Source organism: Equus quagga, chromosome 22, assembly GCF_021613505.1.
Source record: "Equus quagga isolate Etosha38 chromosome 22, UCLA_HA_Equagga_1.0, whole genome shotgun sequence".
NCBI lineage: Eukaryota > Metazoa > Chordata > Mammalia > Perissodactyla > Equidae > Equus > Equus quagga.
The window spans coordinates 22847852-22992030 of NC_060288.1; positions in this window are offsets into that span (position 1 = coordinate 22847852).

Sequence of the window (144179 nt, forward strand, 5' to 3'; positions counted from 1 at the left end):
ATTTACATGTTATACCTCTGAAAGCTCTCCTAAGTAACGCAGATTCTTTGTGTAGTTATTTTTAAAAGAAGGGGAATATTAAGATGTTATTATCGTTTCTAAATTGCCAAGCCAGTGGTATTTTTTATTCTCATTTTTCTTCATTTATTTATGAATTTTGTTCTGTGGAGCTAAGTACACATTGCCTCTATAACATCATCAATTATGTATTATGATACACTTTGGATTTTCAGTTTCTATAAATATTTATAAGGTACATGATTTTATTATAAAATATCATATAAGCAAGTAAAAGTAATATGTGTAACTAATATTTAAAAATTACTATTTAAACTTGAAAAGTCACTGTTTAGTTATATGTAATATAATAAAATAAAAGTTAAAATTCTAAGTTTCAAAATTTAAAAATCCACTATAAAATAAAAATAAGAATATTTTTTCATATATGTGAAACTATTACCTTTTTATTTCTATGTTTAAAAGACAATGCTTCGGAGAAAGTAAAATTAACCAATTAATTGGATGGCTATGGGGAGTCCATCAGCAACTTTGATGAATGGTAATGGGGATATAGGAATTTAGTATTACTCTGCAGAAGAGAACACAGAAGGATAATATCTTGTACTTGAAATATAAGAAGTGTTCTTATGCCCAAGATGATGTAAAACGTATTTCTCCTAAAGGAAGAGTAAAAAGAAAAGGCAAAATGTAATCTTAGAAAATAAAGTTACAGTCAATAAAGCATTTCAGGACAGCAAGAAACAGGTTAGAGGGAATGAATTTAAGCAAAAGAAAGGGCATTTCTCTCTTTTGGTAGGGCAATGTCAATGGGTGGCAGATCCTTCTGGAGCTGTTGAGACTGTTCTCACCAGCCCCCTCTGGTGATTATCCCTACCTGGCTGGCTTGTGAGAGTTAGGAGGAGTCCACATAATTATAAGTAGTTCACGCCAATTTGAGAAGGGTATAATTAAAAAGATATGAAATCAAAGTCGATTCCGACCTCATTGGGGCTGATTGGGTGTAGACGTGATTATTCCTTATACTTATGGACTACAATGGAAGCAGGAGAAACGCCCTTGTGAGTTCATCTCTGTCCTCCACCCCCTCCATTCTCTTCCATCTCCCTTCTAGTGTCTGAACTTCTACCTTTTGAGAGCATTGCCTTCAGTGTAAAGCTTAGAATCCTATTTAAATGCAAATAGCCTTGGCAAGACTACTTTAAGATGTTGTTACACCTTGGTCTTCTGACAGAACCAGGGAGCAGACGCTGAAAGGGGAATGCTGAGTAGGAAAGAGACTTTTTTGTTTTTAAGTAGGGAGTGGGGAGCTCCAGGCAAAAGGGATGCTATTGAGAGAAGAGCTAATTGATGAGTCTGAGACTGGGAAACACATCCTATCATCCAAGATAACTTAATAAATGCCTACGGAGAGACCAGGTCAACTAGGAACATACAATTAGGCTGTGGGTCCAAAATAAAGTGGAAAGCCTAGGTGGGCAGCAATCTTGGTGAGAAACCTGTTATGTACATGCTTTGTTTTTCTTGGTCACCGATGAGGATGTTTGCTGCAAGCAGTGACTTCATACTGTTCACAGGAAGAACTTATTTACTGGCTTGAAGGGGAATAACTAAGGAAATGAAATCTAAGGGACAGAACAAAACTTTTATTTCCTATAGCATAATAATTTTTGCCAGAGTGCATGTCAGGAGATAACGTGAAGGATGACTTTGTTGAAAACTAACTCTGGTCACGTGCATGCTCAACTTAGATCTGTACAAAGAACATCACTACAGCCTCTGAGCAAGAATGATCTTCACATTTGTGTCACCCTCCAGACTTTTCCCATTCAAGGTAACTCAATTGCACCTTCTTGATTTTCTTGAACTTGAAATTACTCCCATCTGCCGCCATGCTCCCACCTGTTTAGGAGTGATTAGATCTAGAGGAGATTACACGTGCCCAGGCAGTGTAGTAAATGGACTGTGCCCGGTGTTCCCAAGGTCATCCCCACCCTCTGGCCAGTGTCTTAAATTCTACCTTTAGTACCATTGAAATGCGAACCCCTCTGGAGGAAGTAACACCACAAAAAGCTCCTTTAACTTTTCTACCACCTTTAATATTCTGCCTTCTTTTTATAGTTTTTGGGATGTTGGTTTGTTTCTTTACCAGATTGTAGTTCTTCCTGGAAAAGGATAGAGGCTGACTTCAAATTTACCATTGCCTAGGAAAAGGCATGTCACATAGAAAATCCTACACAAGTATTTGTTCAACTTATTACCACAATTCACTTCCCAAGAAGCTCACTAATATGCGCACACTGAACCACCAGCTACGTAAGTCACATGATGGATAAAGTGACCAAATTAATAGCCTCAATTTGACCTTGCAATAAAATCTGTGAATCAGGAAAAATTTCGTTTTGTTCCATATCTCTCAGCAGCCTCAGCTCAAGGTATCCTGGCATTCTCGTGGTACTGCTGATACCAAGGAACTGTGCTTATGCCCAAGTAAATCTGGAAAGTCCACAGTGATAAAGTCATAGGTCACTCTCACTGTAGGAGCCAAGTTCAGACTGTGCAACGTGAAGGAGGGCTGGTGAGGAGAGCTGCGAGAGGATACCAGAACTCTCTGTACCTCCTAGGAGGTGGGGGTTGGCGTCTAAGAGGGACAAAGGGCAGAGTCTGTAGAACAGCAGCCCTGGCGAGGCAGTGAGCTGGGCTTCGGGAGCCCGAGGAAGGACCTCTAGAATGAGCTGTGTGATCAACCTCACTCTCATCGTCAGAGAACATATAAAGCCCTTTTTCAGGCATTGTATGTGCAGTCCTATTTCATCCCTCATGGTTTTGTGAACCCTTCTATGACTTTTCAAAACCCTTGTCACGGACTGAGAAAGGAAGCCAAGTGTGTTTCCTTAACATGCCTGAGGTGGTAATGTGATGGTACCTCCCTGTTAACAACCGGACTGTGTTATTATAAGATCCCTCTAAGGCAGGTCACGGGAAACAAGGGAGTTATTCTGCCGGAATGCTATCAAAAGTTGTCTTGTTTTGTATTAGTCTGATCTCATTAAAGGATCGTTTGAAGGTAATGTCTGGGTTTATGACCTGTGACTCAATCAGTCTAAGATGTTATCCTTCCCTCCCCTTTGTAAACTCTACCATAAGAATTTTTCCTATTGCAGACACAGGAAAACACTTTTATGTTCAGTCGGTGGACATTTAGCTTCCTCTTGAACCATCTGGGGCCTCTAGTTCATTCCTGTTTTGTTCACAGGGACATTCACACTCCCTACGTCCAACACCATAAGAACAGCCAGCCAGCATTGCACAGGTCACCATACAATTTCTGAAGTGTCTCTCTAAAGCACACAGCCTGTTCTCAGATGAAAAACAAAAAACACTAGTAAAAAACAGACTCTCAATAAGTCAAAAGGTGTACTAAAAATTAAAAATATTGTTCCCAGCGTGGTCTTGTATTTCTTAAGGCTCCAAATACATGTTTTTAAAAATCATTGCTGGGATCCTAAAAGAGGCATTTATCACTGCTGGGCCACACGACTGGGCACACAAGAGTGCTAGGTAAATATTTGAGTTGAATAGAGAATCTCTCTGAGATGACTTATAAAAACTGCCTCCAAACCCTCAGCCTGTGTACTAATAATATAGTGTCTATTACCCACCGTGCTCACCTCTTCTACTAACTGTGGCAAAACCATAACTTTCTCCCTTGCCTGTCGCCCCTCCAAGAATTTATACTTTACCTACCTCTAGTTTCATTTTGTTCATCAGCTCTGGGATTGCTTCCTAATCCATTATCAAAAATAGGTTGAGTTTTGAGCTATAGCTTGATGTTACTTTAAAAACCTCATTCTCAAAATATTTTTGATAGGGCCAATTACCAGTTGTAGCAAAAACTCTTTGTTCTTCTCTTTCTTTCTTCTTCTTGCCCTTTAATCATTATGATGAGATGGTGGACCCTTCGTGACTTGAGTTTCAGGTGATAAAATGTCAATGAGCATTTTGAGAATGCCAATGTTGTCAGTTCTGTTTCCCAAATAGGTCCCAGATCCAGCATTTTCTTTGAATTTCCCATTGTCTTTGTTTAAACTCCTACACCTCTCACCAGATTACTGCTTCAGATTTTAACGAACTTTCCTGCTTCTTGATTCTTCTTTCTTCAATCTATTCTCTACACTGCTGCGGTTATGATTCTAAGAAGCAAATTTGTTCACGTTATGCCTTTGCCAAAGATATGTCAGAGTCTCACTCCTCACTAACTTACTCCAGTCCCTTCCAAAATGTGGTAAAATAGAATATGAACTTTGCAATCGAGTGGATCTTTGTTCAAATACTGACTATACCATTTCCGTAGCTGACTCTTTGATTTCCATATCAATGAAATGAGACTGACATCTATCCACCTTGTATTTCAATTGAAGTTTAAATAGGATAATGAATGTCAAGTATCTATGATGCCATCTGTTGCTGAGTAGGCATTTAATAATTTGGAAACAATTCTTTCTGCTCCACAGTGAAGTCCAGATGCAATATTTGGCATAACATAAAAGACTTTGGCTGCCTGACATGTGCCTACCTTAAGAGGCTTACCTCCTGCCCCTCCCCATCCACTGCCTCCTTGTCTAACCTTATTCTCTAGCAATGCTTGGACTTCTCAAACACTGTATGCTGTTGTAGTTTGCATTCCACTATGTTTGCCTTTATGCATGTTGCTGTTTCCTTGACATGGAATGCAGCATTTCTCCCCCTTCTCATTTCCTAGAAATCTCCTATTCATCGTTGAACACATAGCTCAAGAATTATATGCTTCTTCTCAGTGATATTCTTTATACCTTATAATAATATATCTATTATTTGATGATGATCCTTACCATCCACTACATCCTGTTTTAGGTAAGCATTTTATACATATCTAATTTAATATTGAAATTCATTATTCTACTTGTTACAATATTTTGTATGTCTTCCCCACTACGTTGCAAACTACTTGAGTGTAGAAAAAAGTGCTTTTCATAGCCTGAATGAACAAGTGAATGAATGATTGAAAAGCAAGCTAGAGGGGTAGAAGAAGATAGGGAGGACTAACGTATTAGGGAATGTGAAATTGTTCCCTGAGATGGGCCAATATTTTAGAGAAAAAATTATGATGAAATCCAGGAATTGTGGAGAAGCTACTATTCAAGGAAATAAGCAAAAACAAAGCAAAAAGAACTTAACCAGAATGAAGTGATGGTAATTGGAGAGGTTCGGGTAAGTATAGTTGGTCTGATAGGAAACGTTAAAAAGAAGAACAGAGGAGAAGCTAGATCAGGGAATTCTGAAGAAAGTCCAGGACTTCAATAAGTATGGGTTTCAGTTTCCAAAGAAACTAGCCAGAAAGGTCTAGATAAAAAAAGACCAATCACTTCTGGAATTAATAATAATGTATCAGATTAGCACTTCGTTAGTGCCAGGCCGTGTGCTAAACACATTACATGAAATGACTCATTTAAACTTACTTTGAAAAACCCAAGGGAAGAGCAATTTGTAATCTCTGTTTCATAGATGAGACAACAAAGGGGTGGCCACACTCATTTAAGACTATAGAGCTGGAAATTAGAAAGCTTGGGTTTGAAGCCAAGTTTGCCTGACTCTAGTGTCAAGCTCTTGATTACTCTGCTATTCTGTCTCTTTAATAAACTGTGGGAGATGGCTCAGGCTAGAGAAAAGGTGAATTACTTTGTAAGAAAAGACATGACGTCATCCAGAAAGTTGGAAACTAGAGGAAAATCAGGAAATTGAAAGCAAAGCAACTCAGATACTGGAGAAGACAGTCTTCCCTTCCATCCTAAACTCATTGAGGATTGTGAGATTTCCCTACGTATAGGATGCATCTGCTAAGAGTCCTATTACATAGACACTGAAGACCAATCACATACATGGATTGCATTCCTCTGAATGAGGGAGTAGGGAGAGGATGGGAGGGGAATTCAAGAAAACTGAAAGGGGAAAAGCAATGCATGCCAGGACCATGAACTTTGGACGCCCAAATCCTCCCTTCTCCTTTGATCTCATATTTACCCTGGTTGTGTGACTGTTGGAGGATGGGGTAGAAATTGGGAGGTGACAGTGCCAGGTTATAGCCCAGGAACCCCTATGTTGGGTTACTGCCTGGGTCGAGGTGTCTGATTTTATTGCCCTAACACAGATAGTCATTGATGAGGAAGGATTTCTGGTCAGGGAGCAATCCCACAGGCCATAATTTTGCATTGTATGTCATTGAGTTGAATATGTTTTATCAGTTTGATAAAATAAAAAGCTAACATTTTGGGAAGGTTTTATTATCTTATTCGGCACTTTACGTTTCACATTTTAAAAATGTATGCTGTAAAATCTGTTCTGTTTACAAAATTAGGTTCAGATGTACAGAAAGTGGTAAATTTCTTCCACTGATACGTCTTTTTAAAAAATGAATCCATTATTTGGGGAGAAAATAAGGTGGATGAGATGAAAGTTTGTTTTGTTTTTCATTTTGTTTGGTTTGGTTTCTATTCCCTTTGCTGACATTTTGATTAGAACACTGTCTACCAAGGAAAAATATTTTGAAACGTAACTGCTCAATAAATGTCATACATTGATTTTTCTGGAATTCATATCTATATCTAACTCTCATCATGAGTTTTACACCTCATGCAATTTCACATTCTTTCAGCTGAAATTACAAACATATCTGTGAGTTTATTCCTCCTTTCAAGTCATCTCTTTTTCTTCCATCCTCACCACTGCCTTATTTCACATTATTCAATATTTTTGTTCACATGATGGTGACAACCTTGTAGCAGATTTCTAGGTCTACCCCCTTCAACCTCTGCATACATGCCAGCATTCTCTTTCTAAAACACAAATTTACTCATGTTGTTAACTTCCTTAAACTTTTTTGAGATAGCTTTCTGTTCTCAGAATAAATATCACGGATTGCAAAGTCTTTCTTGATCGTCTCTCAATATATGAGATTTACCCCCAATTGGATCCCCCCCATATTCCTTGCATTTTGAACTACTTGTAGGTTGCCAAACACATCCTGTTATTCCACCACTCCAAGCCTTTCTGAATGCTGCCACTTCTACCTGGAGTATTGTCCTCTACCCCCTCACATCTGTCACTTCCCTACTTCTACTCCTAGCACCTCCACCTGGGTGTGGCACATCTTACAGCAATTCTCCCCTCATTTTTTCCACTGCTCACACACTTCCCCGGCATGGATTACATGCCCTTCGTCTACTCTCATTTAGCCTCCTGTTCTTATTTCTAACATATGGACCATGTTTTATTTATGATTGCCTGGTTCTCAATAAATCTTTGTTGAATGAATAACTGGATGAATAATGAGAAAAGCAAGAATCCTCTATAATGAAAGAGGTAAAGAAAAATATGTTTCCTAGAAAAAATATATAACCAGTGGAACACTGTAAGAGGATCTGTAATGAAATCAGATATTCTTTCCAAGGATTTGCCAAAATTATGCAGTGATCAGGAAATAACTTGGGATTTGAATCATCATCATTTTTCACTCTGGCTATAGAATGTTGCCCAATAGATGTACTTCCTTCTGATCTAACCTGCGTCAAAATTTTGAAGATGTTGTTTAAAAATCTGCGAATTAATTTGGTATACCGTTTATGTGTTGATAATCCTGTCTATACATTTGGTTTGGCTTCCTCATGTATTTGACATTATTCTGTTAGAAGAGAGCTGATGGCATTCATAAATGTCTCAGAATGGTCAGTCTCTCAGTGCAACAGTTGCTATATCAGTTGGTTGACAGAATCAAATAGGTAGATTAAGCCTCTAAGCAATCACAATGCTGTGGCAGTGCTTATCTTAGTAACTGCTGAGGTCAATGTTCTAATGTTCAGGGCCCCTTTCCAAATCCACATTTACTTCTGAGTAAAATGTGGAGAGTGTTGGCATATTTAATCACTTTGTTTAAAGTGATTCGTGGCTCCAAAGGTCCCCAGAGCACTACTGATCTTATGTTTGGAGCATCCTTGAGAGACTTGAAATCAGGGCCCTGCCCACATGAATTGTTAGTTGCTGCATCTAAGGAATTCAATAAAAGGGTGATTTGTAACAGATGTTTGACACCAAATGTTTCAGCTGTTGATGGTGGTACTAATCCTACACTTACTTGTGCCATGGGATTAAAGGGAAAACACCTTGTTAAATGATTGCTGGACCCAACTTAATATTTATTGGCCTACCGAAAACTTTCACGAAATCCACAGACTCATATTCCTTTATACTCATCTTCATTTTCCAGGATGTATAGTCCCTTGATCTGCTTGTCTAATGACTGCTTTCAGGGAAGCTTCACACACATGTTGTGCAGAACTCTTTTGTGTGCCAACATTTTCTTGTTAAATATTTATGACTTTGTGCAACTTTTCCATTTTCTATAGTGTGAAAAGTGTAATTGTATCAAAAGGGTTCTGTGATTTCTGCACTATGCGTTGCAGATCCAAATTTTAGACATACTATGTCTTTATAGTATCTAATTTCACTATATTATACAAATTCATAGCCAGAACTCATTTGGTAGAAATGGAAGGTCATCCAATCCAGATCCCTTGAAATGAAATGAAATTGAGACTCAATCCGTGTAGGTATTTAAGTGATCTGGCCAACATCACATACATATTGATGGGAGTATGTGTGTTGGAATCCAGCTCTTTATACTCCCAAGCCAATATCTACACAATGACTTTAATTTTGTCCCTAATATCTCTGAGTCCCTCAAATACGTTTCTTGCCACTTATAATTTTCAGCAGATTTGGAAAAGAAAAGTAGATGGCTATTTAGGTAATATTACAGAATGGGAAATCTTCCTAAAATGGCTCCTAATGAAGAGTGCAGAATGGCAAATGTAAGTGGGACATAGCTTTGGTGGGTAATTTTCTAGAACACTACTATGAGCTTTGTTTCAACATTTCACACTGACTGTTCAAACACACATTCAGCATTTCAAACAAAGAGAAATAGTGAAAGAATGGTACATCAAACATCCACTACTTGGATCTAATTATTAACGTTTTGCCATATTGCTACATCCCTATGTGTGTGGGGGGGTGGTTTGGTTTTATTGTTGTTGTTGAGTAAGATTTGCCCTGAGCTAACATCCATTGCCAATCTTCTTTCTGCTTGAGGAAAATTCACCCTGAGCTGACATATGTGCCAATATTCCTCTATTTCGTATGTGGGTCACCGCCACGGCATGGCTGACAATTAGTGTGAGTCCACGCCCGGGATCTGAAACCACAAACCGGGGCCGCTGAAGCAGAGTGTGCCAAACTTAACCGCTACGCCACAGGGCCGGCTCCACTATGTGTGTGTCTTTTGAAGAAGCATTTGAAATTGAGTTGTAGACATCATGACACACTTCAGTCTATATATTAGATACCCTGAATATAAGGGCGTTATTTTCCATAGCCTTAATTCCATAATACAACTAAGAAAATTAAAAGTTTCCTAACATCATCTAATGTCCATTTGATCTTCAAACTTCTTTAATTATTCCTTTTTAATTATTTTATTATTTTGTTCTTCAACTAGGCTATATTTAAGGCCCATGCATTTAGTCTCTGTTAATTTAGTATATTCCCCCCAACTTTTCTTCCCCATGACATTGACTTTTTTGAAGAGAATAAACCAGTTGTCTTGTAAGATGTTCCACAATCAGGGTTTGGTTGATTCATTGTGATGTTTACCTTGTTTCTGATTTCCTTTGTCTCCTATAAACTGGAAGTTAGTTCTTACAGCTTGAGTAGATACTGTTTATACGTTTGTGACAAGATTGTGTCCTCAGTGATGTTTTATATGACATCACATCTAGAGGCACACATTTTCATGGTGTCAAACTTCAGTAATGCTGCATTTGATTTTTTGGTTAAGGTGGCAACTGTCAGATTGTCTCATTGTAAATAAAGATTTTCCTCTTTCCAATCATTAGTAATCTGAAAGGTGGTAATTTGTCACTACATGGTGTATCTTGTTCCCCAAAGAACTACTAGATTTGTCCACATTGAAATGGTCTTAAACAACTCAAAGAGCTCTCCTGAATATCTCTTTCCTAAATGTGTTCAAATAGTGATCTATGAAGGAATTATTTCCACTAGAAACATCATTAATCAAATTCAGTTCCATCAGAAGAAATCTCAAAAGCCTTCTGAAAACTGTCATTGAATTAAACCATCTACATGATAGAAAATAGAGATGGTATCATACTACATGTTAACTGTGGAATTTCTTTTCTCTTGTCCTAATTATTATTTTTTTTTTGAAGATTGGCACCTGAGCTAACAACTGTTGCCAATGTTTTGTTTTCTTCTCCCCAAATCCCCCCAGTACATATTTGTATATTCTAGTTGTGGGTCCTTCTAGTTGTGCCATGTGAGACGCTGCCCCAGCATGGCCTGACAAGCAGTGCCATGTCTGTGCCTAGGACCTGAACTGGTGAAACCCCAGGCTGCCTAGGCAGAATGTGTGAACTCAACCACTCGGCCATGAGGCAGCCTGTCTTGTCCTAATTATTAAATATACCACTGTCTGTTCATCATCTAGGTGTAAAGCAAATCCACATCTCATCTGTTACACTCCCAGAAGTAATGAGAACAATTTGGGGAGCTGTGACTCATTCTTCCAGTAATTCGCTAGAGTAGGAACCAGTATGAGGGGCCAGCCCTGTGGCCAAGTGGTTAAGTTCACACGCTCTGCTTCTGTGGCCTGGGGTTTTGCCAGTTCAGATCCTGGGCACGGACATGGCACCACTCATCAGGCCACGCTGAGGTGGCATCCTACATAGCACAACTAGAAGTATTCACAACTAGAATATACAACTATGTACTGGGGGGCTTTGGGGAGAAGAAGAAAAAGAAAAAAGTTGGCAACAGATGTTAGCTCAGGTGCCAATCTTTAAAAAAGAAAATGAACCAGTATGAATCATAATGGAAGACCTGAGATGAAGACACATATTGGCTCTTTCTCTATCTATTCTAAACTCCTTCAGGGCAAGAACCATAATTCTGATTTTTTTGTAATAAAATCAGGGGCATAGGTGGAAATTATTCTTGATAAGAATATGAGGACATATCGTCCTGAGGGTTAGGAGTAAAGAAAATATGAAACTGGGGAAATGTAGTCACTTAAATAAAGGCAGTACTCGACTTGAAGAAGAGAAATGGTGTTTTGCAAAATTATGGGGGAACCTGCTGCCTAGGAGCTTCTACAAATTCTCTCCTCCCACCAGTGTTTCAAAGTTATGCAAATTCCAAAGGGAAGAAAGAAAAGGGACTTTTTGTCAGCATCTTGCTTAGTGTCTCTGAGTCTTATTTTTCTTATATGTAAAATAAATAATTTGAAGATTATGATCTGTAAAGTTCTTTCCACCAGAACAACTAGATGGATCTGTGGACTTGAAATGTGTTCTGTAAGATTTGAGGTAAGGCTGGAGAAATGGGTGCAATTTGTACAGGTATTGAGGAAAGGAGTAAGGAGGACAAACCATAGCTGGGAGAGAGTGAGGGCTAAGTCAGGGAGAAAGTGCAATGTCTCAAAGATAGAGAAGACGTCACTGCCAGGGAAGGAAGCTTTGTGCGAGAAAATCGTAGTAAGTAATGCTGGGAAGATACATAAGACTCTTCATCCATTCAAGAGATTTGAGTGCCAACTATATGTCTACACAGAGAGGATCCAGGGATAAACAAGACAGACAAGGTCCCGTTTTCATGGACATAATATATTGGTGGGAGAAGACAGATAACAGACACACAGCCAAAAAATGTGATCTCACAGCCCTACAATGTAATGGTTAAAGGGATGGGCCTTGGAGCCAGTCTGGATTCAAATCCCAGCTCCCCAGCTTGGCCTCAAGCAAGATATTTAAGCTTTCTGTGCCTCAGTGTCTCACCTGTATTATGAAGATGATAATAGTATCTACCTCATAGGGTTGGTGTGAGGATTAATGAGAAAAATACATGCAAACTTTATAATTTTTACTGTATTTACTGTACTGTGTCTGGCACGTGGTAAATTTGGAATAAATGTAAACTATTATTATTATACTGGTAAGTGCTATGGTAATAATAAAGCAGAGCAATGGCATAGTTTTTCAACTTCAGCATTATTGACATGGGGAGCTGGATACTTCTTTGTTGTAGGGGACTATCTCTCCTATGCATTGTAGGATGTTTAGCAGTATCTCTGGTCTCTACCCACTAGATCCCAGTAGCACCCTCCCAGTAGTGACAACGAAAAATGTCTCCAGACGTTGTTAAATGTCCCCTGGGAGGCAGAATCACCCCTGGTTGGGAACCAGTGAGTTAGAGAATAAATAGGTACAGTATTTTTAGATAGGGTGATGAAGAAGAGCTCTTTGAAGAGAAACAGGAACAGAACCCTGAATGATGAAATGGAAGAAACCATGCAAAAATATGAGGGAGAAGATTTCAGTAGGATTTCCAGCAAGAATAAAGGCCCTGAGGAAGGAACAAGCTGATGTGGTCAGCTCGGCTGCAGAGGAGTAAAGATAATGTCAGGGAAGTGGGTTGGGTTAGAGTATAAAAGTCAGTAAAGATTGTGGTAGTGAATTTGGATTTTATTCTTTATGTGCTGAGAAGACATTTTAAGGATTTTAAGCAGGAGAATGATATGAGCTGATTTCTGCTTTATAAGTTTATTCTCGGCCTGCAGAAGGCAGAAGTGGAAGCAAGAGACCAGTGGGGAGATGAAAGTATAGTCCAGTGAGAGATGAGGGGCTTGGACAGGGGTAGTTAGAGGTCATGTTGTGGACGTGGTGAGATGTAATAGGATTCTGATACATCGTGGTGGAAGAACTTATAGGATGGGTTAAGTTCATGAGGAATAAAGGGTAAGTGGGGGAGGAGCAAGTTTGTGAGGAAGGAGTTTAATAAATCCATAATTCTGTCTAGGCCTTGTAAAGTTTAAACTCCCACTAGTCATCCAGACTATCCTAGTCTGGAGGTCAGGTGAGCAGTTGGGGCTGGAGATACATGTTCGGGAGTCGTCAGTCTTTAGATGAGATTGAAACCGTGGGACCATCGGAGATCACCAAAGGAGGGAAAAAGGTGCAGCACCAAGGACTGAGTGCTGAAGCATTCCTCCAGTTAGAGGTAGAGAAGGAAGGAAGGACCAGAGGTGTAGGAGTAACACCCAGAGAGTGTATTGTGTCCTAGAAGATAAGAAAAGATAATGCTTCAAGAAGGAGAATGTCATCTGGGTCAAATGCTACTAAGAGGTCAGATAAGAAGAAGGCTGTGAATTCACATTTGGATTTGACAAGGTGGAGAGTGGTGGGACCATGACAAGAACGGTTTCATTGGTGTGATGGAGGTGAAAGGCACGCTGGAGTGTGTTATGGAGAGAGGGGGAGGTAGGAAAGTTGAGACTGAGAATGTAGGCGTTTCTGCCGGGAAGGGGAACGAAGAGCTGGAGCAGCAGCTGGAGGGAGATGAGCGCCGAGGAATGCCCTATCTTTTTATTAAGAAGGGAAGTGTTACAACATATTGAATGCCGATGAAATGTTTCCAATGAAGAGGAAGAAACTGGTGATCCTGGGAGACATTAGAAATAATTGCGTAGGAGAGTTTACTGGGGAGAGAAAGAGGTAAAACCTCAGGTACACAATGGGCCGGTTCATCTTATACAGAGAGGAGGGACAGTTCAATACAATGGGAGAGAAGAGGAATTTAGGTAATGTGGTATATTTAGGGTAGAAAATGAAATACAGCCAGTCCCTGATTTACAATGGTTCAACTTAACGATTTTTCGACTTTACCATGATGCAAAAGTGATACGCATTCAGTAGAAACCTACTTCAAAGTTTGAATTGTGATCTTCTCCTGGGCTAGTGAGATGCGTGTGATACTCTCTTGTGATGCTGGGCAGTGGCAGCCAGCCACGGCTCCCAGTTAGCCCCCATGATCATGAGGGTAAACAGCCGATCCACTTACAACCATTCTGTGCCCAGAAAACCATTCTGTCTGTCACTTTCAGTACAGTAGTCAATCAATTACATGAGACAGTCAACACTTTATTATAAAATAGGCTTTGTGTGAGGTGATTTTGCCCAACTGTAGGCTAATGGAAGTATTCTGAGCACATTTAAGGTAGGCTAGGATGTTCCAGAAGTTACGTGTATTTAATGCATTTTGGACTTAATATATTTTCAACTTATCACAGAGGAAGATTTGTAATTCTCATCAAAATACTTCTATTTTCTCAGTGAAGTATAAAATAAGATCATCAGCTGATAATGTGTCCCTGGAGAGCAAAGTTTGAAGGATCAAAAAGAAGAAAAAGGGTGTCAAGTAGTCCTTTAGGAAAATGAACAAGAATATTTATTGGGAAATCTGTTAGAACTGCCAGGCAATATTAAGCACCTATTTGAAATGTGTAGTCATACGTTTAAAGTGAGACCCATCAACATGTTTGTGTGCTTTTCCTTAGTTGTGTTCATGCTTTGAAGCGGGCATAAAGCAATTAGAGAGTTGGGTTTAACCAGACTGGTATATTGATGGACAGGTATACAAACGGAGAACTGAGGGGAAGGAAAGGGGATTAAGGAAGAAAACAAAGGTGATTGCTCGAGTGGGCAGTGGAACCCATGCTGCTGAAAAGGAAGGCAGCACCTGCCGGGCAAAGCTGAAGGGCGGTGAGAAATTAGTGGTGCCAGTGCCCTGGAATTCTCAGGGGATTAAAGAAATACTTGGGGTGGAAGTACTACAATAAGTTGTCTAATATGATAAGACATAGTTATCAGAGTAGATGCTTACAGCTGAGAGTCTGGAAATGGATAAGTCATTGGTAATGAATGGCAGGATTATAGAGAGCTTTGACTTTTAGGACAAGAAGCTTGGGCTCTTATCTGCTTGAGCAAGTGCTTTAACCTAGAGGACAGGCGTTGGAGCACTGAGCTAGAATAAAAGGCTGTCTGTACATTTTTCTGGGTGAGAGGATCATAGGTTCCCTCAGATTATCAAAATAATGTCTGAACTGCAAAATATTAAGAACTATTCCTCCAGAGTCTAGGAAGGGAGCAGCCATTGAAAGTATCTGAATAGGAATGAACATGTTATTTAGAAAAATGACACTGAGTTTGAAGGGGAGAGAAAAGGAGATCGTCTAAGTAAGAAGAGAGGTGCAATCCCCCACGGGCATTGTACAGAAAGGGACAGGTGAAGGAGCTGACTGCACAGAACACCGCCTCTGCGACTGAATTCCAGTGCCGTCTGGCAGCATCCCTCTTCACGTCACACTGCGTTCACCGTCTCCCCTCTGCACATTTCCCCTCCTTTCCTCTGCTCACTACAGTCAAGTGGTGGTTTGTGTTTCATGGTTTTACTCAGGCCTTGCTTGATGAGCTCTTGAATCGGAAGCCTGTGGGAGGACTTAACCAAAGATGGAGAGTCCTGCTACGTCCTTGCCACTTTGGGGCAGGAGGACAGACCTAGAGGTACTTTTCAACACAAGATATAGTGTGTGTGTTCCTTCGCTCAGGAGGTGTGGGCTTCCCCACTTCTGGAGGTAATCGCTAGGGCCAGTCGACCTGAGGTTAAGGCATGACGTTGTCACTAATGAGCAAAAGCTTTGAATTCAGGCACGTGGTTAAGCAGCCACTTCACATAATCGTTACAATGTCTGTTAAGAAATTGTATCAACCCTACTGAACGATTGAATAAACACAAGTTGAGAGTCGTTAACTCGCCCACAATTAGACAACTAGTAAAATGCAGAGCATGATAGACTTCACGAAAAGGCACTAAGGTGGACAAGGAATACATTTCTCAAAGGTTTAAGAAGCACTTTCGTCTAATTTTCTTAAAGCAGTCACTCTCTCGCTTGTATAAGACTAGTGAATATTCCTTAAAATTAGATGATAGTAACAAGCCAACAGTAAACTGTGTCATAATTCAAATCAATCAAATGCCATGTTAGAATAGAATAACTTATCATTCAAGAAGACAACTGTGAGCGGAATATCAATTAAATTTAGAATAAAAATTATCATGCCGGAATTTTTTAGAGTGTAGTTGTATCACTCTCTAACAAGTTGAATTTATTTTTTGAAGCATTTTGATTAGACATTCCTGAGGAATTTCCAGCTTTAAGGAAATTTATAACCAGTACTGTGCTGTGCAGTGAGAGCAAAGGATGGGGAGCAGGGGTGGGGGACCCTGAGAAGGAAGGCTCTTGCACAAATTGCATCTTTATTGACCACGATACCATATTTTCTGGCCCCAAAATTGGGACATGTGGTCCGAGAAAGAGAAAATATTCAAAGTTAGGACTGACACAGAAATATGGGCTTTCTGGTTATCATACTATTATCAGCGGTAGAAGGTGACAGCTTGGAAAACTCAGGCTTGCCCTTTAGGTCCGATTTGAGATTTATTGAAAATTAATTTCTTAGGTTCCACTTGTGAACATTTACTGCTTTGTTTTGAAAGCCCACCACCACTTTCTTCTTTTTGAGTTCCTACACCTGCTGGCTTTGTAACACTGTATTGTGGTTTTATACCATTGTCCATTGTTTGTGCTGAACTCTGTCTAGTCTTAGGAGTCTTGGCACCCAGTAGAGTGCCCGCTCTCAGTAGGCCCTCAATAAATGTTTGCTGAAGGCATGGAGGATGGTGACCCTGGAGCCAAACAGAGCCAGAATAAACTACCTTCCTTGCTACTTTTCCTGTGAAGGTTCCATGTTTACTTCTTTAGGTTCATCTATATCTGAGACTAAGTTTCAATAGCAGATGTCCCTTCATTGAAAACTTACCCATGTATTACTCTCCTACTTTATTTTCAGGGATGACCTATTGTCGCTATTCCATGTTCTCCCATAATGCTTTGCGTTAATTGCCAATTATATCTCAGTTCGATTGTTGTTGTCTTTATGGAGAGTAAATCACGTTTTCCACCTATACCCAAATTTCAAAAACAGCCCACTTTACTTGTTTTTTACTGGACAGTTTCAAAACGGTGATAACCTTATCAACACCTTGGTTAAAGTTAGTATGTCCTGAGAACTCATTCTTGGGTACCAACAATGGTCACTTAGTGGTGAAAATGCTGTCCTTTTTTGCAGTGTTTGTTCTGATGATTAAATGTCTTAGTATTGGTAAAACACTGGAATGATGCCGGCACACAGTGAGATTCATTTATGTGTTTGCTATTATTTTGTTGTCTTTACCTTTCAACAAGCATCTGAGGCAAAAACAAACTGACACAAAAGTCAAGGAATCTCTTAATCCCATAGTCTCTCGCAGCTTTTATCTGAGTTTCCCATTATAGACAAGTAGTGTTCAAGCACAAAATCATCAATGGGAAATTTTGCATGCACAGTAGAGACTCAGGCCCTATGTGGTGGGGCAGAGGCATGTGGAAACAGTAGATACATTGGATTAAACGCCTTGTGCCTTTAAGGTCAGAAAAGCTTCAGAGTTATTGAATTTGGCTTGGATTTTATGATATGGCTCATTGGGCAGCTGGTACTTTGTCCATTGGTTTGTGGGTATGAACTGTGTTTCTATGAATTTTTCTCAAGAACTAGAGAAAGAACAAAGCAACCTTTGGTTGTTGGTCTATTTTGATGTCTTTAACTATTTTATCTGAGATATAAAGATATATATGTGATACCAAGACATCCATAATGCAAAAGGTGCTTGACTCAGGAACAAACTATCTGCAAGAGTCGTGATCAAGTACCTTGTACTTCGAGGGGCCTAGGGATGCATGTAGGAGACCATGGAACAATTTTCAGGAAGAGAGACTTAGTTTTGAGTATCTGATCAGACTCAAATGTTAACCACAGCTTTGCTTTCTCTCTCAAATTTTTTTGTTGTTGCTATGTAAAAATCTCACATTGCTTTGTAGAATGGTGAAAATTTTCTAAATTAAAGCAAATTGGAGGTCTTTCTTCAAGAATGTGTCTTTATTTGGCTTTATGACTTGAGTACCAGCCCTGAATAGCAAGGAGGGTGACTTATTCATGATTTTATCCGTGAGGGCCTACCGAGGTCATACCATCAAAAGTGGTACTCAAAACCATTTGTGGAATGAATAAGTGAAGAAAAGAAGGAAAGTCTTTTTGTCCCCTAGACTTTCATTCAAATAGTTGAGTTGCTATATTATCCAGAAAGTCTTAAGAGAGAAGTCGGCAAAATTCCCAGCTAGAGATGGGGCTTCTAATGAAACCTGCTGGGAAAAGTTTGAAGATGTGTGTTCCCTAAAGATTTTATTTTTTCCTGTGGGGAAAAATGCTTTGAAGAAGAAACTTTTGATTTAGAATAAAACTAGAATCTCTGAAAAGCATGCAGCATAGCAGGCTAGATATAGAGAGTTAAGAGCCAGTTACCGGGCAACTTCTATACCCAGGCTTTATAACGTTTTCAAGAAGGATTCTAATTCCAGATGGCCTACTTTCACCATAATACCACTGTTATCAGTTGAATTGTGTCCCTCAAAATTCATATTTTGCAGTCCTAACCTCTAGTACCTCTGAATGTGACTTTATTTGGAAATAGGTTATAAAGTTAGTTGAGATGAGGTCATGCTGGCAGTAGGGTGGGCACCTAATTCAATATGACTAGTGTCCTTATAAAAAGGGGAAATTTGGACACAGACATGCACACATGTGGCAAACAGCATGTGAAGATGAAGCCAAAGATCAGGTGATGTATCTACAAGCCAGGGAATGCCAAAGATTGCCAGCAAACCACAAGAAGCCAGAGGAGAGATATGGAACAGATTCTCTCTCACAGCTCTCAGAAGGAACCAACCCCAACTCACCCCACTGACGCCTTCATCTTGAACTTCTAGCTTCCAGAACTGTGAGAAAAGAAATTTCTGTTGTTTAAGTCACCCAATTTCTGGTACTTGGTTATAGCGTCCCTAAGAATCGAGGAGACCCACAGAGATTATTCAATCACTGCCCTACACTTTAATAGCTACTGCTAAACACCACAGTTCGTAATAATTTTGCAATGATACTGTAGAAGTGCTGTCACTTTAAAGTAGACATAAGATCATTGGGTGGGTGGTGTTTTTACCAAGACGTGAAAATATAATTATCCGTGAGCACTGTCCTGCCTTTGAAGACGGTACTGGCGCTGGTGATTCAGACCTTCCATGAGGAAACTGGCCATTAGTTGTCACAGGGATCTTAATCAACTTTGTCTTTCTGAGAAACTAAAAGTATTCATCATAGCATTGAGTGCATGGGATCTACATGTTTTCTCCATGTTGTAATGATATAAAAAAACAGTTAATTAGCAGAGGAAGACATTTTTAGAAGAAGCACATTGAAGCTAGAGGCTTTAGAAGAATTCTGCTTTTTCCCTGAGTGCCAAGGGTTTGATTATGGAGTTGAAAACATCACTGAAGGATAATTGATGAAGTGATCCTTGAACATGTGTATTTATAATGGATGATAAAAGTTTCAAGAAACTTTTTATGAGCTGCTAGAAAAAGATGTATTCCCTTCAGAAGATAAGTCATAGCGAGGGATCCTGGATGGCTGAGAGGCCTCATCACAGGGTGGCACGTCTGCTCCAGGCAATTTACACAGATGCTGTTCTCAGATGCTCGCCAGTGAGTGCAGTCCTGCAGTGCGGTGACATTACCTTCAGGTGACTCTCTGTTCTCTTCACATTGTCTAATAAAAACTTGGCTCTGGAGAAAGAGACAAGGCCATGCAGTTGGCTTAGATCCTTAATGGTGTTGATTTGGTAGAGTTTCATGGGTTTATTTTGAGCCAACCGGTACTTCATGTGTGGGGAATTTTTTTTAATGGCAGCAGCAGTGACTGGCCAAAGGACATGTCCTCATCCTTGCCATCTAGATTTAAGAGGATCGTAAAAAACCAGCCCTTCCTACTTGCAGGCAAGTGGCAGCTGACACTGTAAATCTATGAGTGGGTTATTAAAAAATGGCTTAGCACCCTCTCCTAAACCCTGTAAAGTCCTCTACATGATTTCACTAGATTCTTAGGGAGCCAGCCCCTCTTCCTCCCGCATCCTCTGCCTTCTTCTTTGCTCTCACTCCAGCAAATCCCTCTTCGTCTCTTAAGCAGAGTTGCACAGCTACTTCTGAGTAACCTCATTTCCTCAGGACTTTGGGGCCCCATCCTCCAATTGGTTTCCTAAGATGTTTGTTTGTCTTTTATTATAAAGGAAGTTTCCTCCTTGAGAGGCACACTGGGGCAAGCTCATATAGGAAGATTTTTTCAGTCACTTTTACTTCCTTACTCTAAACACTTGTCAACATAGAGGTCAGACCATTTATTTACATATCCTTGTTATTTTCTTCAGTCTCTGTCTCTCTCTCTCTCTCTCTTGATTCCTTATTTTTTGTGTAAGTATTCTTATCATAATCAGACTATAAGGTTTTCTAGGACAAAAATTGTCCCCTTAGCTCCTGAAATAGTATGGGGTTATCTAGCAGTCACTCAACAAGTGTTTGTTGGTAGATTGATTCTTTTCACCCTTCCCGCTTCCCCCCCACTCCCTCCTCATTCCCTCCTTCCTCCTGTTCCTCTTCTATTTTGAATAAGAACAAAAAATCATAATAATACGTTCTTTAGTGTGATCATAATTTATGTAATTTTGCATAGAATTGATCACATAATTACATCATAAAAAGTGAATATGTTTTATCAGCTTAAATATATTTTTGTGTTACTCTTCATTTGGTCAGTTTGTCTCTAACTTCACTATTAATGAAATTATCTGTTTCAGTAGGGCGGCCATATTAACGCATTGAGGTTTTAGAGAGACATATATTTCATAGGTTCTTGGACTTTTATAAAAATATGTTGCATTAATGTGTTAATTTAATAAAGAGAGAGGTGGAAATTCACAGAATTTCTTATACACAACATTGCTACCTTTTCCGTCACAGAATTCTGCTTCTTTTTATTTTATGCAAAGACTGTAGAAACCATGATTTTTCATATTGTTTGGAAACAAATGGATGGCAATTAAAGGAATAGATCATGTTTCATGAGTTGTAGGCTCAGAATAATGTATGGCAGTAATAAGAAGAAATATTTTACTGAAACAGAAATCTCAAGAGATTTGAAATCTCCCCATTTAAATCAATATCTTGGTATTTCAGGAGACATAGACTTTTTTCCCGCCGCTGTCATGAAATAATGAAAACTATAATTGTGTGTTATTTTGTTATATTTGGGGAATGGGGAGGGACATATGGTAAACACACTCAATTATCAGTTTTATAAGTTTTTAGCATAATGTGTTGATTCTGATAGAAAAATAATGACAATAGCAACAACGGGCATTTATTCTGCTCTCCGTGTGCCAGGTATAGTGTTCAGTGCTTTGCACACATTTATCTCATTTGCTCCTCACAACCCCGCCATGAGGCTGGTTCTCTTATTATCTCCATTCTGTAGATGGCGAAATGATGGGCCGGGAGGTAAAGTAATCTTCCCAAATTCATCCTCCTTTAAATGGCAGAATTTGGGGCTCACACTCCAGCTTCTCTAACACTAAAAGTCAGGCTTTAAAAAATCTCTTTGCTATTTTTTTAATGGTTAACCTTTGATAGAACATAGAGATCAATGTTTGATTAGACACTAATTCAAAGTCAATTAAAAAAGAATTTGGAAGCTGGAGCCATAATAACTTAGAGGTTGAAGCCTTTTCATATCATATGGGATTGAGTCCTTGAAGTCCTCAGAACTGGATTCACACCATCGGAGTGTGAACTGGATCAGATGAATCCATAATGATCCATGGAGCGCTCAAGGAAGCCTGGGCTGCCTGCCTCAGAAGGCATCTCATCAGATCTGCAGAATCAGAAATCTCGCAAGGTGATGCGGGGCATCCCACATTTGTAACAAGCACCCCATAGGATTCCTATGTAAACTAAAGTTTAAAAACCTCTGTGTTAGGCATGATTTCTTTCTTTTTATAGGTAGGGAAAGATTTTCTCCAAATGTTTAAATTTTAAAGAAAATCACTATAATTATGATAAACCTGGAGTAGCAAACTAGTGGTCTGAATGACAGCTGTTTTTTCTTTGGTGAGCCGTTTGTTGTCATTTTTTCCTAAAGAGAGTTTGAATGCCTGTGCATAAGGCACACACCCTCTATTTCACTACATGCCCATGACTTCCTTTTACGCCACACTTTTAAGATACCTGCCTGATCCCTGAAGATGGCTGGAAAGAGGAATATTCTTTTAAATGGAATCCAATAGATAACTTGGATAAATGATGACCTTACTGGAACCGTCTATGCCTCGCTCTCCCACAGTGCTCTTGACTTGTCTATGCGATAGTTTTTCTCTTTGTATACGGGATTAGACAGAGGAGGAATTGTTTACTTTTTTCTTCACTTTTTCTTACTCCCAGTAAATGACTCAAAGGGCATCCTCATGTACCATTTGAGAGCTCAATCCTTTTTGATAAAGTGGAGGGAGAGCATACACTACAAATATGAGTATTTTTCAGAAACTGGGGAAAAAAACCACAAAATTTATATTGAGGAGACAGCATATCAAGTAAAATAGATCAGATAAAGTAAAGGAATTATGTACCCCTTAATGCATAAAAACAGTACATATAATGGCTTTGGAAAAAAGAGCTAGGTCAAAATTAATCAAGACACTTTTTGGGGAACAGAGTACCTATTTGATGAATTAAAACAACCTAAATAAAAAATAATAGAAATGACACCTAACCTTATTGTTTTATTTAATAAATTTGATGTTACACTTTGTAAATTTAAGGCTTACAGTGTGTTACTTTGATACATTTATATATTACAGTGTGATTGCCATTGAAGTAATATTTATCACATGGCATCGTTTTGGTACAGTATTATTGTCTGTACTCATTATACTATGTATTAGAGCTCTATGGCTTATTTAGTACATGTTACAAGTTTGTACTCTTAAACACCGTCAATCTTATCCCCCCACCCCCATCCCCTGGTAACCAGCATTTTACTCTGATATTTTATAGTTTTGACTTTTTTTAGATTCCACATATAAGACAAATACTTGTCTTTCCATGTGTGATGTATCTCACTTAGCATAATGTGCTCAAGGTCCATCCGTGTTGCCACGAATGGCGAAATATCCTTTTTAATGGCTGAATAATATTCTATTGTGTATATATGCATCTTTTTACCCATTCATCTGTTGATGGGCATTAGGGTTGTGTCTGAATCTTGGCTATTGTGAATAATGCTGTGATATACATGGATGTGCACACATAACCTTTACTTTATTCAATTGATATGGGTAATTATATATAATTAGGCTTTTACTTTCTGATTAAATATATGCCATTTTAAAGTTAAAGATCTAATGGAATTTTGACTAATATTTTACTTAATTAGGAGCCTTTAGTTAAGTACTGAATGCTGAAAAATGTTTTTTAAATAAGTTAAGAAAACTAAGCAAATAATAACCCCAAAATATATGAAAATAAATTAGCATGATATTAAAATAGCAGGACAAATTCAATGAAAAGGAAAGTAAGAAATTGTATAACCTTCTTTCTTAGACTTTTCCTTGGTTTTGGGAGTTGCATAGAACAATCCGCATTTCCTCTGCTGGTTGAGGATTACTTATTTGCGATTAGGACTCATTGATAGAGTTAATGAATAGGCGAGTCTCTAAGGGGAGCCCACGATGTATTCAAAAACGGCTGTAAAAGGCACTCACTTAGAAATAAAGAAAAATCCTTGTGATACATCAAGAAGTTTGTAAATGTGCCAATTAACCTAGCTTGTTTCTTAAGAAAACAATCAAAGATATTGGCAAAGATAACTCTATGAAGATATTCGTCAGAGCAATATTTAGACTAACCTAGTATAAAATAGAAACAAACTATGTCCCAAAACCAGTAGATTTGTTTTTTAAAAATTGACTCATATGGTAATAGGATTCTATGTGGTTATAAAACAAATGTAGCATGGACATTTCAAATTCAACATGTCTAAAACTAAATTCTTTCCAACAAAATCTTTTTTCCCATCATCTACAAATGAGTAAGTGTTTCCACCACTGCCAAGATGATCATGCCAGAAACCTAAAAATTGTCCTTTATAACTCTCCGGTCCTTATTCTTCATCTCCCACAGCCAGTACAGCAGCAAAGCCTGTGGGCACCAAGGCGCTACTTCAACACATATCTCGAACTCATCCACTTTTCTGTCTCTACTGGCATCCTTTCCTCCCATACACCGTTCCTCCTTTCTATCAAGGAATTGCCTTTTTATCTTTGGCTTCCCACCTTAAATCTTCCTTTGTCAGAAGAAACTTCCATTCTCAATGATATGGATTAAGTCTCCAATTTGTTCTTTCTTATGGTGCCCTGTAACCCTGCTCTCGGACTCAGTATTGCTTGTGCCTTTTGTAAATAAAATATCAATTGAGCTTAAGATCTGCTTCACTCAATAGATCATCACCCTATGAGGACAGAATCATATCTACTTTTTCCCCCAACTATCTGTCCCTTACCTACAGATGCGATACAGAGCCTGACACAACTGTCACTCAGGAAAATGTATAAAATAGGTGAATAATGTTTGACATTTAAAAACGTTCATAGCATATTGCCAAAATGTATTTTTTTCAAAGACACATTAACAAATAAACATATTTTATACATATTTTGAATATAAGACTATGATTTTAAGAACATAAGCAAAAGTTGTTATAATGGTTATCTCTGAGTGGTATTATGCATTTAAAAAATATATTTCTGTTTTCTAATTGTCTGCTGAGTACTTTCATCTTTAAAATTATAAATAATTTACTATTTTTTAAGAGTGTTCCCCTTTCTTGTACTAATCCAAATTCTGACCACCCACCATATCTTATGCTTTCTCTGGGGCTAGGCTCCAAGATGCTGTGTTTACCAACTTCAAACCCAACTTTACATGTATATACTCAAAAACCAGTGATGTTAGATTTTTTTCAGAAAGCAGAATGACTGCTTTTCTGAAAAGCCCAAAGTGGCCTCAGCAAATCACACAGTGTACCAGGAAATTAAACTAATAATAAGATAATTAGAATGTCATAGATGCAAACAGAACCATGTTCTTATATCATGCCGAAGTTTTCTGTTTTTGTTTTTTTGCTTTCAACATTCATAGAAATTTAAATGGTGACATCATTTGAGCGTGAATATAGCCATTGGTTTATGCCAGGTGTATCCATTTCAAAGCCTTCTCAGAGGATTACTGTGGCAGGAGCAAGTGAGTTTTCCATGACAGAAAACGTTTCCACATGTTCTCTATTCACTCATTGGCACTACTCCTGTACTCATTGGTAGTATGTACTGTTCTCCATCAGCCATGTGTCCTAGGATAGACTGCAAGCTCCTTGAGGACAGGAGAGCATCTTCTATGCCTTTGTATATCTATCCTCACACACACAGAGTATTCAACTCATTCATGTATTCACTTCATTCATTCCTTTGTTTCACAAATATTTATTGAGACCCACAAGATTCATGCCTCTGCTGTAGGCTCTGGAGATGAGTAAAGACAGCACAGACCATGTCCCTGCTTTCATGCTGCTTCCATTCTAGTGGGGTGATGCACATTACAAAGGGTAAGTTAATATATTGCAATTTCTTCACTGAGCTTCTGTTGGAAATTCTTGTCCTCAGAATCAACTGCCTTAAGGATTTAGAAAAGTATCTAAGAAAAATGAGACATTTTTTCTCCCTTGATTTTTTAAAATAAAATTTAGAATTTTTTTTTAATTTAACAAGTTAATTTTAGAACCCTAATACCACCTCTGGGGCAGAAGGTAGTGGAGAGGTCTTTTTCTCCTTTTGTGCCTTTTTTATTTATAAATTTAGTGTGTTGTTAAGCCCCCATTCCAGAGTAATCATCACCATAGAAATGAGTATTCATTGTCAATTAGATCTCAACTGGAGTTTCATAAGTATTTCATAAGAAAGTTTATATAAAAGGGTATAATGACTGATCCAAGAGAATAGGTTGCTCAGGAAAGGATGCAGGACATACTGTTCTAACATGAACGACATAGATCCAAGGTTGGCCAGAATAGAACCAAAGAAGAATACGGGAGAATGTAGGAAAGAATACTCAACTTTCTTAAGTATCTACCCAGTGTCTGCTGGCCTCTGAGTCAAGTGCCCCAACCTAAAGGTTGTTTCCTTCAACCCTCACAACCTCCTTGAGAGTTAGCTATTATTATTACCACTACAGAGGAGAAAACTGAAGCGCAGAAAGATTAAATAGCTTTCCCAAAGGTCCCTTGTCCTTAGATAGAAAGTGTCAGCCAGGGTTTGTATCTAACTTCAAAGTCTTGAGTCAGATGGTGTGAATTTTACGTTTCAGTTCCCTCAATTTACTAGCTTGAAACCTTAAGTTACTATATCTGTATTTCCTGCATCTTCCTTTCCTGGTCTATAAATGAAAATAATAATACTTATTTTATAAGAGGATATCAATTTTTATTTTTAAAGGCAAATCTGTGTGAAATCTCCTTGTGAATCCATAAAGTACTCTGGAAACTATAAGAGTTCTGCATGTTAAGAAATACGGAAAGTCTATAAAATATTTAAAATAAAAAGATTTTCTGAAAAAATGGAGGGGAAATGGTAAACATCTACAATTTATGGAGGAAAGAGGGGATTAATAGCTATCATTAATTACAAATGATAAAACAAGAGGGAAAGCAGCAGAAATCTTATATGGCTTGCAATAAAAAACATAGGTTGTGACAGGCTTCAGAAAAAATGAGAAAATCACCAGAATATGATTAATTTGTGGGACTGAATTTCATGATCCATTCCTATGAATTGAACATATAAGAGATAGAAGGAACTTTTGATAAGGAACTAGGACCTGGGGAGTTTGGTCACTTGCTCAGAGCCAGAAGCAAAATCAAGACCTCTGGCTGGTCCACTTTGGTGTGGTCCCCCAGCCATCAGAACATTAACTCATTTCGAGTAATGGACCGTGATGGGGACTGAGAGTGAGAGGGATTGGTGAGTGTTATCAACATTAAAGGACTATGTTGGTAGCTGAATCTGTTCACAAGATGAAGAATGCTTTTCACAAAGTGAACAATCCTTATTTTCCCAATGTTAACTAGTGTTTTGAGCAATCAAGTGGCTTAAGGCAATCAGTGACATTCCTGTAACAGGTGATCCCACAGTAGAGCAGTCTGAAGAAACTAATCTCTGGGAGTGAAGGCTCTGAAGAACGTTGATGCTTGAAGTGCTGAGGAATGAAGGACGACTTCTTTTCAAGGAAACCTAAAGCTTCCCTTTGGAATCCCAGCTGGTTTGCAAACATCGTGCCTAAAAGAACTAGCTAAACATAGCACCTAGCTTAGTGATAGGCTGATAGGCCGTATCATGGAAGAGTACATGTCAATCACTTTGTGGTAGCCTATGAGCTCAGGATCTTTAAAAACCTGTGTCTTCTCATGGATTGACTGTCTACTTCTTACTATGCAGATAAAAATATATCCCGTTCCCTTTTTTCTCCCTCTCTCTCCAAACTCTATTGTGAGACATATTCTTCCGGGAAAATAGGAACCATTTAATCAAATATTTTTCCAAAGTCACTATTGCCAATCACTTGAATCACTCTTCTTCACTTCCATAAATAGCTCATGATTAGAAGATAGTACACTTGAACAGACCCGTAAGAGATGAGATTCGGTTTTGAAGTGACATTTAAAAAAACAAAACAAAAAAACCCTACAGTGATTGTCAAGTACCTACAAATATGCTTAGCTAATCCTCATGGTATTGGTATGATCCCCAATTTAGAAATAGCTAAGTGGAGAGAGATTAAAGCTGCCCAGGAAAAGATTAAAGGGTAGCTGTCTAACGTCTATGAGAATGAGAACCATGGAAAATTGAAACCCACAAATAATAAAGAAATACTACTTAAGCCAAGAGCTATCTGGTTTGCCTTCTTTCCTCTTCCCTTATCTTCTGCACACTTGGTGAAGAGGAAGTCAGGCTGGTAATTGCCAAGGAAGGTGTCAGCATTCTCCTCCAGACCTGCCTCTTGCGGGCCGAGGGGGTCCCACCAGAGGTGGGAGTCCCACAGCTTTCTTTCATATTTAATACTCAAATGCTCACAACAGGAAGGCTCATTGAATGAATGACTGGAAAAGTATTTTGATGACCCATCTTTAGGGCTGTCATATTCTGTGAATTTCTGCAGGTAAAAAATTATAACTTTTGTTATAATATTTTTATCAGCAAAAGAAAATAGTAACATTTTCCTCTGGTTAATTCTCTCTTTGCCTTTTTATCAAGATTCAAAGTTCAAAATTTTGAATTGCTTCAAAATTCAAGATGAACTTTATTAAAATCCAAGATCTACTGTATTGAGTCTTTGAAACATCCTAGCTTCTTGAGGGAAACTAGTGAAAGTTCATAAATACACTATTTTCTTGTAAATTTCCTTTGCATGGCCAACTTTTAAAAAAATACAAACATTGAAGATTTAAGTTACATCACATTTGGAATGTTGAGTGGTCAGACTCTCTCAGACATACACACGCTATTCTGCTCTACTTTTTCACTTTCAGTCACTCGAGCACTCGTAGGAAGGATGGAATGGGGGTACTTTGTGTGGCGATGCTAGACGAAGCAGGATCTGTTACAAGTTCCCTCGCTGAAAAAGTACACTTCTTTCAGCACTATTGTACACCAGCTGTCTCCAGTTACAGCCCAAGTAGGTGTGGAACATGTGACTGGACTGGCTACTAATGCAGGGACACAAATCCTGGGACAGAGACACCTTGTGCTACAGTAAACTGATCTGCCCCAGGTTTCCATTAAGCCATCCGGTACACAAAATGGGAGCTCACATCAGAGATGGTGGGAATTGGTTTGGGTTCTGATTTTTATCTGGCCATTCAAGAGCTTTAAAAAGAGTGAATTTAAAAGTCCTCTTTTGTAGAAACTATGAGGATCATTCAAATATCCTGAATATCCTGAATTTAGAACTGTGAGTCTAAGACTATGCTACTTTAATACTTAAAACAGTTTGACATAAAAATCTAATTTGCTTATCACTATTTTTAAACTGATTTTATAATATTTTCTCTTAGAATTGCTTTTTATCCACTATGAGTAGCATATAGCTTGGATTTTCCTTAAATGGAAATACGAAGGATATTAGTATTATTGAGGAAGATTAATGAGGAAGGTGACATCTTGATGTAATTCATTTATTTGAATGATAGTTCAACATAGTTGTTGATTTTTTTTTTTTTTTTGCATTGTAGTAGAATCTGAAATATGTGTTCAACTGTCAGGAATCATTTGTCCTATTTTCTGAGTTAATATGAAGGTGATTGGGGAATTTTATTGTGTAAAAGGTATTTGAAGTGTTCCTAGAAACATCGCGATATAGGTGATAGATGTCATTGTGACTATATAAAAAGATAAGACATAGGAACAGCAAAGCCAATAACTCACTTACGTAATTAATCACATTGAGCATCAAATATGTGTCATCTTGGGCTGGATTTCCTGGAGATATGCGGCGTGGAAAGACAACAGGAAGAGAATAAGATGCCACTGAAATGAAAATGAAAGAGAAGAAAAAGAGAAGACTAGTAATAAACAATGGAGCAAGCCCATTCTAGCAACTATTTCCAGTTATCTCAATCTAATAACATGCCTCTGTGAAGTGGTTTAATAGCATATGTGTGTCGAATTGCTTCTTGTACGGTATGGTTTTACTTTTCTCATTTTGACTACTTTTCCAGAACAGAAATTAGAATGAATTAAAAAAAAAGAAAAACTCTACGGACAAGCATTGGTCTGTGCACTTTGTATTATCTCATTTAGGTATTATCAAATGCTTAGGAAGACATAATATTAACTTCATTGCACAGATCATGAAACTAAGGCTCAGAATGGTCAAGGAGTTTATTCATAATCACAGATCAAGTAAGTGACTGAGATGAGATTTGAACCGAAGTATGTCTCAATGCAAAGCCTGTGCCCATCTCCCCTCACAGAGCTGCCTACAGCTACCAATACCCTCTGCTTTCAGCAGTGCAGTTTCTGACAGTGGAGAGAGTAAGACTTGAGATGGGTTTCTAGGCAGAATGCTTATATAATAAACTATTGAGAGGTATTTTTCAATCTCCAAGGAGGCTGGAGATTGAACTAAATGATAATAAAGTCATGCTTTAGGAGACATGTTGACTATACTGGGTCGTATAAGAATGGACTTGATTGTACGAAAGAAGTTCATGAAAGAATTCTAGTTCTTATGATTCCTCTAATTCTTTATGTTCTAAGAGGGCTGTGCAAATGCTAAACTGACATCTGGAATCATCTAAGGAGTTAGGAAGCTTTTCTTCTGGCCTATGCTTTGATTTCATTTATAGTCTTGTGTTTGAAATGCTGCATCTGTGGATTCCTTCTAATTTACATGGATATACTATACATATCTTTGTGTATCAATTGCAAGGTACTTTGTGAAGACTTTTATGGAATCTTCATGAACCTTTAAACCATAAAACATAATAAGTTGCATTAATCAGAAGCTCAGTAGAAAATAGTATAATTCGGACACTTCGATGAAAGTTTAATAATGAGACTCTTTTCAGTGGTGTGGCCATGGTATAGGGAAAATTCAAGAGATATTGTAGTGTCCAGGGGCTCTGTTTCCAACTCTAGCCTGAAAGCCTGAAAGAAGTGAGTGGAGGCAGAAAGAGCTGGGCAGAGGGCTGTCTAATATGAGCTGAGGGGAAGCCACCAGGCTGTGGTGACCTCTCAAGGAAGGGCTGGGGGAATAAAGACCCCCGCCTTAATTTCCTCTCTCACCTCCTCATTACCAGTCCAACTCAAAGCCAGAGGCCAAGTGCATCTGTTGACCTAGTCAACAAAGATGAATCATCCGGGTGCAGGTGGAGAAGGGTGGAGATTACATCTGGAGGGGAAAACAGAATATCTGGTACGTAAGAATAAAAGAAATTGCTTATAGGTAGAATTTAAACCAAAATCATTACATTTTAAGACCATAAACTCACTTCATTATACATAATGTGTTTCTTTTTCCAGCTCTGTAACAATGAAAATGTATAGACGAAGAAATAAATCGCATTATCTGCTAACAGAATCAAATTGCATGTCAACTTTGGACAATTACAAATTTGGTTCCTGAAAAAAAATGCCTTATGAAATATTTGCATTCAAAGGAATGTTGGAGATTAGTAAGCTTGTGAAACATCTTGGGTATTATCTCCCTTTTTAACAAGTATTTTGAGTTTTATTTGATGCTTAGTAAATATGGGTTGAATAAATATCCAAGGTACTATATAGGAGCTACACTGTTAGATCATGTCTCAGCGGCCTTCCTTAACATTGCCTTTCTTACGTAGTTTTTGTTACTAAGCTAAGAATTGTTTTTTCACTGCCATAATCACGATACATGGGAGTCTCGCTCAGTTCTGTTCTGGAAAGTCAGTTTTTCAACCTTGGCACTATTAATATTTTTGGCCAGATAATTCTCCGTTGTGGGGGCCATCCTATGTATTGTAGGATATTTAGTAGTATCCTTGTCCTCTACATACTAGATATCAGTAGCAGTCACTTCCCAGATTGTGACAAACAAGAATGTCTCCAGACGTTGAAAATGTCTCCTGGGAAATAAAATTGCCCCCACTGAGAACTGCTATTCAAAGTGAAATGTACTGGGAATGTCACATCTTGGGCATCAAAGTCTCCATTCACATGCCAGGCCTCTTTCCTTACCAGGCCACTTCAAGAATCAGCCTATAAAAAGAGCTACCTTGAATCGGATCGCTAATGTGATCAACTCGGACAATCGTTATTAAAGTATTTCCTCCTTCTGCTTCCCTAGGCAGAATGGGTGAATGACTTTAACTCAGAAGTGACCTTCGTCATGACAGGCACTGAGACTGATGTGTTCAGAATAACTTGGAAAGCCATTCTCCCAGCTATGACTTCTGGTTGCTGCCTAGAGGGGAAGCCACACCTACACAAACATTTCCTCAATGGAAATAGACCAAAGAACATTTTGATGGCACTATTTTTCTAATTTATTTCCACTGATTTGGGATAGAAATCCACCATCTTCTCCCAGGACTCCAAAATTGCCTCCTAATTTTGTCCTCCTGCATCCACTCTTGATTCCCTCTAGTCCATTATTCATATCACAGCCTCAGCAGTGCTTTAAAAATGAAAATAGGGTCTTGTCATTCTCTAGTTTGAAATCCTCAGTAGCTTCCTGACCCATTAGACCCTGTGTGATCTGGCCTCTCCTTATTCATCCAACCATGTTTTATTTATTTATTCTTTTAGCTTCATTGAGGTATAGTTGATACACAAAAAAATTGCATATATTTAATGTATACATTTTGACGAGTTTAGAATATGCGTACACCTGTGACACCATCATCACAATCAAGATACTAAATATATCCATCACCTCCCAAAATTTCCTTGTATTCTATTGTGACTTTTTTGGTTTGTTTGCTGGTTTTGTGGTAAGAACACTCAACATGAGCTCTGTCTTCTTAACATACTTTAAAGTGGACAATACTGCATTGTTAACTATAGGCACTATATTGGATAGCAGATCTCTAGAGCTCATTCCTTTTGCATAACAGAAGCTTCATACCCATTGAGCAACAACTCCTCATTTCTCCTCCCACCTCTCCTGGCCCTTGGTAACCACCATTCTATTCTCTGCTACCATGAATTTGAGTATTTTGGATACCTCATGTAAGCGGAATCTTGCAATATTTGTCCTGTGACCAGCTTATTTCATCTAGCATAATGTCCTCTAGGTTCACCCATTTTTTCTTTTTTTTTTTTTGCAAATGGTAGGATTTCCTTCTTTCTTTAAGGCTGAATAATATTCCATTGTATATGCATGTATACCACATTTTCTTTTTTTTTTTCAAAAGATTGGCTCTGAGATAACATCTATTACCAATTTTTTTCTTCTTCCCAAAGCTCCCAGTGCATACTTGTATATTCTAGTTGTAGGTCCTTCTAGTTCTGCTATGTGGGACGCCGCCTCAGCATGGCCTGCTGAGTGGTGCTCAGGATCCAAACCAGCAAAACCATGGGCAGCCGAAGAGGAGTGTGAGAACTTAACCACCCGGCCACGGGGCTGACCCCTATACCACATTTTCTTTATCTATTTATCAATGAACATTTAGGTTGTTTCCATATCTTGGCTATTGCGAATAGTGCTGCAATAAACATGTGGGTGCCGATATCTCTCTGAGGTTTATATTCAGTTCTTTTGGATATATACCCAGAAATGAGATTGCTTGATCATATGGTAGTTCTATTTTTAATTTTTGAGGAACCTCCATACTGTTTTCCAAAGGGCCTGCACCATTCTACCTTCCCACCATTAGTGCACAAGTGTTCCAATGTCTCTACATCCTCCCTGACACTTGTTATCTTTTCTTCTTTTTTATAATAGCCATTCTAACAGGCATGAGGTGATATCTCATTGTGGTTTTGATGTGCATTTCCTTTATGATTAGTAATACTGAGCATCTTTTTATTACCAAACAAAAGCTCACTGTCTGTTGTGTGTAGAAGCCAATACTACAGCATGGACTTTTGAGAGAAGAAAGAGCTTTATTGCAAGGTCAACCAGCAAGGAGGCAGGGGGCAAGGCACAAACCTGTCTCCTGGAGCTAAAGTGGGGACAGACTTTTAAGGAGTTGGGAGTGGGAGTGGTTATACCAAATACTAACTTGGCGGAATCTGATTGGAGGGTGGGAGTGTGACAGTTTTATAAGTCCAGTGCACTACAAATCAAGGGACCCCCCCCCCCCCTTCTGTTTAGGTTCCCCATTCTGCTTTCTCTTCATATTGAGTTTCGAAGTTAGGGAACTTTTGGTTCCTAGGTGGCTCAAGGTCATCTGAGGACAAGGTTTCCGTCTTCTGAGCATGCTCCAGCTACATGACTTGCAAGGTTTTTTTGCTTATTACCTCTACAAAACAACTTTGACATTTCATTATTGACACAATAAGAACCAATAGGGTATAATAGGACCAGTGTAAATTGGTCTGATGGTTGTATTTTTATATACCTTATCCATCCTCATTTTAAATTATCTTCCACTTTATTCTGCGCTTTCTTGCTACACAAGTTCATATAAACCTCCTACCACAGGGCTTTTGCATATGCTACTTCTTCCTCCAAACTCCTTTCATCTAGTTAACTCCACATTCTTCATATTCCAGCTCAAACACTATTTCACATACAAGCCGTCCTGACTGTAAGATGTCAATCCCTTAGAATTATCATTGTTAGATTTTCTATCTAACCCTCTTATAGAGCTGTCCCTTTCATTCAGAGCATTTGTCTTGCTTTGAAATTATACCTTTATTAGAGTGAATATTTGTTTACTGTCTCTCATTCCTTAGACCTAAAACCTGTGAGGGCAGGGGCTGTTAATTTTTTCTCACTGGTACAAGTCTAGCTCATAGGAAGTTCTTAATAAATGTTTCTGGAAGAAAAGAAGAGAGAGCAAAAGAGATGGAGGGAGAGAGAAAGGGAAAGGGGGAAAATGTAGAAAAGAAAAGCAAAAAAATAGACGTCACATGTCGGTGTGGGCCTGTAATCCAACCTCTTTATCTTTCCTCTCTTAATCCTGCACAATCTAACTTAATAGATGCCTTTTTTCCAACGCACCATGATTTTTCCATGATTTTTCCATGATTTTTCCGTGCCACCATAATGATCTTTTGCTTTCATTATCATTTAGGCTTCTAGCCAACAGGCAGATGTTCCCAAGACTTATATTTTAGAAAATGCTCTGCAAGGTGTTAGATAAAGCTTGTATGAGTCTATGGTAATGTCCTTAGAGAAAGACTCATGTGAGATGAAACTGAGCGCAGCGAAAGCTGCTTCCAAAACAAATGCTCCATTCAGAGCCATTCAAATCTCTCTCTTTAAGCTATCAGTCACTTGGTTCACTTGATTACATAAAAATGTTGTTGAAAGCAGTAGAAAGGCCAAAAAACACTTTAAAATAATGTGAAAAATGGGAAAGTGCTATCAGTGACCTTGTGCCACAGAACATCCTTCAGACGGAAGCCTTTTGTTTTCCCAAACTGTCCTTCACATTGGTCTTGAGTGGCATAATTCATCACACAGTCTATCTTCATTTACAATCCTTTTGCCACACGTCGCCACTGAAGGAGATGGAAAAAATCCATTAGACATAACCCAGGCTTTCTCCTACCAGTGGGGAATCAAAAAGCCCCACGAAGTCGTTTCTCATTAGTTACAAATTGATTGAGGATAAACATTTCAACACTATTTTTCAAATGATAATAAACAAGTCAGGATTGGTTACAGAGGTTAGATAAAGATTGTGGGACAGGAAGAGGGGTGGGAGGGCCAGGGAAGTGAAATAAAGCTGCCTGATAGTCAGGCTTCGTGGTATTTATAAATGTCATTTGGCACTGAATGATGGGTGAGTTTCAGGAACCACAAAAACCCAAAGAATGCATACTGTTAACTTAACAGATTCTTTCAGGTCTGGCTGACCACGGTATTTACAGTAATCGTACATTCATGGTAATGACATAATAGTACCTTTCATCCCCAAATCTCGGATATTTGCACATTTATAAACCATCAACTTCTGAACCAGCTGGTGAATAACGTTCCAGTATGTGCCTATGTAACTAGTTATCAAACAAGGCTATTGAATGCCTCTTCTAAGGTAACATAGTAGAATGCCAACTCTGTAGACTAGATTACAAAAGCGTACTTTTAAGACAGAGTGAAATAATGAAGACATTCTGTGTATAGAAATTACAGAGGAATGGGAGAAATGATACTGTAATAAATTTTTCAACTGAGATTTAGTGAAACAACGATTAGGGCAATTATACAAGATTATTTTTCTTTTTCGTAAGTTAAAAGAAGAAAAAATATTTCCAAGTTGCCTAGAGAAAAATAGATGCTCTAGTTTGTTTTTTATCTTTTTTTCCCACAGATTTTTCTCCCCAAATGCCCCCAGTACATAGCTGTGTATTTCAGTTGTGGGTCCTTCCAGTGGTGGCATGCGGGACACTGCCTCAGCGTGGCCCAATGAGCAGTGCCATGTCCGCGCCCAGGATCCGGTCCAGCGAAACCCTGGGCCTCCAAAGTGGAGCGTGTGAACTCAACCACTCAGCCATGGGGCTGGCCCCTGTTTTTTTGTGTTTTGTATGTTTACTTATCTATAGCTGAACGTTGCAACTCTGGCAAAGCTAGATCCAGCTTGTTATTGTCCACGGTAAAAATAACCCAGTTATAGAATCATGGAATTTCAGACTGGAAAGAGAAGATTTTAAAACATACCCATTTTGGTACTCAAAATTTTCTCTCTCTTTTTTAAACCTTTGTATGTAAACAATTGAACATATTTGAAGGTGTGTGTGCTGAGAACCTTGAGAAAGGTGTATGGTTTTATGAGGAGCCGCTGCAATGAAGTTCAAATTCAGAGTTAGATTTAGACTTAGAGTCAATCATCTCTGGCAGGACGATGTTATAGAGATGAAGTTCTGTTTCCTACATGAACTTTTTAAAAAAATTAATCTTCAAAGCTCAAAAATTTTGTTCTTCTGAGAATACATTCAAAGTAAATCATTGCAATGAATGGGTCCTTGAAAAGTCATTCATCCCCCCTAAAATCCAGAGTGATGAGAATCCACTCTAGTTTTAAGATCTCAAAGAAAGACATTTCTTGCTATTAAGAAGTTATTTCTCCTAACTGCTGCCTTGCTGGAGTGACCAACAAGTCACCAAGCTCTTCAGAGTCGGATCTCATTAAATTCTCAAGAAGAGATGAAGTGAGAAGATTATTAGTGGTAGGTAATTGCTTAAGGCTTTTAGCACAATAATTGAGATCAGAGAAAAGCAGAGTACAAATTACAAGTTTAAATTGAATTCTGTCCTAACTGCATTGGTTTAGGCTCGTCTTAAAGGAATCATTTGGTGAATCTTTTCATATAGCTTTAGCATACACTTGGTTTACACTTTGGTTTATATTTATTTGTTCCATAAATAGCTGTGATAATCATGACTCTGTTTTATATAACGCTTGTTTATGTAACAGGATGTAACCGTGTAATGGGTCCCAGGAACATTATTATATTTGTTTGCTTCTGGTTTCCCAAAGAGATGAAAGAAGTAAAACATGCTCGTACATTTTTAAAGTTTATTATGGCTTTTGGATTGCCATTCAAATTGAATCAATTTCAACACAGCAAGATACTTCTAAATTCAATCCTACAGCACTTTAGCAAATGAAAACTATATTTTCCATGAGTCATTCTCTGAAGTGCAAAATGTGCATCCTTCAGGAGGGTTTATTGTACCCATAAAACTAATGCAGCACAATAATAGGTGTTAATGTCAGCAGGATCCGGCTGTTTATTTGGTAACATTCAATAGTGAAAGGTTAGTGCTTAATGCTTTTATTTGTTGTCTAACATTTCAAATTGTTCATGCTATCAAGTGCTTAAACAGTGGATCAAATTTTTTTCTGGATATTCTACAGAGCAAAAAAATGTAAGTTTATTTTTCTTTGTAATCCGCACCGTGATAATCATGTTATTTCCATCTAGGTTTAGCTTCTGATTTTGGATGCTCTTCCGTCTCTTCTACTCTGACCAAGTAGAAACTCTTAGAGATGGAAAGTACCCAGCTCTAAGTACCAACAGAGCATATCAATTGAACTGCATTGCAAAATACTTACATTCCGTGACAGTGCATAATATCCTTCCTGACTATAAAGATGTATAGTTGGGACTTACATTTTAACATTTTATTTTAGCGTAACCTAGAGGCTTTTTCCTACTTAAATCAATTTCCTCCTTACCCCAATTGAGAAGAGAGAAAGTATACAAGATACTTTTATACCCATATTACTGACTACCAATTTTCCTAAATTGATACACTTAATCTCCAAGTTGAAAAAAAGTCAGTTCTTCATAAAAACAGCAAAGATATCTTTTGAGAATTAAGATAATTATATATCATTAATAATGTCACATAGTGCTTCCTTATCAACTTGCTCTGTCTCACAAAGAAATTAAATGAACAGAATTAGGAGTTAAGACAAAAGTTTCTACACTCACTTTTGTTACAGTTTTATTGTTTGATCAAAACCCAGGCTCTTCGTTTTCCTCACCTATTTTTTCAGGATAAAATCTCTGCCCAGGAGATATACTGTGAGAATGAAAATATGAATTTAGGTGGAAGGCTTTGAAGAATAAACGTCTTATACTATATTATCTTTATCGTAAAGTATGCAAGAGGCTCACTAAGCATTTGCCACAGTTAGTGATCCTTTGATCTAGCATTGAAGGTTAAAAATCAAGGCTCTTTATTCTTAATGTAGCCTTAAAATAAGACTCACAAATTACATAGCTCACTGTAGGTTTAGCACTGCATAGGCTTCTGAGTTCTGGATAAAATTCAAAAGTTTAAATTTTGGGGAAAAGGTATGGAAACATTCCTTCAGTAAATAAAATAAGTTAAATGATTGAGAACAATTAGGATACCAAGTACACTAATATCCAAACCAATGAAGCACAAAATCACAGGAGAGATTTTTCTTGAAGTTTGATAAAATAAATATAAAACACTTTGGGGGTAAATGCATCAGAATGTATTAGCTAATTTATTAAGTATACATGTTTTAAAATATTTAAGGCAGAAAAGGGGCATCCATTAGGGCTGCAAGGTAGAGAATGGATTGGAGCAGAGCAAGAATGGAAGCCGGAGAATAAGAGGTAATAGGTAGTGGGCTGCACAGCCAATTGCGAGAGAGGGAAGTTCAGACTATGGCGATGCTGTGGGAATGAAGACAATGGACAGAGCTGAGAAATATGTAAGTAAGATGACCACATAATTTGTCATCCAAATCTGGACACTTTTGAGAATAAAATAATATGCTGGGACAACAGGCACAAACTGGGCTGCCCTGGGCAAAGCAGGATTTAAGGACACCATACTTAGAGATGCTAGAACAGACCATTTTAGTAATGAATGAGCTTAAAGGGTGAGATAAAATAATGGGAAAAAATATTTTGAGAAAAGAAACAAAACAAAAGAGGATTAACCCAATCAGGTTAAAAACATGGCTTATAGAGCAACAGTAAATTAAACAGTGTGGCATTAGTGCTTCACTAAGGGCTGTTAAATCTATCCCCAGATCAATGAAGTGCTGACACACGCGAGGCTACACTGAACCACCGGTAGCATACAGCCACCCTATAAGCATTTCCTGGGAAGCAAAACCTTGTGAGTGATGTCACTCAATATTTTACTCTTTCGTTCATTCAGTAAATATTTACTAAGCATCTACTATGTGCCAAGACTGTGCCAGGCAATGAGGATGCAACAGGGAACACGATAAAGAAGATTGCCTTAAGTATCACCCTAGATGTACTTTTTATTTTATTGAGGAGCCACGAGCTTACATGGAGCCTCATGGAATCGTTGTTGCATCAACTCTAAGCATGTTATCCAGTACCTTATCCATTACATTCTAGAATACCTTCAGTATGGGGCACCCAGGGAGAAATACCCCCGAGCTTAGTGCATAGGTTATCTGCGTGCCTTCTCAACAGTTGTACTGTTGCCATCTCAAACATTGGGAGTTGTGTAACTGGTAAGGATCCCTTTTCTTCACTGGCTACTAGGAAGGTGAGCTGCCCACAGCATCTGGAAAACATTCTGATATACATGTCTAGCTTCACTCATAGCTCCATTTTGTTCTAACCTTTGTTTTTTTGTTTATTTTTTGTTTATTTCTTATATTTTCCTTGTCCTTAAACCCATTTCGATTTTATGCTCTTTTGTCATATTTTTAATGCATGACATCCTTTATGGAGAAAGGCAGCATGCATTTTGTAATAAAAAAGATCAGTGGAACAGAAAATACAACCAAGAAATTTATAATGCAAATAAGAAAAATGTATGGTAACTGTAGTATCTCAAAACAATTAGAGAAAAACTATTTAATAAATACAATAACAAATTAGCCATTTGAAAAACAATTTAGATTCATATTTCATTTCATATATGGTTTCAAATTGATAAATTAAAAGGAAAACAATATTTATGAAACTTTGAAAAAATAAAAAACGTCACAAAGACATTTAATTACTTAAAATGTATAACTTCTGCAATATGGGAATATAAACAAAATAGATAGTAAAATGGACTAGAAAATATTTATAGAAATATGATAGATAAAAAGTTTTTTATCAGTAACATGCAAAGGAGCATACAAATTGCCAATATAACTCTTCATATCCTATAGATAAAGAAATAAAGGAGAGAAAAGAGACTATTTTAACATAAGAAAATGTGATTGGTAAATAAGCATGTGAGAAAATGTGTAACTTTATTTATGATCAGAGTAATGCTGATTAAAATAATGATGTATTCTAGTCTTTTGAATTAAACAATATTTTAAAATGTTGATAACATTAATTCAGTTGTAAAACTAGAATACTGTGCTGGTGGCAGTGTAATTTCATTTTATTAACAAAATAAAGCCATAAAAAAATCATTTCTTCTTATCCTATAGTCCTCCATCTGTGTGATTGCTCCATGAATATAGTATGAAAGGGAGAAACTATAAATATAAAAGGAGATTTATTAAAGCATTATCTGTCTTTAATAGCAAACATTTGGAAATAACAAGAATGTCCAACAATAAGACAGTCTAAATAAATTACCCATATTTTACCACTTCTAAGAAGTTGTCTATTGCAAAACATACCACTGGAAAAAGAAAGAAGCAACTAGTTAAGCAATAACAAATACCGAAAGACCTTTTGGGGTTATTTCAACATAAATTTTATCTTATATCATTTTGTGCATACAAAAAAGGAAAACATAAGTGATATAATTGATTAAGTTATTCTTAAAATTTTTTTCATACAAAGTCCAGCTCTTCCGAGTCACTGTTCAGCTCTCAGTCACTTTTCAACCATGAGTCATCGAAGTCCATGTTTTTCCATAAATCTTTATGCCACCAAGAGCGCACTGATGATATGCATTTCTTATTAATGCTCTCCAGTTGTCTCTGGGATTTTCTTCCAAGATGCCCACAAGTTCTGCGAGTTTTGAGGCTGGTGGTTTCTTGCTCTTAGAAGAAGATGTTAACGAGAGGTTTCACAACACAGCCAGGACTCCCGTTCTCTCCTCCAGTGGCTCTTATGTTATGTGTGGACTCAACATCAAGGAGTTACAGTTGTCCACTTGTGTCACTGAGAAGATAGCTATGTTTACTCCTGTCCAGGAAATAACAACTCTATCTCTACCTGACCAACAATGAATGTCGATTGCCTTTGATTGTGAGATGCATCCTCATGTAAGGGATGTTAAGAGGTTTCTAAAGTGTGCATCTTAGAACTGTTAAAATACACTTAAGTGTATCCACCAAGAGGAATATTTGTAGACTTAAAATGAAAGTTATCCCAACTGAATAGCATCTTGGACCATTTTTATCAGAGTTATGAGATAAGCTTATGTTATGAGACATAAAGGAAATGAAGCTCAGTAGAAAGCTCATACATTTGAGTTTGAATCCCTTATCTGCTATTTAGTACTTGTAACTTGGACAAGCTATTTGACTAACCTCTCTGGAGTCCTTATTTTCTAACAGGAAAAATGGAAAGTATTAATAGCTTCTTTGTGGAGGTATTCTGAATATTAAATAATTTAACATGTTTTCCATGAGACATTTTTCTAAAAATCAAATACTACCTTATATATAAGAAATGAGTCTTCCTGAGAGAAAGCATGCATCTGAAAAAAGACTGGAAGAGAATTTGGATAGTGTTAAATTTTGGTTTACTAAAGTAGTGGAATTGTTCGTGAATATCTTATTTTTCATTAATGATATAATATTGACCGTGATATATATCTGTATCTCTCTCTCTCTCTCTCTCTATATATATATGTATATACATACATACATATACACACCCACAGGATTTAGGATATACAATGAAAGTTTGGTACCAGGAGCCATGATTTTTCAGCTCTGTGTTCTAGAATATAAAGAGAGGGAGCAAGAGGGAGGGATAGAGGACGAAGGAGACCAGAGAATGGGAAGTGGAAAAGACTCCAGAGTTTGCAGTATTAAGGAGACTGGAGAGTATAAAATGGAGGCATTTTGTAAAAGAGTTTTCTAAGGATTGACTAGGCTTCTCTATTCTGTAATCAGCATTTCTTTTCAGTAAGAGATAGAAAACACGGGAAATACATTAAAAATAGGGTAAGGTCCTTAGCTTCATTAATACCATAGCATTTTATAAATACATCAGTCAGGGCACCAGTCATACTCTGCTGCTTTTATTTGTAGTATTATTTATATCCCAGAAAACAGGGGCACTGGTGGTGAAGAGCACAGTTATAGAGCCAAGCTGGTCTGGTCGAAATTTGGGCTGAATCATATTCTGGGTGTGTCGTAACATTTCCTGTCTTTATATGTTGAGCAGTGTTACACACACAGGCTTGATGCTGAATTAGTGAAGGTTGACCAAAAGAAACAGAAATGTAGCAGGAAAACCAACTGGGCAAAGTATTGTTGAAAGTTAGCAATTCTTTGCATGTTTCTCTATTTTAAAGTTCATGATTAATGTTTTCACAAGCTTTATTTATTGAAACTAGTGGTAGTGAAATAGCATCTCAACATAAGCACTCATAGTTTTTCAAAGCCTTTGGCTGTAGTTACAAGATGATAAACATTGCTTGAAATGCTTTCAACGTATTAACTTGAGTTAAATTTATATATATAAAGTGGGCAGGATAGTAGAGGAGTGGGAAGTGGGAACTAACATATTTTTAGATATTTGGTTATTGGAGGATTATATTTTAGAGCCTCATGCTTCAGGGTTTCATTGCCCATCATATCTATCTTTTATCTTCATATGATAGAGGTTCTATCATTGTGCCCAAAGTGGGGCTCCTGTATTTTACTCTCCTGGGCTCAACTTACTTTTATTAAAAGTTTTTACTAGTTTTTCAAAATGTTTGCCAAAATTCATTTGGTTAAGGAGTCATTACGTTTCAGAGGTCTGGGAAAATGTCTCCTGAGAGAAAGACAATACAGCTTGAGACTCAGTGCCACACCATCCCTTGGAGGGTTTCTCTGAGTTTACTCAGCACCCAGACTCACTTTCCAATAAATCTTTTCCAAGAGTTACAGTTCAACAAGTTCTGCTTGTCAAAGTCAGAGGGAACATGGTGTTTTCATTGAGAATAGGTCTGTTTCAAATATAATTCAAATAGTTTGTGATGTCTTTGGGTGACTTTCTATACCTCAAGTGGCCATTTATAGGCAGGATTTTCTTTATACATAGCCCTAGGAAGAGTTCACTTATAGTTCATTTAAAATTATAGTATATAAGTAAATAAAAAATGGATTCTCTTTTTATTAAGCTAGATGGGAGCCACGTCATTTAGGACAGCATCTGTGGTGAGCTGTTCATCAAGGAGAAAGAAGCAAAGGCAATATCCTGAGGATGTGTTTGTTTCAGGAGAATGGGCATGGAAATGTGAGAGGAGCTAAACATTCCTCTGCCTGATGACCTCCTGAGGTAGATTTTCTACAACGACTTCTCAAATTTCCTTGAAAGTTTAATTATACTTTATTATTCTCTATGTTAAGAACACAGTTCTAAGATTGTTTCAATCTCCTTAAAGGCAAACACTTGTGTATGTGGCTATGTTTACCAAGAGACAGCATAGATGTGATGAACCTTTGAAAACTAAAACTACCTTTATATAAGGAGATTTGAAATGAGTTAAATTGAATTGTGCAATTTAATACACACACGCACAGAGCACTTAGCGTAGGTCTCTAGCTGTATCTATACCTATGACCTCACCTAGATTCCCCGCATTTTTCCAGTAAGGAACTGAGGCAGCTTAACAAACCAATAATACCACATACTATAAAATGATAATATATGATTTTAATAAAATATCAACCATCAAGAAATAAAAAAAGAATAGGAAAAAAACAAAAATCACTAGAAAAACAACAAAACACAAACATGTGGGCCACAAAATTTGTTTCTTGACGGCCAAAGTGAAAATGAAAACGTGGCAATTACATTGTGAAGACTACAAATCCCAACTTCTCAGGAGAACCTAGACGTTTTCTACTTTAAAGCTATAAAATACATTTCTTATATGAAATTTTAGATTAGAGAGCACTAACTGAGATAATGGCTATGTATTGGTATTAATATACATTGATGGATGTATACGTATGACTGAGATGGCTACTTATAGTTTCTCGCCATTTAAGCTAACATTTTAACACCAAAAAGCAACTCAGGGAAACAGCTAAGGTGGGAAAACAGACTACCAAGGAAATTTAGTCTGAACCTGTGCTCTCTCATGGTCTGGCTTCAACCAACAATGACAAGTAAGTATCTGAAGGTATAATCAGACAACAAATATTCTCAAAAATTTCCATAAATATCGTTTCTTTCAAGAGGGGATTTGGGGTGTAATGAGCAAAAATCATTTAATTGAAGAAAGATCTTTGGCGTTTCATATAAATATAGATAAATTACTATATTCATAGATATCAGAGTCATGCATATAGTCCAAGATATGTATAGAATTGTATGAAGAATGGGCAGATTTTATTCATTTATTAATTCATAGTTATTTCTTTATAGAGTACTACATTAGATATTTTCTTAAGCCGTGCTTTACGAATAACAAATTGAAAAGTAACTTCCATATAAATTCATTTCATATCAAAAAATAGTCCTGCTAAAAGTGATTTAAAATTTCCTAGTTTGGGCCCAAATATCTACAATTAACTTCCCAATATCTGTTGTTCAAATAAACTTGGATAAATAAATAACAAAAGTTGTTCCATTTTTTGGATGGAGTGGCTTATTAAATCTGGAGATGGGTAAAACAAACTATTGCTTACAAAAGTGAACAGCAATCATCTCTAGCATGTGCAGAGCTTATATAGCTGATATATTCTGCATAGATGGGAACACTGGACATAAACCAAGCTGAATTTCTCGTATCTCCTCTTTGGTGCCCAATTCTTTCATAGCATTTGCTTGAAGATCGTGCCCATCGTCCACAAGTCAGCTCTCACCAGTGCAGAGAATAGAGCTTCTCTCCCTTTTCCAAACTCCCTCCTGACCTTGAGATGTTCCAGTGTTTTTCATCATTTCTCCCAGTTTTTTTCCAGAATAACTTGGATGTTCACTTTGCTCTGTTTTTACCTGAGTAACAGCAGGAGTGGAGGGCACAGGGTGATTTGCCCTGGATTAGCACTGCCCTCAATGGCTTGGACTGCCACCTTGGGCTCAAACAGAGTATGGGAAAGAGGCAGAGAGTCCTTCCCTCTCTGCTGGGCCCCGAAGAGCTTGTGCTTATTCTTATGACAGCAGAGGACTCTCATTTTTGTTTCAAGGGCCCTGACCACCCTATTTGCCTTGCACTGTGGTCTTTGACTTGGAAATTCTTGTAGGGTTATTAGCTGGTATACACACACATAGAAAAAGACAGAAAGAACAATTAAAACCTAATTCCAACTCAAATGTTAATCATTTAACAGGTACATGATTATACTTAGGAGTGGAATACTGATATGTTTTAGGAATATAATGCTTTTTACTCTGGATTCTAGCATTTTCACGAGAGTCATTTTTCAGAGCCAAAACATTTTGCAGACCTGCAGACCTCTGTAATGAAAATATTACAACTTTTATTATTTCTTGATTGAGAAAATAAAACAATACTCTGAAGTCAACAGCATATTTAAGTAGCTTCTACACACATTAAAATATTCTTACATGTATGTACATGTATTATATATGTGCATTGTATGTATATGTATTTTATATGTATACACATAAAATCTTCTATAAACAAGCTCAATTTAGATATAGCTTTATGAATCCCTGAAATTCTGTTTAGTTCCCCAAGGATTTGAGACCCACAGGTTAGGAGCAGCTGATTTACTAGACGACATAGCTCCTGTTTGATTTCCTGGTAGACTGGCATCATCTCTTTGCCCTTTGGAGGTGGCTGCACTTCTCGTGTGGGTACCTCTCTGTTTGAAGTCTTGAGCCTCCTCATAGTTCCCTGGGAAACTGCTTGTTTTTGTGCTTTCTCTCCTCCTTGGTCCAATGAGACATGAAGTCCACCCCACAATATCAAAATCAGATTTGAGGTTGCCTCACATAGCATTGGACGTCTGTAAGTTGCTTCTGTCTTTGGGCTGCATGTAATGTTATCTATTTAATCAGCAACTGCAGAGGAATACACGTCAGAGGAATGTTCATTTTTATTCCTACCTGCCTTTGAGATATTGCATACAGGCAGAGCATAACGCAGGCAAGGCCTTTTACTTTCTCAGAGAGAGACAGGCATCTCTCCACAGTCCTGAGGCTAAAGAGGCCATTGTCACCAAAGAAGCGTCTTCTTTGTCCAGCTCTGGGGTCTGTCCACTACCACTGGAGTGAGGTGGGACACAAGGACTTCAGTAAACTTAGACCTTCCTCTCGGTCTCGGTCTCCATTTCTGAAGCACAAAAATATGGTCTCCCAACCCAGTGGCATTCCTTCTTGCATATAGAATGAGATCCCACTGCCCTTATATTGTAAAGGCGGTACATATTTAGGCAGATCTTTTTCCCTCAGAAGTCACGTTCATAGTTAATTGATAAGATTATGTGTTCATAAATGAAATTTAGAAAATTGGGGTCACAATAAGGGGCCACGGTTCTCAGGTAAATAAAACTCCAATCTCAAAGTAGTTTTAAATGAATGATGATGGTTTCTAGACGTTTAAAAAATACATACACTGTTGCAAAGGGAGTCCATTTCCAGAGGAATGGGCTATTTTTACTCCAGAAGCATTTCTCAGTGACAAATAAGGTGAAATCATATGGGCCAGTAGTTTTCTAATCAGGTATGGTCTTGACAGTGCACCCTTGTAATTATCCTATGGTTCTCTGTATGCCCTGTTGATTTTAATGCTTTTGATATCTTCCATTGAGCAATTCCCTTGAACACGATCCCTTTATAACCAGAGCCAGCTTTGTAAGTTTCAAGGTTATGATGCAATTTGAGAGACTCTGAGAAAGATTTTCACAAGGTAGTTCCTTCTGCTCACGTGGGCCATTCCATCATTATCTTGATTTAATGAATTCTGTGTCAACATATAAAAACTTAGCCTGAAAATATATATCAAACTCAGTTATTGAAGTTATTGAACTAATGCTTTTCCAGAAACATATTTGTCAGAGGGAGAGGGAAGAGCTCTAGACTGGCAGATGTCTATGGGGGTACCCCCTTTTGAGGGAAAAAAGGAATTTAAAGAAAGGTATATACTAACTTATATAGGTTATACCAAACTTATAAAGGTATATACCAAACTTAGCCTTCTCCACAATATTGTCGCAGTCGGCAAGGTAACCTCTGCCTATTGGCCTCAATCACCCATGGATGAAGCCAAAAAGGATAAGAAGTAGGTTTATGAGATCATGATGATAACAGTAACCATAGCACCTCCTACCTTACAGAGTATCTGGCACTTTGTGACATGTTTTACATTTATTATCTCAAAAACTTCACAGTAATCATAAAGAGCCCAGGTTTTTTTCCCTAAGGATTAAGGATTTTGAATTCAAGATCCCGAGATACCAAATTATTTCTTACAGCATACTCCCGAAAAGATCACTATAAAAATAATGTTACATTCCTTTTAGTTCTTAATTAATGATGATGACGATGGCTGATGTCTATTGCATGCATGTTATGTATCAGGCAGCCACTACACTGAGAACCTTCGTGGATTTCATACCTGCGACGCCCCAGGGAACCAGTACTATTGTTATTCTCAGTTCACAGATGAGAAACCCGAGGCTTGGAGAGGTTAAGAAACTTTTCTAAAAGCATGCAACTCGTTAATGGCAAAGCCAGATTCCAACTCAGCCATTATGATTTCAGGGCAGGAGTTTTTAATTATTTTGTCGTAGAATTAATATCTCAGTTGGGACTGTTGCATAAAGCCCAGAATAGCTAAAGCATTTGCTCTCAAGAAGTGATGAAGTATGTGATACGTATACAGAATCAGTAACTGATGAGATGTTATAGCAGCTTTAGCATAATACGGAAAGCAATCAGGATTGAACACGCACGATGATATATATATATAAATATATATCATTGTTATATATAAAAATACCATTCCTCTCTCTGACCACTTCCTCACACAGAGAAGCCTAGAATTCCTCATGTAAGTTTTTCTCCCTTTCCTTTTTCTAGACAATCATTAACATTAGTCTTCCTTAGAGAGAACCAATCAAAAGATTCATATAAAAAAAAAAGATTCATGTAACAAATTACCTTATTTTATAATAGGGATTTTTTTTATTTGAAAATACCCTGGCATTAAAATGTCAAATAACTTGGTTCACTTACTTCACAGACCATTTATTTGGGAACTGCCAAGTTGGAATTTCTTCCCAAAGATGATCTTTTTGTATTGTCTTTAATAACTATTTCAGACCCTATATTATGATTAACTCTTATTCACCCTAATATACTAGAAAATATGTAAATACAGGATTTAAAAACAAAATAATTGGGGCTGGCCCCGTGGCCGAGTGGTTAAGTTCGCGCGCTCCGCTGCAGGCGGCCCAGTGTTTCGTTAGTTCGAATCCTGGGCGCGGACATGGCACTGCTCATCAAACCACGCTGAGGCAGCGTCCCACATGCCACAACTAGAAGAACCCACAACGAAGAATACACAACTATGTACCGGGGGGCTTTGGGGAGAAAAAGGAAAAAATAAAATCTTAAAAATAAAAAAAATAAAAACAAAATAATTTGTCTTTTTGTCCTCAAGTATTCAAAGTGAGACTCAGAAACTGAACTTTGAAAGAGCTGTGTTATGTCAAAGTGGTATTTTCTTCAGCAGTATTATCTCAAGAAACATTTTTAACCCAGATTTTAAGAACAGATAGAAGTATATCTCATATGCTTTAAAAATACTATTTCCTGATGTAATTTACAAAGAAGAGGACAAACGACTTACGTACGATTCTGACTGATAAGCTACATAATAGCCTTTTTTACAGTAGATCTTTCTTATGATACGTACGCTTTTCCTAAGGGGCTATTTCACATTTTTTAAAACAGGATTTAAAAGTTAAAATAAGCAGAAAGCATGCAGTAAAAGCTCTTTTAACCACAAAATTCAGCTTTCAAATGATTTGGTTACATGAATTTTCTGACCAATTAAACTTTAACCTTGAGATCTTGTTTGTTTCAATGCTTGCCTTGTAAGAATTGTCCAGTAAATACACATTTTATCTTTCCATGCTAAGGAGCTTGTAATTCATTGTTTGAAACTCTAATAATTATTTCAACATTTGCCGTAATAATAACAACTTAGCAAATACAAATTTATCTCTGCATGCTAACCAAAAATCTATAATCATTCTTAGAAACCTTAATTGTTAAAAACTCTATAGACATGAAGATTTGAGTGATTAGTATGAATATGTAATAACCACAAGCAGTGACATTTAATAACCCCAACTCCTTGACATTTTTAAAAGATTTCTACCATAAGTTATTTTATTATAAATTTTTCTCTTCTAAATTTTGGGTATCCAAGGCGAAAATCTAGTTTGGGTAGGATATTTTGCACAATATATGTATTCTGAAAAGATGGATATAAATTAAATTTTATAAATGGCATCATCATTTTAGACTGACTAAGGGAATTCTAGGGCTAATTCTTTAGGAACATAAATAAATACAACCTAATTTATCTATCTTGTTTCAGTTAATTGAGATAACAAATGTTGGATTTGCACCAAGTGAGGTCATATTTGACCCAGGAAAAGATAGATATCCGTGCAGAGTGTCTTAGACAACTTGGTAATTGCGCTGCTTTCACTGGACTGTCCTGGGGCTCTGGATTAAATTTAGTCCTTGGTTTTAGTTACAGAATCAAATTCTTGGTCTGAAACGTTGCAGTGTTTCTTCTCTCTCTGTCGCTCCCAAGACACACACACGCACTCGCATATATACACAGAGTATTGCAGCAAATCACAGGCAGTTTCTGTCTGTCTAATCACACATTTTACAAACCGAAAAATTTTGGCTATGTCATACACAGTTACTCTGGTATCACTGCCTTTTCCATATTTTGTGAATATTTTTTTACCATTGTCTCTGCATACAATCTGTCTTCATCTCCTCCTGGTTTTGTCCTAAATTCCTGCAAAATTATTGAGAAATGAAGTTTCTATCATTTTGCAGATAATCATCTCTATAGCCCAAAAGTCTTACCCATTTTATGCTCTGATGGCTTTCAAGGGAGACTTTCAGAGCTGGCTCCTTTGGGCTCCTTGTAAATCCAGATAACTCTCTTTGATAAGAGAACTAGGACTTATACTTGGCTGAACAAATTCCCATTGTGGATCTGTAGGCTGGGTGGCTGTCTGCTGGGGTCTCACTATGTAATGGACAGGTCTATTATTTGCCACATTAGGACTATCCAATTTAACCTTTTACTGTTATGTATAGTAATTTATTTTTCCTATGTGCTATACTGCTTTGTTTGTACTTATGAACTATTGGCTATGTCTAAGTTTCTCTTGTTTCTGTCTCCTTCCTTCCGATGCCACTGCCTCTACCTTAGATCAGACCTCATCTATTCTCCTCTAGATCAGGGCAGCAGCCTAACTAGTTTCATTATTTTCAGCTTCACTCTTTCAAGTAAGTCTCCCATAGTGTCTAGCATAGTATGCCTTTGATGAATGTTTACGGAATGAATGAGTGAATTCACACGGTTTTAAATACTGTGTCAAACCTTTAAGCTATAGTACCTGTAGGACTCTCATATAACATTTAGCTCACCCAAGCACAAGTATACTTATTCAGACAGAATTTGTTAAAGAAGGCTTTTAACCTCATGTTTCCGACTCTAAATGCCAAACCCTTGACTCTACCAGACATTCTTTACTCTGGGAATTCCTGAGAGTGTTGGCTGGTTGGTTGCTAGGTGAGTTTTAAATTCATTGCTTCATAAAATGAAAAAGGATTATAAAGAATGACCGAATCTACACTCTGAAATGAAAAATATGTCCAAATCACTGTGCACACTTCAAATACAGTGAGTGGTATGGAAGATAGACTGGGTCCTGAAAACGGCAACCAATTCTTCTTACCCGAGCATCATTAATAATTCTTAACCATGTGACTAATATGAGAATAGTTTCTGACCTGGTCCAGCTTGGATCGTCTTTGGTGTGTCCCAGAGATCTTATCTAGACCAGCTCAGCTGCTCGCTCCTCTGGGCCTTTGCTTGTGAGTCCTGGGATCGGTTGTGTAGCGCCTACCATCTCTTTCTAACATGAACACTGTGTCAGAGACCACTCTGATGCTTGTCCCCTGTGTTCCAGAGCAGGCTGCTCTGGGGACTAGCATCCTCTCTGTGTACTGTGATGAGGAAGGGATTTTAGGCTACTGTTAGCTTTAAGAGCATCTTCGTGCTTGAAATGTGAGCTAAAAAGAATCCCTCATTGAACCAAAGCATGATATGTTGTGTGTAGCTCCATTAAGCATCCCCTAGGCAAGAGTGGCTCAGGACATTACCATTTCATCTCATCAGGCACAGCATTGTGTGGGGTGTACTAGAGTAGATTTATGCTCAATGCACCTTTATTAAAGCACGCAATGCCTTGGTCTTTGTAGTGAAGCTCACAGCACCCAAATAATACTCTCTTTGCTTTTCCTGACGATTTGGGTATCACTCCATGCTGAAGTGACACCTTTTTCACATCACTTCCCATTTTATTCCTACATCTTTGATTCCTTTCCCAAAGATAAGGACGAAGCAATAGGGCTAACATGCAGATCGATGCAGTCACAGGTTAGTTTAATTTTTGTGTTTATCATCTTTGTTTTATATTTATTTTGCCACCCACTTACTGAATAACCCCAAGCAATACTGTCTCTGAAACACCCCGGAATTATTCTTGATGTTTTCATTTTTCTCACTTAGTCCTCCATCATTCAATGAGTCACTGGATGTAATGGATTTAACTCCTAAATTTGAAAAAAAGATCCCTTTTCTCTCCTTCCTTACAGACATGGTACTTGTTCAAGCCTTTCTTATTTTTGACATAGGCTATTGAAATATTTTCCTTTTTAATCTCTCTTACTATGTTGCCCTCCTTTCATTTACCCACTGTTCAGTTGCTAGAATGATCTATTTAGAATATAAATCTTAAAATTTTCAATGGCTTAAGAAATGAATGAGTTTCTTTGAATATCACACAAGTAGAAGTATTATCAGAATCTTGCCTTATCATCTTTGGTCTATCTTTATGCAAGAATAAGGTGTTAATAAGAAAATATTCAGGGACCGGCCCCATGGCCGAGTGGTTGAGTTTGCATGCTCCACTTCGGTGGCCCGGGGTTTCGCTGGTTCAGATCCTGGGCATGGACACAGCACTGCTCATCAAGCCATGCTGAGGTGACGTCCCACAGAGCACAACCAGAAGGACCTACAACCAGAATATACAACTATGTGCTGGGGGCTTTGGGGAGAAGAAGAAAAAGAAGGAAAGAAAAAAGAAAATATTCATTAAAGACAAAATTTATTTACATGTCAAAAAGTCATAGTGTTATGGTCACTGTGCTTATGTAGAATGCTAACCTCTGCTATAGAATTGTCAATCCCTTTAGCTTTTTTAATTTTCTCATTTCTTGGCTTGAACCCATATCCATCAATGTTCCATGACTGTATTTACTTATGGCTACGTGTAGTAGGTTGTGGGGCTTATCCTTTTCGACCTTCGGTGTTTATGGTTGCTACAGATGACTACAGCTCTTCCACTGGTTCAGTAATACATGATAATCACTGACATGTGGTAACTTCTTCCCCACATGTGAGCAGTATTTGTAATGGAGAACAGGTACCATTGGAGTAGCTGGGAACTGCTGAGTGAAATTCATCAACGCCCTGATATTACTTTCCAGGGAAGTCATCCTTCAAATAAGAGGCCTCTGACTGTAGCATTTGCAGAGGATGTGCTCACTGTTAGTGGACGCCCGCTGCAGACACGGTGCCTAAGAAAACGGTACACAGAACACCCAGCAGGGGGCACAGCACACCCCTTGTCAATCATTTTATTACATCACACAATAGTTCTGTGTTTAGAAAAAGAGCAGTAAATTGAAATAAGAAGTAAGGAATTCCCATATATCAGAAATCAGTTGTGAGCTGTTTAGAGAAAATTATTCTATAATGTGCAGCCTCCCTACATCTGGCATAAAATACTGTCCTCCAAGTTAAATTCTACTTGTATTTCTGAAAGAAGTTAGCTCAGAAAAATTGCACTGCTTGAAATTTTACCTTATCAGCCTATTAAAGTTCTAGTTAAGCTCAGTATAAATAATCTCTCAAATATTTTTATTTCTCTGGTATTCTTCCCTTTTTAGAGTTCTCCATATTCTTGTAATTGTTGGAGAAGGTGTAAAGTCCTGCTCTTCCACCATTGCCAGAACTTTCCCTTTGCTTTGGAAATTAACTTTTGATGTTAGTGTCCATCATTAAATGGAAATGTAACATCACTGGCATTTCCTTTTCCCTCATTTGTGTTTCCAGCCCCACTGAGGTCAGCTCCCACGGCAGCCTGTTCTTGCTGTAAAAGCTACTTCCGGATACAATCCTTGCCCTGTGGGGAGAGTGTTAATACAATCACCATTAACTAGTATTATTCTCTTTATTCCAACAGCCTATTTATTCTTGACACCTGCTGAATGTACTAAGAGCAGCAAATGAGTCCAAATCTTTTCTCTGAGTTTGTGTTGAATTCAGAAGCCATCAATGCATAAAGTTACCCATTTTCTTTAAGTGCACTTTCTTATGCGTGAATCCGTTGGAATCATTCTTTTCCACCTGCTTCTCATAACAAATTCCATAATAAAATCACTATGGAATCCACTGGAGTATTTATTTTACCCAATTTCATTAAATGAGATCTCTTTGAATAATCCAACACTTATTTTTGGCTAATAATCATTTGATCCTTCTTTAGAGATGAATAATTACGGCCATTACCATTCATTGAGATTTCAAACCCCATCACTCTAATATATTCTTTTAATCAGTCCTTACTGACTATTTTCTCTGGCTAATTATAATCCAAGTGAAAATTTGTGCTGCAAATTCATGATCAAAGTTTTTCAATAATAATATTTTTTCAAGGAAAAGAAAAACTGTAATTTGTCTACATTTTATTTCTCTGAAAAAAATTATTATTCAGTACAGTGTACAGAAGTCACTATTCTTTGAGTTTCCCTTTGTTAAGGCGAAGTTCCCACGGAAGAACCCAAGTCATTCTGCCTTTTCTGGGCCAATCACAAAGTACTGTGTGGGGCCACAGACCTTGAGACCTGGATATTGAGTAAGAAAGCAGCCAGGTGCTGGGACCAAATTACCAGGGTTCCTGACTGGGATGGTACTGTTACCAAGGAACACCAGATGCCACCCTTGGCACCACAGCCACTGCAGCCTGGAGAATGGACATTCATGCCACTGCCACACTTTCCTCCACAAACCTCATTTCTTTCCGTTATTTGTTCCCTATTGAAAGTCTGAGGCTGGAGCCTGGGCTGAGCTAGCTTACAAAGCCAGGGAAAGTGTATACCTGGCCATTTTGGATTCTATATTGGAATAGTTTAATAGAGTAGGTGTTCCTACAGTAGAGAATTGCTGGAACATAGGCATTGAGTTCAGAAGATACTGTGATGCCAAAACAAATGTCCACTGTGTCTTGACCTTGATATACTTCGTTGTCTTTGCTTCAGTGGCATCACTTTTTTGCCCTAGCACACCTAAGAGCTTGGTTCAGGGTCAGAATTTTGGTCCCCAGTGAGCCTATTGCCCTAATCCATTCTTCTTTCTTTTCCATGTCCTGTGTTCTTGGAAGCACGCAACTAGTAAATCACATCTTATCAAATCTAAAATTAAGGGTAAATGTGAAGTGTGATTAGATGGAGGGGTCATTTAAAAACTGATGTTGTGGCAGTAGTAGGTAGTGTAGAAGTAGAATCATTCTGAGAATCAGAAGGTGTGAGCAGGTCCAGGCTCTGTCACGAGCTTACTGTGTGATCACTCCCTCTGTCTCTTCTTCAGGAAGATGCTGGGCTGGGGTGAGAGGGTCTCCGGGCCCCCTTGATTCTCTGACAGGCTGTGATTTTCAAGTCACAGTAATGTTTGCTGTAGCAATGGGGTGCAATGTCTGTAATGATTGTGTGCTTTGTTCCCTTAATGGGGACTGAGGCAGCAGCTCTATTTGGCATAAGCTGAGCTGTGTCAGCACAATGGAGCTGATTGGCTGAGCCCCAAAAGCGGACCCCAGAGAGATATCGATTCTGACAGGCAGACAATTAAAGGGGGAAATTGGTGCCTTCTGATACCCTTGGTCATGTCCTCAATGGAACATGTGGTTTAATTGGAATGGACAGAAATGCTCTAGGTTAAGACCATTTTTAAAAGGAGCTGGAGACTGTCCCTGGAACTGGAAATATACACTGAAATTTTCAAATCTATTTTTATTTTTGAAGACTTCCAATAGCAGAAATGACTCTCTCTTTATATTTCTTTGTTCTGAAGCCAAGTAATATGTTGGAAAATTAGTCAAAAATCTTATTTTAATATTATGTGAACACGCTGGGGGCCACGAAGCATTTGACAAGTTTTACTCCCACTTTTCCCCATCACCTTCTGCCAACATTTTCTTCTGCGTTTGATCCTTTTGCTCTGTTCTTTTTCATATTTTCTCGTATAATATGTTGCCACACTATTTTTACTCTTTAAAAATATGCATATTTCTCTGATTCTGTCCATCACAGACTCATAATATCCATGAATGAGGTACTGAGGGGCCCAGATCCCTCAGTGTCACAGAATGATAAAGTTTCATAAACTTAAGCCCATTTAGCGGATGTGTTCCGGCACCAGCAGTTGGTCCCTGTGCTTCATCCTTGACGCGGTGGTGGGTGCAGTGTCTGGTGTATCTCAACCTGTCCATCCTGCTTCACCCAGGCTCAAGAAGGCAGACGTCAGGACCCTCTATAAGCCTTCTTACCACGCTTATCTCTTCAGTGTGTCTTAGTCAGCTCAGGCTGCCATAACAAAATGCCATAGACTGAGTGGCTTCAACGACAGAAATTTAATGCTCACAATTCCGGAAGCTAGAAGTCCAAGTTCAAGGTGCTGACCAATTTGGTTCCTGGTGAGATCTCTCTTCCTGGCAACCTTCTCGCTCTTTCCTCACATGGCCTTTCCTTGGTGTGTGCATGCAGGGATGTGGGGCAGGGGGCAGAGAACTCTTCCTTTTCTTTTATTCACGTATTAGTGAATCTGATCATGAGAGTCACACCCTCATCACCTAATCTAGCCCTAATCACCTCCCAAAGGGCACATCTCCAAATACCATCTCATTGAGGGTTAGGGCTTCAACATAGAATTTGGGAGAAAGGGGACACAATTCAACCCGTATTAGTATAGGAAGAAAAAGACAGTGCATTTCTTAAGAATAACAGGGCCTGTCTCTTCATCCTTCTTCCTCATGCCACAGCATAAAACTCTTAGTACCTTCTCCAGCTACATGCATGATTGTCTCTTTGTTTCTTCTCCTCCACATCTAGCATCCTTAGCAAATTCAAGACAGTCATTCTTTAGGTATAGATAATAGCTCATCAGAGTATTTGGACCAGAAAAGAATATGCTATATATTTCCCTCGTTCTCATTTATAGATACTAGCGTTCTTCTTTTACCTGCACAAAGTTGTTCCTTTTCTTGTGGCAAACTATAAATGACATAAAATTTACCATTTTATCCATTTTTAAGTGTACAGTTTAGTGGCATTAAGTACATTCACATTGTTGTGCAATCATCACTACCATCCATCTCCAAAATGTGTTCATCTTCCAAAACTGAACCCCTGTACCCATTAAATACTAATTCCTTATTCTTCCTTCTCCCTGCACCCTGGCAACCCCCATTCTACTGTCTGTGTCTGTGAATTTCTCTTCTCTAGGGACCTCACATAAGTGGAATCATACAGTATTTGTCCTTTTGTGACTGACATTTCACTTAGCATAGTGTCTTCAAGCTTCATCCATGTTGTAGCGTGTGTCTATTGTATGTATGTACCACATTTTGTTTACTTATTCATAGACACTTGGGTTGCTTCCACCTTTTGGCTAGTGTATAAATGCTTATATGAACATGCGTATACAATCAAAGTCCTTCTTAATAAAACAAATAATTTGGAATTCTGACGCTGCTTTGAGGAATAACTAATTTTGATGGCTTGGTGTTTGCAAAAAGGAAATGCCATAGGGCTGTCTGAGTGGATATTTTAGGTTATATGTAACCTTTTCTCTTCAGGATACATGACACAATTCTAAAACATTATTGACTTCAAAGTTCTCTCATAGCTAGATATTTTCTTTAAAATTTTGTTCTTCTGTATACTCAAGTTAATTTCTTAGAGCATTTGAAACATTCTAGTTTACTTTGATGCTTAAGGATTTCTGGTATAAACAAAAGTAAAGAAGTTAACTTGGCATCAAATTTAACATAAAATATAAAAATAGTTATAATGGTTTCTCAGATTACATTTAAGGAGATACAAAAGTTCATTTGTTTTTTGTTTACTGGCACAAAATAGAAATTCTGGAATATACAGAATCTTAAACTTATAGCATTTTTGATCTAGAAGGAATCTTAGAGAGTCTATCTCAACTCCTTTGCTTTATGGTTGAACAAACCCAGAGAGCTTATGCGATTTCTTTCTTTCATTCTATTCATCCATTCATTCCTTCGGTATTTGAGTGTCAGCTGTGTATGATGCACTGTGTCCAATACTATAAAGCACACACAAATTGCTCATAGTTTTGCTCCTACCCTTAAAGATCCTATCTTCTAGCAAGGCAGAAACTCTAGGCGTTGAAATTCAACAAATATCAAGTCATTGCTCTGTTCAGGCTGCATGCTAAATATTGAAGAAGATACAAAGAGGAGAAGAAAGGCACACCCACACTCAGTGAGCATACAAGCCAATAGTGGGACAAGACACATATACGCTGTGCTGTTGGAAGGGGCCAAAGTGAGGCATTGCAGCACAATGGGGACTTGAAGAAGATGGGGATCACAGCCATCAGAGGAAAAGAAGTGACTTCTTAAGAGACAAATACTTGTGGCAGGCCTCAAAGGATGTAGGTGAGCTGAAGAGGTAGGGATGAGAAAATTGAGGAGCAACATGACTAAGACAGGAAGGCAGAAGAGAGTGAAGCTTTAGGGGGACTCAGGAAGGGAGTATGTGTGGAGGAGTGCTGAAGGGACAGTCTCTCTACGGCTCTGTCATTGGGCTATCGAGATCAAGGGGCCGGTTCTAGTCCGGGCTAAACCTCAGCATCCTCATTTATAACACCCAAACAATAATGTCCCTGCCACATAGGGTTATTGTGAAGGTCAAAGGAGATAACGTATGTTGAGTGCTTCACAGTACCTGCGACACAGTAAAGCTTCATAAATGTTACAAGAAGACAGTGGGAAAAAATTAAGTGTGCTGTTAGATAGCAGAGTGTAGTTCCATTTTCTTTCTTTAACACTGATGGACTTTACTGTGTTTTTGAGTATAAAGGAGAGTACAGAGATGGATAGATTGAAAATATTTTCTAGAAGGGGAAAATGGCTAGAGCAAGGTCCCAAGGGAGGTGGAGGTGATTAAAATTAAGAACCTAGCTGGAGAGTTTAACTTTGGAATGAAAGAGAACCACTTTTTCCTCTAAGATAAAAGTACAGTTACATGTCGCTTAACGACAGAGACCGTTCTGAGAAATGTGTCGTTAGGCAATTTTGTCATTGTGTGAATATCATAGAGTGTGGTTACACAGGACCTAGATGGTATAGCCTACCATACACCTAGGCTATATGGTACTAATCTTGTGGAACCACCATCCTATATGTGCTCCATCATTGACTGAAACATTGTTGTACAGCACATGACCATAAAACAGAAAAGGGCAGACAGGAAACAAAGGTAATGGGTGAGAAGAGGGGAGTGGAAGAAGCTCACTGAGCTTCAGTCTTCTTCTCATCAGGCATAATGACAGTGTGTGGCACCCTGGGACAAGTGTCATGCAAGAAATACAAGCCACAGGCTGGCAATTCAGAAGGGGATGTGGTCGGTTGAGCACCCACTCTGCCCTGGGTACTGTGCTAAATATTTTTTTTTTTAAGATTTTATTTTTTTCCTTTTTCTCCCCAAAGCACCCCAGTACATAGTTGTATATTCTTCGTTGTGGGTCCTTCTAGTTGTGGCATGTGGGACGCTGCCTCAGCGTGGTTTGATGAGCAGTGCCATGTCCGCGCCCAGGATTCGAAGCAACAAAACACTGGGCCGCCTGCAGCGGAGCGCGCGAACTTAACCACTCGGCCACAGGGCCAGCCCCTGTGCTAAATATTTTTAATTTATCTCTTGCAATCTACAAACAATCATAAGAGGCTTTCAGATGAGAAAGCTAAGACTCAAGGGGCTGTGACTTTCCCAGCGTTGAGCATTCGGTGGTAGAGCTGAGTGACTCCCCGTTATGCTGATTGAAGTGGAGACAGAAGGCTGCTCAGGCCACAGTGTGTGAAGCTAAGCCTCGAAGCATTGGCAGGATTTTAGTACACACTGACTGATGGGGAAGAGTCTTCCAGAATATTGTGTGAGCAATTTTTAGCAGTTAGGAAAAGGCAGCAAAACATCCTCCAGAAGTGAAGAACACCATTTCCTGCAGATGCTGTAACAAATGACCACAACTGGGGTGACTGAAAGCAACAGAAATTTATTCTCTCTCAGTTTTGGAGGCCAGAAGTTCAAAATCAAGGTGTCAGCAGGGCCACACTCCCTCTGGAGTGTCTAGGGAGGATCATTTCCTTGCCCCTTCCAGCTACTGGTGGCTGTGAGCATTCCTTGGCTTGTGGCTGCATCGCTCCAATCTCTGCCTTCATCTTCATGTCACCTTCTCCTCTGTGGGTCAGTTTCAAATCTCCTTCTGCCTCTCTTATAAAGATACATATGACTTCACTTAGAGGCTACCTAGATAATCCAGGATCTGCAAAGACCGTTTTTTCAAATAAAGACACATTCACAGGTTCTGGGGATTTGTCCCTGTACACATCTTTGGGCTATTATCAGCCCAGATGAACACTTTACAGAGTTTGATAAATGCAGTGAGAATTCAGAATAAATAAATTACGTCAAGCAATATGTTGGATGCTAGTGGTCAAAAATGTACAATACGGGTTTCCTACAGTTTGTGCTCACCAGAATTGTAATGAAAATGTACAACAATTCAATGTGTACATGTACACATACTGTGTAATTCAGCCATGATAACTTTGTAAAACTAAAAATGAAAAAGCAGCTATTTCTGCTCGACAAATGAAGGATGAAATTTTTGAGGAACAAAATTACAAATGTGTAATGGGGTCATTTGTTAAGAAGATCAGCAACCGTGTCTTCTTAGTAACCCTCCAGAAAATATGCAATGATGCTAATAATAAGAAAAATAATTGAAGAACATTTTCCTATAGTAGGAGGAGGGTAAAACCCCTCCTCAGGCTTTCCAAAATCTTGCCAGGTTCTGGTCCTCTGGGTGAGCATACTAACTTGTTTTACTTAGGTTACAGTAGCTCACTTTGCTAAAATATCAAAAATAACATATTTCAAATGACTTGCAAGAAAACATATTTTTAACAAACCACAAAGTCTCTCATGCATAAACCTGCATCCTACATGGTATGAATGTACAGTGTCAAACTCTTAAATAGTAAAGATCACGGTCTGGGATAGCCCATAAGTTGTGATTTCCCCTTCCTGAAGTCAGATTGCGGTTCTGAATTAAGCAATGGCTTTTCAACCCTTCAAACAACCAAATCTTTGTAACAGGTCTCAAAACTGTGTAAAAGAGGGAAGTGTGTTTCTTCAAATACTGTAATTTTGTTTGCTCAAAGACTTCCTCCATACACAGAGCACCTTCTCTTCTGCCCAGCCCACAGAACGTTCTACCAACAGAGGAAATATATTTTTTTCCTCCATCACTTGGACTGTGAGTGGATGTGTAGGTGAGTATATCTACGTTCTCCCTTAACAACCACGCTGTGTTCCATGGTCTCCATCCCCTCACTCCTTGAATGCCTTTTCTTGCTTCCCACCAGATGACTGTCCGGGCTTTGCTAATGCGACTCAAGGGTGCCTGCAAAGCCAGCATTCACCTCTCAAGCAGCCCATTCTACCTTCAAACCAGCTGGCAGGTTCTTCTTCTTACTGAGTTGAAATCTGTTTCTCTGTAATTTCCAACCATGTGGTCTAAGTTGTACCATTTGGGGCACACCAAACAATGTGCAACTCTCTTCAAAGCACAGCTCATCAGATATTTGAAGACGGTGATAATGTCCCTTCTTGCCACACTGCGTTTGCTCCAGGCTAAATGACCCAGATCTCTTCAATCATCCTTTATGCCTCATAAGTCCCAGTCCTCTCATCGCGCTGTTTTCCTTTTGTTACAGATGTTCTAAACCCCTTTTAGTGTGTGCTTGCCCAGACTGAATCCCATGTCCCAGATTTGGCCTGAGCAGTGGATGGCAGAGCAGACCGAGATCACATCACGTTAACAGTATACATCTCTTAATACCCTAGCCTTTTTGATGCCCACCTCACATTTTCTTTCAAAACACTGCCTAACAGGGGATTTAAAACTCTTTGGACATTGGGAACAAGTCATTAATCAGCCTAAATGCTTTCTCAGCCTGTTTGTAATTTTCCGTCTTTGCCCATGGACATGCTGTGTTCACTTGTAACACATTGTATTTGCTTGTAAACACTTGTACTTACCAGCTTGTCTCATGGTTTCCCAAGGAGCCCAGTCACTTATAAGACAAGGCATGTTGCATGGATTTCCTTAGAACTTTTAAATAGGAACGACAGGTTGAGAAAGTTGCCTTTGGGCACCTATATGTTAAAATAGAAAGCTTTAAAAATCAAGCATCATTTATTTTATGGAAACTTACACGAATAAGACTAAATTTTTCTTCTCTAAAAAGATGTCCATGAAGAGTGTAATGGAAGATGGAGTGGGTGTGTGAAGCACGATTTGGCATTCATCATGCTACCTGTTTTCTCCACAGAGATGCCAAGGATATTCTAGAGAAATCCTAAACCAAGAGCCAGTGTTCAAGTTTATTTCTATATTATTATACATTTTACTCTTTCCTAAAAATTTTGAAGAGCGTGATGAGAAGTTATAAAAATAACTGGCTCGTTCTTTTTTATCTGAGTTTATATATGGCGGTGTAGATGGTAGGCCTAAAGAGATCTTGAAAAGTAAACTATAGATGCCAGCCTTTTGAACTGTAATTGGTAAGGGAGGTAACCCTATATGCTGAATGCAGTCTATGAGTATGGAAGTGATCTGGGTTCAGATTTGGCTCCTGAGCTATAATGGGTGGCCCTGAACGCTACGGCACTCTGAGCTAGGCCTTTGTTCTGGTCTGGACCTTCCCTGAAATGCTTATTTATTCAGTGTGAGCCAAGGCAACAGGTGCTTTGTGAACTGTCTTATTTCAGAGGCAGGATTGTGGAAGGGCAAGAGTAAACTTTTACCTTACTCTCAGGTTATGTAGTTAACCTCACAGCATTTTACCCGTCCCCAGCATCCCAAAAGAAGGCTACAGACAAAAACAACTTACTTCCAGCTTACGTCTTAATAGCTCTAAAGAAGCCTGTGAACCAGTTCTGATTACCTGCAAGTTCAGTTTCACTAACTAGCACCTCTTCTTTTCTAGCAACGTTACTTGAACATTTTGGGGTTTTTTTTCCTTCCTACTGGTATCATTCCCAAAATAATTGCGGGACAGGTATGGAAGAGCTGATGCACACATTAAGAACAGATGGTATCTTTTTGTTGTTGTTTTGTTTTGTTGATAATTTTTTTTATCTCTATTTGTGGTCATTGCTTTCCCATTTAAATAAGTCCCTTCAGCGTTTCTTGCAGAACTGGTTTCTTGGTGATAAACTCCTTTAATTTTTGCTTGTCTGGGAAGCTCTTTCTCTCTCCTTCCATTCTGAATGACAACCTTGATGGATAGAGTATTCTTGGCTGTAGGATTTTTCCTTTTAGCACTTTAAATACATCGTGCCATTCTCTTCTCACCTGTAGGGTCTCGGCTGAGAAGTCCGCTGATAGCCTGATGGGCTTCCCTTCATATGTCACTTGTGGCCTTTCTCCTGCTGCTTTTAGGATTCTCTCTTTGTCTTTAATTTTGGACATTTTGATTATAATTTGTCTTGGTGTGGGCCTCTTTGGGCTTCTCTTGTTTGGAGCTCTCTGTGCTTCCTGAACTTGGATGTCTGTTTCCTTCCTCAGGCTAGGAAAATTTTCATCAATTATTTCTACAAATAAATTTTCTGCCCCTTTGTCTCTCTCTTCTCCTTCTGGGACACCTATAATCCGAATGTTAGCTCGCTTGATATTGTCCCAGAGTTCCCTTAGACTGTTCACATTCTGTCTAATTCTTTTTCCTCTTTTCTGTTCTGCTTGGGTGATTTCCTCTAATCTTTCGTCTAGCTCGCTGATCCGTTCTTCTGCTTCCTCTACTCTGCTATTGAGTCCCTCTGGTGAATTTCTCGTTTCCAGTATTGTATTCTTCATTTCTGATTTTTTTTTTATATCTTCCAGTTCTTTGCTGATGTGCTCACTGTGTTCATCCGTTCTTCTCCGCATATCTGTGAGCATCCTCATGCTATTTTGTTTGAACTCTTTGTCAAATAGGTCACTAGTTTCTGTTTCATTTAGTCCTTTTTCTGGGGTTTTGTACTGTTGACTTACTTGGAATGTATTCCTTTGTCTCCTCATTATGCCTCTTTCTCTGTGCTTATTTCTATGTATTAGGTGAGTCGGCTATGTCTCCTGACCTTGGAGAAGTGGCCTTAGGTATGAGATGCCTTATGAGGCCCAGCAGTGTCCTTCCCTCTCATCACAAGTCCACAAGAACCAGGAGTGACCCCTTTTTGGGCTACTTGTGTCCTTGTGCTGTGGCAGGGTTGCTCCCACTGCAGGTACCCAGGGAGTCTAATCTTTCCTTCCCTGGCCAGCTGTGTGTAACTCCTGTTTGGGGAGCCTCAGCACTGTTGGCTACAAAGTCTATCAGCACACTCCTATTGCAGTTTTCCTCTTAATTGGGTTGGTACCCAGTGTAGCTGGTTGCTAGGCTCAGGGGTGTACAGTTGTGATAAGCCTCAGGCCTACAAGGCTGTTGCCGGTTCTCTTAGGAGTGCAGCTGAGAGGAGCTAGACAGTATCTTTTTGATATATTAATTTATTCAGGGCCACCAGTTTAGTTACCTGAATTTTTCTGTAGGAAAATCAACAGCATGACTATAACTTTATTATGAAAATTATTGTATCTGTAAATAATATATTTATTATATATATTTATTATATATTGTTATATATTTAATGTAAAATATATATTGATTATATATCATATATATTAGATTACATTTATACATATGTAAAATACATAATAATTTCTCCCAAGACCTGAGAAAGGATTGTGTTGACAACATAAAAGAACTATGTAAAGAAATTCTTTATTATATGAGCAGTCTCGGAACATGTTAACTTCTTAAAAGACTAAATGTTAGAAACCTCTTATGAGTCAAGAGTGTGTTTAGGACTAAAGAACTTTAAGAGACGATGTAGGAAGTGGGTCCTTTTCTGAGGAAACTGTAATCCAAATGATGAGTCACCTGCAGGCTAGCTGCTCGCTCATGACCTGAAACCCAGAAAGGAGGCTGATTCGGTCCCTCAGTGAAATCATCTTTTCTTATCTCTGCTGCGCTCAGTGCAGTTCTGGATTCCTTTTGTTCAGATCTTATTGATCCTTCCTTTTTTTGAGCCTTTATTATGAGCTTTTGACAAAAGACTAATGACATTATTGTTTCTATTAAAAAATAGTACATGCTTATTTTAAAAACCAAGCAATACAGAAATGTATGATGAAGAATGCCAAATGTCACCCAACATCCCATCATCCTGATATATAATCATCATTAATGTTAACTGATAATACTAATATTCATCTTCTATAAGGACATCCAAATAGAAAAGATAAATGGGAACAATTTCCACATATAGGAATTATAAACATGTTAATTTAGTTTTTAAGTCAGGTTTATTGAGGAATAATTTACATTCAATAAAATCCACCCTTTTTGGGTATATAGTTCCATGAGTTTTGGCATGTACAGTCATGTAAGCTCCACAATCAAGATATAGAATATTATCGTCACCCCGTAAATCTCCCTCGTGCCCCTTTCTGGTCAATCACATTCTCCCTTCCCCAACTCCTGACAAAAATTGATCTGATTTCTGTCTCTGTGGTTTTGCTTTTTCCAGGAATCCTACAGTATGTAGTTTTATGGGTCTGATTTCTTTCACTTAAAATAATGCTTTCGAGATTCTTTCATGATATTATATGTAACAATAGTTGGCTCATTTTTATTGCTGAATAATACAGCATTGTATGAACGTACCACGTTTGGTTTATCTGTTCACCAGTTGAATGACAGTTGAGTTGTTTCCAGTTTGGGCTATTATAAATAAAGCTGCTTTGAATATTTGTACACAGAACCTGTGTGTGGATATAAGTTTTCATTTCTCTTGGGTACCAACTTAGAAGTGGAATTGCTATTAACAGTATATGTTTTATGCCGTAAGAAACCGGCAAACTGTTTCCCAAAGTGGCTGTACCATTTTCATTCCCACCAGCAGTGGATGAGAGTTCTAGTTCGTCTGCTTCCCCACCAGCATTGGTATTGCCAAGTTTTAAAATAATTTTAACCATCTAGTAGGTGTGTAGTGGTATCTCGCTATGGTTTTAATTTGCATTTTCCTAATGACTTATGTTAAGCATCTTTTCCTATGCTTTATTTCTCATTAATATGTGAAGTAGCTCTTCAAATCTTTTACCCATTTTAAAAATTGAGTTGTTTTCTTAGTAGTGAATTTTGAAAGTTCTTCTTATAGTATGGATATTAGTTCTTTTCCCAGCAAGTGTTTTGCAAATATTTTCTCCCTGTCTGTGGCTTGTCTTTTCAATTTCTTAGCAGTGTATTCATTGGTAGAGAAGTTTTTCATTTTGGTAAAGTTTAATTTATTAACTTTTTATTTTATAAGTTATACTTTTGGCCTCATTTCAAAGAAATCTTGGCCTAATCCAATGTCACAAGTATTGTTCTTCTGTATTTTCTGTAATATAAGTTTTAAATATTTATACATATGTCTATGATTCATTTGAGTTAATTTTTGTACAAGTTGCAAAGTATGGGTCAAGATCATGGTTTAGCATATGGATAACCAAAAGCTCCAGCCCCCTTTGTTGAAAAGACTACCCTTTCCCCTTTGAATTACCTTCATATCTTTGTCAAAAATCAATTGACATTTATGTGTGGGGGGCAATTTTGAACTCTATATTCTGTTCCGTTGGCCTATATGTCTATCTCTTTGCCAATACCATACTATTTTGATTATGAAAATATGGTAAGTCTTCAAATTGTGTAGTACGAGTCCTCCAAAATTGTTCTTTTTCAAATTCATTTCGACTATTCTACTCCTCTACTTTTCCAGATAAATTTTAGAATCTGCTTGTTGATATCTACAAAAAACCCTATTGGAATTTTTGTTGAGGTTGCATTGCATCTATAGATGAGTTTGGGAAGAATTAGTATCTTGAAAATACTGATTCTTCTGATCCACGAACATAGTAGTTTCTGGCAGATTCTTTGGGGATTTTTATGCATGTAGTTATGTTGTCTTTCTATAAAGACAGCTTTTTCTTCCTTTCCAAAACAATATGACTTTCATTTCTTTTTCACCAGTTTAATTTTCAAAAGGTACTAAATGTAATTTTGCACTAATGGGAGGGAGAAGTTACATAAAACTAAATGAATTATAGAAATGCAGATGAATATTTCTTTGTCACAGGAACATTAGTGTCTAAAAGATCACATCAAGATAATGAAAAAAATATTTTGAAAATCATTAAGCAATTAGGCTCATTAAGTCTTGTAAATCTCTGTCCAAATTTAGCTATTATTGATGAACTCAACCAGGTGAAAGATTAAGGAAATTAACAATTTTATACTTCCTTCTTTCCTTTCCCTACTTGCTGATCTTTTGGTTATATTGTTACATTTATTTTGCCAAGATTTATAACACCTTAAATTCTGTAACCAAAATTCCCACAATAATTTAGCTTTAGTGTTATATTAAGAAAAAAAATCATCCTTGCATCCATCCTCTCACCATAACTTTTCTATTCCTGACATTTTTGCCTTGATTAATAACATATTTGGCCAGATATCGTGGTCAAAAGTTATTGGGGTCTTTTCAATAAGAATTCGTTTGTTCTACATTCCCTGAATTCTGAACAGATCTGTGGCTAGCCTAAATTTTTCACCACTTGTAGATAACTTCTTTTTTTCCTATGTGGATGTCTGAATATTCTTTAATCATGTTTCATGTGAAATAATTTTAAAAGAATCTATTTTAGTATCAGTTGTTCTGTATATATTTTACCTCGAATACAGTTTCTGTCCCTCATTTCAGAGAACTTTCCTTGGTACAAAATTTGTATACAAAGAAATGTTGGATGCTATGGTAGTTTATTTTTTTGAAATACTGTTTATTCGGATCATTGCTGTCTAGTCTCCAAATCTATTATCTTCTCTCCATTGCTTTAATCTCTTTTCCTGTGCTTTCCCTCTCATTATCTGTTTATTGCTGTCTCTAACATACTGTTCTATAAAGGGCTACTATTTTGTTTCTCAATTTCCTTAACTGGAAGCTCTCCCTTTTTGTATCACAGTTTTATTATTTGACCATCTAAACTTTATTTTACTGAAGTTATGTTATTAAATCCTTCCATTGTGCTAAGAATTTGAAAGGAATGTTATGTGTAACATCATTTTACTGTTTTTTAAATTCAGACTTTTTTAAATTGAATTCCTTCCTTTTTTCTTTCTTTTCCTCTTCTTTGTCTTCCTTCCATCTTTTCTTTCTTCCTTCCTTCCTTTCTTTCTCCTTTTCCCCCTCTTTTTTCTCCTCATTCCCTCCTCCTCCTTCTCCTCTACCTTCTCAGGGTTCTGTTTGTACAGCTACCACACCATTTTTCATCATGCTTGTGATTACCGTGGACAGCACTTTCCAGATCTTTTATTTGCTATCACAAAAGGAGGGAAATTATCCTGAAACTGTAATCCCTCATCTGACCTTATCTGACGAGGGTGTATTTTCCTCTAGCCTATCAGTTGAAAATTGGATATTTTATTCTATTTGCTTTCTTGTTGTTTGAGAGCCTGGCAAGCAAGGAAAGTGCCAACTGGTCCTAAGCACAATGTTTGCTAGAAAGTATCAGTGGGAAACTTATGTTTATCCTAGTTATGAATAGTGTATTGCTATTTTTGTAGCCGGTTTGGTCATTTTTAGTGTTTAGAGTTTCTTTGTTTAAAAATATATTTTAAAGGGATGACACTGTAGCATAGTGGGTAAGTTCACACACTCTGCTTTGGTGGCCCAGGGTTCACAGGTTCAGATCCCGGGTGCGGACCTACACACTGCTCATCAAGCCATGCTGTGGTGGCATCCCACATACAAAATAGAGGAAGATTGGCACATGTGTTAGCTCAGTGACAATCTTCCTCAAGCAAAAAGAGGAAGATTGGCAACAGATGTTAGCTTCCTCACCAAAAAGAAAAAAAGTTTTCAAGACACCCTTTGTCTTTAGACACAACTACCACAATAACAAAACAATGCTCTTTTTCTCAAGACACCATTCATTACTTTATTTCTGTTATAATATGATAGATCAGTTTTGACAGAGCATATTATTCTTCATTTTGTTTTAATGAGATTGCTTTTCTCAATAAATCAATGCAATTATAGAACAATTCAAATGCATTTATAAATCATATCAAACCTCACATGCTCTCCACTATGCAGAGTAAACCAAGAGTCAGCATCGCATATGTTTGATTTGAGAATTCAAAAAATACTTACAACTATCTATGCTAACATCATTAAGTGGGACTGGGCTCGCTGAAAAACAAGAGATACAGGCCTACACTTTCTATGCTAGAGGGATAAGATCAGAAAAATCAAGACATAGATGGCAGTGTGGTAGAGTGGGGACGTGTTGTGCATAGGGGAAACTGCACAAGAGTTAGAATTAGACACAACTGATCTTTGAGTCTGAACTTGACCAAATCTTAGCTATTTAATCATGGGCAATTTATGTATCTTGCCAAGCTTCAAGTCTCCAATCTGTAAAATGGGAAAGTTTCTATTTTCCTTTTATTCATTCTTTCAGTCTCACAACTGGTATATATTGAAAGCCCACTGTATGCCATAGTAACTCTAGACATGGGGCAAAGCAGAAATCTTAGTAACTCTAGACATGGGGTAAAGCAGGGAACAAGAAGGACACTTGAAGACCCTGTGCTCATGGTGCTGACATTCTAGTGTTCATGATGGGTATTTTACCCAAGATCAAAGAAATGAGATAATTTCAGATAGTCGCAAGTCCTCATGAAGAAAACAAAAAGTAACTAGAGAATTGGTGCTAAATTAGCTACTGCAGTTGTGGAAAGCCCTGACACAGGTATGAGCTTTAACTGGTCCAAGGACAGAGAGACAGGCCCTGCTATGGCCTATTGAATGAGGGAGAGAGTGGTAGGAGGTGATGTCAAGGAGGTAGGCAGAGGCCAGATCATGTAGGCTCAGATAAGAAGCTGGAATTTTATTCTACCCGCAGTGAGAAGCCACTGGGGTCTTCATCAAGGACTGATGGAATCAGATTTGAGCTGTAGGTTACCCTGGCTACTAGACGGAAAATGCACGGCAGAGAAGTGAGAGCATCAGCAAGGACACCTGCTAGGAAGTGGTTGCCATGATCCTGGAAAGAGACCAAAGTGGCTTGAGTTAAGGTTTTGACATTGGAAGTGATGAGAGGTGGTTATATTCAGCAAGTAGTTAGAGATAAAGTCAACAAAACCTGCTCAGGACTTAGATATGGGGATGAGAAAAAGGGAGGGTCTAGGTATGGCTCCTGGATTTTTGGTCTAAGAAACTAGATAGATAAAGGTGTCATTTCCCAAGATGGGGAAGACGTGGAAGGGACAAGGTGGAGTTGGAAAAGGGTAAGGTTGGGGTGAATATATTGCTTTTAGGGTTTTTAATAAGATGTTATAGTGATCTCCATTTACAGATTTCCTAACTATTCCAGCTTTTCAGACTATGTTAATAAATGTTTTCAAGCCTGCCCCGATAGCCTAGCAGTTAAAGTTCAGCATGCTTTGCTTCAGCAGCTTGGGTTTGGTTCCTGGGCGCAGAACCACACCACTCATCTGTCAGTAGCCGTGCTGTGGCAGCAACTCACACAGAGGAAAGCTGGCAACAGATGTTGCCTCAGAGTGAATCTTTCCCAGCAAAAAATAAATAAATAAAAATAAACGTTTTTCACATTCCCACTTCTACTTAATTACTCTAGTGAGAAAACATCTTTTGAAAAATATTTATCTGATATATGTCTAATTCTTATAGTTTCTCTTTAATGAGAATCACTTGGGTTTTTCTAGATACAGAATAGTATCACCAGCAATAAGATATAGTTTGATCTCTTTTTTTAAATGCTTATGCAATTACTTTATATCTTAATCATATATACTAAAACCTTCTAGGGTGATGGTAGCAGTAGGAAATGTTTCTGTCTAGTTCTTGATTTTGATCAAAAATATTTTAATGTCACGCTTTTTTGGGTAATGTTTATTTTTGTTTTTTGGTGAAGAGTGGCTATATTTGATTGTCTCCATTTATTTCTATTTTCAATAAGCAATGACTGATGAATTCTGCTTTTCCAGTGTATGGTTATCTAATTTTTTCTCATTTTATGATTTTAGGATAGAGAGTTGTATTTTCAAAATTATCACATCAAATACACGTGGTGGTGATTCCTGGTTTACACTGAATGGTTAGCGCTAAAGCTTGATACGGCTTGTAGATGCATTTGAATTGTTACGTAACTGCATTAGCTTCTTGAGAAAAGCAACTTATTAAACAAATTTCTTTTTTCTGCTTATCTTGGCTCTTTTAAAAGAGATAACCTTTAAAGTTTTTTTGAAAATCAGCCTTTAATTTTATAGCTAATGTGTTTAACAGATTGCAAATTGTAATAATAAGTTTAATCTTTCTGGCTCTTTTATGGATGGTTACATATATGACATTATTATGGCTGCTGTTTATTTGTGCCCCGAGGAAGCCATTTTTAAAGGAAATGTAATTATGTTTCTATCCTTCATGATCCAGAGGTTATTATAGATAATTTTATTCTTTTACTGAAGCAGATCTCTGACTTACAGCCTCATTATCCAAGAAAAATTGCATTTCAAAATTGAAAAAAGTCTTAAGCTACAACCCTGACTAAAAAGAATTAACCAATTAACAAGATATCTTGTTATTTTAACCTAATCAGCACATTTTCTGACTCTTAACGTTTGGTTTTAGAGAGATATGAATAGTTTGATAACAATCCAATTTGCTCAGTTTGTCCAGTACAAATTTACATCTATTGTTCCAGCATCCTCTCCGGTTTAGCATGTGTCCCAGAATTTTTCATTTTAACTAAATTACTATTATTGTTGTTGTTGTTGCTGTTAACATAACAATGCATTAACATTTGCATTGCAATAACATTTGTGTTTGTTATTGTAATGCAGTCACATTTGTTATTAACATTTGTATTTAAATAAGCCAATAGTACTTAGACTTTTGCTTTTCTTCTTTCAGATTCTACCATCGCCTGGTCTAATAGTGCATGAGATATGTGAGCAGAGAAAGCCCCTTTAGGATGGGGCTAAATCTGAAAACTGACCAGTGATAACGCTTCTCTGTTTGCAAGACATTTTGGGCATATTAAAGCCAAGCTTTTCCTTTCAAATATGGAATGGAGGGTACTCAGTGATAAAAAAAAAAAAAAAAAAGTGTAACAGGGACATACTCAGTTAGGGATGGCTAATTCCTTCCAGTCTTGGTGGAAGCATAAATTAGTAAATCCCCTTTTGAATGTGAGAGCATTTTACCAGTAAAGATCAAAGCTTAAAATGTATAAAATTTTTAAACTTTAAAAGTTATTGCAATTCTTTTAGAATTCTGTCATACATAAGTACTTCACCCCCAAGCCAAAAAGCCTATGGAGAGGACCACCAAATACAGAAAAACGTTTGTTTGTCATGGAGAAAAACTGAAAAGAATACAAATGACCACCAGTGTGTTGGGAAGCAGTTAATTAAAGTACAGCGATTCCATATTATGACATATTATGCAATTTTTAAAAACAACAAGATAGATTTGTGTATACTGAGGTAAAAAAAAGTCAGGCAAGTAGTGTTAGTAAAGGGAAAAAAGCAGTAAAAGACAATACAGACGGTACGATGCCATTGATGATGAACAAAGCAACAATTGTGTATGTGTGCCAATGTGAGTTATATGCGTATGTAAGCATGAACCTGATAAACATCTGGAAGGTTCCAAGCACAGCTGTTCATAGCATTTGCCTCTGGAGAGAGAGATGGGGTTGAAGGCAGAGGCCCAGAGGACGACTTTCATATTTATTCTTTCTGTTTATCTGTATTGTTTGAAACATTAACAAAGAAAACAGAATCATGTATCATGTGTATAATTTTTAAAAACTAAACACAGAAAAAAGAAATTCACTCTTTATTAATTGTGTGCATCAACTAATGTCTTTAACGTGAAGATTCAGTTACTGAGTGACAGGGATTGACCACAAGAGGAATTAAGTGCCTCTAAAGCCTCCAAGAGAAGTTTGGTGGTGGTGTTTTTATTCATTTGTTTTTGTTTTGTTTTTGACGGGGAGAGTTTTAACTTCAGAATTGGGTGGATTATGAAACAGGCAGTTCAGCACATACTTTGTGGTATGAGAACTTTTAGGGGATCTCAAAGTGACTGCCTCCCTCGCTTTCTCTGACTCACCCCTACACTTTCATGGCAAAATCTGATTCCATTCAATCAGGTATTCAGTAATAAAAATTTAAAAATCCAGAATTTTAAAAAAATATGAATGTTTGCTTGTGTGAAGCCCTATGCGAAACACAGTATTCTGTAACATGCAAAAAAACCAAGGTCGGATAAAATGTGATAAGAGCTATTTCACTTTGAAATCAAATAAATGGCCTTGTCCCTATATTAGCAGCGAGGTCATTCACACAATTATAGCCAAGGGCAACTAATGGAAGTTACATCAGCAAGTAACTGAAAACAATTGTTGAAATGCTTAAAGACATAGCAGAATTTATTTATAATTAGCTCTTTTGTGAAAACTATCTAAAAATAGCGGTAGTCGAATGTGTGTGAAGAGATGGTGTTAGAGAATGCCTTGGCCCTAAAGCTGCTGCTCAACTTAAGCAGGCCCTTAAAAATGCATTTTTTAAGTATAAAGAGCAATCAAAATTTAAAAATCATGAATATGTAAAAATAAGAAAATAAAGTCATTCAACACACATTTATTGGCCCCTTTCTCTATACCAGGTCTTGTTCCAGGTGCAAAACAAAATAATGGACAAAACTGACCCAAATTCCTGCCCTTGGGAAGCTTACATTCTAAAGAACAGACGCTCCATAATTCCACTACTTACACAGAACTGAAGTTTATAGTTTGGGGTATATCTTTTTTCTTTGCATTTATAAAAGCATGTTTCCACAAAATTGGAATTGTGATATGAGTGTTTTATACTTAAAATAATGTAGCCAAAAAAAAGAAACATGAATGCAATATAAATTTAAAAAAATGTAGCCACATTTTTGATGTTATTAAATCTTTCTCAATGACATTATTTTCATGGCATCATTGTGTTCCAATGTCTAAGTGAATTGTAATTTATTCAATCAGTCCCTTATTGCCTCAGATCATTTCATTTTTTCTTTCCTCATTATAAACAACATAATGGACATCCTTATACATAAATCTCTGCATAACTAAGACTACTTCTTTAGGATAAAATATAAGAAGTGAAATTTGAGGATAAAAAGTTACAGGATGCTCTTCCATTACTGATGAAGTTACTATTTTATTATGCTTTTTTATGGAGATTTCTCAAAAAATTAAAAATAGAAATGCCATGTGATTCAACTATTCCACTTCTGGGTATTTGTCCAAAGAACATGAGAACACTTGTTTAAAAAGATATATTCACCCTTATGCTCATTGTAGCATTGTTTACAATCACCAAGACTTGGACGCAACCTAAGTGCCTGTAAACGATGAATGGATAAAGAAGATATACACACACAATAGAATTCTACTCAGCCATAAAGGATGAAATCTTGCCATTTGTGACAACATGGATGAAGCTTGAGGGTATTATGCTAAGTGAAATAAGTCAGAGAAAGACAAATACCACATGACTTCATTCATATGTAGAAGAAGTTACTATTCTAATATTAAAATTAATGTTTGATAGAAACTAGCAGAACTTTATGGAAAAGGTAGAAATTTCTATGTATTTTATTTAATTAAAAAAAGAAAAAACTATACTACTTAATTTATATTAGTTTAATTATTTAGAATAATATAAATATGCAGGTTATATTTTTATGTCTGCTTATTAGTAATTCTCCTTAAGAGAATAGCTAATATAATTTGCTTTAAAAAGTATTTCTTTTTTCTAGGGAGGAAGATTGGCCCTGAGCTAACATCTGCTGCCAATCTTTCTCTTTCCTTGAGTTAGCATCTGCGCCAATCTTCCTATATTTCATATATGGGACACTGCCACCGCATGACTTGAGGAGCAGTGTGTAGGTCCGTGCCTGGGATCCAAACCCAAGAACTCTGGGCCACCAAAGCAGAGCACCTGAACTTAACCACTACACCACCGGGTTGGCCCCTAGGAAGTATTTCTTATACTTTATTTTAGGGAACAAAGCATTTTAAAATCATAGTTTTGAATAACATGCAGGATAAATTATGAGGATAGAAGTGCATCAAACCCCATTCTTTCTCTAAAATATTCATTTTGTATAAAAAGCAGAGATTATAATAATTGTTATATGATTGATCCGTTGTTGTGATCAGTGCTTGGCAGCAAAGAAAAACAGATATTCATTTCTCTATATTTCTGAATTATGACCTTAAACTCCCTTTCCCGGAAGTTCATACATATAAATATATGTGTGTGTATATATAAATATATATATATATGCGCAACATCTTCTTTGTCCATTCATCCATTGATGGATGCTTAGTTCATTTCCATGTCCTGGCTATTGTGAATAATGCTGCAATGGATGTGGAATTCAGATATCTCTTTGTTTTCATTTCCTTTGGATATTTACCCAGAAGTAAGATTGCTGGATCATATGATAGTTCTATTTTTAATTTTTTGAGGAAGCCTCCATACTGTTTTCCATAGCAACTGCACCAGTTTGCATTCCCACCAACAGTACGCAAGGGTTCCTTTTTCTCCACACCCTAGCCAACACTTGTTATCTCTTGTCTTTTTGGTGATAGCCATTCTAACAGGTCTGAGGTGATATTTCATGGTTTTGATTTGCTGCATCAACTTTCTGTTTGGGAAGTTATTTCCTTTGAGTCCCTAAAATGTACTCGATTGTTTAGTAATCACCATTGTGCATATGGAAAGAAGCTAAGGAAAGAGAAGGATCAATGTCACTTATCCACGTTTCCTCAAACTCTGACACAGCCATGGGGTCTTAACAGGTGCTCGGAAAGTTTAAATGAATGAATGAGGCTTCTTTCCTTAATGTTCATAGAAATATTTAGGAAAACAAATCCTTGATTAACACTGGTTCTATAAAATGACAACAGTGTGCTCCCTCCAACCAGTAGTGGATTGTTAAAACCTTCCAAAAGGCCTGGCCCCAGGATTCACCTAGCTTTAATCGTAATCCAAAAACCTTTGGAAAGGTGGTGATAATTCACTGCAAAAGGCACCTGAGAAAGCAAAGCAGGGGACCCATATGGCTGTCCCTGAGTTATCAGTGCAGCATCTGTCTAACTATGCTGACCTCAGAAACTTGCTAGGCAGGATTTTCTGATGCTGCCAACAGTTCGGTCTTATTAGAGACACGGTTATTGTGATCAAAGTTCAAATGGGATCAGAGACAAACAGTTCGAAACATAACACTAGAAAAGGGGCTGTGGCTTCCAATTATTTTGAATGAGTCTCCTTTGTTGGAATAAGAAATTGGGAAGGCCATAACGGGTCATGACAAGAGGAGAGGCAGGATCCAGAGAGTAGGGTTTTCTGGGAAAGGCCTGGGGCAGGCAGTGTTATGTTACACTGTTGCTATCTTTCCTCTCCTCAAGATTGCACATATCTTGCAATTCCCCTAAACAGGGAATCCAAATTTTCATTGATGTCCATTTGCCTTAGATCTCAAACGATGTGCAGTGTATATGACAACTATATTTTCCTCACTTAAAAGGCAGAAGTTTAGAGAATACAATGGCCTAACAAGCTTGAAAATGTACTATTTTGTTAACTGTGTAAATTATTGTAGTGTAAATTATTATAAATTATAAAATTGTTTATAATTATTTCATATCTAATGTACAACAATTGATTGAAAGTCTTACTCTGTCAGTAAATGATTAAGGAAGATTTTTTAACTTTTTATTCCCAAGAGACTTACAAACATTACGGTTATCTTTTATTTGAAGAAAACGTTAATAAAATAACTGATACATTTAAATGATTCCTCAAAGAAACCCATTCTTCCAGAGTTAGAAAAAGAATCTGCTTCATTTTTCAGCTGGGAAATTTACATTAAATGTGCAGAGTCAAAAGGAGAAATGAGGCTCAGTTTCCAAGCATGTGGATCTATCCATGAGACTTTATCTCCTGCCTGGTTACAATGGCAAGCACCCCGAATTATCTGCCCAGTATCCAATCTCCTCTCTTACTAAGAAAACCCCAGTTGCATTTGAAGGCACAACACGCCCAAGTAAAAACTACATTTCCCATTATCTGCTGCTGCCAGTTAGGGTCAATGAAATGCAAGCGGCAGTCACTGGATGGGGCCTCAAGGAATGTTGGGCATGCGCTTTATTTTTCTTCCTGCTTTCTCCCTCTTCTTGCTTGGAATGCTACTATGATAAGTGAGGCTACCGCAGCCATTCAGTGTGAGCCAGGTATGAGGCCATCTACTGAAGATGGCAAAGCACAAAGACAGAGGGAGCCTGGAACTATGATATTGTAGTGGATTCTTCATATAAGTCTTCATTTGCCTACCTACTATTTTTGATAGAACAAAAAAACCGCTTAATTGGTTTAAGCTTACAGTTATGTAAGTTTCTCCTATCAATGGAATGAACATCCTAACTGAAAGAGAGTTCCAATGCGGTTCTGTAGTAAATCAGAAACATTAAACAAACAACATTTTCTATCAATTATTTATGTCATCTCTGTTCTTAGAGTTTGCTGTTTGGAAGAGAAAACTGTCTGCCTTTCAGAGTCCCTGGCTCTTTGATGTGGTCCTCATCCTTTCCCAGCATGCTGGTCCATACTGGGCAGAGTTCTATTTTGTTTTTGCTCCTTCACCACTAAAGGCAAATTCTTTCCCAACAGTCTGAGCATTCAGAACTTTGCTGGGATTGTGTATTTATCTTATGCTCCATGAAATCAGCATTGTTTCTCGTTTAGATGCAACCCCAGAGGATTTTGTATGTCTTTATCACTTTATACTTAAAGCAGAACGTTCTAGGCTATCTTAAATGAACATCAGATTTATATCTGACAAATCGTCCAACCACGGCCGAAAACAAGGGCTTTTTCTGTACTAGTTCAGAGGCAATTTTCTTTGGTAGTTATCTGACACAGTGTGACATCCTCCTGGTTATGGAGATAATTTCCCTGCCACTGGATTTTGCCATATACCTTTGGCTTTTCTCTATTCCGCTACACAGTCTTTATAGAAAAGGGGTCAATGTAAAAAAATTACAGTAGGTGACACTACAAGAAAGATGGCACTTAACTAAGATCTTAAAGGCTGGTGAGGTAATTTATTGGTATATCAATGTGTTTGTGTTCTGTCTGTTTTCTCCCTTCGTGTTCCCAACCTCAACATGAACCCCTTTTTCCTGAGATTTTAAGATTTTGCTCTATAGAAAGTAGAAGCTTTCTATTTCTGCTCTATGCTACTCGACTCTACCTCACTCCTCTGACTTCCTGTTAAATTTTGGAGGCATTTCCTGTTTCTTATAGGGGTTTAAATAAATTGAGAGTAGGCAAGCATCCTGAAGGGGGAGGAGAAAGGACTTGCCTTTGAAGGCCTCCAGAGGGAGAAATTTCCTAACAGATGAGCTAGAGGTGGGAGGTGTTTGTCCTGTGAGCAACCTGTGGAGTTGGTGATACCTCAGAGAGTTGGCTGTGTGGTGTCCCTAGAGAGGGTGCCCCTCAAGGCTTAGAAACCCCAGCTTTACTAGAGATTTCCAGGACCAAGTGCAATAACTAGAGATTTCCAGAACCAAGGGCAATAACTAGAGATTTCCAGAACCAAGGGCAATAACAATCTGTAGAATCCCCAGAAGGTAATACAGAGAGGCTGAATAATAGATGACATTTGTTCTCATGGCTGAGGCCTCTCCCAATGCTTCTGGACCTAGAAAGACACCAGGGATGGGGCTCACGGAAAACAGTCTAATGATGACTAGGATTTCAATCTCTGCCACTCCAATGGCTGAAATCAAATTTAAGTGGACTTAAATGAAATGTGATCATTCCTCCCCACCTGGCTTCTTGGAGAAGATATTTTCCAAGATTCTCACCTGCTAATATTGAGATTGAGATTCTCACCTACTGTATCATTTCTAGAGAAAATGAGAGATCTTCAAACACAAATCTGACAGTCATGATGTTCAACCTCCTCCGACCCTGGCATATTTTTAGCTCTACTTGTGTCTGTGTGTCTTAACAGGTGGATAGGGATCATTTTGACATCGTTCAGAGGCTGGATTAATTAACAAAAATTATTTAACCCTTTGCTATTTGGAGTATTATTTTGACCTTTAAAATAAAGATCAACATTTTAGTATACATTGCCTACCCCTGAACGTGATCTCTTCTCATTGGAGCACTGCCAGTATTAATTTCCCAGAAGTCAGAATCCTGCCTGAATTTTCTGAAATTCTGAAATTGAAATAAACAACCAGCTGAAATAAACAATTCAGATTAAGAAACATACATTTATTGAAGTTGGCAATTCAGGTTATAGTGCAAGTGATGAAATATATTCTGAAGTGGCAGGAATCTGTGTCTGTTACTGAAGTTTCTAGCCAACTGTCAGGCTGGAAAACAACTGTATGTGTCTTAAAATATAATTTGTATATCTAATCTGAATTAAGAATTTTGGGATGGAGGAAAAAGGGAAAATGAGAAAATACTGACTCTGTCTCACCTAGAAGTAATTTTTGAAAATGATTTGAAGTTAATGCATTCAAACAGAGCAGCCTCAATTTATACAGAGCAAGCTAATTGAATCTGCTATTACCTCCATTACGTATGATGGGACAAAAAACACGAGGAAGAAAAATGATGCCCTTGAATCAGGTTCACGTCCCTTAGAAAATCGAATGTGCGTTAAATGCAATATATGCATGTGGGTGTATCATTCTTTGCATCCAGGAAGGGCGATTCTATTTAACTCAAACTCATTTCCAGTGTAAGATATTTTATTGTAATTGTGTTGTTACTAACAATTGGATTAATTGAATTAGAAATGAAATGAAAATTGATTTGGAATAAGTCCTTCTTTTTGGCTTCCTGGTAAACTCTGCACTTGGTTTGTTTGCTATGAGGCTGAGAACATTGACCCATTTAGTCTCAGGGCTGTTACTCACCCAACACCTATTTCCCCCAGCCACCCGTTGGTAACAGTTACCAAGATCTGACAATGCCAACTGGCTGGCAGCTGTAGAAACCAGGCTGGGGATTAGAAAACATCAAATCTCTCTCAAATGTGACTACATTTTTTAGGCTTTCTAGGCCTTCTGGAATTTCCTTTGGCAATTTGTGCGAATCATGATCTACGTTTCCTGGGTGAGAGTTCAAGAAGACACATGGCAAAAAGCCTAGTTAAATCATGTCATTGAAACCAGTTTGTGGACAGTTTGTACTTCAGAGGCAAACCTGTTTCACTACTAAAATGAAAATCTCAGCACCATGCTCAAGAGAATCTAAAAGTTATGTTTATCAAGAAAGAGTTAGAATTTTTGCATTAGGGTATCTGATAAAAATTGGGACAGAATTTAAAATCTGTTGGTGCTGTAGCTTGACTAGGTTCTTTGAAACTAAAACCAGAGGTTACATCAGAGAGGACTAGAGACAAATATGAAGTGTTTGGAGTGAGAGGAAACTTCTAGAAGTTAAGGTAGGAATATGCTGAAAATTTCCTAAGTGAGTAATTCCTAAATTAGTAAGGATGGTCTTGGAAATGGGGGTGTGCAATTTTCAGTGTTCCTACTCCAGAATGAAATATTCTTCAGAGCCTTTATATATATATATATATATCCTAAATCCTTCAGTTTTATTTTTTCACTAGGTCTCGGGGAGACAGGAAATAGTTAATCTGCTGATTTTAGGGAGATTTGTATATGGCACTTCCACAAAGAGGATTATTTCCAACAGAGTTAAGCTAATTAGTGAGTCCGTGAAGGTGGGAGTGTCAGGGGCAGGAGGGGTCAGGACAGCAGGGAGGAAGCTGTGGAGTCACGTGGGGTTGTTGCCTCTGTTGCTCCTGTGCTGGGGAACCCAGTGTGCTGTTGTTACTGGTCTCCTACGTTGCAGTCGCTTCGGGTGGAGGTTGATAATTAAACTTGTGTGAATTATTCCCTTTTAGTATTAAAGGCAACTCTAAATTACTCCACCTTGGCAGCCACATCAAAGCCAGGAAAATACAGGACAGAAAGATGCCAAGGTAATATCTAAACTAAGCATTCACCTGTGAGGTAGGAGAGTTGGAAGAATATGGGGTGGGGCAAGGTAAAGATTTATCCTAAAGCAACCACTTTAACTTCTGCTGTTGTGTGCCAGCTTCTGTTCATCTTTGCTTCCCATTCTCATTACACGCAACCCACTTTCTACAGGATATTTTATTTGCTCCCATCAAGTTAACTTTCTTTTGGCAAGTTGTTAAATAATTCTTTGGCTGCCCTGCTTCCCAAATCCTTAGAAATTAATTTGATTGAACAAATCTCACAATAGCTAGGAGTGATGATTTCAAATCTCGAAATGGGATAAGAATCCAAATTTCAACTGAATATTTCTATCTTGATGTTTTTGCTTTGTGGAAGAGATTACAAATCAACACATAAAAAGCCTTACCATACAAGTGAGAAACAGAGCAACATGAAATAAACTTAACCTACAACAATCCTTTCATTTCTGGGAGACCACTTCCATTCAGGGCTTTTAATTTCTTTCTTTGATTCGAATGCTTTCTTATGGGGAAAATTCAATGGGTTATCCTTTGTCTCAAAGATATTTCATTGGTTGGATGAGATTTTTCTTCCTGAGGTATGTTTTCACCCTTCTGGCTTTTCATAGTGTTATGAGAACAATGATCTCATTCTCTCCAGTTGATAATAAGAACGGCATACTTTTTATAACTTGAAAAGGCATCTGCTTATTGATATGAGAGTTAAAATTAACTATAACGCAAGCGTTAGCTATTGCATGCCTCACCTTATCTTGCGGAGCAAAATAAATAGGATGGAAAAATGTGAAGCCTGCAGTTATTTAAATCTTTGTAAATGGTAATCTGTGTTCCTGTAGAGACCCTTAACTTTTTAGGTTTTACTTCACAGCTGAAAAATTAAACAAAGAACCCAGCATTGTTGCCCATAGCCCATTCTAAATAATACTAAAATGGGAGAAAATTAAAATCCTGTAATGGAGAGGTCATATTTAATTCACAATCATAGCATTTCATAGGCTAATAAACATGTGAAAATTGACAAGCTGATCCTTCTCTTTGGAGGTGACGTATCTCCCACCTGGGTGCCTACTCTCATCTTGTTTCCTGTGGGATCCTGTTCTGCTTAGAAATCACTAGAAGACGTTAAAAGTGATTGGAGGTTCCATCCTACCCAAAAGGAAGGATGATAAATGAATTCAAGGAGCCTGCCAAGATAAGGAAACTGAATAATTATAATAATCTTAGGCAATAGTACTAATATTTCTAAACTAATCTATGAAATAACTTCATCCCAAATGGATAAGAAAGCCATACATTTAACATGTGGTCTTTTGTTTGTGAGTTAAAGCTGCTAGGGGAGGCTGGTGGACTGCAGATAGTGAGAAATTCCGTAATGAAATCAGGATAGGATTTTGCACAGTATTGCCATTGTCTATTCACTTATCTGTCTGATATTATCCCTGAATGAATTAAAATGTCCTCATAGAACGGTATATTATCTTTATCTCCTCAGTACACCGCACATTGCCTGGCACACATAGGCACTTGATAAAGGGTTATTGTTATTCGGATTATACACATTGTGAAAAGAAGGCAGATTCTTAATCTAGCCCAGTGCTCTTTTTAAATTTATGTAAATACCGTGCAGAGGGATCACGCGTTTAGTCCAATCTGCATTGAATGCATGAGGATAGCAGATAATTTAAGCTATTTGAGAGCTTTTCACCACTCTCTCCCTGTCCCATCTCACCGCTGGCCTGGTGTGCAGGGCACTGGCACTGGCAGGGATGAGAGGAAATACAGAGGATGGCACCAGACCACTGAGCTGAGTGAGCTGCAAGGGTCCCAGAGTTCTGAAAGGGTGAGTGGCTACAAAAGATGAATTTTACCAGCTGCCCAAATGTTGTTATGTCGAGGCTTCATCACCTGTCCAGAAGGGGGAGATGTATGTGAGAAGAGAAGACCTCCTCCCCACCCCACCACCACCCCCCTCAGTGGAGGGGAAACATGAGGGGGACGTGGACATGAATGACAGAAGGAAGGCGGAGTCCCCAAGCTTCACCCCAGAGCAAAAATGATCCTACAACATGGAACATTCATTCAGGAAATATCTTTTCTTGCATATTATGGATGAGGCCCTGTTTGGGTCTTGTTAAATGTTTTAAAAATGAATCACATAAGCTGCCACCTTCGATGCACAAAGAACTTAGTGCGGGAGGCAAGGACTGTTCATAGATGATCACAGTGCAAAGCGAGCAGTGACCTCAGCCACACGAAGCATCTGGGTGAATTTAGCGTGGAGGAGAGGAAACCCCTTGGGAAGCTCTCCTGCCATGACAGTAAGCCTGACATCTGGTGACCCTCCAGTCCTCTCTCTTCACTGTAGTCATAGAAACGCAAAGTTTGCTCAAAATCAAATTTATCATGTTACTCTCCTGCCTAAAATCTATCAGAGGCCATTCTTCATTGCTTTTCAGAGAAATTAAACTCTGTACCATGGCCTATAGAGCTCAAGGCTGTGCGTAATCTGGCCTCTTCATACCTCATCTGTAGTCATTGCCCTCCTACTGCGTCTCCTTGTTGCAAGTGCAATCAATCTTAATTCTTCTCTCTCTCTTTCCATCACACATACACAGACACACACGCTGTTTTCTGTTCCATTGGTATAATATTTCTGGAAATTATGCTCCTCTCCATGCTCTTTACACAACTAATCCATGTGGTTTCATTCTCTCTCCTCTTTGCTACCACCACGCTGCTCAACCCACCGTCATCTCCCATCTGGCCTATTGCTGTCATTGCCCTGCTTCCAATTGCTCCCCTATTATCAAGACTCTATGCAGCAGGCAGAGTGTTCTTTATAAAATATAAATCAGATTTCTTGTCACTTATTTAATTAAAATCCTGCAATAATGACATCCAGATTCCTCTCTATGACCTCTAATGTGCTGCATTGGCTGCCTTCTCTCTATTTCTCCAGCCTCATTGCATGAATCACTGTTTTCCTCAGACTCTGTGCTCTGCCCACACTAGCATTTTCTTGGTTTCTCAAGTACACTGAACTCCCTCTGATCTCACGAACCAAGACACATCCCATCTGCCCAGAACATTCTTCTCCCAGATGTTCTCATGGCATTTCTACTTACTGAGTCTCAGCATAAATGTCAACTCCTTAGAAAGGCCTTTTCCAACCAGTCAAACCAAAGTAGTCCTTCAGTTATGCTCTTATCACATGTCACTCTTTATTATCTTCATGATACCGCTCATTGTCTGAGGATTATTTATTGACTAATCTCAGACCCATATAGTCTAAGATTATTGACTATTAATTTGTTTCCTTGTTTGTTTACTTGTCTCTCTTCCCTCAACTGGAATGCAAGCTCCCTAAGATAGGGAACCATGTCGGTCTTGTTTATCCATTGCCTAGAATGGGGCTGGTAATTTATACAGATTCAACAATTGTTTCCTGAATTTATGACCGAATCTTCTTTCTCCTACTCTTCTCAGTCCTCACTTGCTCATTATATTTTTGCATAATTCTATTTCACATCCAATGGAAAGTTTCGCAGAAACTGCAGCTGCTTACACAATTGCCACTGACCTTTTATTTACGGACCACCTTCAAGCAACCTCCAAAGCTAAATAGAAAAAACAAGTTAATAATTATGGGAGAATCTTTAGCATATGGTTAACATTGTAAAGACTCAGTGCAATTTTTACGTACCGCTCCTCTCTCTAAATGAGTCACAGTATTTGTTTCTTTACTTTTCATTATTTCCAAGCAGCTTTTCTTGGAAATAATAGCCGCCAGTGCCTTAGATTTTGTTTGTTGTTCAGTCCTTCTTGCTTCAAGTTTTTATGCCCTCCACTATATTTTTCCATTTATTGGCCAGTCTTTTATTGGTCACCTACTATGTGCCAGGCACTGGGAATACAAAAAATGGCCCCTGACCTCAGGAAGCTTACAGTCTACTAGAGAAGATTGGAATGTAAACCAGTAAGAGCAACCTATGTCATCAAGTCTAAATCTAAGTACGTGCAGGCAATAGTTGAGCCTAAATAAGAAGGAGTGGCTGATTTCCATAGCAATGAGGCAGGTCAGGAAATGCTCTGGGGAGAAGGTGACCATAGAGTGATCTTGCAGAGGAGGAACAGGCATTCCTGGCAAGGTTAGTCAAGGTAGGAGCTGTAAAATCTGTAAAATAGTCCAGCACTTGGAGGAACTGCAGAGTTTGGGAAGCACAGGATGTGAGGGAAGTGGATTAAGAGATGTGAAGTGAGAGGTGGGCACGGAGCAGAGCCATTAGAAGGATGACGTGTGCTCTGCTGAAACAAGAGAGTTTTACCCCATAGGAAAAATGGCCACTGAAGGCGTTTAATACTCAAAGGAATCCTAAGAAAGCCGTAGTCCATTTGTGGAATGAATTTTATTTCTTCAGTCTTTTTGACTAAGTCATTCCTATTAAGGCCAATACTGTATTTTTCAAAGATTTGGGAGAAACCTCCTTACAGACAATAAAATAAACCAAGGTTGTTCTTGCTTGTTTTGCAATTTTCTGCAATTTTTCTCATGTCTTTGTTTTCCACTAGCCTTTTGGATTCACCAAAACCTAGAATGCATTCATTACAATGCATAAATGGGCTAATTCCAATAGTGAGAAAATTTTAAAAGTTTTACAGGAACTAATATAATACTTAGTAATCTCAAGGCGTCCTTGGAGACTGTTGTAAACATCTGGACCCTTCTTGATGTTCTTAGCCTTGTTTGTTTTTATGGTAAGAATAGGTGAAGTTGTCACAAGGAAAGAAAATGGAAAGTTGTTGCATTTTTGGCCATACCTTTTGGATTTTCTCTAGTTATTTCATAGAGTAAGTTCATGAACCAATTAATTCTTTGGATACAAACATATTCAGCTTCTGTTTAAAGATAGACTTTGATATTAGTCAAGGGGGGTGATGTAGGCTTCTTGAAAAATCTGTTCTGCGCCTCCCCCTTCGTGGATTGCTCTGAAATGCAGGCCTGCCCAAGAGAAACCAGTGTTTAAGGCAACCTCAGCAAAAAGACAATTTATGAACCTGGTGGAAAGGAAGTGTGTCAAATCGCAATCTGCAACACCCGACAAACGCAATGTGCCTTATTTTACAGCAGCATTTTCTTTTCTGCTGCATGAGGAAGCATGGGGAAAAAGGGTGAGAATAGGAAACATGAAAACAAATAGTAAAGAAAAATAGAGTATTTTAAATTGTGATGCTGGAAAAAAAAGAGTGGCTAGAGGGGTTTTGACCACAATGAAAAGCCTGAGATGTACAAAAGTCACAAAGGGTTTACCGTCATTAAGACAGTAGGTGATATTAAAAGGGAGGGGTGGGGGTAAGGAGGAAGTATCTTCTATTGTGTGTCTGCTACATGCCAGGCAGTGATTTAGACGTATTAATGCATAATCCTGTTTTTTGTTTGCCACAGTTGTGAATCAAAGTCAGTTGGTATTATTGGGATTTTACCTATAAGGAAGCTAAACTTCAATGAGTTAAGTAACTTGAGCTGGTCACATAGCTGTGTGGGAGATAGGCTTAGGATCCAGCTTGATCCTGAAGCCCATGATCTTTCCACTTCATGACACTGCTTTTTATTCTCACCTAGGAACATCCTAGTTAAGACGCGTGATTTAAATTGGACTTTGGACTAAATGAGTAACAGAAAGGAATGTAAGAAATGCAGTGATTTGTATCCTTGTGTTTATTTGTTTGAATTTTATACTTTTTAATAAGCAGCTAAATTTGAGTTGAATTAGTGTTGTGATCTACAATATAGGTTCATGTTCGCCTTACATTTATTGAGTGCTATGTGCAGAGAATCACAAAGGCACATTTTTTTCATTAAAACATAGTGATTCATTCCACAAACCCAACAACCAAGGCAGTGCCTTATCATCTTTTGACAACCAACCATAGTTTATTCCAAGTGTCTAAAAGAATATGGCATCTTCATGCTAAACTGTATCCCAGATGTAAATTACAACAGCAAATATCGTAGGTAGGATTGTGGAGGTAAAGGAATACTTTGATAGATAGTGAGACCTATGAAAGATTTAGTGTAAATACCAATGTCCAATCAGGGTACAGACGCTTGGTTTTTATTCTGCTTTGATTCCTGATGGTTCTTCCGTGTTTATATTTACCAAAGACAAACAGACCTCTCTGAGTGTACTTTCAGAAAGTGCTTTCTAAATGGTTTGTTTTTCAGAGAAGGAAAGTTGTTACCAGATCAATGTGCTTAAAGAAATGAAAAGCCCTTGATTAGCAGCCAAGAAGCCTCCTAATGAAATGGCATTTCCCTCTAGGGATTTCAAGTGGTTAATAAAATTGAATGCTTTCTGTGTAAAGCGCTGATGTTTGTTTTGTGTGTTCCGAGGTACACTTGGTAAAGGTTGATACAAACACAAAGATGGCCCCAAAAATAGAGGAATTTGCATGTGCGCATTAGGTGCTGAAGCAGAAGCTTTCTCTGCATCACGCACCTCGGTTGTGTAGCTGAAGGTAAATTTACCCTGTGCATGTCCCTAAATGAACTCTTCATAAGCCTTAGGCTTTCAGAGAGAGAACGCCACACTTGTTAGCCTGAAAACAGCTAATGAGTTTTCATTTTATCTCCTAAAATATTGGAGAGAGTCTAAGAGTGTATTGTGAGGAAAAACTATGCCCCAAATCAAATAAAGTAAACTCTTGGAGAAACTGATAATCTCTAATGATTTTTGCAGAGTGAGTAAACTATTAGACTCTGCTCTTTATTATGCCATCATTTGTATGTGTATATGAATATATAAAGAGACTATAGTCTTTGTGATGTCTTCGTATAAATGTGTGCATATAAAATGCGTTAATTTTAAGTCTGAGAAACCCACTAGTACTATACAGTTTGAAACTAGTAGAAAACATTTCAATGCTATGAGAGCGTTTCATGGCACCCAAGGGCAAGGACGCATTTGGAATCAGAGACTAGCAAATTCTCTCTCTCATTCTCTCTCTATCTCTCTCTCACATCTCTGCTTCTCTCTTTCTTTCTCTGCAACTCCTTCATTCCTTTCTTACTGTGCATGATTTCTCTAGCCCCCACAGGAATTTCTGGTTATGCCTCTCTCTCATCAAGAGAATCAGTTTGAGAATAGAATCTTCTAGTTCCAAATTTAGATTCACAATAGACACATTTTATTTCATGAAAACGTAGTTTTAATTTGTTCCACAAACTGAATAACCAAGACAGTGTCTTGTCATTTTTTGACAACTAACCATAGTTTACCTTAAGTGACTAAGAGAAAACAGTATCTTAATGCTAAACTAGTATCCCAGATGAAAATTACAACAGCAAATGTGTTCTTGCCCAGCTTGGAACGACTGCTGTTCCCTGAAGCAGTCAGCTGTAGCCGGGGTTCAGGTCCACAGAGGTATGAACATGCTGCTTTGCCATTGTAACAACAGACATTTAGAGGGAGGACAGACTCCTCCCCCCAAAAAAGGATAAAATATAGGAAATGCAATATATCTACCTCGATGACCTTATATAATTCAAGACATTTCAATCCAAATGGGACCATTGCATTTTGTAGCTAAACTTCAAAACAAAAAATTATTCCCATTAATCTTTTTCATATTCCCTATGAATTTGTCTCCGCCCTCCAGCCCCCCACACCCTTGCTGACCAACTAATGCTCACCTTGAAAACTCAGCTCAGGTTTCTACTCTCTCTAGGATGCCTTCCTCCACTCCTTCCCTCTTTACGTCATAACACCGAATTGTTCATACTTGAAAAAAGTACTTGTCACACTCTTTCGTATAATTACCTGTTCAAAGACTGTAATGGATTATTTATATATTCAGTATCTTATTTCAGAGACTAGTTCTCAAAGTCTTAATTAAAGATAAGCCTCAGTGCTACACATGGCTGACTCCTATAAGTAATCTAAGAATAACATATCTGTATCCTTTTTTAACCTACTTGATGCTTACCTAAAGCCCTAGCAAAAGTCCTAGACACATGTCAATTATACTTCAATTAAAAAAGAAAAGAGCAAAGTCAATGAGTGCATGAAAAAATAAAAATCATAGACACAAACCAATGACTTCATAGTCTTGCCTTCACCTTAGAAAATACCAAAAAGATTTTCCTTCCATTTTCTCCTTAGGACTTGTTCAGGGTTCCTAGGTGTCAGCTCCATCAAAAAGAAATTGTCTAGAACACTCTCCGTGTTTCTACTCCTCTTCTGATGGTGTGGTAATACATATTTATGTCTAGGATAGTATTTGAGAACATTTACCGATATAATATAGAGAAAGAGATCCTGATGCTTATTTTCTATCTCACACTAAAAAATTAAATAATTTTGCATATTTCTCCCCCAAAGTAGACAGGAGATATATCTCATTAATATATCCCTTTTGTCTTCTCCTTGTCATACCCACAAGAAAGAAAAAGTTATACAGCTGCCTTAATCTGTCCCCATCTGGACAGCTATCCCAAGCACAGCCCATTGCAGACATTTGGGGTGTGGTAAGAATTCTGTGTATGGACTAAAAGAAGCCCAGATCATGCCTCAAAGAGTACCAGGAGAATATACTTTCTGGTCCTACATTATAGATTTGGAAAAGGATAGGTATCTCAACCTATAAAACTTTGGATATGTGATTTTATTTCTTTTAGCTTCAATTTCTTCATCCCTAAAATTAGCCTTATACCACCCGTCTCCCTGATGGTTGTGGTGTTTGATATGATTTATCTGAAGCTCCATTTTTTGGTTGGTTTTGAATTCGGGGACTGCAGCCACTTTATGTCTATGAAAGATGGCTGTGATCCGTAAATAGACAGAATAGTATCTAACTCTGCAAACATCAGTTTGAAATTAAAAGGTGATAATGAAATTGATGAACTTACAGCAATGGGCCTAAAGTACTAGTTTTTAATCTATTTTCTGTTCCAACTTGCCCAAGTGATAGGATATACTGATTAGTAACTTAGAGGCCATGCCTTATAGGAGGGTATTTCAGAATGTAAGGAACGGAAGCAGAATTTATAGTTTTAAAAAATGCCCTGGGGATGTTGATAGGGATCTGCTGCTTGTAGCAGCCTTGACTGAGGTTTTGCTACTATGCTAAATTTACCAAAAACTTTGAATTGTAATACACTAGAAGGGTTTGTTCATTTAGCAAACAGTTATCTCCTGATATGAGCCAGGCTCTAGGTTATGAGGGAGTCTCTGACACACACTGGAAGTTTTCCTCTACAGTCATCCACAGGATGTCATTTAAAAAAAGAAGAGAAGGGACCAGCCTGGTGGTATAGTGGTTGGGTTCACATGCTCCACTTCAGCGGCCCAGGGTTTATAGATTTGGATCCTGGGTGTGGACCTATATACTGCTCATCAAGCCATGTTGTGGCAGTGTCCCACATACAAAATAGAGGAAGATTGGCACAGATGTTAGCTCAGTGACAATCTTCCTCACCAGAAAAAAAAAAAAAAGAAACAAAAGTGAACACTTATCATGAAGACCCCATAAGGACAATTTGTAAGTTGTTACCTATTTGTTACCCCTCGCTTATTTCTCATGAGGCTATCTCAGAAAAATGACCATGAATAAATCCACCATGTCTATGTAATTGTATTATTATATTTCCTAAAAGGAAGGTGGAAAAGAGAACATTCTTAAAAACATCTGTTTGTAAATAAAACTGTGATATCAAATCATGGTCTTTGTGGTAGTTAAAGCAGATTTCTTCATTTGTGGGCTCAGTTTAACAGCCATGTTAGAGGCAAAATGTGAATGAAAAGCTGCTCATCTTCTCAGCTCTGAACAGTTTTTAAGAAGGGTTCTAAGTATACCCTGACCCCACTCCATAAAACTAGTGTCTTGCAAAGCATATGATGTACAGAGCCTGATGGTTTTTGGTACTGGTAGTTGGCCAAGATAACTACAGTTTCTCAAAGGAAAGAAGACAAGTTTTTAATATCACTCATGAATCAAAGGCATGAAGTCCTTTTTCTGATGTCTAAGAGCAAAACTCTCATTTCGAGCAGAAGTTTTCTAAAGCCAACGATGCAGAATATCAAAGAGCTATACACTGTCATTTGCTGGAGTTTCTCTGACAACCATGAAGAAACTGTCCTCTTTCCCTCTAGCAATTTTTTCATAAAGATGTCAGACTTGACATATGGTCTAAGCCAGTGGAGCAGAATCTTAAACTTCCTGTAATATCTCAGCATTTCTCAAGATTACTGTAAGAACCCATGAAGTGTGGATTGTTAGGGAGTTGTGTGTTTTTCCCAATTCAGTCATTACCAATTTTACAACCCACGTGAAAGCCACATTTAGTATTTCTCCATATTTTAAGAGGAATTGGTGACTCACGCCTGAGAGGCAAAATGAGAAGAAAAGTCTCATTAGGCATCTTCAAATCAGATTCTCCTAGACTCTGCACTTAGGCTGTGAACAGGCTTCATTTCACAACAAACCAGAGACCAAGTCTAAATTAGCATCTACACAATCTTGAAGACTTGAAGTCTTATACAGACAGTCTCACTGGCTGCCAAGGTGGATTTGGATCAAAAAGCGGTGTAGAAACCGTTCTGCCATTGAAAGCAGACTGTCTTCTCTACTCCAGTTGTTCATGTAATTTTAACAACCATATGCCTGTCTTCTGTTATCTGGCAACCTAGGTCTGCTCTTTATTTCTTTTTCAGTCTCAATAGAAATTAAGTGGTTTTGTCCATCAACATTCCTGCCTGTCTGCTTTCAGTCTCCTGTGAAGAGGACCAGATGGAATAAGGCCTTTTATAGTTCCAACACATTCATTGGAATTGAAATAAGGGGCTGCTAATTTTCCATTTTTATAGGCAAAGACCCAGCCTGCCCCAGGAGAGCATGGCATGCTGGGCTACTGTCTTATTCTACAATGAGGGGTGAAGCATCAAAGATTGCGCCTAAAAGAGTAATTGCAGAGGCAGGGGGAGAGTCAGGAGCAAGAATTTTAGAGCATCTGAATGAAGAATTATCCTTGCATCAGAGTTGGCTTATCTTATCATGGGAGTGCTACCAGAATCTCGGGGGGGGGAAAAAAAGCGAGGGAGGGAGAGTGGTAAGTGACAATCCAACCTAACCAGTTTGATCAGTCAATTCAGAATGTCACTTTGAATTCATGAATTCTTTACTTGTCAATTGAACAGAAATAATGAAGAAAGACTTTTCCATTAAGGAAAATCCTACTTCAAAATACAACAGGCTGTCTAGCAAAATCTTAAGCCAGAATTCACAGTGGTCTTGGTGAAGCTCCAGGGACTCCATCATATAACGTTTGCTCTCTGGAACGACAACAGAATCAACAAGCATGTGCCAAGATGTGAGGACTTTCACCAGCTCCTGCGTAGGAAGGAGCTGCTCCATCAGTCTGACAGATGGAGTAGCTGTGGTCATTTTACTAAGATGCCGGTTCAGATATCACTCTTGTAATTGAAGGGCATTATCCAAAAAAACAAAAACACAGCTTTCCCAGACCAGCCAGCAGCAGTCAAGTCACTATGACACAAATGGGTCGCTATTATTTGCTTTTTTGATATCAATAAGCCACAGTAGGTATTTTACTTTGCTTCATCTGGGGGCAAATCTCAAGCGACTTGAAAATGGTTGGGATGTGTTATCCGTAGGAATAAAGCATGGAGCTGCATCCAGTGGATTTCATAGTCAGAGGAGAGACTCACACTTTTGGTCAGGAAGTGTCCTTATAAAATGGAGATATAGTCACTTGTCGCTTAACGATGGGGATACATTCTGAGAAATAAGTCGTTAGGCAATTTTGTCATTGTGAGAACATCATAGAGTGCACTTACGCAAACCTAAACCGTATAGTCTACTACACACTTCGGCTATATAGTACTAATCTCACGACCACCATTTTATACGCGGTCCATCATTGACCGAAACGTCATTATGCAGCGCATGACTGTTTATGTTTATACTTACATTTCCTTATATAAAGGACATTTAAAACTTGGGTTTAATTCTGAGCCATGAGAATCTTCATTTCTATGACAATTTTCCTAATTTTTAAAAAGTTTATTTCCCATAAATTTGTGTCCATTTATATTTCCCTTGTTCAGGTTAATTTCCTGGCTTCAAAATCACGGAGTCACAGAAGTTACTGACGTGAAAAAAAATTGCCAAAGCAAAATTTAAGGTGGTGTGTCACAGTTAGATTTCATGGAGTTAAAAATCACCACCCCACCCCCCCCAGCAATGACTTCCACTTCTCTTTTTATTCCATGATATTAGGGGGGTCTGTGCTTAAAGGCAGGTTGCCTGTCACCCATATGACACATGATTTCCCTGGCATACCTTTGAAGACCTGAATCACCCTGGGAATCATTAAACTTGACCTGAACCAGAGCCTTCAGGAAAAAATTGTCATAGCTACATCCTCTTCTCTGCCTCCATTCCACTGTACTCATAGAATTTGGGGGTATCTGGGGCTAGAGCTTAAGTATAATTCCCAGGGGTCTCTGAAGTTGATCAGATTCTCTGGACTGCCCCAAGCCCAAGCCAAGACTTGGGGATAAATTTTGGTGTTCTTAAATTTCTGGATAATTCTGATCCCAGATGCAAACCAGGCCAGCCCTGCATCCTAGCATGAATGTGAGAAGCTTGTGGAATGCCAAAGAGCCAGGTAGCTCTAATGTGAAAGACCAGCCAACTGTTTTTTGATGAGACTAGCCTTCGAGAATTATAGCAAAAGAATCCTTTTCATTGTGTAAGAGATATTACTTATTCTAGACATTTTAGTCATTGTCTATTAAGCCAATTTCTGCCTGATGAACAAGTTTTCTTAGATGTGAGCTTCGGCATTTTAGTCGTCATTCCAGGGCCCCAGGGTACAATTTATTGCTCTGGAATAGCACGTTGCTAAGTAGTCTGTGGGGTTTCAGTTGTCACATTCCTTATGGAGTCAAGGTTACTATAATCGTCACTGCTTCAGCTCTGGAAAGGGCAACAGGGTGGAGGGGAATTTCACACATGCCATGTGTCGCTTACTCATCCTGTGAGATCTGGCTTGGACTGGCTGCAATTGGGAAGAAGGGAGGAGATGTGTCTGGACGATAGAAACACGGGGACCCCAGATCCCACAAGGATGGATTCTGAGCTATAATTGTGCACCATGACTCACGTGTTCAGCTCGATTCTGTGGTACCAGCATTTCAGCACTCAGCAATCACCTCCTTACCAGGCGGAGTGGGAATTTGGTGCATCGATCCAAAAGATACTGAGGGTGTTTTTAAAGGGAAACCAAATCAGATCATTTCTTCCAACCCCAAAGAAAGTGACTTACCTCACCATTTACTCAGTAGATAGAAACAACAAAATTAGACTTTTTTCTTATCTTAGGACAAATTGTTTCCTGTTAGTTAAAGCTCAAATACGAGGTGATAAGAAGAATTAAAATAATATCAATATTGCATCTATTATGTTTTTAATTTAAAATGAAAGCAATTTATTCTTTAGTTTTTGCTTTACAAATTGAGCTCCCTGTGATTTTTTTTTATTTTTTCATTTTTATTTTATTTTTTTATTGAGGTAACATTGGTTGATAGCATTATATAAATTTCAGGTGTACATCATTATATTTCAGTTTCTGTGTAGATTGCATCACGTTCACCACCCAAAGACCAATTACCATCCATCACGACACACACGTGCCCAGTCACCCCTTTTTGCCCTCCTCCCTCCCCCCTTCCCCTCTGGATCTATTACTAAATACAAGATGAGTGTAAGTTTATGAGACAGAATTTCTCTAATTGTTTTGGCTTTTGCTCCCTTTGTTATAAAATATCTCAACTCCATCGCCACACTGAAGACTTCTCACAGACAGTGTGGCCCCACAGTGAGTCATTTTTTTTTTTCCTGGATGTCCTCATCAGACAAAAAGGTTTTGTGAGGCTTTACTTTCTCTAGTTTTTATTTGACCAATAAGGTTCTTTCTCCAAATTAAATAGCATAAATAAGATTTTTCAAGCCCAAATGCCCTTGGAGATTTGAATCATTACCCCACACCCGCCTCTTCCTGTCCCACCCCGTAAACTTTCCTGGTTTTGAATTACAAGCCTAGAGGAAAAGACACATGGCAGTTTAACTCGATTAATGTAGCGCTCAGCAGAGCCCCACTCATCTCATTCCGCAAAGAATGCCTTGCTTTCTACTTCACTGAATAAATGTATGCTATTATCTCAATCTTGCTTCAGGCTTTACCAATGAAACCGATTCCCAGGGCTCTTTCATTTGCCTTAACCAACTGGTATTCTCAGTCATTCTTTAAAGTCAGGTTTATAAAAATATGATTTATTATACAGTAAAATTCAGCCATTTTAGGTGTATACTTATATGAATCTTGAAAAATGCATGCAATCATGTAACTCCCACCACATCAGGATATAGAAAGGTTCTTGTGTTTCTTTGTAGTCCGTGTCCTCCCATCACTTCAGCCCCTGGCAATCTCTGACCTGCTTTCTATTCCTATAGTTTTGCCTTTCCAGAATGTCATATTGATGGAAACATGCAATCTATAGCCTTTTGTGTCTATCTTCTTTCACTACCATAATGCATTTGAGATTAGTCCATGTTGTTGAATACATTGCTGAGTAGCGTTCTGTTGTATGGATGTACCATAGTTTATGTATCCATTCTCCAGTTGATGGCTATTTGAGTTGTTTCTGGGTTTTAGTGATTATGAAGAAAGGCCCTATAAACACTCACATACAGGCTTTTGTGTGACATGGATTTTCCTTTCTCTTGGATAAATACCAAGGAGGGGGATTCCTGGGTTTCATGAAGTATATTAGAAACTGCCAAATTGTCCTCCACAGTGGGTGTACCATTTTGCATTCCTACTAGCAATGAATGACACTTCCTGTTGCTCTACATCCGGGCCAGCATTTGCTATTGTCAGGTGGGTTTTTCGTTTTCTTAACTTTAGCCATTTTAATACATGTATTAAAATGTTTGTCTTGTTTTCTTAAAATAATCTATCTAAAATATAACCTTGACCATGTTCTTCCCCAGCTTTGGATTACCTACAAGGTAAGTTCAAGTTCCATAACAGGGGAAGAAAGGTGGGGCCTTTGACGTCCTTTACTCTCTGCAACACAGTGCACATCACACATTTCTTCACTGCTTGGCCTTTCTTCATCTCATCTGCTTTGCCTGGTCTGCTTCCTGTGCTCTCCGCCTAATGCCCACCTATCTTTTAAAACACAGTTCAGGTGTCACCTTCCCCAGGAAGCTTTGCTTTACCGGAATCTTCCCTCCCCCTTTCCCCTCCACTAACACCTACACCCAATCTGAGTTAGGAGCATCTCCTTGGTGCTTCTATTCATATGATAAGACTCAGTTTATGGATCTGTCTCCCTGCCAAGAGAGTTGTCATCTGCAGAAAACAGATTCTGTCACCTTGTCTTGGTATCAAGTTCCTGACAGTACAGAGCACACAGCAAACATTTGACAAATGGTTGAATGAATGAATAAATACATGCACACATAAGTACGACATGCATTTGGTCCCTTTAATTATTTTATTTATTTTTTTTGAGGAAGATTAGCCCTGAGGTAACTACTGCCAATCCTCCTCTTTTTGCTGAGGGAGACTGGCCCTGGGCTAACATTCGTGCCCAACTTCCTCTACTTTATAGATGGGATGCCTACCACAGCATGACTTTTGCCAAGCAGTGCCATGTCCACACCTGGGATCCCAACCAGTGAACCCCAGGCCACTGAGAAGTGGAAAGTGAGAACTTAACCATTGTGCCACCGGGCCAGCCCCCCCTTTAATTATTTTTAAAGACTGGATATGTGCAAAGAAAGAATTCCCAGATTTAGGGGCCGGCCCGTGGCCGAGTGGTTAAGTTCGCATGCTCCACTTCGGCGCCCCAGGGTTTCGCTAGTTTGCATCCTGGGCACAGACCTGGCACTGCTCATCAGGCCATGTTGAGGCAGCATCCCACCCACATGCCACAACTAGAAGGACCTACAACTAGAATATACAACTATATACTGGGGGAATTTGGGGAGAAGAAGAAGGAAAAAAAGAAGATTGGCAACAGACGTTAGCTCAGGTGCCAATCTTAGGAAAAAAAGAAATCCCAGATTCAGAATGGAATTGTACACAAAAGAGGACCAGGAGTTCATACTTCTCAGAGAACATCTCTGATTTCTTTTCCAAGAGTAGGCCATTTTCTTTCCTCCTGCGTAGTTGGCTTTAATGGAAAAAGAAGATTGAATGGAACTAAAAGGGTTTTGTACCACTCAGCTTATAGACATGCTTAGCGGAAATTAATAGCAGGGAGCACAGCTCAGCTATGCAGGATACTAGCATTGTTATTCTTTTAACCGTAAGCAGTTGGCCACCCGAGAGAGATGCTGATGAAAGAACCACACCAAAGTCCCCCTGGATCCTATCTAGTACGAAGGAGAGATATTTTTGGTCTACAAATAAGCAGCTGTTTAATACTTTGACATTCTCTGACCCATTCATGTGAAGTTGCCTTTTCTTAGAGCTTTTCTGTAATACAGGAAGAGTTGACTTTTCTTTGTTTACCTAAACAATAAGCTTAAAATGAACAGGCCCTGTTTGTCCATAAAATACGCTGACTCTACCAATAAGCTGAACAGCACAGAACCTCCCTATCGATCTTTGCAACTAGTGAGTGACGCATGTGGTCCCAGGCTGTCAGCAGTTATGTTCACACGTGCAGATAAGCACTGGTGTGAAACCTGCGTGGAGCTGTGCTGCTCACAGCTGCTGTGCTCCACTCTTTCCATTTCTTCCATAGCCAATGACTCATGGGGAGCACCAGACTATATCCTACTTAATAAACACATTACATGATGCTGTCTTTCTCCACTCCACTGGCGGATGCCCCCTCAGTTCTCTGCTGGTGCCAGTGCCCCCCACCTTTATGAAGCTGCCCCTCTTATACCTGATGCTCCTAGGCGGTCACTTAAGATTTCTTGCTTCACCTCCCCAGACCCCAAGCACACAACATTTTAATTTGTACAAACTGCCTTTGCTTTATGGTGCTGTGGCTTTTAATTTGCACTTTAGAGTTTTCTAAGACTGCCCTTTGTTGAACAAGACTCAGAAAACAATCTTATCAAAAACAACCCCTACTGGGGGCTGGCCCTGTGGCCGAGTGGTTAAGTTTGCACGCTCCGCTGCAGGCGGCCTGGTGTTTCGTCAGTTCGAATACTGGGCGCAGACATGGCACTGCTCACCAAGCCATGCTGAGGGGGCGTCTCACATGCCACAACTAGAAGGACCCACAACTAAGAATATACAACTATGTACTGGGGGCTTTGGGGAGAAAAAGGAAAACATAAAATCTTTAAAAAAAAAAAAAAAAACTCCTACCAGCACTATAAACAGATTACAAGCACATAAAGCACTGCAATGCATGAGAAGACATTCCAGTCGCCTTCCAGTCTCTCCCCCATCCCTCTTCCGCAGGGAGCACTCGGTGCTCTATAGCTTTTTCTTTGGAATGGTGACTGCAGGGTACGTGAATGTTGTAAATATCGCCCAAAAAAATAGTCCCTCGCAGACTTCCTGTCTCCAGGCCCTTGGACCAATGTCAGTCCCCAGAACTGCATCAAGGGCGTGAATCTTGCATAAAATAGCCTGATTTCCCCAGATCTGCTTCAGTCCTTGTCCAGAGACTCATTTGGAAATTCTTAGAACCTTATTCATATTCTACATGCCCTCTTTCTCTGCCTGGAGCCAGTGACAGAGATCAGATCGGAGGATCGTATCTGAGTTATCCCAGGCATTTGCCTTTTGAATTCATCTTCTGACTCAGTTCCCTTCTGAAAGCTTCAAAACGATTTGTTCACAACGAAGCATGAGTCCCGCTGTTACTGGATCTCTCTAAAGATAGACTGCACAATATAAGAAAGAGGAACATCCTCTCCTTCTTTGCAAAATGACATCATGTCACATTGGGATCTTGAAGATTCAGAGTCTCAAAGGCAGGATGAGAAAGTGATGGCCAATTGAGGCATCATGGAAGATAATGGTACCTGCTAGAAAGACAAATATACGTCATAGAAATCAACACCATCAGATGCCATGTGGTGGCTGAGCAGACATATTTGTGAGCATATGTGAGATCCCTCCTAGGGATTCTCAGACAGTCATGTGGGCTATCAGAGGTAGGAGGTTCTATGTTAAGATGAAGACAGTGAAATCTGGATGGTTATGGTTACTAGGTCTCAACCAAACTCCCTAGAACACAGATTCTGGCAGAGCTACATGCTAAGCTAATACTTTATGGGGGATGAAAGAGGGCTGCAGTCCTAAGATGCAAGGCTGAGGGAAAACAAAGTGAGGCAGGGAAAGAGGAACCACAAATACTAGGTGATACGTTACTGAGCTGGCCAGAGTTTCTCAAGGAAATGTGGGAAGTTGTTAGGTTACATGGAGTGAACTACCACGTCTCAGATCTGCTGGCTCCTCCCACTCTCTTTGCTCCTTGGGTCAGTATTAATTCCCCTACCCTCCCAGACTCTCCTCTTTGAGGCCCTTGGGTAGCCCCTGGGAAACCAGAGCCTCCATGAGTTGAGTTGGGCCAGACCTGAGTGGGGAATTGCTGTGGCACCAACCCCACTGGGTATGATAACAACTTTGCTCAAGCCCCAAAGCAGCCTGTGGGGAGGAGATGAGGTGGCAGAAGCTGGCACGAGTTATGGCTGGGACCACTCCAGCTGGGAAGCCAGGCAGACAACTGATGCTGATCGAGTGGTGGGGCCAGCTAGCCCTGGGGTGCGTTTAATATGGGTCCTGTACATGAGCTGGCATGCCACAGGTTGCGAAGATGTGAGACGGTGCTGGTTATATCCAGGGCTTGTGAATTTTAAGTGACAATCCTTTGAAAAGTGTCATCAATTAGAATTAGCACCAAATGGGAAACATTATAAAGGAAATTGTAGAATTTCAGTAGGGATAAATACAGACTCCTAGACTTGGATAAATGGAGGAGCTGTTGTGGACCATCTCCACACCAGAAACTTCAAATGGAAGAGGTCAGGTGCTGCTCCAACAGCTGCCACCCAAGTAGCATAGCAAAAGAATCCAAAATCCTCCTTTTTCTCAAAGCAATGTTTTTTTTTTTTTTGATTAAAGAAGCTATACCTTTGAGGGATAGTCTGTGTATTCTTAGAGTAATTTAGATAATTTTTCTCTTTAGATCCTTTTCATATTTATACTTTTAATACTTGTATGATGATTAACTACATATAGATTTATAGGCTTTTCGAAAGAAATTTCTCAACATATCTCAAAGAGTAGTATTTGTATGGAACGAGCTGACTGCAGGAATGTTAACAATTATATGAGGAGTTATGTTGTTCAGTCTAAAGAAAAGTAATCTACCTGAACTTAATTAGAATGAAAGCCACTTCGGCAAAGCAATAAGCATATATCTTCTTTCAACCTCGTTGCATTTAGTTCAGGGTTGTATGGGAACATTTCCCATACTTGGCTTTTCTCCTGAGGTTTTTGAAATACTTAAGAAAAAAAGTGTTTATTATAAGTGCTTTGAAACCAAGAGTTTCCCTGTTTCTAAAATGTGGAAAACCCTAAAGCCTAAACATCAACAATTTCAAAAACATTTTTTGGGTTGAGATTCCCTGGCTCACCTGCAGTCCTTGGCCCGGAAGTAAATGGCCTTGCAACTTCTAGAAAATGCTTTGGTCTTCGTCTGTGTTTGGACCTGCATTTCTCTAGGCAAAAATAGTTGATAAACTCTGTTTTATATCAAATTAAGAAATCCATGTATATTTAACAATTTTCTGGATATAAGCAAGATCACATTTATGTAATTTTATTTCTTGCATATATATATGCAAGAAATATATGTATAGGAACTCATCGACAGTTCAATATTGTCTAGTTTGCACTGAATAAATGCAAGGCTCTATGCATAGACAAGAGATATAATATGAATAATGTAAAATCTCTTTTTAAAAAAACCTTGCTTATGGATGAGATAGACTCATAACCAAATATTCAATAGTAAAGTAAGGTAAGTCGATATTATTCCAAGTGTTGTGTGAACATAAGCACCATAGAGTTTTAGAAGTAGCAGGAGCTTTGCCATCTTTGTAAACTGAGCACCCTGGGGTCAAGAGACCCTGAGTGACTGTCCTTAGACCACAGAACCAGGTTTAGGGGCAAAAATACAACGTTTTAAAACTCCAACCACATAATTCCTTATCTCTGTACTTTCAGGCATTAAAATTCAAAATAAGATTTGTTCCGTGAATAACTTGCATGAAAGGAGCTTGATTCTTGGGTGTTACTGACATTATAGCGTCAGGCTCTGGAGCCACATTCCCCGGGTTTGAACCAAGGCTCTGCCACTTGCTAGTTGTGTGACCCTGGCAAGTTATGTAATTCTCTGAGGCTTAGTGTCCTGGTCTGTAAGATGGGGATAAATTTCGTACCTACCTTACAGATTCATTGTAAAAAAGATTAAATGTGTGGCTTCTGTAAAGCACTTAGTGATGGGTACAGAGTAAGCGCTTAATAAGTATTGATTATTATTTTCAAATTGTTTTTAACAAGCTTATGAGACAATTTTATAATATATTTACCCTCATAATCCCTGTTTACAGAGAACTATTTTTTTCTCTACTACCCAGCCTCTTCTATAAGCTGACTTTCATCTGCTCCGATGAGGACCCTGGCAGTGTAGCTGTTGTTTCAAAGCAGAAAATAAAGCAGGTGTAGGAGGAGATGCTGAGGACTGTGAAATGGGGAAATGTACAAGGCCTCATCCTTCAGTTAGTTTCATTGGGTCAATATGGATTTAGACACATTACCTATCCAATCACATTAGTAAAATGCTCCGTAATTATGATTATGCTTTTTAACATCTGAGACATCGACTTGTGATGCAAGTTCCAGTAGGCGGCTATAGCAGTTCACCTGAATCTTTTTATCAGCCTCATGCTGGAGACCTGGGTCCTTGTTTATTATATTCTTGCTCAGGTACCCCCAGAATTAAACTTGATTGTTAGAACAAGAGACCTCAGCTATGGATATGTCAAGAGGCTTCATGTTTCCGTGGAGTCTACAATAGATTGTTTATGGAACTTCTTCAAGGCAACAGGCCAAGTTGAGCCTCTTCTGGAATTCCTCATCTTGGGAAAGCAAGCCTCCCACCTTCAAGGGAGGTTTTCAAAAAATTGAAAGTTGACTCCTGTGCCATTATGTTGGTTTCTGGTTGGAGAAGAAATGATCAAAGTGTTTTTCTATTATTTATTACCCATTAGCTGAATACTTATGCTGCAAAAAAAAAAAAATTTAGGGCCAGCCCCATGGCCAAGTGGTTAAAGTTTGGTGCACTTCACTTTGGCAGTCAAGTTCACAGGTTCCCATCCCAGGTGCAGACCTACATGACTTATCACCCATGCTGTGGTGGCAACCCACACATAAAGTGGAGGAAGATTGACACAGATGTTAGCTCAGGGCTAATCTTCCTCCACCGTTAAAAAAAAAAAAAAAAAAAGGAAGGTTGGCAACAGATATTAGCTTGGGACAAATCTTTCTCAGCCACAAAAAAAAAATTTATTCTCAAAATTGGCAAAACCACTAACAACAAAATTTAAAATCCCTCCGTCTTTATCACTTTTTTTGAGCAATGCTCATATAAATTTTCATTTGAGTTTTACTTATGTAAGCACATTCTAATGTTCTACTGATAAATTCTTTTTCTAACGTAGTCTAGATTCCTTAGGGGAAAAAGTCAATTGAACGTAAGATAATAAGGTTTCATTCCTTTTCTAATAAATAATAAAACTTTGAACTCCATTGGAATTGAAATATTCTTTTATTTCCCTTGATCAAGCAACCTTTTTTATAGTCACTTGCATGATTTATTTCATTGCACTTTTTTCCATAAAATTATTGAAAATTATTTTTGGAGATAATTTTCGATGTATTTTATAACTTCCATGTTAGGTTATTTTATAACTTACAAAACCCTTTACTTTGGGAATGTGTTTTGAAAAACAATAGTGTGGGTGGTGGCAAAAAATTATTCTTTTTTATTGTGTACAAATCAAATCAAATGTATACTGATTTTCCATAATATTTGCAATTGTCAGTTTTGGTGTTAAAATTTGTAAGACCCAACCTTGGAATTATTTTAGATGGAAATATTTATATTCACTATTTTTGGAACCTGAAGAGTAGTTCTCATTTCAGGATCTGGTAGTGCATACCTGGGAGAGGGCTATATACATTTAGCATTGATCCCATTCTACCTGATCTGAAAATAGTATGTGTATATTTTTTCTACATTTCATGAATCTAGACTTTTCAAGAACACAGGGGCATAATTTGTTCCTAAACAGAAATGTACACACATATGTGTTTATCCAATCAGGGTTTCGTATGTGTATATATTTGTTACTTTGTGTTTATTTATGGAGCACATATTGTAAAAGCTAGTTTACCCATTATTTTAACATCTGAATATCTATTAATTTATATTCATATTATCCATTGATTAATTCTAGAACTACCTGTTGAGCACGTGTTCTGTGCCAAGAACTGTGCTACTTGCTGCAGACTTAGACTCCTGGAGTTTTCTGTCCAGTGAGGGAGTTAGACGTTATTTCATGTGATACGATAACGTCAAGTACCTTTTGAATAAAAATTTAAGAATAATTATTTCCATTACAATTATAGTGTTGAATTGTATTGCATTTTTGCTTTTGATGAATTGAAATACAGATTAGTTGAGAATTAGTATTAAATATTAATTGAAATTAAACATTAAAATTAAATATTAATTGAATTAAACGACCTGTGTAAATCCTTACTATAGCCTAGGAATTAGATGCTATAATTCCCATTTTACATATGGAGGAACAGTGAGATGATATTCCACAGTCATATAGTTTTAAACCTTGATAATCCTTTTTGTATTTCATATGTAGTAGTAATCTATTACTCAAAATATTTCTTTTCCAAACCGCTTTATTTTTAAGAGTGTGTTTTAGGCATGTATTAATTATATGTTTAATAGTGCTAATTGCATAATTCCTTACATTTGGAAGGATTTAATTAGGCAAACTTAAACAGAAGCTACAGTAGTACAAGATGATAATTCCAGGAGCAGTGTATATAATGCCATTTAATTAATTTGAATGATGAGTTTCTGGAATAGTTAAGCTTTGTTGGACTTTCAGGAACAAAGGGGACAGTGACCTCGCCATGAAAAGAATGCTGTGGATAAGCTGATCAGTTACTTATCAGCCCTGCTATTGTCGCCGTGCCAACCAGACGTGTTCGCATTACTTGGACATGATGTGCTAGGGTAGTTATACTCAGACAGGGGTGATAAAGAGAAAATTATGACTTCATTTTCCATGGATAACTTATCCTTTGTTCTCTGGAATTAGCCATTTTAAGACAGCATAAGAGGAAAATATAATAGTGAAAAACGTTCCAGCTTGTACAGTAGTACTTTTAATACTCTGCTCAATAGGCAGGACCTTATAACTATCAAACCTGCTAAACTCTGCTATTGTCTAAAACATGCATTTGAACAAGTTTCAAAAAATATTAAACCTCAGCATTACACTTAAATTCTAAATAATGATTAATGATAAAAATTTTTTGTTCAGAAATTATTCCCAGCTTAGATTTTGAAAATGGATTACAATAATTATAAGATTGATTATATTTATAGCCAGAGGACATCAATAATAGTGATAATAATATTTGACATTTATTGAACAATTAGTTTGAGCTAGACTCTGTGCTAAACCCTTTGCAAGAATTATTTCATTTAATCCATAGCCTTGTTAGATGCTGTTATGAGTTACAATGTAGAGATGAGGAAGTTGAGGTCTTTCTAACTTCACAGTTTTACCTCTGTTCGGCCCTAGGTAGACACACAGGGAATGCATTTTTTTAGGCACCAATAACATGGCAGAATGTAGTGGGAAGAGTAGAACTTTGGGAGTCAAGAGATTTGCATTCTAGTCTCGACTGTAAACTCCCTGAGGACTCTGGCTTGGCTACCATTCCATGCCCAACGTCTATTCTAATACCTGCGACGAATAATGAATACTTAATAAGCCTTTATGGAATGATTGACTGAATGGGGCTGCTAACTCACTTTATGATCTTGGCCAAGTGCTTTAACCCCTTTGGGCTCCACTCCTTTTTTATTCCTTTTCTATTTTACGTCTTCCTTGTTTCCAAAACTGATTTCAGGTATCATAATAAAAGATAGAACTGCATAAGATCTTTAAAGTAAGGATAAAAGGTCAAGAATGGTGTACTTTAAGAAGGGAGAAAACCAGATCCAAAATCAAGGATAAGAATAGCTGCTTCAATTGAGCATGGAGTGTAGACTGCAAGTTGTCACAGAAATGGAGCATCTGCTTGCAGCCACCCCACCTATCAGCTCTTCTTCTGCCACATTTGCCCAGAGCTCCTGGAAGGCATCTTAGAGAAAAGCCCAGAATATCAGCTTTGCTGCCTAATTATTTTTAATGATTAAATCATTCTAGTTCTAGATGATCCTGTTAGGTCCATTTTAGAATGTAGGATCAAAAATCCAAACAGGAAAACTTTGGGTAGAAAAAAGTCTTCTTTCTCTGGTGAAATCCAAATGACCCTATTGAACAGAGGAATTAGAATAGCTTGAAAAATCAGGGAAAAGTCTCAAGGGCAGGTTTAAAAGCTCAGAAACGACCAAGTCACAGCAAACCATAAGTACCAATATGGGGGCACAAATTAGTGCTGAGCCTGTCTAGCTGATTGGTTCCTGGAAGCAAGAGAGATCATGAGAGGTAGAACAGAAAAATGTCCTGCCACCATCACACAAACCCAGCTTAACATGATCACTAACTGCTCTAGGGAGGTTGTTTGTTTTGGGTTCAGACATAACAGTTTGATAAGAAAAGAATCTGAGCCGCATGGTGAGAAAGGTAAATAATTAACCATGTTACTTGGACAAACAGCGGTAATCTGAGATATTCAGGTTATGCCTTGAAAAAAAGAAGTATTAGTCCCAGCAAAGCTCCATCCTGAGAAGTTTTTCTTTATCCCTTGGAAGTCAGCTGCTTTACTTTTACTGCAGAAGCCACTCTCTTTCTTAAGTTGGACCTCAAAGATCAAAAGGAAGCCTTTCCAGCACACTAAAGATATGCTCCTATTTCTTCCATGTTTATGATAATGTTTGTTCAGCTGCTTCCTCCCATAACTGTTTTCTGTTTGCAGACTCAAAATCAGGTTTTGGGTGATCCAAAGAGCGGTTCAACAGAAATGCGCTTTTCCTCCTCATAGCCCCTCAGATGTGTTCTGAATTCCTGCCTCTACATGGTTATCCTGCAGATTCATTAACTGGGAAACTTCCAATAACTTGAGGCTCATTCTCCAAACTATAGTCTGAGAGCATCTAGATTGTCAACCAGAATGGGAATTTTCTCACTATTTTTCTAAGCACCTTTCAATTTGCCACATCTGGGTTAATGCTAGTAATCAGGGAAATGGAAATAAGGAAAAAATGTGAAGTGAGAAGAATACAACTTGACTTGAAAAATTGCCTGTATAAATGTATAATCAAATGATATATAATTACAGTTGTGCCTTTTAAAATATCATGCATGAGGGTGAAACCCCTAAGAAAATTACAGTGGAAATCAATGAATTAAAAGATATAGAATGCGGGAGTATTGCTTATACTTCCAATCCCCTCTCAGTCCAATTCAGCAAAATCATTTCAACTTAAGATTTAAATCTGAAAATCAAATTATTTATCTTATCTACTTAGTAGTACATCTTTGGTACCACTCAAAAGTTGGCTAGAGAAATTAGTAAGTATGAATTGTACAGAACAGATGGATGGAATTAATAATTGATTAAAAAATGTCTTGTGACATTCTTTATGAAATAATTTCTTCATGGATGTTTTATTCCAGCACATCAGTATGTTATTTTGTAAATAATGACTATGGGACAGAAATTGGGAGCAAAACTTAAAGGAAAACTCATTCCCCTACCTTTGGTAAGTGGGATGCTCAATCTGCTTCATCTAATCCTTCAAAATCACTTCTTGGTTTGTGTGTCTGTGTGTCTAGTGGGAGCAAAGATGAGGATAGAATAGCAATGATTTCTTCTCTCATTCTTTCTCTCTTTCCCTAAATTTTCCATGTTGTTCTTCCCAATAGTTCTATTCCTGTGTGTAGGTATATGTAATAACCCTAATAGTACTGGGGGAAAAAAAATCCCCAAACAACATTAGGATCCACCAAGATCTCAATAGTTGGAATGAGAGACAAAATTCAGTCTTACTCAGATCTGTGCAGAGTCCTACACTAGCATTGCAAGAAAAGCCAGCTGCATTAGTACAAGACTAGGAGACAAATGGCTGTAAAACAAAGCTTTATTTAGCAACCTTATCACTCTTTTCATGACATGGAACTTAGAGTCTAGTATTATAATATTAGGCCACCTGAATAGAGACCCAGGAGTGGCAGTGAAGATGATTGTCCCCTCCTTCTTTGCATGTTAGAGAAAACTTGGAGCAGTTTTCACCATTTAAGAGGAAAAAGAAGAAATTCACAGGATAGAGGCCAGATATAGGTTTTAAAAATATTACAAAGTGGGAACAAGTTTGGGGAACTAAAAGCACTTAGTTCAAAAAGAATATGCATATGGCACACACGGAGGATAAATTAAATCTGTTTTATTGTCCCATAATACAGTAATGGGAGCAATGGTAAAAGCTATGAGAAAGCAGAGTCTACTCACACCAGGAGAAGTCCCTGACAACAGAATAAGCTGCTGGGGAATGCAGTGAGCCCTCATCACTGGAGTTGGTCCATCCAGTAAAGGATGGATAGTATTTGTCAGGGTTGCTAAGGAGAGCTCAACCACAAGGTAGCACTTATATCAACTGACCTGTAAAGTCCTTTCTCACACTGAAAATCTATCACTCAATGAAAGAAATGGAAGTTGAAGGGCAATCAGTGTGGAGACAAGAGATATTTGATATGGAACTGATGTACTATGCTACATGTCTGCTTCTTGGCCATGTAGGATCTGATCTTGCCATGACTGTGGATGGACCAAAGGTCCATGCCTTCCTAAGATGCTCTTGGGGTTCAGCTATAATTTGGTGCTGAGCTGCTATCAGGGCAGCATTATCTTTTCTTTCTTTGTTGTGTTATAGAAGAGAAAAGACACGACTGTGCCCCCAAGGACTTCTGGAAGGCTGTTTTAAGCCACAGATGATGAGGACAGTGATTTTAATAGATGCTACAGTCCCTCGTATCTCCCCTTCAGGACCAAGGCACTCATCCACACAGCCTCCAGGAGTGTGTACTGCTGAAGGCTCACAACTGACTCTTTCTCCAAGAACGACTTCACCCAAGGTTACACCCCCTCCATGTAGGCAGCCTGAATGCAATTAGTGGATGCAGGCGTACAAAGGTCCAGCCCCCTTGTCGTCATTTGGGACAACTTAGAAGTGTTAGCTCAGTCCCATAGCTTCCTGTGTCCTCTGCTGAAACTTCACCAGAGCTCACCTTCCCTCTTTGTCCAATCTTCCTTCCCCAAGTCCCTTACAGATGTTATAACTAAGGGTACTCCCCAATAGATCTCCTCCAGTAAATCCCCTCCTTAGCATCTGTTTCTAGACAGCCAGCCTAAGACCAGAGTGATAATGATGTTGACGATGACAATGTTAATGAGGAGGAGGACGATAGTGGCAGGGAGGCAGCCTAATGCTAACAGTGGGGAAGGAAAACAAAGTACATCTTATTTGCATTGTCCTTTATACTAGCAAGTAAAAAGCTTCATTTGATCCTCATAATAACTTATGAGAGGATAGGGGCCCAAATAATTCCCAATCCACAAATAAAGGAACTGAGAAACATAAAGTCTGTGATTCGCTCATGATCACGTAATTAGGGATAAACTTTACAGTAAATCCTTTCTTCTTGTTCTCATTTTAATGTTATGTCACCTGATTATAGTGCCTTGCACATCAGAGAACTCAGAAAAAAAATTGTTGGATAAATTAGGATGATTTCATTGGCCCTTTACTCTTCTTTTTCTCCCACTAACCCGGCAAATCAGTATATGTTAAACTTCTTGACCTTTCAGGATAATCACAATTTTCAATATTCTGAATTATTTTTTCAATAAATTTACTTATACTCGCCAGCTGACATGACCAGCTTCTTTTGTTTAGAAAATACGACTTGTTTGTAAATAAAGTATGGGCAAAGTAAAAGAAAATATCCTAAAGCATACTCAGGAAAGAGTCCCTTGACATGCTGACACACTGGCTGTGGTCCTGGATTTATGTTCCTCATAGACTGCTGTAACTTGAATAACAGGTATTAATGGTCAACAAGTGCACATACCTCAGCTTGGTGAGTGTACTTGATGGGTCACTCTGAGTGAAAAATATTGCCACCAAGTCCTGGATGTAAAGAAAAACTTTAAAGAAACCCCTCTGGTGCTGAAGAGTACACAAGCTTTAAGAAATATTTGTTATGGTACAAAAGCATTGATGTGGCAAATGAATTTAAAAGAATTTGAATCCACATTTGATGAGGTGTCACTGATTAAAATATTACTGACTAAAGCATTGCTCCCCTACTTCGATTTTGCTTGAATAAAGTTGTTTGGCTTGTTAAGCCATGGACTTCAAAAGCTTTCAGGCTAGCTTGTTTAATTAACTGCAGAAAGACTCCCTGTGGTGACCTGGGATATTTCGCTTTGTAGGAGTTTCAAGTGAAGATATTTTACAGCAGAGAGAGGAAATCTTGAGTGCCTAGATCACCGCAACTGAGAGAAAATCAAAACCATTATTCTTCATTCTTCGCAGGGGACTTAGATCCAGTGTCAAGAACAGCTGGAAGCAGAAATGCTTTCATTCATTTCAGGGGCAACTCTGTAGTTTGTTCAGTGATGACTGTTTCTAGAAAAATAATCCAGCATCTAAATTCTGATAATGCTTTCTCCCTTTCCATGTTCCTATGAGCAGTATCTCAAAGCAATGAAAAATATAATACTTTATCCCAAGAAGCAGAAACTATGATGAGAATCATCAAAATGATTTACCCTAAAAAATGGCAGAAAGAAACATTGGAAATGTCACCGTTTCCTTACAGCTAACTTTCAGTAATGTCACCCAAACAGAGCCAAGAGGAGTCTCTACATTTACAGGCAATTAATTAAAACAGTGCTTAAGGAAGAAATTTAGTATAGTGGAAAGATCACGTGATTCTCCAACCTTGGAAGTCATGATTTTTTGAAGCCTAATTTCTCATCTGTCAAATAAAAATAATTCCTACTTGGCAAGTCTACTATGAGGAGCAGATTTAATACTTACAAAACTTGGAGCATCATGCCTGGCACATGGTAATCTGATAAATAAATTATATTGACTGTTATTACACTATGCTTTGAAATTATAAAGAATTTTCAATACAGTAAAAAGCAGAACAAAATGAACAAATAAAAACTAAGGTGTTCTCCATGTGCCTAATAATTCTCTGCAATTTTAGGCACCTTTGAAAGCTGCAATAACTACTTTAGATTACTGGTGGTCTGAATGTGCTAAAAGTGCTTGCCCTGCACCCAGAGAATGCTGTAAAGTATGGGAGGGTCTGAATTAAGAAGCAATGCCTGCATTTGGAGATACAATGAAATCTTACATGTTTCCTCTAAGAAACTGATGGCTGAGGAAAACAGGGAAGCCCACTGATTGAGCTCAAAAACCGTTCCTGGGCATCAGCTGCCTGCCGCCCACATTGGGGGAGCATGCTCTTGAAATAGAGTATGGGTTTGGAGAATTTTGCTTTGGAAGATTCTTCCGGAAAAAACAATCAATCTGGAGGAGATTTGGTGGATCTTTTTAACATATCAGATATATCCCTTTTTGTTGTTATTGCTTCAACATTATAACAGTAGAGTCAGTCTATATCCAGTATAGAATTCTTCTAGTCAATTCAGTAGAGAAAAAAACCCCAAAGCATCTAAATGAATATTTTGTTTGATATTTTCCATCAGTTTCCTGGAAATTCAGTCATTTATCACTTCAGTTCAGTAGAGTTGTTCACGCTTTAGTTCTTTGCAGACCCAACTCTGGATAGACAGCAACAACGTTCTCCACTAAAAGAATGATACCTGTAAGCCACAATGGTTATGGGATGAATTGTGTCCCCAGAAAGACATATTGAAGTCCTAAGGCCCAGAACCTGTAAATATAACCTTATTTGAAAATAGGGCCCTTACAGCTATAATCAAGTTAAGATGAGGTCATCATAGATTAGGGTGGTCCCTACTCCAATGGCGTTCCATGAGAAAAGAGAAATTTGGACACAGACACACCGAGGGAAGCTGGCTGTGTGTAGATGGAGGCACAGATTGGAATTATACTGCCACAAGCCAAGGATCACCAAGGATTTCCAGTAACTACCAGAAGCTAGATGGACTCAAGGAAGGATCCTGCCCCAGAGCCTTCAGAGACCGTGGTTCTGCTGACACCTTGATTTCAGATTTCTAGCCTCCAGAACGCTGAGGCAATAAATTTCCATTGTTTAAAGCCATCCAGTTTGTGGTACTTTGTGACAGCAGCCCTAGGAAATGAACACAATGACCATAACCATTTCGATGTGGAAAATGAAGCCCATGAAGGTTAAGCAAATCACCCAAGATCACCTAACTAGGAAGAGGTCCTCCTCACCTCAGATAAGGTACAGGCTGCAGACTGTTCATTTAAGGTTATTTCTCTTCAACAGCTGAACAAATTTTTGAGATCCAACCTGCTGAATTCGCTACTTGGCCTTTATTTCAAACCACAGATATATTAGCCTGTCTTGTTTGTTTAAAAATCTCTATTCTGTCAATATATGACCTTAAAAAAGACCAAGTAAAAATTGTTCATAATGCCTATGTTCATTCTGTTCTTTCCTTTTACTTTGATTTATGACGAACATTTTTTTTTCCCAGTCTCATGTGACTTGAGAAGGCCTCATACAACAGGTCCCCACCTTTTCATTGAAAATATGTTTATATTTATAAAGCTTGCCCTGGAAAACATATCAGTAAAACTCAAATCTTTCTTTGACTTTTTCATAAAGTCAGTTTACTTTTACTATTTTTAATAACTGTTTTCTTATAGAAAATGCATCAGTTTATTGAGGAATATACCATTAAACACAAAAAAAGTTCATACATAACCCAATCCCTCATTATTAAATATGGTAGATGTTTTGTATAAATCATTACTGCCTTTCATCCATGACAACATGTCCAAAATTTTACTTACGAAAATGGAATTGTGCCACCACACATTTTTATGAGTTTGCTTTTGTTGCTGGTTATCTAAAATATAATATGAACATCTTTTTTGCCATAAATAGGAAAATTCTAGGTTGAAAAGTCAAATAGGATCTTTGCTCCTAGCATTCTCAAAGCTTAAAAATGTGCAAGTGCACTGTGAAACTCTAAGAAAGAGACATGGTTTGCAGGGTTTCCCAATCATTTTTTTGTCTGAGGTGCCCTTTTTAAATTGCCTGTCACAGAAGACGTTTAGGAAAATATCCTTCTACCTAAATACTTTTTAACACTGACCATCGTTCATGGTGTGGAGGTACCATAATCTATTTAATCAATTCCCTATCATAGAAATCAAGTAATCATTATCATTAATGTACTCCTGGCATACTTTGTAAAATTCCCATCCTATTTCTGAAAGAAAATATCACATTTCAATGATTCTAAGATGCACATTTTCTGCAACTTAACATCCCAGGAAATGGCAGTGGTGACACCCTTGTCCTGGCCGCACATCAAAACTCACGGAATGCAAGAAAATACTGAAAATGGGAGCGGTACACTCACTTAAAAAGTGTTCCTATGACAACTCCCCTGATAGCATAGAGCAGTGCTTCTCAAACTTTGGGAGTCTTAGAATCTTCTGGAATACCAACTTAGAATATAGAAGCCCAGACTTGTTGAAATGGAGCATGGCCTGGGCTTCTATTTTTACCACTTTTCTAAGTGAATCTGATACATGCCAAACTTTGAAAACTACTAGCTAGGTGATGATATTGTGTATGAGAGAGAGAGGGAACCACGAATACTGACAACTCTGGATCAGAATGTCATTCAGAAGAGTTGAACGGTGAAAGTGAAGAATTTTAAGAGTACCTTTAACTACTTTCACTTCCTTTTCTTTCTTGTTTCTGTATGCACAGAGTGCTAGATGAGGCAATTTAAAGAGATACATCAAAAAGAGCTCTTCCAACAAATAAAAATATTCCAGTTTAAAACAGAACATTGTGTTACAATTTCATTGGCAAGTTGTTTTCCTTTTAGTGGAACATAAAATATTGGTATGTCTTATAATTTACGGGTTCTTCACTTTGTTGGCACCTCTTTTGGAACATCCTGTAATACCTTACATAAGGAGGTGTTCAACAAATGTCTGGTAATGATGAATAATAAAAGCAGTCAAAACATACAGCCCTATGCGTTGCTCTGTTAAAATATATTGCCTTGGTAAGCGTCCCAGAGTATCTTCGTAAAATACAGATATGGTCACATCTTTGTTCTTTTTAAAACCCTCTGGTGGCTTCCCATTTCTTGAAAAATAAAGTTCAAAGTCCTTAACGTGCAGAACAAGGTGTTTCACAAACTCACACGTCTACCAGCTCAATCTTATCTCCTCTCACGCCTGCCCCAGCGTGTGCCCCAGCAACATTCAACTTCTTGGATTCCCCAAACTTCGAATTTGCTTTCCTATCTCTGTGCTGCTTCCTTGTCCTGGAAATCTCGTCCCTGATTTCCTGGACTGGCGAACCCCTCCTCGTCCTTTTGGCCCAGCTCAAAGATAGCTTCATGAAGCTCGGACACTAGTCATTTTTCTCTCGCTCCCGGAGTATAATTGTAGAAAATCACCTTGCAACATGACTACCAGTTCACTTGTCTTTTCCCCCGCCCATAATGTGAGTGGGAATTCAGTAATCTGACACGGGATGAGGTTCTTGGCATGTAGGACAGGATAAAGGGACATTTGTCAGGTTCAATTGAGGGACAGCCTTGGAGAAAGATACAATTCACCTGTGACTTCCTCAGCCTGCGCATTCATTCATGCATTTGTTCAATCATCATGTCTGTATCTACGTGCCAGGTGCTATGCTAAGCAACGGAAATAGGATGAAGACAAAACAGAAATGATTCCTGCTTTCATGAATTTTATAATCCACAGGACAGACAGAGCTTAAATAAATAATGCACAAGTAAATACAACTACACAATGCTACACATTGTATATAGCCTGACTGTAACCGGGCTGCCCTAGGGCCCTTTCTGTGAGTGGTGTCACTTTCACAGTCCAGCTGCAGAAGCCTTAATGAAAAAAGTGACTCTCCTGAAAGGGTCACTCTGACATGAGTCACGGCTGATGACCCCTGGCTGACATCTGGCAGAGGCAGCTTGTGGCCTACCCACTATCATCCTCCATTTCTTCCTCATTAATGGAAGACTGATTTATCTGGGGACACAAGGTGCCCAGCTGAAAGATGGCATATTTGAGCCTTACTTGTAGCTAGGAATGGACGATGCGTTATCAACAGAAGTGCTGGGTGGGAGTTGTGGAAAAGCTCTTTATAAGAGGCCAACTTGTAATGTTATATGTCAATTATATCTTGATTAAAAAGAAAAGAAAGAGGCCAACCCAAGTGGAAAATGTGTCCCTTTGCCTTCCTTTCCTTCTTCTTGCCTAGAACATGGACATGATGGCTGGAGTGCGTGTAGCTGTTTGGGACCATGAGGATGCCTTGAGGATAGAAGCTATTTTCTAAAACTGCCAGAACAGAGAATAGTAGCTGGAGTCTTGATGACCATGAGGACAGTTTTCGACTAGCCCTGAACTTCTTGTCTGTCACTTCCTAAAGTGAGAGATGAATATACCTCTGTCTAGTGTGAGCACAGTGATTTGGGTTTTCTCGTATAGACAGCCAATCTTAATCCTAGTAGTTACTGACAAGACTATCCTATTTCTGTTGAGACTATTTGAGTGATAACTTGAGTTCATTTACAGTTGTTGAGTTTAAAACTTTTTCATATATTATCTTACTTGATTCTCATAAAAAATCCTGCTAGGAAAGCAAGGGCTACATTTGTTTCACCCGATTTATGAAAGAAAATCCATCACGCCCGCTCACATAGCTGACTTGGCTCATGTTATTCTCTTGGTTTACAAACTTTTTCTGTCTTCCCCTCATTAAATGCTCCATATCCTTCAAGATACAGTTTAGGCATCTACTCTTAGGAGAGTTATCTTTATCCACCCTCATGCCTATAGTAAAGTGGGTTGTGAAATGATTTTTTGTGCTAATTTCAACCCACAAGGCCTGTTTACAAAGTTAATCTTCTTCCTTTGATGTGGAAAATGTCCAGAAAAATAACGTTCTCCCCAGTTATCAGTTCAAGGTAATTAGCCAGCAATGAGGACCTCTGAACCTTACTTTTGAAAGCACTGGAAATGAATTCTGATGAGGATAGACTTGGGAAAACAATCACCGTTCTGGATTATGGTCCTAACCTGATAAAATGAAGCCCCTGTCCAGTATTCCACAAGGTCACATGCTTTCCCAAGTTGTGTACCCTGTCACTGGTAGGCCTTTAATTGGGCATCTATTACATCCAGTGTGTTTTGGTTTTTTGGTTTTCAACTATTTTTATCCTTTGGTACCAGACAATTGGATTCTCAAACATGTACCAAACTGCATATTACTTAGACCTCGTTATATTATTTACTTGGATGAATAAATCTCACTGAACAATTATATCAGAAGTGCTTCTAAGGGACAAAGGATGATCCCTTCTATTTTTCATTTCTCTGAGATTTGCACATTTGCCTGCTGGCATTTGCCTCTTCAGAGTTGACAGAAACTGCCAAGTTTCACCTCGTGCCTCATAATTTGTTTCCGTGGCTCAGGTGAAACCAGCAGCGTTTGTTTTAAAATGCTCCTTGCCAGGCATTGTTTGCTGAGCTGATGTGTTCGTTCCTAGTTCAATAATGTGGTGACGGCAGAACCCAAAGCTTTTTCCGCTGAGCCGGGCATCGTGGCACCCTGCCTGGAGGTACCTGGAGTCATTGTTTCCATAGGAAACAATGGTTGGTGGGAAAGGTCACTGGAGATACACTCTTGTTAATTTGGTCAGAGTGCCTCTCGGAGAACAAAGCATGGCCCCTCCTAAGAGAGTGAAAGCAACTAGCCTCTTCTTTCCAGGTTGCTTTTGAAGCTTATCATTATAAGTAAAAACAATCAAATTCCTTGGAAGCAAATGCAGCTTTTTCTATATTGCCAGCAGAATCTCTCACAGTGTGGGCTTAATGAAAGCCAAGGGTGATTTTCTTCAACAGGGGGCAAGCAAGATGTATTTGCCTTTGGGGTTACCAGGGCTGGAGGATGAGGGGCCCTGGATGGTTAATTGTAGGTTCACTTTTTCTTTTGTTATTGGATAACACTACAGTCTTCCCCCACCTGGTACTGACACATATTAATGGACGTTTGAAGATAAAGTCATTCTTGTAAGGTACTGCAATTGGGGTATTTGCAAGCCTAGAGCTTGAGAAACCTGAAATACTTAAAACAATGTTATTATTGGCCAGTCAAGACCAACTTCTCCTGCCTGGCCAAACCTTCTTCCTGTACTTCCTGCCACTTTTCTCTATTCCTTTTAATCTAGAGAGGACACAGGACTTCTAGTGAGTTCTGGTAACTAAATGGAGTTTTCTTCTATGGTGCACATATGGTATTTTTGTATTAATGGATTTTACTTTATATTCAGTATTTTTAAACAGTTATTTATATTGCTGACATGTTCTTATCATTTGCCTTCTGGTAAGGTTTTGTTCCTTTGCAATCATTTTCTCATTTTTAATTCATTCAATAAGTGGATTTCCATAAAGTCTTCACTCTGGGTTGGTTTGGGTTTCAGGTTCCTCTGATTGATCAAGGTCATTCTGGATACTTATCGTGGTCAGACTTCCTCAGTGGATATGAAGGCATTCGATTCAGAGCCTGTGGGTCCAGCCAGCTTCCCAACGTATATTTCTTAGGGGATGGAATTGTGGAAATAAATTCAATTTGCTTTACTGAGATACTCCAGTCCTCTCCAAGGAAGTTGTCCCACTTCCCATCTTGGTCCCATTTAAGCTCACATTGTTCAGGTCCTTGCTAGCGTAACTCATTATGCAAGATTTAAGAACAACCTTTGACATATTCTGTTTGTTGTTAGGAATTAGGAAATTCAGTCTAATCTTTATAACAGGGTGTGCTACCCCGTTAAACAAACCATACTCAAAGTCTCTAAGTTCTACAAAGAACTTCTTTGTTATACCCGGGACACGGTCCCACAGTGGATTGTCACCCAGCTGCGGAGGCTGTAGGGATAGGTGTGACTGGAGGACAACATGTCACTTCAATCAACAAGGATCTTGTTGACTGTGACGGAATCGGATGAAGAAGAATTTCAACATGGGAACCAAGGGATTAGTGGCTCAATGTCAGGATTCAGGGAAGCAGTAAATGTAGGGAAATAAACTTCCTTCAAGAAAGTGCAAAATGTTTGCAGTACTCTCTACCAGAGTAGTCTCTCAATCAAATTAATAATAATAACAATAATAATTGCCTTAGTTAGTCCATGACTTCTCAACTTTAGCTTTAACTTTGATGAAGGCAGACCCTCATCAAGTAATCTTAAATCTGTGTTTGTTCTGAACACTGGATTTTATTCTCATTTTATTTCATTTTTTGAAATGTTTTATCTTGAAAACAAAAAACTTGAAACTTTCAGAAAAGTGGAAAGAATAGTAAAAATAAACTGGAAATATCCTTCATCTAAGATTTACCAACTGTTCATATTCGCCACATAGGTGCTAGCCATTGATAGATTACATAGATAGATAGATAGATAGATAGATTTATACCTACCTATAGATTTATACCTACCTATCTATCTGTCTGTCTGTCTATCTATCTATCTCTCTATCTGTGCTAAATTATACCACACACACGCACATAGACACACACATAATACAAATTTATTATGCATTATTCTTTGTGCTGAACCATTTGACATTTCAACATGTTTCCTAAGAACAAGGACATAAACTTTTAAAACCACAATATAATATGATAAGATATAATATAATATATAATCATCAAATTGTATTATTATATTATATATAACATAGTATATATAGTTATAAATTATATAACATATAACTATCAAATTATGGAAATTTAAAATGCAAGAACACTACTATCTAACATATAGTCCATGTTCAAATTCGCCAGTTGTTCCAGTCCTGTACCTTATGGCATCCTTTTCCTGATCCAGCATCCCACCCACGGTCACACGTTGCATTCAGTTGTCTCTTTAGTCTCCTTTCATCTGTATCAGTTCCTCAGCCTTTTTCTTTCATGCTGTTCACTATTTTAAACATGAAATTCCTATTAATTTTGCAAGGCACCTTTGCTGACAGCATTTTTTTATGATGTAATTTGTATGAGCTTAGGTTTTACAAGCTTAGAAAATCATTCTTCATAATATGGTGGTAGTATAAACTTTCATACTGAAAAAGATTTCTGAATGGAGGTTTTCACCCACATTCTGTGTAACAAAAACCAAAACAGATGGCTTTTGGGGAGTTGACAGAGCAGCATGAAAGTCAGACGTGAAAGGAAAACTGCTACTAAGCCAACAGGGCAGGACAAGTATGGAACAGCAGAGAGATCCCAGGCACAGTGGATGCACAGAGGAGGCCACTGCAAACTCCGCCTGGAGTGTCCTTAGCGAGGTGGGGCTACTTGAGCAACGTGTTGAAAGATAAAGTAGGAGGCAGGCTGGGATGGAGGTAAAAGGTGCCCGGAGGATGGGGTCTGGGTGAGAAGCTTTTAGGTAGCAGGAAGATCCTCAAAGCAAGGAAGCAAGAAATAGGATGTAATTCGACATTGCTGAAACATGGGGAGTGAAGAATAGAATATGAGGCCGAGGTTGAAGGCAGGAGCAAGTTCAGGAGCAGCAAAGTCAAAAATAACTAAGAGAAGGGCCAGCCCTGGTGGTGTAGTGATTAAATTCAGCACTCTTTGCTTCAGCAGCCAGGGTTTGGTTCCCAGACTGTGTTAGTGGCCATGCGGTGCTGGTAGCCCACACAACTGAAAAAAGAGGAAACAAGAAAAAAATAGAGGAAGAATGGCATGGCTGTTAGTTCAGGGCAAATCTTCACAAACAAAAACCAAAACACAAAAAAACCCCACAACAACTAAGGGAAGCTCATGTAAATGAGAACAGGCAAGCAGGCTTAGAACAATCTGAAGTGGTGAGACCGTACCAGGCAGAAAGGCCTGCCCACTTTTCTTCAGTAGATATCCTAACCCTGAGCTGGCTCCAACCTAACAAATGGGAATCTAGTTGGAGAGGGCAGGGAAATGGGATCCCCAGATCTGCATCCACAGGGTTCTTATGCATACTAATATTGGGGAATTGCCACTGAAGGCTGGAGTGCTAAGAAGGGGAGGAGAAAAGAATAGTAAATCAATGACTACCAGCAAAGGAATCATCTATGTTTACAAGTCCAAAGTATTAACACAACTATTTCAAACAGGTTGCTAGATATAAAAATAAATGGGATGGTGTCTTGGAAATATACCAAATAGAACATGACTGGTAACAGTACTAAAGAAAAGACTGGGGATTTTGCAGAAGGTATAAATGGTTAATGGCATTAATCATGTGAAATTCCCTGAAGAGGTGAAGTTTAAGGAATGGTGGGATGTGATCCATCTAACTGACGAAGTAAAACTATTCCTGCCTTGGAGGCAATGTTTAAAGCAAAGGATTTTTAATTTGGTTTGAATTTTTTTGTTTGTTTTTTTTGCTGAGGAAGATTTGCCCTGAGCTAACGTCTGCTGCCAATCTTCCTCTTTTTTTGCTTGAGGAAGATTCGCCCTGAGCTAATGTCTGTGCCAATCTTCCTCTATTTTGTATGTGAGATGCCACCACAGCATGGCCACTGATGAGTGGTGTAGGTCCCAACTCAGGAACCAAATCTGCCCTGCCAAAGCAGAGCATGCCAAAGTTAACCACTAGGCCATGGGGCTGGCCCGGTTTAGATTTTCTTTAAGAATTTTTAAATTACAAATAAATTATAATTGAACTAAAGAGTCATTTTCTGCATTAGAAAACAATAGGAATTTTAAAAATTCTATTTTAAATTGTGTAGGACACAAAAAGTAGATTAAAATAGTTAGATAAATGGAGTCCATAGGTAACATCTTATTAAAATATCCTGTCTAATTGGGTTGTTATTTTGGCCACCTATAAGGGCTTTGTTTCAGTTTAGTGGCTACGAGATTATAATTTGAAAACAAAAAGTTTAACTGCCTACATTTGCCAATCCCCTTTATGTTCACTCTATGACAGGAAGGTACAACCTGTTTTGACAATGGTTCCAATTAGTGTCTACACAGTGATTTGCATGTTATTAACCTGGATAGAGCCGAATCTATCTATCGAGAGGGGCTTCCCTTTCTCAAATTCACATGCAGTACAGGCGCATAAAACAAAGTTCCTCTTGAAAGCTGAAATCTCAGAGCACTTGTAGTATCGGTGAAATATTTAGAAAGATAACAGAAGCTGGCCTCCTCAAGAAATGATGAGTTTGATGAAAAGAAATTAACAAGCTGTGTCGGCGCGCTGCACATGGTCAGCCATGCTTGCTGTCTAAGTCTGTCTGTTGGTTGTTGCTATGACTACGAAAAGCCAGTGGAACCCAATGAGCTGTCTGCAGCAGGGCTGGGAGGACCAGCCATTTTACTTATGGAAAACAGTGTGGCATATTCTGCTGAGCTTTACCCTGGAAGAAGCATTTTTTAAAAATCTCTTCAGAGGAGGGAGAAGTAATGGGCATGGTAGTACACAATTATTACAGCCACGCATACCTGCGAGCTGCCATTTGGCCAAGCTATTGACGGCTGTGCCTACGAGCTGATCTGAGAAAGTGGAATGCAGAGTGATAATGCTGCATATCTGCCATCAGACCGCAGAAAAGGTTTTTGTCTTGGGAAGGCAAGCTTTCCCTGCAATATTATCTCGGCGGCTCTCTAGCAGCTTCCTCGAAAAATAGTGACCCAGAAGGAGGGTGGTAGCGTCTGCGAACACCGGGCTTGTGCGTGGCTGTGGCTTATGAGCGGCAGGTCTGAAGAAGCAGGTGTGTGCTCGGATGGGCACTGGACTGTAACGCAGGCGGACGCTCTCGGGTTTACCTGCTTCCTGTTAACAGATTGTTGGCTCAGAGAGCATCTGCCTGCACGCTGAGGCCGAGGCTGGAAAGGAGGTCCCTGTGTATCCACTTGACTGACAGAGGTAAGCTTTTATCCCTTTTTAAAGCACAGCATAACAATAACTTGGAGCAAAACTTACCCTAAAAGATTTATATTCACGTGTGATCTGGATTTACCAAGGAAGCACACAGACACAGACGCTCACACACACATTTCCACAAAATAGTGTCAGAGACAGACATAGAGATGTTTCAGTGAGTTTAGGTTCTAGAAATTGTATGATTAAAAACATTGCTAATATGCCTTAGGGTTTAAAATAAATGTGTACCATTTTAACAGACCATGGTGGCTTGTCGTTCTGGACAGTGTTCGTAAGCAACAACCTTTCTCCCTTACAAACAATGGATTCTTTTATTAACCGCACTTTGACATGTATTAAGAGAATTGCATGGAAAATCAGCACCTTGAAAATTGTGAAGCGTTTATTTTGAAGTCTCATAAATGATTTGTTTAACTCTTAACATACCAGGTATACACGTAAATTAAGAAATTCCGTTCCCTATGTAGGTCATAACAGCCGGTGGATCTTGCACTTGCTGCTTCTGAACTCAGAGTCTTGGTGTGCTGTTTGATTTCGTTTGGGGTAGTTGTAAAGCAAATAGTGTATGTACTGGAAGCGGTTCACACATCTTTTCCAAGTATCATGCATGCCACGCTAGCCCAGAGCACAACACCCCCATTGTGCTCCCCCAGCTCGGAATGCAGGGGAAAGAAAGGAAGTGAATCTTCACATTAAGTTCAAGCACAGCCAGAGTGTGTGGTGCGAAAACTTCTTTTATTGCACAATTTTTCTCACAAGCAGAGAAGTTTTAGAGAGAGCGAAACCAAAAACACCTCCTACAAATGTACGCTAATATTTGCAGAGGATGTTTGCTGTGATTGCTTTGTGATAATAGCACAGACTTTGAATTGTGGTAGAAATTGCCCCTTAGTGAGTATTTCTTGGATTTATAGTCTCTTAGGAACAAAGCTGTTACTGAGAATTGAAATTGGGCAGTCAAATCAAGATCCCTCGTAAGGAAAGGACCAAACCATGATTAAATTCTGTTTCAGCAAAATTTCAGCTTTACCTAAGTTAGTCCTATTGGTGGTCTATCAGAAACCTCAGATATTTACAATGCTACGGAAAATCTTTAATGAAAGATTTTTTGTTGAAAACTTTGAATGAAACCCTCTACTAAGGTGAAATACCATGAAATGTAAGATAAATCGTATCTGAGATCTACTGCTAAGAAATATATTTTTATTTGCTACATTTTTACCCAAAATATGGATGACATGAGAGTGACCTTTTAATTTTAGGTATAATGTAATTTTCATGGCTACATAGGAACGTGCATTCCGTTTCACAGATACAGCAATGTCAATGTGCCCTCAGATAAGAGAATTATAAAGCATAGGGAGAATATTTTTCAAAACTTCTCTCCTAAATGTCACCAATACTCAAGATATAAAGATGTAGATAGACTAATTCATCTCAATCTAGAGAATCGTGCTGGTGTGTTTACTGATAAGAAGAAATAGGAATATACCTATTCGAGCATGTGAGACGTTGTAAAAGATAAAATGGTGAAGCAATAGCATTGTACTTCACTTATGGTTAACTTTCAAAGGAAAGCTAAATGAACAGACTTAGTCGTGAGTCAAATTCTATAGATAAAAATATCAGCCAAGGAAGCGATTCTGTTACAGCGGAATGAAAAGTAGCTCTCCCCGATTTAATCCCCTTCAAAGCTTCGCACTGCAAAATTCTTAGAATTAACACAGCGAAGAGGCCTGCAGCAGGAAAGCAATTTTGTTTTTTGTCTATTTACATACCCTTATTTTCTGCCACTTCCAAATACCCGCCAGCGATGTCACATACTTTGTAATTTTCCAGATGCACTATAACTATATAACTTTTGCAAAGCCAGCCCCTTTGTGTAGACTTTTTCTTCAACTCTCCCCCAGCGGCAGCCACCTGTCATGCATTCTTCAAAAAACAGGTAGGATGTCTCCCTAGACACTTCCTCATCGGGATCTTAGGTCTGTAGTCCTGTCTCCTGCACCATATTGCATCTGTCTCTGCCCAGAGGCTTCCAGAGTCTTACTGCTTCTGAATGTACTTTGTCCAGTGTCTAGAACTTGGCATTCAGACCTTGTGCTAGTAACCTCAGACTTCACTATTTTCCTATTGGTTACTGTAAATATAGGCTTGATCTCAAAACAGAAGTCTTATTATCTATTATATTGCCTTTTATCAAAGAAACTCAAAACAACAATGAGGCTTTAATGTCTCTGATATGAAAATATGGCTTCACGATCATCCTTTGATGAAAGCTGTAAATGTCCTATAATCGATCAGAATTTTCTGAGGGAAAATTTTGTAACATATAAGTTTCAAACAAAAACAGCTTCAAAGCTTTAGAATTTTGAAGATGCTGTTTTTTTATTTACAGCTGTTATAAAATTTTCAGGGGAAATTAAGTAGAGTTAGTATTCCTAATAGAAGTTTGCTGTAAAATCAGGCCATTTAAAATTAATGTTGAATTGATGATAATTAGTGGCAATTATTAACAAAGGTACTTATGGAATTGTTTTTCATACTGAAGCCGGAAGAAAGTAGAGGTCATGAACTGAAAAAAGACCAAATAATTGAAATAAAGTCTACAATTGTAGAATTTCTTTTCATTTTCCTAAATAAACCAGAAAGATTATGGATAATCATATGTACATTTTGTTTCCCTATACTTGAGTTCCTGGATGAGGGAGAGAATATTCTGTAAGTCTCTCTCTTGATACAGACATACTTTTGGTTACAGAGAATTCCCACCCTTTTTCTGTATTAAATGGCACGGTTATTATTTTTTTAAATAAGCCTAAATTTTTACAGCTTTTTTGTGGAAAAATTGTCACAATGCTGTAATCAAAAAACAAGAATGTATCAGGAATTTTACTCAGATGTAATAAATATATAATCCTTTGTCTCCAAGAAATCCATGTTGAAAGCAAAAGTTGTAATTAATCCTGTATGAATTTCGGTACATAGAATAGCGAAGATAGGAAGTTTCAACTATCCAAATGTTTGGAATTAGAAAGCAAAATATTAGAAACTCACTTAAATGCACATTTCTAGACATTTTCACATTATATTCCAGCATTGAATTGTATAATAAAAATAAGATAACTAGCAACTCTTAATTATCATGCTGTCCTTTAAAGGTTTATTTTGGCTATCTTCCAGCTGATTTGAATGTATAGTGTGCTAATTAACTAACAGCTAAAGTTGAAATGAGTTCTATTCATCTTAAAGACTAATCATGTTTAATCAATTATTTTAAGTTGTATATAATAATTAGAATTCAGGAAACATGATTCCATATTATTTCTGCATCATTTTTAGTACTTGTATTTTAAGTAAGTTATAATATTTTGAAGCCCTAAATTATGTATTCCATATTTGATATTCAAATGAAATGAGTGCATTGCATTTTATAGTGAAGTATTGTAATATATAATTGTATGAGAGAATTTTCTAAAAGTTCCGCAAACTATTGATTTAATTATGGATGTCTATTAAATTCTAAACTATCACTGCAAAGAATTTTATGGAGAGTTTCAAAATCTCTTTATCTACATCATTTCTGAAAAAGTTGACATATACATTTAGCTATGAAGAAACACCTCTGTAACTATTGAGTTCTAAATATTGACAAATAAGAACTCTCATTCCAGCTTAAGCTCAATTAAGTGGATCTTATTTGAATACATAACACAGACCCAGAAAAGACAGGTTTTTATTGTGAATTTTAACAACCTGACATATTCACATAGTACCATATTGTACTTTACTGTCCCGTAGTCTTCAAAACCGAAATGCCCTATTTAACCAATAGAAATTTTGGTCCAAAAGACAGTGGTTTTCTCTTCCCATTACAAGTCAAGTATGCAGAGATCCGGCATTAATTCTGCAACTTTGAAAAGTATTATTTGAGCAAAAGATCCAGAAAGTTTCACGTTTCTTGAATCTAACCAAAGGTCTCACTTGCAAAGAAAATTTTCCTACCTCAAGAAAAAAATAATCTAGTAATTTTTCTCATTATATTTCCTAATTTCTTTTTTGATCTATATTATAATTTGAGGAAAATTTATTTTTATTTATTTATTTATTTTTAAAGATTGGCACCTGAGATAACAACTGTTGCCAATCTTTCTTTTCTTCTTCTTCTTCTTCTTCTCCCGAAAGCCCGCCAGTACATAGTTGTATATTCTAGTTGTGAGTGCCTCCGGTTGTGCTATGTGAGATGCCACCACAGCATGGCCTGATGAGCAGTGCCATGTCCTTGGCTAGGATCCGAACCAGAGAAACCGTGGCCTGCTGAAGTGCAGTGAGCAAACTTGACCACTCGGCCACGGGCTGGCTCTGGAAAATTTATTTTTTAATAAAAAATATTATATGAAAATTGCAGTGAAATTTTGTTTTTTTTCTTTGTACTATTGCTTACTTTTTAAATTTTTGGTTTTTTATTTAACCTAGAAAATCATTTCTTCTAGCTTACCTTTGAGATGTTTTCTCAATAGTTGATGTAAATTGCATATCAAAAATTCTTTCTTATAGTGAATGTATCCTCTGCTTTAAGTAGGAGAGTTAGTCCAATGAGAGTAGAAATAATTCTTCTTTAAAGATTTCCTAGTACATTTTTTCAGGAAAGGCTGAATGTAAGGGGCAGCATAAACCTTTCAGGCTCCAAATTGTCTGATGTTCTACTCGATTCAGCATCCTTTAGAGACTAATGCAGTTTTACGATCAGCCATAAGGACTCCAAAAGCTATAGCAAAAATAGCCTTCTAACCAAGAGCTGCAGCACTTGTAAAAATCTGAGAGTACAAGCAGGGAGTGGTGTGAAGAATGGTAAGCTTTTTAAATGCACAGAAAAAATATATGCAAAAGAGAAATTCTAAAGGATTACTGGCCATGTGGGAGAAAATGTATTATGATAAATGTCCATTCTGTCCTCTTCTAAAGAGCTGAAGTCACTGTACCTTCTTCTAGTCAGGGGTAGTTAACTTCTTCAGAGACCTTTGGTTCTCTAAGCAGGTGACCATGTGTAGAGACAGCAGCCTTGTCAATAGAGAGAAATATGCTTAACCTTTTGACCATGTGGAGAATCATCTTCCATATATTGACAAGTCAGCTACTTCTTCCTCTTTGGGTTGTATTAATACCAGATCTTAACACTTTATAAGTGTTACAGTATTCACGGAAAAGTTTAAGAAAGCAACACTTGGTTGCTTCAAAGTGAGCTATTTTGTGGATTATCAAGATGCCTCACTCCTAACGATTTCAATTCTCTGTGCTAAAGTTAACAAAGGAAAAGAGATTGGATACTAACAACTTCCGCTGTTCTTGTGTTAACTGTGTCCTCTGGTGCGCAGTTTGAGCACCCTCTGAAACGAGTACACTTAATCTGTCAGATATTTAATTGCAGTATAGTAAATACTATGTATTTTATCCTCTCAATATCTAGATTTGGAAATTTGTAGGATAGCGTTACTAGTGGTGAGGATAAAAACTTTATAACCATTTAGTTGTTCTGGAACAGTGTGAAAAAAACTTGTGTTCCATGTACCTCGAGTACCGGCTTGAACCAGTTTACGTAAAGGGAGGTCCCCAGGGTGGTGAGGGGCGATAGGACAGGAAAAGTTATAGGCTGCTTGGGCAGAATGAAAGTTACGGGGGAAACTCAGCTTGCTTTAGAACAGCAGCTGGAACGTTGTAGGCAGGTAGCAAACAGGTCAATATATTAAAGTCGGTATTTGTTGAATGAATGAATGGCTCACAGTAATCAGTTTTTCCCCCAGAATCATGCTAATGCTAACACACTGATTAGAAGATGGTGCTTGAATTTAGAGATAAAATGTTAATTTGCAAGTTTTTATGATTTTTTGGAAATCATAAAAGAGAAGAAAAAAAGGATGAAAACTTTAGAAAGTTCTTTTATTTTTACAAACAAAATATAGTCTTCCTGGTGAGAAGCACTAAATTCAAACAATATTATAAAACAGGACTATAACCAGAAGCTTAGATGAAGCTCAAATATAACACATTGTTTAGTGAATAATTCAGACACCAAGAAAAATGTATTGCCACTGTTAACTTTCTTAAAGCCTCTGGTGACAGTTACATTCATCAAGCAAAATGATCAACACTAAAAAGTTAAATTTTTCCTTTTTAAATAAGTATAAGAGAGAAAAGTTTAAACTTAAAGTTTAAAAAATTAAGATCCTTGTTTTAAGGCTTTAGAAGATAGTTAAAACAGAGAATTCAGGATTGAAAAAGGTATTCGTCTGGGAGATCATAAAAACCGTAAGAAGAGGAAGACCTTACATGGTCAATCAAAATATTTACTCTGATTAAACACAGGAAAACAATAAAAACCTGAATGATTAGGTTTCAATAAACTACAGAAAAAAAAATGTTCAATTTCTTCAATCCAAAATATATGGATAATAATAACAAATTATATAGAACTTACCCTTTGCTAGCTACTATCCCAAGAGCTTTACATATGTTAATTTTTAGTGAAGGATCTGGGAAATCCCAAAACTTTAAGGACATTTTAACTGGAATTTTCCAGAAGTATTGCATGTGATCTTAAATTATTTCCCAAAGAGGGATTTAATGAACAACACATTCAGTTGCTGCTTCTTAGATGCTTTCATGCCGTTTTGTACATTATATTATTTTTTTATCTCATTTTGATGAAGTTTTCCTATGTATCTAATCTTTCCACATGGAAGTGAACTTGATGGGAGAGCAATAGTGTTTTATTTGTTACCCTCATCGTCTTGTCATGGGTATGGCCAAGCGTAAATGAGGGATGGCTGGAGGATTAGCCCAAGTAGGTTGTTGTATCAAATGTCAAGAAATAAAGAGAGGGCTGCCAGGTGGCTGAGTGGTTAAGTTCACGCCTCAGTGGCCCAGGTTTTCACTGGTTCCAATCCTGGGCACAGACCTAGCACTGCTCATGAAGCCATGCTGTGTTGGTGTCCTATATACAAAATAGAGGAAGATTGGCACGGATGTTAGCTCAGGGCCAATCTTTTAAAAAAAAGAGAGAAAGAAAGGAAGTTACACCAAGGAAAAGGGAGGGAATCAAAGTAATATAAACTATGATTCCCTGTAACCATCATGAGAAAATTAATTCAGTCCACATATCCTTAAATATTTGTTTTGTTTTGTTGTAGTTTTTTGTTTGTTTGTTTTTGGTTAGAATACTTTTCGAGTCAAACACTAGGCTCAATGTCAGAGTAATCTTTTTTAAGTAAGTCATCAAACTTCCTCAAGAGGAAGTCATGACACAAAATGATCTGGCTCATTTAAACCACTATGGACTTTTCCCTCAGAATTTAATCTCCTAAGCAACTTAACTATATGTTAGTTATCTCTGACCATCAAGAAAACAATAAAAATGTGGGAAAGCCTAATTGTGTCCTTTACCAGAAACTATTATTCATTTGTTGGAAATATATCTGTTTTGGGAAAAGGGCTTTCTTAGGTCAGTAATTCAGATGACTGGTAATATATCCTGAATTCTTTAATACTGACTTTACTTAGAAACTTGACTTTTTATGATATGTGGTCTGAAAGCTGATTATATCACTGACTTCCTTGCTACCCATAGATTTAATTTTATAAGACTAACATAACTGATTGATTTCTATAATTAATTTGACTTTTTTCTTGAATTAAAAAAAAAGCCTTCCTTCTGGAGTGCACATGTTTTTAATATATATTAAATTAGTTTTTAGATGTATTGGCAGCAGAGAGGAGTTCATCACCCTCACTTTATAAATAAAAGCAAATGACAATCAAAGCCATAAATAAGCTAGTTTAGCTTGAAAAATACCTTCCTTCGACCCCGAATCACAAATGTCTTTTCAGTGCCTCATATTGACAGCTCTCTGCTAAAATAATTTACTTGATCTATATTTTATGATGTGGTGTATGAAGCCATCATAATCCTTTTGAACCCTAAACTTTTGCTTCCTTTGGAATGAATTGGGAAAACATGCCCTCAGAGCTCTGGCCCTTGCTTTTTGGCACTGATGTTTGGCTTCGCAACTGTCAAGAACTAAAAGATTATGATCATCAAATTAAGTTTCTTGGGGAATGTTCCATTCATGAACTGTGTCTTTCCCAGATTCCTCAGTCATTTTTTGCATTCCACTTCTAACCCAGCCTGTGAGAAGAGGTGTTGGGTTTCCATGGTCCATATAAGGCATGGGAGGAGGAGAGAAGGGGAGCTTAGTGACTAGGGCTTAGAAGGACCCTGGTCCTCCATGTATTTGTTATTGGATAGAGTCATTCAACCAAAAGAGCTTTTGAGTTCAGTAGAAATTAGGAATAGTAGTGATGCGAAATTCACATGTTCTGATTTCCAGCCAGAAGTAAAGGGTTTTTGAGAAATCTGTACGAACTCTATCTAAGGCATCTCAGAGAGTGAGAGTATTTTACCTGGCCAACAAAACAGAATGGGCCCTTGTATCTTGACATTGAAAAATGTCACTTCCCGAAAGGTCGGATTATTATTTGGTCACTGTGTTCTTTTGGGAAATAAAATCAGAATTTCATCTGGCAAGTGTAATGCCAGGTGACAAATTACTTTAAACCTATCATCAAACTAACTATTTTGGCCGAACAAACACAGTACCATGATTTCATAATGGCCAAGTAGACTGGAATATCTGGGTTCACCCTTTCCCGTAGATGGGCTTGACCATACCCTGACAAGTCTCTAACTCTCCTCTTTCCAGACTTTTGAAGATTGTTGTTTCAATTGTTGTCATGTTAGTATGAGTTAGCTGATCACATCCTTTCCAATTTTATCTGAAATGGGAAAGAAGGCTTTGACATGGAAAGCAGAGAATGTGAATAATACTAAGTCCTGGACACAACTTAAGGAGAGACCAGACCCAAGTATGGAAGTCAAAGTTGTGATTGTATATTTAAAAATGACTTTCAAGTTTTCCTATGACTCATCTATTCATTTACTGCATACCCATCAAGGACCTACTATGTGTTTATCATGAATAAAAAGATAAAGAAATGAGACAGAAAGCCATTAAAAGAGTTTGCAGTTTAGTGAAAGCGATGACAGGACTGCTAATTACTATAATTGAAGGTGGAAAGTAATAAAGTGCTATAAGGCAAATATAATGAATGCATTTATTTTATTCCTTCAAAAAGACGTGCATAGAAGTAACTTTCATTCAATGTAGACGTAGAAACTCTTTAATTGTCTCAAGAGATAAAGTCCTAGAAGATAAAGTATTAACTGGCTCAGGGTAGGGAGGTTTCCTAGAGAATCAGGGGAGATGACTTAGTGAAAATGATATTTGAATTAGGTCTCAAATGAGGTGGGATTTTTGGGCTGGCCTGGTGGCGCAGCAGTTAAGTTCACACGTTCCGCTTGTCGGCGGCCCAGGGTTCGCCAGTTCGGATCCAGGGTGAGGACATGGCACCACTTGGCATGCCATGCTGTGGCAGGTGTCCCACATATAAAGTAGAGGAAAATGGGCATGGATGTTAGCTCAGGGCCAGGCTTCCTCAGCAAAAAGAGGAGGACTGGCAGTAGTTAGCTCAGGGCTAATCTTCCTCAAAAAAAAAAAAAAATGAGGTGGGATTTTGGCAATAGCTTGGAAAAACGAGCTTTGTAGGCATCGAGAATTGTTTTATTCAACTAACATTTATTTAGCACCCTTCACTGTTTTCACATAAATTGTTTAATGTGCACAACCCTGTGAGGTATGTACTGTCATCACCATTTTACATGAGAAAAGAAGAAACTGAGGCTCAGTGAAAGGCCCATCGGATTTTATTTTATGAGTTAGTTGCTGACTTTGTAAAGCACTTCATTCCAGTGTGTGGATAAAAGTACATCAAAAGATTCAGAAGTGAGTATGTTTTTAAGGATGTAAAAGCAAGAGGTACAACTAAGAGATAAAAGGAAAAGACTCTAGCTGAGACAGTAGAAAGAAAAGAGGAGGGAGGAAGGGAAATGGAGAAATTTGTTGATGTCGGCAAAGAGCTTAGCCTGTTTATAGCCATGGAGAAAGCACTAGCAGGAGAGAAGGAAAGTGCTAGAGGAATTGGGGCTACTCCAGGAGCAAGACCCCAGAGAGGGCAGCAAAGAGAGATAAGACCAGAGGACAAGGGATAGCCCAGCCTCAAAGGGAGTGGAGACTGGGACCACGGGAGCACCAGGGAAACTGAGTACATGGGATCAACTCTTGAGAGCTAGACGGAAGGTTGAGGGAGTTCCCAATGGGAGGCCTTGGCACACGAGCTATGAGTAAGGTCCAGAGATGCATGTGAGGTGGAGTAGGAACCTTGTTCTGCGCACGGTGGAGAATCAACAAGGAGGCACAAAAGATGAAAGAAAAGCCTGTGGAGCCGGAGCCAGTGTCAGGAGTGAGGGCGTGTCAGGAGTGAGGGCATGTCAGGAGGAGCACTGTCTCACATTCCTTTGTGTCCGGGCTCTAAATGTCTAAAGGCACATTTACAAAATTATTAATATAAATTACTATGACATTGAATGTCTGATGCAGGCGAGATTTCTCTAAAACAGTCTTTTAAATAGGAAGTGGTGCGTCATAGGCTGGGGGCAGGTGTGTACAAGCATGGATTTCAGACTCATGCATTGCTAGGTGGGAGTCCTGGCTCTGCAACCTGCCTGCAGTGAAGTAGACCAATGTGCAAACTTCCCTAGGTTGTGATTTCCTCTTCCAAAATAAGCATAAGCATAGAGCTGGGCGTTAAAGATATTATACATATATTGTATATAGCACAGCGTCTCACGTGGAGAAGGGTTCCATAAATGTCAGCCACTATTGTTTTTAATTGTTCATGGATTAGAAATTTATAGTTAGAGTATCCTCTTAACCAGGGGTCCAGTTACTTATTCTGATCCTCTAAAGACTTCTGAAGCCATGCACATGTGTGTTTCGAAGGGACACTGCTACTGTCACTCTTCTGTTAGATCCTAGTTACCTCTGACAGGGGTGTGAAATCTAAGACTCATGAATCTTAGAGGGACTCCATAATGCTCATCTAGTAATTGATCAATTTAGGGTGTTAAAAGATGGGGAATTCCTGGGGCTGGCCCAGAGGGATAGTGGTTTGGATCGAGCACTCTGCTTCAGTGGCCAGGGGTTCACGGGTTTGCATCCCGGGCGTGGTTGTGCATACCACTCGTCAGGCTGTGCTGTGGTGGTATCCCGTATACAAAATGGAGGAAGATTGCCACAGATGTTAACTCAGTGACAATCTACCTCAAGGAAAAAGAGGAAGATTGGCAACAGATGTTAGCTCAGGGACAATCTTCCTCAACCAAAAAAAAGATATGGAATTCCAGGGGAATTGGGTAACTGGGTAGATGGGGATGCTATTAACCAAAATGGTAATGAAGAAGACCTATTTTACTTGTTTTTTTACATGAGAGAGAAGACGTTTGGACATGTAAGATGACATATTTGTTGGCAACCTCTAGGTAAAGGTGCCTAACAGGCAGTTGGAAATACTTTTCTAGCTATCAGGAAGAAGTGAGGCAAAATATGGAACAAATGACCTCAGATGTAGTCTAATTCAAGACAGGAATGGATTGATGGTTGTATGCAGCTTGAGACTATGTTACCTCTATTAATATTATGTTATTCCCCTATTAAAGCCATTTTTCTGATTACATGTTTAATTCATTAAAATTATAATTACTAAAATATTATATTAGCCACTCTGCAGAAAAAGATCTACATTTCAAAACATACTTGGTTTTTTTTTTTTTTTAAGCCATTGAACATAGTTACTAAGTGCACTTAGGTCAAAATGCTTAATCCACCTCCCCCAGTGTTTCTGCATTTATCTGCACACAAGAGTTTTAAAAACAAATAATGAATTTTTTATTTCTTTGTTTAAAAAAAAGAGATTTTACTGGTCTAAATGTAGTGAATGTCAGGAAGAAATGATACAAATTAGCAACCACCGGCATATTAAGCCAACTTTAGTTATTTTATGGAATTTGGTATTGAACAGAAGGTTTTTTTTCTATTGAAGTTATAAATAACGACTAATTTAGTTTTCTTGGGAAAAATAAATAAGAATCAGAAAGATAAATTTTCTCAAAGACTTTTGTGAGGATTAAATGGATTTTTTGTGTTAAGTGTGTAGAGCAGGGTCTGGCATGTAGAAAATGCTCACGAAGTGTTAGCAAGTATTGTTATCAATCATTTTAATGTAAGTGAGTTAGAGAGGGAGGTGCTCCACACCTCGGATTCTCGAGTTCAATGGTGACTAGTCGGAATCTTGGCTCTTGAGGATGGCTCACGGTCTTCAGAGATGAGCTAGGGGAAGGTAATGACCACACAGCATCCCAGGTACCAAGACAGGTGAGCAAGCCTCAGAAGAGGGCGTGAATGATCCGCCTGGGAGATCTCAGGAGTGTGCAAGGCAAAGGCGGAGGTTGTAGACGGAAAGAACACCGTGTGCAAGTGAATGAGGCAGGAAAGAACACTGGAGGTGGGTTGGTGGGTCTGGAATGTAGGAACAATAGGGAGAATGGGGCTTGGTGTGGGGTGAGCCCACCGGCTCTGCAGTCACAAGAACTTGGATTCCATTTCCAGCTCTGTGATGTTAACTGAGTGTTCGGGAGCAGGGCCCTCTAAACCTCTGTTTTGCTTCCTGTAGAGCAAAGATAAAGCACTCACCTCTGAGGATTATTGTTAGGATTAAATGAGATTATTGTAAGTGATTGGAATAGCACCCGACACATCAGAAGCACGGAAGGAATGGTAGCCTCGCCTATTTTTATCATCAGCGTCAGGATCAGCCTCATGCTAAGTAGTTTGGATTAATTCCTTAGAAGAAAAGAGAACCATTGGAGTTTCATTAAGTGGGGAAAAGTAATGCTTATGTTTGTGTGTAAAATAGATATAACTGGTAACAGCATATCCAATCAAATGAAGAGAGCAAGAAATGGTTATAGAGAGACAGTTTCTGTAGCTTAGACAAGAGAAAAACAGGCATGAACTAAAGTGATGCGACAGGGAGAAGAGAGAGGGATTCATTCAGTCAGGAGTCCCATGTATCAGTCACTCTTCTAAGTGTTTGAAATGCATCAGAAACTGTGACTGCTAAACAGTCTTAAGAATAGGCGATTCTCAGGCAGTGTGGTCTTGCCTTGACAAGAGATGTATGACATGCACGGAAGCTACTTTGTGGAGGAGTTCGTGAGGCGTCACTGAGGAAATGTTCGGGGGAAAGAAGACGTGGGGTTCGCCTCGGAACATGCTCAGCCCACTGTGAACGAGGAACAGTATGTGCTAAATCACAGAGGCGAGAAGGACATGTTCTAAGGACTGAGAGTCGTTCTGGGTGGTTGGAATGTGGGGTGCCCGATATGCAGAGATAGAAAGGAAAATTGGCCAGCAGGCTAGAGCCAGATTGTGGTGTAATTGTGTCACACTCAGTTGGATGAGAAGGCATTGAAAGAGCTCAAGCAGGAAAATGAAATAATAAGATTTCTGTTATAAAACATCTACTCTGGGTAAGAATACAATTGAGGTGGGATGAGAAGAAATTCAGGGATTCACATGGGAAGATAGCACATATTACAGGAAGAAAGGTTGAAAGGCTCAGCTAGGACAGGACAACAGGTCTGGAGAGAAAGTGCTGGAATCAAGAGAAATGACGGAGATGGAATCAATAGTACTTAGTGTTCATTTGGAGACAGGGGCAGGGGTAAAGTTTGATTACCAGGTTTCTCTCTTGGAAAAGCATACTTGATGGAGAAAGTGAAATTGCTTCGAGACGTTTTGAGATGGAGATGCGAGTAAACCACCTAGGTGGCGTAGTTCAAAGCATGGTTTTAAAAAAAGGAGTCTGGACCAACAGAAATATAATTTGAGCTGCAAATTCAAACCACATATAAAACTTTAAATTTTTTAGTAGCCACATCAAGAAAGGTCAAAAGAAAGATGACATCAATTTTTCTTTCATTGAGGTTATGATAGTTTATAATATTGTGAAATTTCAGCTGTAGATTATTATTTGATGTCAATTTTTATAATATATTTTATGTAACCCAATATATTCAAAATATTCTGATCTTAATAAGTAATCAATATAAAAATGCTATTCACTTATTTTACATTCTTTTTCTTTTTGGATCTGTAGTGTGTATTTTACGTTTACAAGACGAGTCAATTCAGGCTAGCCACAGTTCAAGCACTCAGTAGTCACTTGTAGTGGCTGCCATATTGGAAGCACAGCTCCAGACTTTCAGAGCTGTGCGGGAATGTCTATTTGAGAGTGACCAGAATAAGAGTCTTCTCTAAAGGTATAAATGAAAGAGAGCTTACACAGGGGCAGTGGGGAGTAGCAGGGGGCAGTAAAGAGAGCTTATGCAGTGGCAGGAGAGAGGAGGGAATTGACATAACTGCCCCGACCTTGATCCTTTATCTTTTTTTTTTTATGAGGAAGATTGGCTCTGAGCTAACATCTATTGCCAACCTTCCTGTTTGCTTGAGGAAGATTGTTGCTGAGCTAATGTCTGTGCCAACCTTCCTCTGTTTTTCGTCTGTGGGACACTGCCACAGCATGGCTTGATGAGCAGTGTGTAGGTCCATGCCTGGGATCTGAACTCGTGAACCTTTGGGTGCTGAAGCAGAGTGCAAAAACGCAACCATCATGCCACCAGGCTGGCCCTGATCCATTATCTTTTAAGGATGTGGGATGTGAGATTGGAGTCTCAGAAATTTTGGAAGACTTTGATTATCTGTGTTGAATTTTTATACAACCAGGAACTGCTATATACTATTCTGAGTGCAGTGCAAGATGAAAATGCAATTCTTCTTGTTCAAAAATTATTAACAATTTCAAGATGAGAACCAAAGAGTATTAAATGCAGCACCTGGCCCTTCTGAGAACAGGGTCAGGTGCAAATGCTCGGGTCACAGGCTCATGATCCAACTCTGCACACAACTTGCATTTTTATGCATTATATATGAGCATATTGCCTTTTATGAATTAAATGCAATTTATTTAATAGGATGATTAATGATTTTGAACTACTGTGGGTTATCACTACTGGCAGCCATTCTTTCTGGCTGGAGTTGAAAGCCTCTTCTACCCAGGCAGGGGTGCTTGGGAGGCATGAGTCCTACTGTACCCTTGCCATGTACCCCACACAGTCAGGACCTCAATCGTGCCAGAACATCATCACCCAGAATCTTGCATCATGTCGAGGGGGCTCATGGGGTCCCCAACCTGGAAAGGATCTGGCAGCTACTCGTTATCATTCTATCTTCTGGAAAACCCTCTTTCCCTACCCCTTGCCGTGATAAGAGAGCATCCTGACATGGAAGTCAAAAATGAGCGTCCTCAGAGGATGGGGAAGAAGTGTGGGACCGATGGAGCATAATCTAGAATTCCTTCTACGTGAGCTGGGCATCTGCGGCTCTAGATCCAGGCCAGCGCTCAAAGCTGTATTATTTGCATTTTCGTATTTACGCCTTTCTGTGAATGGAACTCCCTATCTTAAAAATGCAAATGTAATCATCAATTTCAGACCTTCCTTGTAGTACATTACATATGAAACTAGGGATCTGCTTCATTGAATAGCACCAAGATGGCCCCAGACAGTCGTCAATGTCAATGCACACCCCACACCTCCTTGTTCCATTCCAGTTTGTCCTTCCTCCTCCGCCGTCTGTCTCTCCGTTCTCCTTAACTTGCACTATCCCTCGAGCCTAATGTCATTTCTTTACAGTGTTATCATAAAAATCCATATTATACTTTGAAGTGCCACTTGTGTTTAGTAAACAATTTCATGTTATTTTTTCTTGGTTGCTTAGTTTTACAAGTCAGTAAATAATCGTATTTTTTTCTAACATTTTGATATCCCATAACTGATTTTCCCTTTGTGCGTGCCTTGTCAAAGACAGGCTTCCTCCAATTCTGCGTGAAAGTCCCTCCAATTTTGCAGGAAAAGAGGGAGCAGATGGGGCAGGAGTCAGCAGGGAACCGTAGAGTAAGGTCCAGTCGTGGGCCTGGCCTCCCTGGAGGCGTGATCACTGGCGTGTGATTTAACATCTGTCAACCGCGTGTTTGGTCCCTGAAAAATGAGGATATTATGCCTAGATCATAGGACCGTGTGTTCTACTATATGAAATAATTCATACAAAGTACACGGGACAGTACCTAGCACTTAACCGACTCTCAATTAATGACAACTATGCTGTAAATAAAAACCTCCTGTGATGAAAGAGAAATGAAGATCCCCCAGAGGTCTTGACATCTTAAAAGCTTCACTGGGCCCAGACAAAAAAAACTACATAAAATAAATAAAAATGAATTTCCACAATAGATAGATAAATGTTTAGATCTTCTTCATATAAAACCCACCAGACTTTCAATGATCATGTCATTCTTAAACTTGATGTTTAACTGAAAACTCAAAGAAACTTCTAAGAGGATCTGACAACACACTTCTGTACCTTCTAGTCTTGACTGAATTATATCACAGGAAGGCAAACTAATCTTGTGGTTCCAAATTATGCAGAGTATTAACTGCCAACACGCTGTTAGGATGGAATGGGAGAGACCATTATTTTTAAAGATTCGAATTCCAAAGACTAGCCATCCTGCCATTAGCTATGCTAATAGGGAAGAATTTTAATTAATCTTACAATCCTAAAGTACTCGCATAAGAATGCATTATCTGATCTTTTTCCAATAGATTTACCTGCTTAATTATGTTTTTCTTGGGCTGAACTAAATTTAATCTTCTTGTCACGTGGCGCTGAGCTTTGTGATCTGAAAAGTTAGTTAGGAATGTAAAATAACAGTAAGTATTCTTATAAATAATAATAATAGCTACTATTCATTGAATGCGTACTGTGTCAGGCAGCTTGCCAAATTCTTTAAATACCTCTCATTGACTATTCACAAAAACACTCTGATGAGGGTATTATTCTCATTTTACGGAAGAGGAAACAGGCTCTGAGAGGTTGAACAAGGCGTACAGGGTCACATGTGGGGAAGGTAAATGTCCATACTTGAGTCGGCCAGATTCCAAACCCTGAACTCTAACATTTTTCTAAGCTGCCTATTTGTGGCAACTTCAGATCAGCCAAAAGAAAATGTTATACTTCTCATTTTATCGTTCTCTCTGCATTTTTGTTTGTAGGCTCTATGGAAACATTTATTTATAAGAGTACACGAGGTTTCTTTATTCTCAGAGAGCAGAGGTAGCACAATAAAAGGAGCTGGGGGAAAAAAAAACATCTAGAAGGTCAGTAATTATTATTCTTTGTGATGAGATTGTGGATGATTTTTCTTTTCTTCTTTTTGCTTGTCCATATTTCCTAAATCTACTTAAAGCTACAAAAATTTCAAAATAAGTTGCATATAGATGAGGACCAAAGGAAGATTGCGTGGCACCAATTGTCTTTACACATCTGATTATGATGCTATAGTGCTAAGCAATAGAAATTAAAAACAAAACAAACAAACAAATCCCTGGATATAAATATTTTATCAATTCCCTTTTATTTTTATAATTTGTCTCCACTTTAATTTGAGAGGTTTTTTAGATGTACCACTGGAAAACGGATTACTGCCAACTTGACTTTCTGTGCTCAGTGCCAGTGGGCCTGGTAACTGGCAGGCATGGTTTTACCTCTGGGTTAAGAATGATTAGTTCTACTTTGGAACTAAATACAGTTCAGTTGGAGTTCAAAAAGAATTAAGAGTCTTGTGGCTATGTAGGCGTCGAACAATTTCCCTTTGTTAACTGTAGCCCTGATCGAAAGAAGAAAGTGGCCACTCTGAGAGCGTGTATTTTTGGGGGAAAACGATCTTATTTTCTTCACATTTTTAAGAGAGTACCTTGCATGATAGATAGGAAGTATGAGCACTAATGTTTACGAGAAATTCCATTTCACAGAGAAGTCCTAACACACGAGGCGAAAGAGATCACCCAAGGCATTTAAAATAAGAAAAATAAGGGAAAAAAATTCAAAAGATCATTCTCGAAGCGTTCACTATTCAACAGACGTTACGTGACCTTGCCTGATTTTGTTCATCCATGCTTCCATCATTCACTTTTCATTGGCACGAAGTAAGCTTTTTCTATGAGTTAAGCACTGTACTATACGAACCAAACAGAAGTCCTTGCCCTCACAAAGCTTATACTCTCAAAGTCTATTTATACTTTGTGTATGAGGCTGAATTGCCCAACTTATGAATATATGAGCCTGTACAAACAAAACACATGATCATACGAAATGTGGAAAAGCTTTTTCTTAAACATTCACTGAATTCATAAATGCATGTCCTAAATTTTATTCTTACGTGGGTGGTGAATTTATGCATACCATTGGATGATAATAAAATGTGGCACTGGCAAAAGTATACTCATTCTAATTTAAACAGATGTAGTTTTAAAGTTGTATGGAAAATTAGCGTACTTTTCAGAATTAGTACTTAGAAAAACCTTTAAAGTTGTTCAGGAAAAATGCCGTTTTAATAAGCACCATTACAAGACGCACATTGCTATGCTCTTAAAAGCACATTGATATCTTTTATGACTTTTCCCCAATATTCTTGGTTTTCAACTCAACGTTCAAATTTTTCAGAGGACAGACATTATGGAATATTTATAACCAAGTGCCCAAATCAGCTCTTCTTCCCATTTATGTGACGTGGAAAAGGAAAGCAATTTCAATGATACAGAGTTAGTGCTGAGTTACGAAAGTGGCTCATCTCAGGGAAATGTAAGCAGGGAATCTTGAGTGGTGCCCTAAATTAATAAAGTCAGTTGTTAAGTGATAAATATATTTTAGAGTACTTATCTGTGAAATGAGAGATACTCTCTACCAGCCCAAGGGACTACTGTAAGAATAAGAAGGGAACATTCTTGATGTTAAAATGTTAAAACATCTTTTACATGAAGAGACCATCCGGAAGTGCGACTGGCTATGCAAATAAATGCAGTCAAATATGAGTGCCTAGATTTCTTGGCTCTTTGGAGGTAGAAACAATTGCAATGTTAGAGTCATTCAGCTACTCAGGTATCTTGTAATAATTCCTGAAGTTTAGAGTCCTTATCAATTTGGGCAAAGCCATTAGCACGTATCCAACAGATGAAATGACCAAGATACGCTTACTTTACTTGTAGAGCCATAGTGATTATCATGTAAGTGAGAATAGGGCCTGTTTTAGTTTAAATGCATCTTTGTGTGTGAGTGTGGACACTAATCGGCAGGTGTTAATAGACTGATTTACTTATTTCATTGTTTTCGTGTTTTATATCTTACCCCAATGCTTGTTCCTCTCAGAATAAAGTTCACAAAACCACTGAAGCATTGAGTGGAGATAAGAAATAAGACCCCAAATCTACCTCCTTGTAGACGGTGAAACGAGAGCCATTTCATCAGCTTAGAAATGAGCAAGGACCATTCATCAACGGTTCAATCACAGTAGGTAGACTGTTTCTCGTTGAAACAGAAATGGCAAACACAGCCCCCGAGGAACTGCTCACTCTGATCTGGAAACAGTGCAAGACTTTATATGTATTTATATGTGTAGGAAGAAACGTCAAGTTCATAACTTGCTTCCAAACGTACTACATTAGTTCCAAATGTACTAAGACAGTGAGAAGATGATCGAGAAGCAAAAATAGTAGCCAAGTTACTTAACCATTCATTACCTTGTATGTTTTCAAGAATTCTTTAATACTTCCAAAGGAGTTTCATGAAATAGGGCATTAAAGATCAAGATGATTTAAATGTTATGGTGTCCCTCTTAAGTGATTCTGTTGTAAGAAACTAACGTATTCTGAAAGCACCACGCAAATTTATCATTTTAAAAATAAAAATAGAGATGAGTTTGTAGAATAAAGTTATTCGTCTATTTGATAAATTATATGATTTATTATATAATAAATTATTTATAAATGTATCTTATGTAATTAATATATACTATATGCTTAATATGATATATTTATATAATTTAATATTTATAAATTATAATTATAAATGCAACTTATAACTGATTTGATAAATTATATTTTGACAAATAACAAAATAATGATGACTTTATTTTGAATAATTTCTGCATGAAACTTGAAGGCTCCGAGTGTTCTTGTATTTAATTCAAATCCGGATAAGATGAGCTACGGTGAATAGAAGGAGCGGTCCACGGAGATGGTTAGGAGCAAAAGAAAGGCAGTACCATTTCCTTTGAATAGTGAAAGTACCTAACGATCATGTCAAAGCAGCAAAGAGTAAGCTTTAAAACTGGAACTTAAGAGGGGTGCCGGCCTGGTGGCGCAGTGGTTAAGTGTTGTTACCATGCTGTGGTAGGCGTTCCACATATAAAGTAAAGGAAGATGGGCACGGATGTTAGCTCAGGGCCAATCTTCCTCAAAAAAAAAAAAAAAAGGAATGTAAGCTGATTTTTGAAGAATAAAAAAATAAAGCAATATTATGTTAACTGGAAGAATAAAATCATCAGAACAAAGACACGTAACCTGGTCTAGATTTGTAAGCCAAACACCCCAAAGAATAATTGGCGCCTGCAGCCTGGGTGTGCCCTGAAACCCGGGAATCAGGTATTCATCCGCTCATGTTCTTCAGTCTGCAGGTAGTGGTGTTTGTTACTACCTGAAATTTCCAACACCTTTGTGGTTACCCAAAATAGAATGTGGCACCCAAGTCCAGTTTGGAGTCTCAACGATGTGTTCAAATGTGCGCAAGTCTTTTAAAAAGAGGCCAAGTGGATAGATCTTAATCAGCAACACGAAAACAGAGTTCGGGTTACAGAATGGTCAAGCTGCTGCAATTTATAGCTCAGGTTTGGCTGCAAGTGATGGGCACCGTTTGTTAAGACCTTTCCAGTTCTTTCTTCTTTTACCCAACGTTGTATACGCAAATCTAAAGGCGGCCTGAATTTAGTCCTCTTTATCTGTCTTTGCAGGTAAGATTCATTCCAGGGTATAACTGTAAGACTTGCCGAGTAAATGTACCCAAATATAATGCTATAAAATGAACTCAGCTGCAGGTTTCTGTTTTTTAGGAGAGTTTTACTAAGTAAGCCCTGCATGAATAAAAATAATTTCTCACTGAGAATTATCTCATTTTTGGAGCCATTTTTCTAATTATCGTAAACAGCGTTATTCTCCTTAGATAATTGATCAATTCCAGCATCTTTATTTCACTCGAGTGTCTGGCTATGCCTCAATTAAAATGTCCCTAGTATTGAACTTACAAGCTCCAATTTTTGCTTATTTCTCTTTAGGATATAGTCTGTTAATTTCTTTCCCCCACTGAATGCCTTCTCACTAAAATTATCAGGAATCTCATCTTTTCTCGTGTTCGTGTCTATTTTCTTTTCTCTCTAAGAACCTTTTTGTTGAAGTTGAAGCAATCACTTGATACTTAAATGAGTCTACTATTGTGGGTGGCATTAACCTCTAATTTAGTTCATCAGGGCTTTGAATAGCAAGTCTCTCTCAAAGCTGCTCCCAGCAAAAGAAAATAGCAGTTGGTGCTGTTGTAGCCGTGGTGTTCGTGGTACAGACTGACAGGACCCAGTGGGAATTCTCACTCCATCTCCCGCCTAGAATATGCTGTCAATGTTGTTTATGTCCTTTCACCCCCCACTGGGACAGTGTTTCTCAGATCCTGGTCCTAGTAAGCTTTTCCTATAAAGTGATCCCCTGCACTCTAACTTTCAAAATGTAAAGGGGATGATTCGGTAGGTTTTGTAATGTTCCTTCCAGCTATGATTCAAGGTTAAATGAAAGGTAAAAAATATGGGGAGCCAAAATTGGTGCTGCAAGTTTCCAGGTTATTCCATATCTGAGGAGTGTTGTGGACAGGGACCTAGGGTAGGACAAATACATAAAGCCTGCCTCTTTAGGATCAGTGTCACTGGATTAAGGCATAAAACCTCATGAGTCCCCAAGGTGGAGACACTCCCCCAATGTAGGAAAGAGAGAATGTGGGAGGGGCAGAGAGGAATCAGAAGATCTGAGCATTATATAAAAGCTCCTGTGATTAAAGAAGAAATCAGACGAAGCTCCCGGAAATCATGGACTAGGTCATTACTGTCTGTCTACAAAGGAAGTAAATATAAGTGATATATAGAAATAGCCCCATCTGAAGGTGCCATTTATAATCCCCTCAGGTAGCATAGTGATCACTGTGACAACCTTTCTCTTAGCTTGTCCTTCCCTTCTAAAGACGTCGTGTGAGGAAAATGCTGTCTTGGATTTACTTTTTACTTAAATCTGCTCCCCAGAACATCAGTTCAATTTGTCAATGCCTGTTTCCCTCAGTTATTTTCACTGAAACAAGTCAAGCCTTCTGTGCACTTTCGTTGTTTTACTTTTCCATTCAGGGTAACCATGTCTTGCTTCGTTCAATACATCTTCATT